Here is a 142,589-nt window from a genome sequence, read left to right on the forward strand (position 1 = left end):
CAGCCCTTTGTGCCGGCGCGGGGCAAGGGGAGAGGCCGCCCCAGCACAGCTCCAGCGGCTCCTCTCGCCTGGTTTGAAGGCGAGGACAAACCCATCGCCCCACGTGCTGAAAGCATCCTCTGCCACCTCCCAGGGAGCCCCGCCACTGACGACCTTCAGGGCCCCCTGACGGGGAATAAATCCAGGGTGGCACAGCGTCAAAGCCACTCGAGCTGCACCACGGAGGAGGAGAACCGCTGTAAATAAGAAAACTTATCACAATAGAGAGGGCAGGAGACGTGAGAGCGCTCGGCAGAGGAGTGGGGCAGCGCGGCTCATGCCAGGATTGAAGCGAGGATGCGATAAACTCTCTGGGAGGAGTGGGGAGCGGGTAGGCTCGGTGCCGTGCAGGGGAGCGGGGACCTCGGGGGGAGACGGGCACCCTGCGGCGAGCAGCCTGGCAGGGGCAGAGGCAGCGCGGTCGTGAGGTCCGTGGAGGCACTGGGGCAGATGGAGCAGGTCTGGGGCCAGCATCAGCAGGGAGCTTTTCTGCAGAAACACCTCGAGACAGGCTGCTGGAGCAGTTCACCCTTCTGAACTAGGTCTTCTCCTCCCTCTCCCCTCTGCTCACCGCCTGCTCCTGCGATGCCCTTGGGAAGAGAACGCGCAGGGACTGCGGGACAGCGTGAGGTCGTGATGTGCGGCTGGAAGAAGCATCCTCCCCAAACGCGAGCTGTCCTGCTGCAAGCTCAGGACTAGACCTCGGGTGAGGCTGAACGTGCTCAGTGCTGATTTATGGTCCAACACGTTTATTGCATCTGCTATGAGGGATTATTGCAAGCACAATGCTCCAGCCGGGGGGGACGACTGCTTCGCCTGGCTGCAAATGACTGTCACAGGCCCAGGTCAGGGCAGAGCACTGCTCCGCCAGGTCCTTGGCTTGGCCCGAGTTTTGGGACAGCTCTTCCGACCATCCCCTGCTCCCCAGACCAAAGCCCGTTTTTAAGTCTGAACAAGCAGATTTCTGTTCTCTCTGGAGAACAGATACTGGGGAATTTCCTAGGCACGCAAGCCCGTTGCAGGAGGACAGCCCTGCCCTCGCAGGGACCCCTCTGCTCCATGCAGGACCCAGAGCCACCGAGCCTCTCCCGTGTGCGTGCCCAGGGAGGGTTGAGCTCTTCATCCACCCGCCCTGCCCAAGGAACCAGCCTTCCCCCGGCGGGACACGCGCCCACCAAGGGGACTGAGGGCAGAGAGCCGGCAGTGCTGCTCCTCGGCCTCCCGAAGGGGACGGCAGAGCCGCGGGTCGGCTACCCTGCAGCTGGGGGTCACAGCGAAGGGGCAAGTGATGGGAAGAAAACACCCCAAAACTGGCGAGCGAAGGAAAGCAGGCTCTCAGCCCGCACCCCTCTGCCCTGCGGCTGGGGACAGGCTCTGCCCCCCACAAAAACTGCTTATTACAATCCAGCAGCTCGATGTTCAAACCCAGGAGCTCAGCTGGTGACAAAATCCTTCAGCTCAGGAGAAATACGGGGAGGGCTCCATCCCTGTGTGCCAGAAGGCTGACACTTAACTGCTATTTCTTTGCCATAGAATCTTCCACCATTAAAATAAATGGGAAAAAAAAAATCCTAAACAGTCTTAAGCACAAGAGCTCCAAAACATTAAAAAGGAAGAATTTCCATTTTTATGAGTTTAGCAATGCAGAAAGCGCTGGCAGCCCCGCAGGAGGGAGCAGCGGAGCGCGGGGCCGGCTGCTCACTTGGAGCCGCCTTTGGGGCAGCGCAGCATCTCCCTGAGTGGGCCTTAATGTGCGTTCTCTAATAGGCGCGAAAATGTAAATATGGAAAGTGCTGCTTAGTCTTTTAACACGCACCCACCTCAGTGACACGAGAGATCGTTAAATGACGTCTGCAGTTTCTCTCCGGAGCACGCTGGTCAAGGATTTCTGCTGTGTTTGCTTGTTTGGATTACTCTTCCTGCTTGCAGCAGCCATCGCCATACGGGTCTCCTCCTGCTGCTCGTGCAAACCCTCCTCCGCTGCACCCGCGGCCATGGCTGCCCACCCAAACGGCTGCATGTTCTGGCCATCCCACAGACAGGACCCCCCGGGTGACAGCGGTGGTGTGGCCGTGCCACATGTAACGTGGTGGGCACCTCGGGCTGCAATGGTGCCACATGTAACGTGGTGGGCACCTCGGGCTGCAGTGGTGCCACATGTAACGTGGTGGGCACCTCGGGCTGCAACGGTGCCGCATGTAACGTGGTGGGCACCTCAGGCTGCAATGGTGCCGCATGTAACGTGGTGGGCACCTCGGGCTGCAATGGTGCCGCATGTAACGTGGTGGGCACCTCGGGCTGCAATGGTGCAATGACCAAATGGAGAAAACCCGTCCCCCTGCCTTCTCCTCTCTTGGCCTGGGCAGGGGAAGGGAACCGCCGCGCGTCTGTCACACGGCAGGGGCCAGAAGACCGTGCAAACCTTCACTCCTGCATTGCTCCCGCTCCTGTCTCCCCCGAGGCGCAGGACCCCCCTCAGCTCCTGCCACGCAGGCCCCCAGCCGACCCTGCCCTCAGCAGAGGCCGCTGCCGGTCCGCGCTGCTGGCTGCCCAGGGCAAGGCTCGTGCACCCGCCCGAGCCCCCAGCCACACCAGGGGCACCAAGGCCTTCCCCAGACCCACAAACGATTCCAGCCCCGGCTGCTCCACCGCAGCACGGCGGCAGGCAGGGCAGCGCCGCGGCTGCCACCCGGACCCCTGCTGGGCTCCATCACCCTGACGACGGAGGGAGAGCCGCTGCTGAAGGGGGAAGGTGCAAGCGAACAGCAGACGCCACCGGTGCAGAACAATTCACATTTATTAGTTCATACAGCTAACACTTGCTAAACATGCGTTCAACACTTATTGGTCACATTTCCACAGGTAGTCAAGTCACAGAGCAGAGCAGCGGAGCAGGGGCAGGTCGGGCTGACGCGGACCCGCGCCGGTCCCGCCGCGCGAGGGGACCGGCTGTGCCACAGCACGCCCGAGACGTGCCGGCAGAAACATTCATTTGGTCGTAGCGTAGTGACGGAAAGGCAGCTCCCGAGAGGCGCAGCGTGTGCCCGCTCCTCCTCGGGCGCTGCGGGGCGAGGGCGGCAGCGGCCAGACACGCTCTCCTGCCCCAGCCCCGGCTCCGAGCGTGCCAACGTTCACCGTGTGTCATGCCAGGCAACATCCTGCTTCCCTGATTTACACAAGGGATCGTGGGAAAAATGAAGCGTTCTACTTGGAGAAACCATCACCTGGAACACCAGCGGAAGGACCCGAAGACGGGGACCAACCCATCTGGGAAACGTCCCGCAAACCAGCGATGAGCTGACACAAGCACACGGCAGCAAACCGGACCCGCTCCCTCCTTGAGCTGCCCAGCACGCTTCCACCCAGGACATACACGTGAGGGCTCTGCGAGCTCCCAGGCCACAAACGCAGCCTCTGCATCGCATCTGCACCAGGACAGAGCTGGAACTGGGCCCGTGGCTTGCTGGGCACCAACAAGAACCAAACCGGCAAGAGCCACGTCCCACCCCACGGCTGCGCTCCACCGCGAGGGATGCCGGAGCTCAGCCCTCCCCAGTGGATCGCAGACCTCTCACCGTGCAGGGACACACGGCCGCAGCCGCAGGACACTGCCCACGCTGTGAACAGCAGCCTGGTGCAGCAGTGGCTGCGGCGGTGCACTGCCACGGCGCATCAGCGCTGGGTGAGAGCATGGCGTGCACCCCCAACGCCTTCCCGGGGGTCCAGGTGGGATGCAAAGTCAAAACCATCACCCACAGGTTGAAATGCTGCGGCAGTAACAGGAACCAAGCCACAACCCGCGGGAAGGGAAAAATCTCCAGCCATCGCACCCCCTGTTCTTCGCTGGCAACAACACTGGCAGTATTTTGTTTTTCACACAATCCCTTCGAGATGATAAACAGGATGTCACACGAGGTAGTTTTGTTATGGAAATTGAGTCAATAATGTTATCAACTATTACAAGACATTTTATAAATTGAAAGAAAACAATGAATCACAAAAGGCTTTGTTAAGGTTGATCGTCATCTGGTTTCAATTTCTGTTTCTTTTTGCCCTCGGGGGCATTTCTTCCACTGAACCACGTTGCTTCTTTCATAGACTTGTTAGAGGTCAGCTGCCCAAGAGCTCTTTTTAATTTTTTTTTCAAGAGGAAGATATTGCCTGGATTGGCCTCCCCAGCTTTTTGCACAGCTGGTTTAAACTCAGATTTGCAGATCCTGGCCAGTTGGACTGCCGGGAAGGTGGGTTTCAGCCCTGCAAACTGTTGCTGACTCTTGCTCAGTGCTGGCACTGCCCGCAGCTGCATGGGGCTGGACGGGGCCTTCTGGATACTCCTAGCAGCTGTAACTGAACTACGTTTACACGTCAGTACCTTTCTCAAGCAGTCTGAATGAATCTACAGCCTTACCGACCCATGATGAGAAAGTTGTACTGACTGGAAATTAAAATGTTCTAATTCATAACCAACAAACTGAGTACTGAACACTGGGACTGGCTGCCAGGGCCTCTGCCACGTTGAGAAATTCCCATTTTCCCCTTTTCCACGGGCACTCAAACACATTTAACACGAAGACAGAAGGATGAAGTATTTGCAAACCATTCTGAATGTGGAAATACAGACAAACTTCTCCAAGCCCTAGGAGCTGATGTGCCTTCAGAGAAAGCATGAAGTTACCAAAACCGATGGTATTTTACACTTCACCATTTCCCCGTCCGACAGCACAGTGAGAAGGAGGGCTGGGTGCCACAGCCAGAGAGGAGGCAGGGCAGCTCCGGGGCTGGCGCAGCCCTGACCAGACCCTCCTGCCTCTCCCGAAGCCCCTCGGCTGCCCGTGCCACCCCCCGGGCTCGGCCCCGCGCTCCCCGCGAGCCCCGCGGGCAGAGCAGCCCCCCAGCTGCCAGCTCGTGCGAGGGCAAAGCGAGCCGCAGCTCCCCTCGCCACCGCCTTGCAAGAGCCCGAACGGCAACGTGCATCTTCGGGATGCTTCTCCCATTAGACCGCATCTAAGCCTGCAGTAGGCAAACTTCCCACAAGCCAAACCAAAAGTTTTTCCCCCCAAATCTCCATATGGGGGCTTTATTCAGCTTTCAATAGGTCCTCCAAACAAGTCATGAAAGAAGCAACTGTTGCAACATCAAAACTAGGGTTTCTCTGGGTCACATTTTAAATACTTATCCCTGAGCTTCTGTGTATTGCAAACAACACACCGTGAACCCAGAGAAACACCACAGCTTGATACTGACATCCTCTGTATTACCCTCGATTTACACATCATCTACAACGTAAAAATTAGCTTCATACTTAAACTAGTTCCCCAAGTTTCCCCCTTTCTCCTGCCCTTTATGTGGCAGGGATGATTGCCGCTTATTATCCTGAGAAATACAGAAATAACAACATTTTCACAGACACCAAGCTTCATAGCTTCAAATCAAAACCAAGAAAGAAGAAAGAATGAACGGTAAATAGCACATTCACAGGAGAATCTTTTTTTTGTTGTTTTTAAAAATGTAGTAAAGATAAAAGAAATTCAAGTTTTATTTTTTTAAAAAAGGTTGGTTTGAAGGACAAGACTTAAAATCCTGAACCTGAGGTGGCTGCGGTTCTGTGCAGAAGCCTGAAGAGCGAAGGGCAGGCGGATCCTGCCGAGCGCGGCAGAGGGAGGGACGGGCAGCAGGCGGCACTCGAGTGAGCTCGAGCCTTTGCATGGGCAACTGTGGGGCAGGGGCAGGGGCACCCAGGCCTCCCCCGGTGAGCCAGACAGCCCTGCTGAAACGCCAGAGCACCCCGGAGCCCTGCCTGCTGGGCCGGCACTGCTCGCTCTCACAGGCTCGCTCGAAGCAACACCACAGCACCAGGAAAACGGGTGTTACTGGGGCAGCAGCCCGCCGGCACAGGTTGCCCTGCAGCTGGCAATCCGCCTGACCGCTTTGCACTGACCACCCTGAAAACGCCGTGTTCCCCTTTGGAGCGTGCGTGACGGGAGACGGCAAAAGCTCAGGATTGAAGAATTACAGAAGAATCCAGAGCTGCGCCCCGACAACCCAGGCAAGCAGTGCCTCTGCGCAGCACTGCGGGCTGGCAGGCGTGAGAAGAGAAAGACGAACGCCCCGGCACCGATAACAATTAGAACGCAGCTAAAGCATATGCAAAATGGCTGGAGAGCTAGCTCCTGCTGCATCAATTTTGCCGTGCCCAGAGCCCGTCAGTTTAGGTTGGTACCTGGCATCTCTGAGCATCCTGGTCGTCCCCCCACCCCCAGCCCTCCCGAGGGGCCGGGCATGCCGAGGACAAGGACTCGCTCCTGACACGCACGGCGGGGTCAAGGCTCAGCTCGCGGGACAGAAGCCTGACCCAAAGGCAGGCCGTGGAGGAAAACCCAGTTGCTTTCAAAAAGCTTTGGTCAGGCGCTGGGGGCTGGCCACTCGGGCTGGGACTCAGCCCCTCAGCTGGCAGCAGCAATTTCTGCTCAGTTCTCGGTACTGGGCGACGAGCTTCAAGCTGTAAAACAGCAACTAGGGTACCTCGGCAGAGTCCCTCTGAACACGTGAGCCTGAGCACTTCAAATTTATGTCCCAAACCTCTGTTCGGATTAAAAGTAACTCTTCAGCTTTCCATCTGCACAAATGCTATGAAGGAGAGGAGGGGGTCAGTCAGCCAATTTATCTTTCAAATTGGGGATAAAAATTGACTTGTCACGGCAGAAAATTCTACCAAAGACTATTATTGTTGATTGATTTCTCTATGACAGAAGGTCAGATAAGCAAGAGCAGATAGATACCAAAGATAATGAACTTCCCCCTACTAGCATTAAGCACAAATAAAATATGAGTCCCTGTAAACCGAATGTTACGTGAAGAATGGAACAAAAATTCCAACCTTTCCAGGGTGTCCTTCAAACCAAATTCACAAATACATCTAGTGACTGACCTAACGTCTCTACATCTCTAGCTACGTTCCTACCTTCTCATAATACCTGAGTTTGCAATGCAACACATTCACTTTACCCTGTTTAAAAAATACAAGTCATTAGAGGACTTGGTGCAGAAGATATTACGAATGACTGTCCAGTGAGCTAGATTCTGGTTCGGTGTATTAGTGTCTTCCCTACCTGTCAGTTTAGTAAGGCTTTTCTACTCCCTACAACAAATGGGTTATTTGTTAATGGATCCTGCCGCCAATCAACCTTTGTAACATTTGCTTTATACAATAGAAAGTGGAACATTCTTGTCCATTCATCATCATAAATGAATTTAGGTTTTTTGTTGTTGTTGGTACAGCATTAGTCTTGGGAGTCTATTTTGGATAAACACAGAATACCTAATACATTATTTTTGTTGGGTATTTATCAATAAGATGACCACTTTTATGTACACTAATTAAAACAAACTCTTATTCATCAACAGATTATAATAATTCAGTAACTGTAGAATAAAATTACTCCTATGCAATTTTAACAATTCCTTGAGTGTATAAAACAGCAAGCCAGAAGATAACCCGTAATAAAAAGATCATATCAAGCTATTTGGAAATTAAACTTAAAAGCTGAGAAACACTTTCTAACTTACAAACAGATATACTAAAATCTTCCCATTTACACTTGAGGTATAGGCTGTATGCAGAAGGCTTTCCTGAGAAATACGCGCTTGTCTCATTTTACAGTCAGAAAGTAAATGAGATTTACGGAACCACCTTTGGATTGTGAAGCTCTATCAAGCCGAGCTGCTGCTGGGCCCAGCAGCTGTTACCCGTAACGTCCTATTTAAATAATGAAAAATGAGCAGCTAGTGGACTTTTAGAAAAGGGAAACCGTCAAGCTGGAAGATGCCCAAGCGGGATTGCAAAGCAGGCGATGCCGCCGCGGGTCTCCGAGGAGAGGTCGGACCGCAGCGGTCAGCACCCGGGACACGGCATTGCTGACGAACCCAGTGGGCCACAGCGTCCCTCGGGCTGCAACCGAGGGAGCACCCGCTAGGTGAAGGGGAAGGAAAGACGACTTTGGTGAATGAGATTATCCTCCTGTTCACCATCGCATTCATCTCTCAGCAGCTTTGGTACCTCTGAGCAGTACTCACTCTGTCCCACACAGCTGTCGTCAGGACAAGACAAAAAGGTAGCAACCGGTCCCTCCTACCCTGAAGGAACAGAAGTCGTTTCCCAGACTATTTTTTCAAACATTTGTTGATGAACCCTCTTGCTATATCAACATCAGATTCGCATCTAAGGACACAGGGAAGGAAATCCAGCCAGGGCAACACAGCTGCCTAGGAGAGTGACTGAGTCTTCGAACGTTAATTCTTAATGAAGGAGAGGAGAACAAGAGCATCTCATCCAACCTCCCCACCACCACCACGAGCAGGAAGACATGAGGTTACTCAGGAGAATACCCAAGTTTAGATAAACACCAGCACTTAGCAATTTCTCAAACAGCTAACCAGTTGTCATTAAACCAGTTCTCCATGCAGTGGAGTGGTGTGGAGATTGCGAGATGGAAAATCCAAGCCTTGCAACACCTAGGACAGAACAGTTTACGAAGTACTGCATTAATACCATTTTTCCTGGTAAGAAGGGATTCCACAAGCAGCAGAACAGTCCTGGCAGGATATGACTATGGATCATGCATTCCCCGAGTCCAGCAGAGAAAGCCATGCCAGAGGACACTGGAGTCCCTCACCCGTTACACAGGTCACGTTTAACCACAGGGTACGTTAACTGTTCCCAGAAACGGGCTGCTTGGGATTGCTGCGATGCAGAAGCCTCCGCAGGAGTCAGATACCACCCTGGAGGAATACACTGAAAGGGGCAATCCTGCCCCTTCTCTAAGTAGGTTTTTCCTGCTTTTGTGAACCTAAAATGGATGTTAAGGAAGTGATGAGAAAGTACTTGCAGTTCTCTAGCAACAAGAGTACTTTTGTGTAACGCCAGGAGCCTGCTACGAACTGCAGCAGCCCAAGTTCAGTCGAATGGAAAGGTGTGCAGCACAGTGCGAGGCCAGCTGGCCAGGCTGGGCTGGGGGCAGAGCCCCCTCCTGCAGCTCCCCGGAGGGGACGGGGCGGCGAGCCCCGCGCAGCTCGGGAGCGCTACGATCCCGCTGGGGCAGGATTCAAGGAAACCGCAGGAGCTACCCCCTGCCTCTGAACACTGCCAAGGGGAAAGAAACCAGCTGGCTAGACAGACTCTTCCTTCTTCTCCACTCCCTGCCTTTTAAAAATTATTATTATATTTAAAGAAAAAAAGCTTGGCACTTCTCTAACACCCACTTCTCCAAAATCGTCCATTTGGGATGCTAACAGCTCTGTCAATGCGGTGAGGCCGTTTGCTCTCTACGACAAACGCTTTTGGATACAAATCATGGAAAGAGCAGTGCGCGAACAGCATCTTCTCCTTGAGGTAGTCTTAGTCATCTCGGTCCCCAGCCCCCAAAATACAAAAGAACTAACCCTAACAAACACTGTAACATTAAACATCTTCACATTCTGTAAACCGCTGGAGAATGCATCTGCTGCATTCATACAGAACCATGTGCATCGTGTTGAAGATCATACATTCAACTCTGTCGTGAAATAAATATATAGGAAAAAGAGTAAAAAAACAAAAACAAACAAAAAAGATTCTTGCTACAATGGCAGGGACGCCCACCGCCCCGTCTCCTGCCTGGATCGCGTTTGCCCCTCTCCCGAGGCGAGCCAGCTCCCTGCCTGAGGCACAGCGTAAGGCACCGGCCGGGGCGAGCTGGGCTCACTCTTTGCTCACGCTCGTCTTGCAGGAATGTAGAACGGCCTTAAAAAGGAGAGGCAGCTGCTCCAGGGGGACATTCACCATTTTTCCTGGTAAGAAAAAAAAAACAGAATTAGCAGGCACTCCTGAATCAGATTTCAGAGACACCTAAGCCAGCAACGCTGGAGATGGTTTTACCTTGAACCTCTCAGAGAAACAGTTAATCATCCCACTGCTACATTAGACATTTGATATTCACTTGGACACAACAGGATTTATTATTTACTGAATCGAAAGCTAAATAAATGGGCAAAGTCAGATCAAAATGATTTCTCCACAATGGAGCAGTATTTATAGAAACTGGGAAAGACTAAATCCTGTCTCTCCTCAAACTCCCTTGTTGATCTCAATGAGTAAATTACGAGAGCTACTCTGTGATTATTATCTAGTTCGTTACAGCGGAGTAGGATGAAGCATAGGGAGCCTTGACATGGGGAGGCAAGTATCTCCCTTGGCCCTAACATTCAGGAACAAACAATGTTGTAATAACACCAGATCTAATTAGTGACATAAGTGCATTTGAAAGTTCACCTGCGGATTTCAGAAGTCCAGACCAGCTGAAACCTGGCGGTTACGCTGCAGGTCTGCCCGCCGCTCTGCTTATCATCCGCTCCTTAATTAAGCGGCATTTCAGAGCTCTCTGTTTCTTATGAGATAACTACTCAAACCAGGATTACACCCCTTTGAGACAAAACGCCTCTGAGATGGGATTGAAAGGAAGAAAATAAACCAAGAACCTGACCGAAGTACTTAAAGGGCAGCAGGTCAGAGCAAGGCACGTCTTCTTGGGAGCAGGGGACTCGGCAGCGGGACATAACGCCGCGTCCGCCAGCGTCACAGGGACAACTTGCACAGAGCCAGTCTGGCTGGGTGAGCTAGGGGTGACGGGAGATCAGCTTAACGGTGGGGGAGAAGCTTCGATAGGAAAACGTCCCCCACAAACATCCTCCACCAAAGTCGACAAGAATTTAGCTGTTACAAATTAATTTTCTTTTAAAAGCGTATTTCATAACTTGCACATGATCCCAGTGGGAGAAGAGCTCAGAAAGTTACCTGCAATGTATCGTATCTCTGGCAAACACATCATTAAATCCGGAAAACGGTTTGGCTGGTGTGGGTATTTGTACTCCGTGAAGTCCTGGCAAACATACCAATACCGCTTATTCAGCTGCTCCAGTTGGGACGCGTTAGTCAGACCCCTGATGTCTGAAAGTAAATATGATTAGAGTAATGAAAACATGACGAAAACGTCCTAGAAGAGCAGCAGCCTCGCACTTATTGCCATGTCTTCAGGAAAGACACAGATTGCTAAAACCCTAAGCTGGGTCCGTGCTTCAGGGACGGGCTTCGAGTGCCCCGTTAGACAAATACTAAAATTCCCCTCTCCCCTCCTGGCGTGCCTGCATCGCGGATGTGTCTTTACACGTGTGTCTGGGCACAGGATTTCCTTCCGTGAAAGACCGGGATGGGAACAGCTAATGTCCTAAGCTGCTCATCTACAGAGCTCAACGAACGCTCTTGGAGATAACAGCTCCAGCAACCTTAAATCCCCGCCTGCCTGGTGTAAAGCAGCTGTATGTCAAGGTTTAGTCCTCACAGCGGATTCAGCGTAATACTTCCTCAGACAGAAACATGTTGATTTTAGCTATATCATCTTGGCTGAGGAAAGCGCTCAACTCTATAATTCAAGGTATCATCATATTTCTCCCCATCTGCTTATGAATTATGTCATATGAGCTTTATAAACTTGTCAACTTCTTATTTTTAAATTTAGCTTTGCCAATGTCAGGCAACGTACACAAAGGAAAAATGGACGTTTCCAAGCTATCAAACTGGCAGGAAGTCCCACTGCCAGCGTTCAGCGTGATCAACGGCATCGGCACGCTGCTGGGGGGCCTGGGAAGGCTCCAGCGCGGTGCAGCAAGGAAGCTGCGCACCCTCGGTGCAGGCTCAGTATTTTAAGGCCATCTGACGGAAAAGGCATTTATCTACTGCCCAAAAGCTGACTTTTAAAAATAATTCTCAGGTATTTCACATAAAAAATTGCAAACTTCAACTAAAAATAAAGGAAGACAGGAAGTTAATGAAAGTACGTTTTGGAAAACAATGGAGACAGCTCGAGAAGTGCATTACCCAGTGTCAGGAAACTGCCCAGGGAAGCAAACCGGAACCTCAGCCCGGCACAGACTGAAGCGTCAGCACTATCTCCTGCTGGAAATGAGTGGGGGAGGAGAGAGCCTGCAGCACATTTTTACAGACTGCAACTATCTTTCACAGTACAAAAGACTTTTGAGACATTCATTTCCAAAATTACAGCTGAACACCATCCATTAAGCATTGCATCCCAACGGTTGTCTTCATTTACAAGGTGAAGAAACGTCCCGCGAGGCCCCACAGACACGACGCCACGACAGACGACCAGGGAAGGGATCCACAAGAGTGGAGACAGGGACAAGCACAACTGAGGAACAAAACCGATCTATTCCAAACTATTTCAGCCCACTACAGTCGTGAGGAAACAACCAGGATCTTCTCACATGTTGAAGAATTACTCTGCATGGATTTTGAAATGTCTAGGGTCTTGCAACAGACTGGACTGCCAGCTTTAATGGGCTGGTTAATCAACTGGAGGATTCAGTCCCTTCCCAGGCAGAATTCATTGCCTGCATGTAAATACTTTATTCACGGTTACTTTTCACTTTTAAAGAGCTTGCATTAGGTACAGAATCTAAATAGCAGGAAGCCAACTAGGTGACCTGAAGGTAAATATTTTAAAGAGTCAGAAAAGCTCTAAAAAAAGGGAGGATGGGTTTTACAAATTCACCCTTTAAAGCAGAAAAATGAACAAATACAATTTCTTGTCGGGAATCTTTGAAAGGTTGTTATGCAAATAGTCAACGCTTACTTCAGAAAAGAAGTCATGCAAATTAACTGGTTTTAAAGTACCATTTAGTTAATTCCCTAAACAGTTACCTAAAGCAATAATACTTTTAGATGACACATCTTTGCCTGATGAAAAGTTCGTTAGCAGCTGGTAAGTCATCACTCACCCAAACCTTACCCAGGAAGGTTTCACTGGCCTCTCCGCTCTGTTCTAACTCTGGTATCGGTAACATTGGTGCACATGTAAAATGACACACTTACTGTCCTTGGTGTCTATATTTAAAGGCAATAAAGATTGGCGAAGCAAATGAATTCATTCACTTCCAGGATTTCTTCATGTGGGCACACCACACGTGGGTCCCGCTCTGCGTGGTGTTTGGTCTGCACGATGGCAAAGGCGTACAGAGAGGTTTCAGAGCTTGAGGGTGGGTCTCTTTCTGGGTCTCCGACCCCTTCCTCCCATTTCTCAACAGGGAAGCAAAGACTGCTCAGACTGTTTCAGAGAATTTCTCCAGAGGGACTGATACCTTCTCTTCGTCGACTCACCTTGATTTAGGAAGTTAATGGCTTTCATACAGGCGTACTCCTCATTGCTGACCTTCAACTGGTTAAATTTGCGAAAGAGGTAGATCAACCGCTCCATCACCTCCATCCCCTCTTCACTGAATCTGGAGGATAGAGATCACACATCAACGTATGCAGGACACAGTCTGTACAATAACGGCAAGAAGCTTATTAAAATAACTTCAGAGATTTTAACATCTTGCAAGAGAATTAAAGAAAAAATTGTCATCAAAACTGCTTGAAGTCTGCTGGCACCATTAAATTAAAGTAGAAGTAAGAAGGAAAATGACTCAATTACAAACTTGACCGTTGCAGATATTTTAGCAAAAAAAAATCTCTTGGTGATTCAGTTCATCGCCAGTCTGCTCTGACAGAGGAAAAGGTTTGATGGAGCCAGGAATATGCAAAAACTTCTTGCATGCCTGTAGGCACACTGCTTTGCCTCTGTACATTTGTATTTCCCCAGATTTCAACGAGGATTGTGCCTTCGCACTTCGCTGAGCTAATGGGAGGTTTAACTAAGCAGTTTGGGGAATAAGATTTGATAGAAATGTGGAGGGATACTTGTCTTGTAGGACATGAAAATATCCTGCAAAACACCCGTTGTCCTGCCAGACGCAAGGGCCGGTAGGTATTCCCCCTCCACTGCATCTATCCACGATAGAAAGCAGCTCACAGCCACGTTACACAGTCTTACTCCTGATGGATACTTTTGCAGGATAAAAGCACCTCCAGCAACCCTCGGAGTCCCTCCCCTGTTCAGAAGGCAAGCCGCCCCCGGCAGCGTTTCACATGTTCTCACCCCTCACTGCCTCGCACCTTTCTTCAGTTTCTGCTTTCCACCACCCGCAGCAGCCCCACGTATCCTGCACCGGCCACCAGCAGAATTGCTGACGCATCCGTGGGGGCCTGGAGGTGCCCCCGCCAGCTGCACAGCACCCTGCACCCGCCCTGGGAGATCTGGGATTGCTGCTGCCTTACAGCACCTTGCAGAGGGACGCTGGCTCTCTGCAACAAACACACCCCACCTGACATCCAAGTTGTTGGGTTTTTTTAAACAAACCCCTTCATTCTGCAAAGCTGATAAATTAATTTTATCCGTTGCCTACAGAAGCAGGGCAACCCCCGGCTTTGGCTCCGGACAGCACATTTCAGGGTATCACGCACGGACCAGCAGCCAAGCAGGACTGCAGGAACAGGGACCCAGACCCTGCTGCACAGAAACTCCCAGAACAAAGGCCATTTCCAACAGCAAAAGTGCCTACAATTTCTCATATCTGTAGAGTGCCGTTGGAAATAGCCTTGTTTTAAACACTGAGGAATTACACCAACCCGTGTACAACAGTGGTGCCCACGCCATTTATCTGACAGACAGGTGAGGAAGCTCCCCTCCCAGAAATTCCCAGCAGTGACTCACAGAGATCCCGTACTTCCACACAGCTGTATTTACTGCCTGTTCGTTATGGTTTGTTAATTTTCCTCAGCTGAGAGCTTCTGGGGTGAGACGTACTGCAGGAAGGCTGGGATTCTTCTCACAAATACAAATATGCATAAAACCACAAATAAGCAGTGTTAAAGGGAGTGAAACTGCAGGCCGTGGTCTAAGGTTGAATCGTGCAGCCTAAAGAACGCACGCCATTTCCTTCTAAACTTTCCCCCTCAGGTAGGACGTGCAGGATTCATTGCACTTAATAACTGCATATCAAGATCCAACCAGAAAAGCACTGCTGCTAGCGAGGGATCCTCCGCTGGGATCTGGATCCACCACCTACACCCGCCCTGGAGTATCTCACCAGGTACAGCCACGCTCATTCCTGAATTTGTACCATTCTCTGAAAACAAGCTGTGCGCTTCTCGCTTGCCAAGGGAAGCCAGTGACACAGACGGGCGGGAGAGGGCACGCTGATGCACAGGGAACGTAAATCTCCCCACAGGCTCCTGGGAAATTGCCTGACAGAGATTTTGCGGGTGCAGAACGAGGTCCTGCTGCATAAGGGGCTGCAAGGCTGCTTCTTCAGGAGCGACACCCCGCGTGTGCGCCATGAAGGAGCCGTGGTGTAAGCAACAGGCAGAAGCAGAGCTGGAGGGCTGCCGTACCCGCAGGCACGCTCCGGGACCATCCCACGTGTGCCCACGGCCAGAACAGCCTCTCGGGAAAGCATCTCGCAGCAATACCCCCGGTTTCAAAGAAAAACACTCAGAAGTGGGACAGAAGTGTTTGGGGAAGCTTCAGCTGCACTCTGGCATTGTACAGCACAAAGAATAAGAGCACAGCCAGAAAGCCATCTTTGAATAGAACAAAAATAGAACCTTTTTCACTGAATAATACCTTATTTTGGCATGTGTGTTTGTTTACTTCAAAGTTATTTGTAAAATGCATGGTGGAGTTTGACCTCAGAGAAGTGAAAACAAGCTATCTGAACTCCAGGTCACTTCTTGAAGAAAGTAATATTGTAAGCGATGAAAGCCTTGTCGGCTAATCTAAAGTTGTACAAGTTTTCTTGCTCTCAAGTTGACATTAAAAATCTTGCAGGTGCAAGATTGCAAAGCTCAAGAAGTTAATGAGCACAAAGCCCACTCAGTCGTCTGTTGGGTTTAATTGTTTTTAGAGCATGCACATTTTTACCAGCCACTCATCACTTCATAAATCCAGGAGAGCTCTTCTCTCATTCCTGCAGTTGAACTGTCTTACTTTTCTGTGCATACTTTCCTCCCCCTTTCAAACAAAGCTGTTCTGTTTTTCACGGCCCTATTTCTTCTCGAGGACTGACTCCTCCACACACTTTTCCTCACAGTTTACACCAGGCAGGTTTCTGGCTGGGAGTTATCAGGATCAGCTGGGGAGGAGGGAGTGCTGGGGGAGGTCAGGAATCTATTCATTTCATATTCATGTCCAGAAAAACAGCACAATAAAAGAAAACATTTGATCTAGCAGGCAAACAGACCATTTAGCCAGTTTTAGACGTGATTAAAATGCAGGGGCTGGGGGGCTCATCCTATGCCTTCATTCGTCATCTACCCAAGCATTAGCATTTCTCCCACCATTTTGCTAAAAAAGGACAGAAATTAACCCCAGAGCACCAGACCATCACAGTTCAGTGAAATTTCTTCAGCTGGCTGTGAGATCTAATGAACTTTGGTTTGCAATCATTACTGATCAACGCCAGAGGAAACAGGGGTCCTTCAAGGAAACCCACAAGTCGGACACCTCTCCGTAAGAGTCCCTCGCAAATCCCAAAGGACCAGCTTTTCCAGGAGTGCATCGGACAGGGAAGCTGATACCCACGAACCATCCCACTGCCGCCGGCAGACAGTCAAGCTATGGCTGAACTACCATAACGACAACTGGGAGAGAGCCATGCAGCTTGAGACCCCTCATCTGTGCAAATTCCCACTAAATGCCTTTTTTGGTGTGCATCTTCCCATGTTGCTAATGACAATTAATGATACTCGAAAAGCTAAATCAGAAGAAGAGACTACAGAAACATTCCGCTCCCAAGAACACCTATTTTCATCCATGTGCACAGATCTTCTCTGAAGGACTTTCGAGGCGACCAGCTCTGAATCGCTGGTTTCTGAAGGGCGAGGATTCCTCCTTTGTCTTGTTTTCTTACCTCTTGCTCGTATTTATCACAAACCCAAAATGAAACAAACACTTCTCTTTTGAGGCTCTGACCAGGACAGCAGGAACAAAAGGACAGCTGAATGCAGGAACAAGTGTTATTGTGGTTTTCTATGACCCTCATTGTTCCTCGCAGGAGCAGCACCAGATGCACGATGAATGGCCGGGCAGAACAGCGCCGCGGAGGAACCTGCCCCAGGAAATGAGACACCTGGGTCCAGCTCTCGGCTCCTCCACTCCTCCGCCGTGGTCGTCAGCCAGCCAGCCCCTCCGGTTCTCAAAACAGACGCACAAAGCAACCTCAAAGAACCGTTAGATACAGCGATGGCTGAGGACCACAGCAGTATTTTAAATCTCTGCTCATCAGACACTTAGATCCCCTGGTGGCTCCTGCAAAATCACCAAGCCTAGCAAGGGCAGAGTGCAAATGGGGCACATGTTAAAAGGGAGGCTGGGCAGCAGTTTCCGTAAATCCTACCTATTCTGCCATGATATTGTGAGACTGTGAGTCTACTACCAAAAGGAGGAGCTGTCTGGCACCAAGACTACAAAACAAAACACTCAAACCAAAACCCAACACCCTGACCAAAATGATAAATGAAAGGCAGGTTCCTCAGAGCATCAGATAGCACGTACTACGGAAAAAATGAGCTAAGTTGCAACATCTTTAAATTTATGTAATCAAAACAATGAAATAGCAATTAATAACAAACACTTTGATAATACAGACAACCAGCTTTGTGAACAACCTTTCCACTGGCCCAAAGGGTTTTTAAGTAAGACCTTCCATTCTGTATCTCAGGGTTACCCAAAGTGTTGGTTAGTTTTACTCTCCCCATAAAAAAGGTGGTTTGTAGGGCTGTGCTGGAGGATGACAGCATTGCTACGGGAGCTTCAAAAAGCACCATACAGCACTATGCACCTTCCCCTGCAGAAGGAAGTTGTGACTCAACACTGACTAACCATAGTGTACTTTCTAAGCCTGGAACAACCATTCCCTAAAAAACAGAAAAGGAAAACAGGAGCAGGTGAGGTGACCTGTCCCAGAAGAGGTGGTTAGCTGGTCACAGGGCCGACCGCCATCCTCCCAACGGCTCCTCCATCCCTAGATCTCGCTCCCTTGCCCGCGGGCTCAGCCTGACGTCTCACCTGTGCAGCTCATCATCAGAGGGAGAGTACTTGGAGGTGACATCCGCAAGGTCACCAAAGATCTGCTTGCTGTAAACAGTCAGCGAGGAGAGCAGGATCAGCTCCTGCCACGTGGAGCTGAGCAGGCAGGTATAGTCCTTGATGGAGAGTTCGCAGAAGAACGGCAGCTTCTTGATCCAAGCAATCTGCCTGAAAAGCAATTCATCCGCCAGACGACACAGCAACGCAAACAGCTCTGCCTGAGTCACTTTATACCTGCAGGCACAGTTAATATGAACGCATAAAAACAATTAACAACATTGAATGACATCATCTGATGAGGCACTTGAAAAGCAAGGCAAATGCCACAAGAATTCATGTTCAAGTGTCCAACATGCCGGCGCCCAGAGCGTCACCTGGCAGCGGGAGCCGCGATGGCCAGCACCCAGCCTGCCCGGCCAGGGGCTGCGAGGGGAGCCCCCCTGACCGCTGGGGTCACCCACCCAGTCAGCACCCAGCCCACCCGGCCAGGGGGTGGCTCGGCCTCAGAGGCAGCCCTGCAGCTCTCACCAAAGGAGAGACTACCCAGCTCTTTTCCATCCATGTGTATTTTTCCAGCTACTGTGCTTATTCACTTTTGCACAGTTAATGCAATCTCAGGGCTGAAACCCATCGAACTCGCTCCCGCGCAGGCTCAGCCTGAAACCCCAGGCAAGGTCCGTGCACGCCAGCTCCAGCCCCAGGCAAGGGCAGAGGCCACCCACGGGACGTGCTCTGGTTTGCTGCTCGCACTACGGCTGCATCTTCTCCCAGGAGATGTGCCCCCCGTGCTGTGAACACACGCACCCAGCCACCCCCCGCCGTCAGCAGCCTCTGCCGCACAAGCTGCAGCCGTGCGTGCAGGCAGGGAGAGCCGGGCCCAAACGCAGCCAGGAACGCGCAGCTCTGGGCAGCCTCTTGCACCGCGCCGCGCGCACTCACCCGTCCTCAATGAGCATCGGTGTGCCGAGCGGCTCCAGGTCCTCCGCTGACACTAACTGATTGATAAGAGTGTGCGACTGGGGGTCCAGGCTGCGCGTTTGGGGGGGCATCAGAGCCGAGTGAGCAGAATAGCTAAAAAGGTGCGGGAGGTACTGATAGTGCGTGGACACCGGCGTCCCGATATACTGATCCCTGAGTGCAGCGAATCCATTCAGCTCCACGGACCTACTGGAAAAGGAAAAGCTTTTTAATATACCCCAAAAATTCCAGCCGATTCGTTAAAACATTGCATCCAGCTCCATCAGAAATGTTAATAAAAACAGGGAGGAAAAAAACAGAATGGAAAATGCCTTTGTATTTAAACCCTACACTGGAAATAACTGAGAGTCTGCAGACCAGAGGCCTTACGCTTGCCTCATGTTGAGCCTGGCTCAGCGCTAGTTCCACTTAATGGAGATCTGGGAACTGCTGCTGAGCAGCCATTCGGGGAGTAAACCAGAAACCCAACTGTACGAGGCATTTCCACTCCGGCTTCCTTAAAGGGCCAGAATTTAGGATTGTAAATTAAGAATTTGCACAGCCAGTGAACACAAATATCTCCTAGCTTAAGATGCAGCTAAAAGCGAATGGAATGCGAGTCTGAGATTCTTGCCATACTTACAATCAAACGCTGCACTAACAGTAACTGACATTAATGTAACACCATCAATTAGTAACCTAAATGGAGTCATGCGTTTTCACAATCTGAGCACGGTGGAGAAAAAACAGCTTATACAGAATGAACAGTGAAAAGTAATCAAGTTCTCACAATCTGCAGAAAAAACTATCAATACAAATTAAGAGATCTATTTTAAATACAATTTTAGCTCAGTGTTGCCTTCTTTTTCATTTGCTCATGAGTGTTTCACGTCCCAGTTCAATTCTTTTCAATCCAGTGCTGTCTTTCTCAAAACGCAATTAGAGATGAAAGAATCCACAGTATGCTCAGTTTACACAAAGACGCACTCACAGTGTATTTCTCCTACATTGACCCAAAGTATCCCTCAGGGAAAGACAGTCAAGATGTGCAATTCTTCCAGGGGTCATTCTCACCTTGAAGATGGAGTAGAAACGGGTGAAGGCTGGTTGCTCTCAGAAACTCCATTTCCAGGGGAACTATGGTCACTGTCTCCGTTGTTGCTCCATGACATGTTTGCCTCTCCCTCAAATTCTTGCCCAGACATAATTCTCTCAATCTCTTCCTCTGATATCTGTCAAATACAGGACCATTACGGTTACGTCAGCTGAGAACAGAAGTAAGGCAGAGCCTCTGTACATGAACACCTTGACCGTACGGCCACATCCAACAGAGCTGAAACCACCCCGCACCAGGAGAAATGCTTCGCCAGTCCTGCAGATATCACATTTTTCCTTTACATTTAACACCGTACATGAAAAGTTCTATTTACAGCTAATCACGGTGATCTCCAGTGCCTCCAGTACAATTCAAGTGATGATAACACAGTAGACAGGAATGGACACATGAAAAGATGATGTCAAATACACACAGCGACGAGCCGTAAATCAGCCACTGTCACACAGTGAAAAACCTGGGAGTAATTGAGGCCAGTTCATCGGGAACATCACTCAGTAGTCGGCAGAGGTAAAGGTAAACGGAAGGTGAGGTGGGCTCTGGTTTGATAAAGCAATTGAGAGAGGCAAGGTGACATATAAAATTAGTCAGGAAAACGTTTACAGGGAATCATTGTTCACTATTTTTCCCCAGATGAGAACCAGGTGGCACCTAAAGAAGTAATCAAGCATCTAATACTTAAAACAAGTATTAGAGAGTAATATATATGAAGCTAAAATGGACTTAAAAAAATAAAAAAATGGAGTTCACGAAAGTATAAAGTTTCAAGAAAGAGCTGGGTATGTTCCTGGAGAAATGTTCCATCGGTAGTGGGGAAAATGCAACATGAAAGTTTCTGGGCTTTTTTTTTTTTTTATTTCTGTGCATGTCCCTTAGTGAGGCTGGCACAAAATACAGAAAGACCTCGAGTTAACATGCTGCAAGAAAGTGCAGTGAACTCTGAACATCATTTTCAAGAGCCAAACATTGCTTAGATAGTTTATTCCAGTCTCGCAAAATTGTCAGAAAAACTTGGTAGGCTTACCCAGATAGAGACTCTGAAGAGTGGAATAGCTAAATAGTGTCACCCCAGGAACGGAGATGATGGCATAACCTGTGGTCCAACATCGACCGATCACGCAAGTCTCAGATGAGCAAGGGCCCACTCCGGCTAGCAAAGGCTGCTGTTTTACTACAGCTACATTGCTCAGAGAGGCAGTAAAAATTGTTACCTGGCTAGAAATGAAATGGTTGTTCTTCCTTGATAGACCCACGCAGGCTTTAAGAATCAGTAACTAATGCTGTTATAAATATGATGTTTGCAAACAGCAGAAAATGTTCCATCATTACTAAGAGATTTTTTTATTATTTGAGCTAGGCTCTCTCTGATGCTGACCACAGGCACGGCCGCACTGTCTAATTCTTGCCTTTTTCTCAGTTTGCCTCGGAGGACCTTACTGAGCAAGCAGGGCATCGGGCTGCTTGGCTTCTCGTGGTTTGGTTTTGGACTGGGGTGAGTAGTCTCTTCATAGGCACAGAGGGTCACAGAAAATGCTTTCAGTGTTATTTCTGTTTTATTAAAATAAATAGTAAACTTTTAAAAGACCGCTTTCCTAGAATCGAGCTGGAAATGGCCATCATTTCTCACGCGTGCAGTACAAGCTGTTGTGCTGAATTGCCTCGTGCTTTACAAGACATCTCCAGACAAGCTGCGCCATCAATCAGCGAGACATTTACTGGGTGCCCCGCTTGCAACAACTGAAGGAATTGCAGCAGGCAGCCCGTGAGATTTACTGGGAGCTGCGGAGGGACGGACGTCCTTGCGCGGCTCACAAAGGACAGAGCACCGTGATGGCCGGAGACTGCCCGTGAATTCACATAGGCACGCTGGGACTGCGCCGTGGCCCCTCCGGGGACAAGCACGCACCGCGCCTTATTTACAAATCTACTGTTCATGACAGGTATTTCTAACGCTTGTGGAGAGCCAAAGCCCTGCTACGCCAGCAGGAGGCACGGGCAGGGCTGAGCACGGCTCAGTCAAATCAACCCCAGCCCCATCCCACGCCGAGCTGCTGCCACGGCCCGAGCTCGCCGCCCACGAGGTGCGTGCCAAGGCCAAGAGAGCAAAAGCTGGAGGGAGCCGTGGAGAAAGGGCCGGACATGCTCACCTGGACAGGTCCGATGCTTTTGTTTCTGCCTCCTGGCATGCCATCTTCTCTGATTGCTGAAAGAAAACAACCAAACCTTAGTGAGGAACACTGCTGTTCAGTCTTCCAGAAATACATAAGAAGGTATCTGCTATTTTTAAAAAAATCTTTGTATCTTAAAAGATTCATTTTGCTCATCAAAGCAGTTTACACAGAAACCTCCAGTGCCTTCCAGGGCACTGGAGAGCGCGAGCAGCACACACCACGATCCTCACCCCGAAGGGCATACACACATCCATGGGGCTACAAGCATTACCCAGGGAGTTTAGCTACTTCATGTGACCCTTGAGTGACAGGTCATGAAGGAATAGCAAGTCCTTTATCACAGTTAATTCCAGAATAATTTGAGAAGTGGCACACGGAAAGCAACCCTACTTCACCCCTGGAAATAACCCAACGGATGCCCACCATGGCTAGAAAATGAAATGCGAACGCCGGCATTGCTAACTCCACTGCCCGCAGCCCTGCGAACCACCGCGGGCCAGACTGCACCTGGAGAGACACCAACCAGTGCTGCCCACAACACAGAGATAAAGCACTTCAGTGGGAACGAGTAACACCGCTGTCTTCAGAGGGTCAGATCTCCTACAGCTATCACGGAAAACGGAGGGGAGGTGTGTTACCCAGCCGGTTGCATGCAAACCTGTTGTTTAAAAGCCGAGTTCCTAGACCGAGCTATGCAGTTTGGAAGGGCAGCCTAGTTTCTCAATACAGCAGCTGCATTTTTAAGGCTCTTTAAACTATTTCCAGGGAACTTCAGTGAAGTCCAATTAAGGAGATTATCCTGAAGCTGCTTCTCTCCCTTCTTCTTCCCCCTGCTTTTCTCTTTATTGGCAGAGCAGCTCTGCAGAAGCCGACAGCATTCGAAGACCAACTCTGCTCCTCGTGCACCTCCTCTCCTGGGCCGGGTCCCCCCTGTTTATCAGGTCCCAATCTCTTTCCCACCACGACCTGGCCAGACTTGGCAGGAGGCTCTCCCCAGCTGCGCAGTGACCTTGCTGCTGCCGGCCGGCCTCACCCTGCTCGGCACACAGGCTGCAGGAGGCTCTCCCGAAGCAGAAAATGGCACAAAATTTAAGGAAAAATTTCTGTACCAGAAAAGCCACAGTGCTGCTTGATTTTAGATGTCCTCAGCTCAAATTGTCCCCATCTGCCTCGGTGCTGCACTTGCAATTCAGGGATTACACACACGGGTTCACCCAAGGCAATCGCAGCAAGGCAGAGCTCTTGGATGTAAACTGCATTTTCCTGAATGGTAACCACCTAGTCAAGCAATGCAAATCACTACACAAAACTGTCCTGATGATTTATAACTCCGTCAGCCCATGACCAGCAGCAGAGCGATCCCTGTGGCACCTTACAACACCAAGTTATGAGATCAGCAATAGAGTTTTAATCCTTCTAACGCAAACACCTCCATAGAACAGCAAGTATTTTTATTTGAAATGCCAGATAGCGTTCATTTAAGCACCCTGGAGAAGCCACAAACACAGGACATAAAACAATTATGGTTATCTTTTACACCACACGAATCTTTTAAGCTATAGCAAGACAACAAGCACATTTTAACAAACAAGGCTGTTTATTTTGTATGAAAGCTCTTTCAAAAAAACATTGGTTTCTCATTAAAAAAATGTGGCTGATGTAAAACTAAGCCGTCATGGTTAGCTCTCTATTACTCCCTTTAGTTCTTTTTTAACTTAATGGAACTACAGTAACACTTTTTCAATTTTGGGGGAATTTCTCTAGTTTTCCAAGATATTTTATTGTTAATTGTGATTCAGAAAGCATCTCAGCTAATTCCATTACAAGCCACGGACATAAATTGTCTTGGTCTTTTGAGTTCAAAGTGTAATTGTAGCAGACGTTAGCTTACATCTTCCTTTTCTGAGTCCACATCATCTTACAGGACGCCCTGGAAAATCTGCCTCTGCAGAGTTTACAGTTCTTCTTAACAGTGGAGACAATGTTGGCTATCACCAGGCTGGTCTTTATCCTCCCGTGGCCTTCTGCCTTGCCCACCAGCAGGGCTGCAGCTCTATCCTCCAGCTCCAGCAGAGCTGCCCTCCCTGCTGAATTGGTTTGATGAGCTGCCTTTCAGGTTGGCAAAGACAGCCAGCTACTGCTGAGGGCAACACTTTGCCTGAACTCCAGCACTCTGAACTCAAACGCACCCGGTAAAACCTTTAACCCCTGGGTGCTAAGGTGAGTTTGTAGTTTGGCTGTGCAGGTCCTTGCAGCAGTGGGTGCCATTTAAACCAGAGCTCTATCCACAGCATTGCCCAAGCTCATGCATATTATCTTTAAGACTGGTGATATTTTTCAACAACTGGAGGGTAAACGTATCCTACTACTCTTGAAACCATTACCAGCGCTCCAGCAGTTCTCTGCTGGCCAGTGCTTCGATGCTCTCCAGACTGCCTTGCCAGACCCGCCACATTCCTGCAGGCAGAGCATCCGTCAGCAAGACTTGCAGGATGCAAACTGACTTCGTTTATTCTTGTAAACTCTTACAACCGTTCCTAGTCTACAGGGAAGAAAAACCCCACACCTGGGAGGAGCTCGGCAATACTTTGCATCTGCTGCGACACTTGACTTGGGTATCAGCGAGGACAAATGCACGTTCTGCTGCAAAGCTCAGCCTGCGTGGACCAGCACCATTCCCTGCTGCTTGCAGCTCGGATTTTGAACTCCCCTGCCTGCCAGTACACTCAAGATGCTTCACTTAAATGGGATTTTTGGAAGTCTTGCTAGTTGCACAACCTAGCCAAGATCGGCAACAAAATGTAGCAATATTTTTGCTGGTGGTCCATCAAAAAAGGCTTCAAGAGACCTGGCTGGTGCCGAAACACAGATGCACTCCGCAGAAGAGCTGTCTGGCACAGGGCTGCACGACAGCCAAAGCCTCCTCAAGCAGATTTTCCTTCAAATGTTAAGCTCTGTGCCTTACCTGAATTTAAAAATAACTATATCAAAAATAACTATATTGAGACCTAGTTATGAAGTAACTTTGCAACTCAGTTATACAATAATTTGGGCACCGTGGCAGGAAGAAAATGCTCCTCAACCTAACGCTCCTGCCCCTCGGCCGCCGCCTGCGGCCCTCCTCATCCGCCGCAGAGGCTGTACCCGAAAGTCACGCGGTGCTGCGGGGGAGAACGGGGGAGAACGGGGGAGAACGGGGCAGAACGGGGGAGAACGGGGGCAGAACGGGGGGCGGGCGGCGGGCGGGCCGGCAGGTGGCGCTCCGCCCCCGCGGGTGAGCCGCGCCCGCCGCTCCCGCAGCGCGCGCTGCCGGCAGGGGCAGCGCGGCCAGGGCCCAGCGGGCGGGAGATGGGGCGTCGGGAGGAGAGGCGGCCGCCCGGGGCCGGCCGCCGCGATGGGCTCGGACGACCGCGCAGGGCCGGGGCGGGAGCTTAGAAAACGTGAATAGCTTGCCCCGGTTTGTAAAACGCTGAGGAGGAGCGCTGAGCGGGTCACACTCAGACACTTAAAATAGGCGAGCCCGGCCAGCGCCCCGGTCACCCAGAACTACGCCCTTCAGTCAAAAGATGACCGGGACCAGCCTGCCTTCCCCATCAAATAAAACTCCCAAAGATAATTTGTAATCAAAGCAGTCAGCAGATAAGCTTTCCATCTCAGCCCCGAGACACATTTTCTAAGGAAGATCCTAGTGGATTTGCAGTAAATTTATGGAAGTTTTAGTGCTTCTGACAGGCGGCTTTCATATGAACGATGACAGTAAAGGCATCGATAGCTACATTTGAAAAACATGATATGACACTTCTGTTTGGCGGCCAGGAAGGGTCCCCCCGCCGTCCCACCTGCATGCCCAGGAGGGAGCCACGCAGCCCCTCTGCCACAGCAGCACCCACTTCTGCTCAGAGTCCTGCCTGTTGCCGTTAAGCCAAGAAATCTCTGCTTGTAATCGGTAACAACATTTCCAGAGATTAAAGTCAAAAGATTGGAGTGAACAGTAGAGACATGACACCGAAATAAATCCCAGTCCATTTTTTATTATTCATTTCTGAGCTACTTAAGATTTTCCATCCTGAAAATGATAGCGTAGCATTTCGTCACCTCTGCACACGTAGGGACTGTCCCCAACACCTCTGGCTGTCCCCAACCCAGATCTCACTTGTCTCCTCAGTGACCTCCTACCTGGCAAAACCACCTTCGGCATTCCCCAGCTCCACACGCCGCTGCTGGGAGCCGTGCGTCATCGACCAGAGACGGGCCGTCAGCGAAGACCCTCACACCTTATCACTGGGCAGCAACTGCAGGTCTAAGCTCCCTCCACAACAAACGGGTGAAGTCTGACTCAGATCTCTTGGGATTTTAAAAGCCTATTTAAATGCATTCATTTTTGCCATGTCAGTATATGGAAGCATAGAAATAGTGACCACTTCGCTCAGAGTAAATGCAAGGACAGATCCGTCAGGAAGGACAGTAACAAACTGTTTCCTTCCCTGAAAAAAGGGATCACAACAATCAGTTCTCCAAATATTTATATGTGCTTTCTATGCATACAGTTTTTTCTTCCGATACAGTAACAAAGTCGTTCAGGAAGAATTTTTTATCCATGCATAATTTTACTGAAGTTTGACGTTTTCTTGTCAAGAATTTTAGAGGCAGAATTGCAATACAAAATGGCAGCTGAGGAAGGGTAGCATGCATTGCTAACACTGGCCGCAATCTGTACCTCCACCAGTAAAAAGCCCAGTTTTCTTTACCTTTTCGGTTCATCCCCATCTGGAGGCATTTGAGCAGCCGGCAGTATTGGCATCTGTTGCGCTGTTTGCGTGACATGACGCAGTTCTTGTCTCGACTGCATCTGTAAACCCGCTTGTTGCAGATGCTCCTTTTGAAGAATCCCTTGCAGCCCTCGCAGGAGATGATCCCATAGTGCAGCCCCGTAGCTCTGTCCCCGCAGATCAGGCAGGTTCGCTGATCCACCCGCTCATCTGGAAGAGAAGACGAAAGGCTTTGTGGTCAACAAAACAGTCCAGAAATTCTCAACAGTAGCAAGAAGAATGAACTAAAACCCAAGTTTGTTTAAAAACACAGCCTCTCAGAAACACTTAGTCACACAATTTATCAAAAATGGAAGTAGTTTGGGAAACGAAGTGCCGGTCAGATCACGAGGAGCACAGTTACAGCTGTAAGAGGCCACATGGCTGCAGTGCCTGCCGTGACAGAGACAACAGGGTCTCCTCCCTCCATGGGCAGGAGGTCAAACCCATCACCCGGGGCCCAAACGAGTCCCGGAGCGGCTTCCCTGGCACTACCTTATGTACTCCCTTAACAAAGAACAGAGATGAGAGCAAAGAAATGGATGATGTTTTCTCATCAGTGCGGCACAAGCATGCTGCGCTGCCCCAGTTTTATTCCCAATTTTCAGGTTTTTCTCTGAATGCTCCTCTCGATGCCCAGTGGTGCCAGCACCCGCTGCAGGCAGGGAGTAGGAAAACCCTTGAGCTTCTGCAAGTCAGTTTGACGAAGAGGCAGCCGGCTGCCAGGCTCCTGCAGATCCATTGCACAGCGCGGGAGAGCAGCAGCGCATGGCTGCAAGGGGAGGCTCCACCTTTCACTTTCCCAGTGCCAGGACAGGACCCTTGGAGCGGGGGCGAGAGCACGGCTCTCCCCGGCAGCCTCCATCGAACTTTGTGCTGTTGTTAGCAGACAGGAACAGAAACCCTGAGGGGAAAAAGGGTCTAAAGTGCCCTGCATCAACTACACAGACCAGGGAGTGCAAATACAGAAATCGTGCCGGCTGCACACCAACGAACGTGGAGTACCGTCACACCTTGAGTATTCCCGGGGGCAAGCAGAGGGACCCGGCCATCTCCTCGCTTCCTCCTGCAGCTCCAGCAGCGCCAGCAAAAGCCTCACGGCACAAATCACCACCCAGAACCCAAGTGAATTACGGTATTCATTATTACAGAAATGATGGTACAGTTAAGCCACAATGACGTGATTCTACTGTTCCTTTTCCAAATCTTTGGAAGGCCTTCAGATGGCTAAAAATGTAAATTGCAGGACTCCCAGCAACAGGAGCTGTCACATTAAATTCAGTATCTTAAGATTCTAACATTGCCTCTGAGACAGAGCAGGGACGATGCACAGCTCAGCGAGAACCTGCGAGCAGGCAGCGATCTCCGTAGACACCAACGTCAAATGGAAAGGAAAACGTAAATGATGGCTGGAGGGACCCAGGTAGTTAACCCAGATGGATCCTCGTTACCTTGCATCTGCGTAGGGAGGCCTAAACCTTGCTTCAAATTAACAGTCAGCTACACTTAAAATAATGCCAGCAAGTTGCACCAGAAGCTTTTCCTGTAGCAGATGTTTAGCACAGCCAAACCGCTTAACCCCTCACACGCCAGGCCAATTTGCCTTCCCCCGCCCCAGTGTTTTACCCCATTAATATCTCGATAGTTACACATACAGCTGCACTTCAAAGATGGGCACTATCAAGTACGTTCAGGGGAACACACAAATCTGCAGTATACTTCATGGGGTTGCTTTCCCAAATGTCAAATAATCATTACCCAGATGACTAGATGACCCTGGCCGAGCAAGGTGGAGGCACCGAGGAACAGAAAGGACATTGCTTTGGTTTGGAGCAATGAAACTCGAGGAACCACACTTCCATCTTTCAGTCAGTTGCGCACTTCCTATGGATGCTGGTTAAACCACATATTTCTGGTATTTCTTGGCTTGAACGCATGACTGTGCAATCTCCAACAGGCAGAAATACCCACAGCTAAAGCAGGACCCGGTGGCAACGGTTCTCTGCAGCTCCCTGGGGACGGATGCCGCACGTGGTTCTCCACGCGAGCCTCGGGTACCTGGAGTTTAACTTCAGTGTCTCGGTCCCTTCCCCCTGGAGTTTGTGATATATATATTTAATCACATTTAGTTAAAGGCAAGCTGCTTAGGAGACACAAGAAGTGCACAGGCTTTGCAGGCTGTGCTGTGTAGGAAGTTATTCCTCTACAGCCCAACTGTTCAAAACGCAGAGGGGAAGGTGGGACAGCCCAGACCACACGGCATTTCAGACCTTGCTGGCGTAGTCGGGGAGGAGAGCAGCCAGAGCTGCTTTTCTCTTCCTCTGACACGGCCGCGAGCTGCAGAGCGAAGGCACTCGAGGGCCAGTGCTCCTTTAGGTATGTCCAGGTGAGAGGAGCGGAAGAGAGTGACCCACATGGCACCCTCACACCTCAGCAGGGACAAAGGCTCCTTCCAGACAGCACCCGAGTGGCCACAACGACGACAAGGGAATTACAGCGGTGCTCCGGTGTGGGCAGCACAGGGTCATACGGTTTGGAGATGATGGGTCTCGACGGGTAAAGGAAAGTGGTTGAGAAGATGAATAACAGGAGGTGGGGAGAGGGCAGTAAGGGAAGGGAGACAGACAGACAGACCAGGTCAGAAAATCAAGGAGACAGTATAAAGGACAGAAAGAATAAAAAAAACCTTGAAGAGCAAGGCGAAGGAAAAGAAGGGCACAAATCCAAAACAGAGAAACCATCCGACACGATTACTCTGAAAAAGATAGCACAGCCAGAGCAGGAAGGGAGGATGAAGCCGGGCACAGCGCTGGGAGGATGAAGCCGGGCTGAACCGCTGCCTTACGCAGGAGATGGAGCGGGGCACGGCAGCTGCCTGCGCCCACCGTCCCGCGCAGGAGCTAACGAGAAAGCTCCGACTGGGCGGACGCACAACTACACAAATCCTCATCGTGCCTGGTGTGCTACCCACACCCCTTGTTCCCGTTTTGTATCACTCAGTGAAATGATGCAGACCTTGAAAAAGCCCAACCTTCGGACGGCACCGGCTTGTGAAGATGAGCTGGTTCAAACTCACTTCAGCATGACAACACCGAGCCTGGTTTTCCTCACTTAGATTTGACCAGGGAGTCTTCCGAGACAAAGGTGTTTTTATCTACGGGATTTTTGGAGCAGCAGGAGGTAGAAGTCACAGTGAAGTCCCCTCCAATCTTGATAAAGACTAAGCAACCTGACAAACCAGTGTGTAGCTTCTTACTACTGGAGAACATGTGAACGCAATAGAAATAAATGAGCCAAATGTATTAGGATCAGAAATGAAACCAAGTAAAAATCTAAACCAGCTGCTCTTACTCACAAGCAGCTTTCTCCATAGTTTAAACCCAGTAGAAACCATAACCAATCTGCATTAATCTTTAAAAGGTTTGCTAACGCACAGCATGCAAATTTGCACTTTTCTGCAAATTTCACTGCAATCGTTATGAAACCTTAAAATAAAGAGATGAATGAAGGAAAGGCAAACTTCAACTAAAGAAACATTCGTGGTGTCATCACCACACTAAAACATTCCCAGTTTTACAGGACAGACAACCTCAGGTATGTGCTTAATGAAGACTGCAGAGGAATGCTGGTAGAGATCAGGACTGGGGCTATCTGAGCATCTCGCTGAAGGGAGGCAGCTAAACATGACTTTGTAGTCACCAATTGCATAATCTCCACCTTCAGCTATCTGGTAAACACTGGGAGGGGGCCGGGGGATTAGCCGAGGACAGAGGAGTCCTCTATCTGCAGGGCTTAGCTCAGCCTCAGCTTAACTCCTGGCCCTCCCCCTGCTCCCACCAGCAGTGCCATAAATCGCGGGCGCTGGGGGATCCCGGGGTCAGCAGCAACAGCCGCGCTCGCCGCCGGGCACGCCGTGCCGCGGCTGGGCAGGCTGGGGCGGAATTGGGGAGCCATGAAACTACCGGCTTACACACACGGCAAAAGGCAGACGAGGACGCTGTGGATTGCTGCAGCATCACGGCGCAGTGCTCCAGCCCGCAGCGTCCCGCGGCGGATCACGGGCCTCCCTCCTCACCGGAGCACGTTGATGGCCAAGGATGTAAATGAGGGCTCATTTCCAGGCACGGCTTTTTTGTTGTGGGAAGAATAGGGCCGTCGCCTGGCGAACATGGGAAGCCTGGATGATTAAAGCGAGGAGAAATCCGAATCCTTCCCTCGCCGTCCCCATCTCCCCGCTAGCGGGGCGACGGCGAGATGGTGTGAATGGCCCCATCGCTACAATAACTGCACATGCCTCCCTGCAGAAACTGTTAATTGGGTGCGTTCCCAGATTAAAATTCACCGTAGAACAGCAGCACACATCACGGACAAAGACACAGACCTCCAGGGACTAGAGAGGTGCCCGTACACCCTGTAAACTGCTGCTCAAACAAAACTGGTAGATAAAAATAATCACCTACAGAAAGTCTTAGAGTTTCAGAGGCTTAAAAAAATCCTGTAGGAACCGTGACCAGGCCCAAGACGCTCCCCCTGCGGCCCATGGGTTTGCCGGCTCCTGACCTTTGCTATTTTTCACCCTACTTAATGCAAGCGCCTTGTGTAGGCGAGTGGTGGGACAGCCGGGGAGAATCGCAGCGAACTTCACAGAAATAGTAAAGCACAGGCAAATTTTAGGCAGTTTTGCGCTGGGGGTGCTCTGAACTCCCTTAACCTTGAAATTTCACTACAATATTAAAACACATAGTAAGTATAATAATTTTAAAGCAAGTAGCCCTCCCTCCTCCCTGGCTCTGTTACCTCTCCTCTCACAGATTCCTCTGGTTTCAAAAGCCATACAAGACAACGTAGGTTAAGAAACAAAGCAATTGTTAAGAAGTTTTTTCAAATATCTTGCACATGTTTTATTTCAGAGAGAGAGGGCTGAGGATGCTTCCCCCCCCTCAATTTTCCTTATGGGTCTTACATTTAGCAAACTCATACACGGGATATTCTGGCTTTGTTCTCACAACCCATTGTACCAGGGGCCACTAAATCAAACAGTTGCTGCTACGACAAAAGCACTCACAAAAATCTCAACCTCATCTTGAACCCTGAAGATTTTTATGGCTACTCCCTCGCTAACCCCTCCCCGAAGCCACATTAAAGGATGTATTGTTTTCAGAGGTCATGGTAGGTTTCATACCACATTTTAATACAATTCTCCAAGAATATTATGATGTTACACAAGAGTCACAGAAGACGGTGTGAGAAAGAGAAGAAGTCTCTACTTGTCTATGTTTTATAAGGCAAACGGTAGAAGCAATACACCTATTTTTTAAAAGACTTGCTTTTCCCCTCAGTGGAATCAGTAGTCCTGATAATTTTTAAAAGAAAATACCTATGAATTTCCAAAAGGAAATACCTTCGAATCCTGCTGAAGCACACGGCAAAGACACGTACCGAAAACACTGAAGTGCATGAATGAGCATACAAAATACACAGCAAATAGATTTTGTATGGGGACACACGTCCAGCCTTCAGCAAGCCCCCGTCACTGCTCCCACCTGTATCAATCCTGCGGACAACCACCCCGAGCAGGCTACGGGGAAGCGCCTTCGCCGTTCCGAGCGCGGGCGGGCAGCACGGCCGCATTCCTGGAGAGGACCAGATGCTGGCTTCATCTCGGCAGCTCCCCACGGCTGCGAGAAGGATCGCACCCATCCCGGCAGATGCACTTTAAAACCATAGAGCATCTACAGCTCCCTGTGAGAGATCTACCTTGGACATAAGACCGAGTGTCGGTGCAGCCAGCTTGTGTGACTTGCAACATCGGTGCTTTATAACGGAGGAGAAACAAAGACTTTATTTCCTAGAGCAAAGCCAAAAGCGAAGGCAGACACCCTCACCCAAACCCCCAGAGCAGACGGTGCTGGGATTTGGTCCTGCTGAAATGCGAGGGGGAGAACGCAGAAAGCTGCAGTTTGCAAAACTTCCCATTTAAACAACAGAACATGATTTACAGACAAGAAAATCTTTTGCAGATGAAAAAAAGATTACAGATGACACTCAGCACTGCAATCCCTCAATATATTTAACATTTTTTCAACTGTGTATCATTTATTTTCTTCGTGATTAACTCACCCTATCACACACACCCCGCAATACCTTTAGCTGGGTTTAAATCTCAAGCTGCTAAATAGCAGCTGTTTGGGGAGGGGGAGATCTCACACATGTGTTACTTAAATCCCAACAAAATCTCGCTCGCCTCCCGCCTCTGATGATGCCTCAAACACAAACAAATGTCTTAAAGGTTTCTTTTTCCCCTTATCTTTCCTAACGATCTTTTTCATAATCAATTTTTAGTTTCAAGAAAAACATCTTGTTAAATTCAGTACAGAGAACTGGGGCGACTCCCCCCTCACTGCGGAGTGCTGCATTGTCCAAGCAAGCCCACCCCCAAAACGCGTTTGCTTAAGGGGCTTTTCTTTAACTTATAATCGATGAACACAGGGATTAAATTTTCTGTTCAGTGGCCCCTCCCCGGGACAGCAGCGACCTCGGCGGCCGAGCCCATCACCGGGCACACAATGGGCTGGGGCGTCCCGCTCCGCCATCAACCCCGCGGATGGGGGTCCCAGCCCCATGCTGGATGCGGGCGACGGCACCAGCGTCCTGCCTGGCCAGGCTGGGCTCAAAGAGCAGATTGTGCTGCCCCGGATCAGGCTGGCCATGGTAAGAGCCTGAACAGAATTAACCCTCTGTGAACTAAAACAAAAACATTTGTGTGCCCAGCTGGGCTAAAGGTTAATTTAAATGGACAAGCCTCCTCAAGTCCTTTAAAAAAAAAAAAAAAGAAGGGGAAAGAAAGAGACCGCCTGCAACCTTATTCTCTGTACTGTAAAAAGATGTTCTACTTACGGAGACACAGAGAGCGCGGTCACATTTTAAAAAGCACCGACTGAGTATTGAAAAGAAAAGAGGATAAATGCTGCAACAGAGAAATGGCCAGCGCACCTCATCTTTGCTTTCCCTTTCCAGTAATTAAATCCAAAACTCTCAGTCTTATTCCACACTGATTTTGTTTCTGCCAAAGAAGAGTTCAGTCAAAAGAAAACCCTCATAAAAAAACAGTAATCATTGGTTGCTCTTTTTCGTGTAGGTATAAATCAAGAGCGTGCAGCTGATGAAACCCATCACCCTTCCCTTCCGCGGGCTGGGACCCATCACTATTTGCATATCAAAAACTCATCTGCGAAATGCAACTTCTCCCGGAGAGGCTGGCAGCCCCTCTCCCCCCGGCTCTGCCTCTCTTCCTCACCCCAACACCCAGCCCTGCGCCCCAGAGCACCCACGTCCCGCGGGACCCAGCCAAGCGCGGGCAGGAGCTGGCCGAGGGACGCTGCGAGACCATCGCCCCGCTCCATTGTGCGGCACCGGGAGGACGGGCGACAGGGCCTGATCCTTCGCTCCAGCCAGTTGTTGCACAAAGAGTTTGGAACAAAAGCCCACCGCACCAAAATGTGCCCCCGTTAGCCGAAACGGCAGTTTGCAGCTGCTGGAACAGGCACAAGGGTCTCCGTCGCGACCCACGCTCACACAGTTTGCAGAGCGACTCCGAGTTTAACCGGTGCTTTCCCAAGGGATCAACTTTCTCTAGTCCAACTTAAGAAAAATAAAGCTTTTTGCATGGTCCCCTGCCCTTGCTCCAGCATGGCCGTACGCTCCAAATTAAAATCTGATTTAGGCTCTATTTTTAAAAATTTATACATTACAAAGCAGTAAGATTAAAAACTGACTTGCCTGCCTAAAAATAATTCTCTTGGACCAATTTAAGTTGTCTAGATGTGCAACGACTGGGAATGATGCAGAAGTAAGAAAACCTAAGATTGAAACAACAACAAAACCCAGCAGCCCCTGCCTACGAGGAGGCAGGGCCTAGGCACAACTGAAAATAATGACTTTTCAAAACATGTGTTACCCAAACATGCAGTGTGCTTTCCCTAAGTATTTCGTCCTTATTCTGACAGAGAGCTTTGCCACTGTCTTCAATCATAGGGGGAAAAAAAAAGCTGTAAAATATCTGTGAACTAGTATTAGTCCCAGGAGAGATGGAGCTGCGTTATCAAGTGCCTACATGACCCCGATACTATCAATAATTAACAATACTAAAAAAAGCTCTTCCAGATGGCCAAAGGGATTAGGAACTTTAAAATATAAACAAATTAAGCCACAAAGCAAACTAATACCCTTTTTTTTTTTTTAAATTGCATAATCCTGTTCGCAGCTGAAGGCACGGCCAGCACCCCGCAGCTCGGAGCCGCCTTGAAAAATAAGGAAAGAAAAAGACAAACCCTTTAGGGCTGTTCACGGCCCCGGCCCCGGCCCCGGCCCCGGCCCCGGCCCCGGCCCCGGCCCCGGCCCCGGCCCCGGCCCCGGCCCCGGCCCCGGCCCCGGCCCCGGCCCCGGCCCCGGCCCCGGCGGGGGGCGGCGTCCCCGGGGCCGCGCACCCTCCCGGCGGCCGCCGCCCGAACAAAGGCCCGCGGCCCCGCTCACCTTCCATGCAGGTCGAGTCCCGCTTCATCCCCCCGGCGCCGCGCTCCTAGGGCCGCCTCATGGCGGCGGCGCGGCGGGGAGCGGGGCCAGCGGCGCGGGCGGGCGGGCAGCCCGGCTCGGCCATCGCCGCCGACCGCGGGCCGGCCCTATGCTAACGAGCCGTGATGTCAGCGCCGCCTCCGCCGGGCCGCGGGGAGCCGCGGGGCCGCCCCGCACCGCCCCGCGCCGCCCCGGCCCCGCGCCCCGCCGGGGGGGCCGGGAAGGGGCCGCCTCGCCCGCGGGGCCCGCCGAGCGCCGGTGCCCGGCGGGCCGCAGCGCCAGGGCAGCGGCCATCATCGGCCACCATCAGCCCCCCGGGGCCCAGAGTCGCGTAGATTTTCCACTGGCTTCCTCGCGCGGTCAGAGCCGTCTGCGGAGGTTTTAAACGAGCATTAAACGAGGTATTAGATGAGGTATCAAATGAACACGCGCGCCAACAAGTACAGGAATTTCTAGTATGAAAATTATTTCCTCAAACGGAGAACAACTGTTGGCCACAACTTCATTTTTAGATTCGATGGCCACTGAAACACGCCCTTGGGATGGCCAAATCCTGCCTTACCGCCAAGCGACGGCCGGCAGCACCCCCCGGCAGGCACAGCGCAGGCGAGGGAGGGCACCGTGCTGCCCACCAGCCTTCCCGTGCCCACGCACAGCCGAGCGCTCCCACGGCACAGCCGACGGCCGCAGCCCGCCCTGAGCATGGACTGGGACCCCCAGTTCCCACAGGTCTGGGAACGCAGGCGCTGCTGCGGTGGTCGCTGCGGAGAGGGGACCAGAGCCCTCCTCGCGGGGTCTGCGCAGGCCAGCCTGCGGGGATGGGACACTGGCGGCGGGATGCTCACTTCACCAGCTTCCTCACCAGAGGAACACATGCCCTTTGTCTGTGATAATACAGAGATTTCCGAAGGGTGAACAGTCACCACGGCACGAGCTCACGCTCTATTTCATAGTCTTCATTTACAGAAGCGTGGTAGTTGCCAGACAAGCAGGAGCACAACCTGCTCCAGCATCCCCCTCGGCCATGCCCAACACCAGCACTCTGGAGGAAAGCTGAAGAAACTGCTGCATAATCCATTTTCCATCCTCCGAGGCTGCTTAGCACAGGCTTGGTTTAGAAAAGTGATTCAGCATCAGTTTGCGTTTTTGTCATCAGCCCCACAAAAGCTGACTTGAAGATTAGTACCCAGACTAACATGGAGAACAAACCTGGCTCCAGAAAAAAATACACCCGCTGAGCCGCGCTGGGAAATCGGGGTTTCTGCCTTCTGCCTGCAGGTGCATTCTGCAATCAGCTTTGGAAGTGCCACAGGAGCATTTTAAAATTGGGAGTGAGGAAAAATCCAAACCACTGCCTGAAAACCAGCAACAGGTCAGGAAATACAAGTAGGCATGCCATCAGCAGGGACACGGGCCCTCCCAGGCCCCGTGAGAGCACGTCCCACGGGAGGAGGGGTATGGTCGATGCTGACGGGGACGAGTGAGCTGTTCTGGTCGCCTGAACCAAGCGGTGGCGTAGGGACAGCGGTGTGTGCACGGAGACGATGAAGAGGGTAGGACTGGTGCACATGCAGCTGGTGATGGACAAGTGCAAAGGTCAGTCAAAGGATCAGAACTTAACATGATCTACACCAGCCTGTCAGTGAGCTGGCATTCACCTTCCTAATGGCAACAGTTTCAGCAGCGCTACTGCTAGAATGGAGTTAAAATCTCACTGGCCATAGCTCCAACAAGAAAACCTGCACTACAATGAAAAACACTACATGAGACACTGGGTGTTTCCTCTTTTCCCAATTTCTCTCTCACCTGAGAAGAAAACCCATGCTGCTCATCCTCCTTGAGGCAGATCATCTCTGCCTCTAAACTTGGTGGCTCTGCAAACTTTCACAACAATAAATCCGTGGCTGATTTAGCTGCCTATCTCAAAACAGGTACTACCATGGCAGCACCGGTAACAGTGAGCTCTTCGTCAGATGCAGCCATGTGTTTCTCTGCACCAGTGAATGTTTTCAGGAAGCTCTTCCGCTCTTTCATCCTCCTCCTGGGATGAACTCAGCCTTGGATATTGCACAGTTCATGTGTCCTTAGTGCTGCAAACATGGGATGCTCAATAACCTGTCCCAGTTGTCAGCTGGGTTTGACCAAGCCCAAACCAACGCTCACCACACCAAGGCATTTAAGGGAATGGCCAAAGACGTTTCTGCCAATGCCCAATTCAACCTGTCCTCCAGATGTCTACACTGACCCCGTTCAAAATTCAGTCTGCTTCTGTTCCTCGTCCTGAGGACTGCAGGGCTCAACCATGCTCTGAGAAACGGCTGACTTAAAATAAACAAGGCACAGAGGCAACAAAAGAGGTCATATTTCACTTGATCCCAAGCCTGAAATTTTATTGCTTTCTGGTGACATTCAGCAATGCAAATAACCCCATGTGCACGCGAGGGCAGAGCTCAGCAGCGTCCTCCCCGCAGGCTGGGCACCCTGCTCCAGCTGACCCCACCTGGGCAGGGGGTCCGACCAGGCGGTCTCAGAGGTCCCTGCCAACCCCAGCCCTTCTATGATTCTGTCTATTCATAATCCTGTTTTTATCCCAGCAGTTCTGCAGGAGCAGGTGCATAATGCAGGAGCAAGCTGTCGCAAACCAGTCCTGCACTGGGCCAGGTCTCTGCTTTGCTTACGCTGTAAATCTGTAAAGTTGCTGTGTTGGTCCTTGACATGCTCTTCGGATTGACCTCTCTTTTTTTGCTTTGGAGGTTACCAAAGCAGGGCTGTGTGAGGAGCTGTTCCCCTGCCCTCGCAGCGCATGGCCAAGGTAAGCCATCCCCTGGCTGCGCTGTTTACACAGCTGTTTGCAATTGTGCCTGCTCCCAAATCTCCGCATTCTTCATCCCATGTGAGCACTCTGCTCGCTCCCGGCACCCCTCGGAGAAGTGTGACCAGAATGCAGAAAGCTTATTTTGTAACACCGCAGTGTGATGTGGACACAGCGATCTGAAATAAAGCAACTTAATCTGAGGATAACACGCTGACACGAAGTTGCTCAGACAACTGCTGTTGGGACTCAAAACAGAGATACACCAGAAAAAAACCCTGCTAATTCAGAAACAACTGCAAGTACAGACAAAACCCGGCTGGGAAGAAGATAATTGGCCAAACAACCCAAATCTTCCAAATTACTCAGAACTCACTCACATTAAATACACATGTCACAGTTTGTCCATAATAAATCCTTAAGGGCAGAAAATAATTGCAGAGATCTGGAACTGTTCTGTAAAATGAGAGGCCAAACTAGGAATGGGCAGAGGGCAGGAAAAAGACAAGAAAGATTAATTCCGTTGTCTGAACCAAACAGCCTTAAAGCAAGTCTGGTAAAAGGAAAAATAAAGTGGCTGGTTCTTATTTTAGCCTAAATCAGCCAATACCCACCCCAAACAGAAAAAGCTGACGCTATTGTAACTGATACCTAAAATTTTAGACTAACACCAGTTCATAACAGTAAAAGCCAAAACCATTGCCAAAAACTGGACAAGTGACTCCGCTGCCTGCCACAGATTTATTGTCTTGACATTATGGCCATAAGGGATGGGCACGGGAAGCAAGAGGAGGACACAGGAAGATCTCCAGGGGTGCTGAGCATTGTCTCATCCCACTACCAACGGGGTCACTTGTCTGCTAGCGAGGACAGGAAAAACACTAAGTTTCGTTGCAATTTATCCACAGTGATCTGTGGTGCCAGGCAAACCAGCCAGGGGACAGTGTGGAGAAGATGACAGGTTATAAATGTGGCAGGAGAAAAGGAAAATATGCGTAAGAGTTGTGCAACGCTTTAAGAGGCATCCTGTACAAATGCGGGAGTGCTTTGAGAGCTTTTTCTTAAGAACATTTTCCCTATTTGCTTTTGGGAGCGCGGGTGTTTCGCCCGGGCTGCCTGCGGGAAGCGACTCTGCAGACAGGGGCAGAGCGGGCACCGCCGGGCGCTGCGCCTCTCCCCAGGTGCGTGCCTTGAGACCGCAATTCCAGAGAGAAGGAATTCTCAAAAGACGTGACTTTTTCAGAAGTGTAGAGCCTAACTGGAGTCGTGAGGCAGTGCTGAAATGGTTCAGACACTGCCCGACCGGGACAGCGACAGTCTTCCAGAACAACTGTCTGCAGACACCACCACTTGCCACAGCCGATCCCTAGAAACTTTCATGAAAAACCCGAATTCGGGCAGAGCGGGGCTGGCAGAGCCGCGTGGCCCCAGGGCAGGGGCAGCCCTTCCTCGGCTCTCGCCCTCCCACCCACAGCCACCATTTCATAATTCTCTGGGCTCCAGCGAGGCTTTGCCCATTTTCATGACAATCGGGGCTCTGTTGTGTCAACGCAGTTTGAGACATCGGCCCTTTTGTGGCACGAACAAAGTCCAGGCTGCGGACGACAAAACCGAGCCCATCTCGGCACTGAAGGCAACTAAACCAAGAGCTGCCTCTGCATAAGCGAGCTTGCCACAGACCAAACTAAAATACTAAAGTGGATTTGATTTCAAGCAACAAACAGCGCATAAGGAAATACCAGACTCCTGGCTTTGTTTTTATTTTACCAACAAACGGTGCCACTGGCAGCACCCCCGTTTTGCAGAGCCGACGCTCCTGAGCCGGCGCGGTTCAGCAGGGGCAGAAACCGCCCCATGTGCGCAGGAGCCTCAGCTGGGGAATGACACCCAGGGCTCGCATGCCAGAACCAAGCTGATTTGCAAATGTAGCTGAATACATTTTATAAACTCAGATTAACGCATCTCAGCAGCCTCAGTACTGCGGACGTTACCGCTTTCAGCCACTGCAGCGAGAGAACTGGTTCCAGGTAAACACAGCACATACTTTCCCCAAAAACTCTATTCCCCTCACTCTATGTATACAGATATTTCAGAGACAATAAAAAAATTTAAAATAATATTGTTTACAGAAGCTATGGAAGGAACTGCAAGAAATGATAATAAACATCCGCCTGACTTCTGAGAAGTCTTGTGATAGCAGTTTAATAACAGATGTGGGTAATTCCTCTGCTCCCGAGCGCTAAACGCACCAGGAACCTGGTGTTGATAAATCTGGTGAAGGCACTCACTTGGTGTACATAAAATTAAGCATTTTCCTCCTTCTTACTAGTTTGACAGGTTGTTGTGCAGAATGAATCCTTCTATCAAATTTCCAGTTTTATCTGTTTGTTTATATTTTTATCTGCTTGGCCACTGAATTTGGCATCCCAGTCTACTGAATGGCTTGCAAGAAGTGTTTCATTGCGTCTTGCTTGATGGGTGACAAAGTGGAGACCAGCTCTGTATGACAGAGGAAAAAGCAGGGGGGAGGTTAAGGGCTGCTTAGAGAGGTCGTCTCCAGAAGAAAAAAGGAAAACAAATGGGATTGCAGGCATGAGGAGTATATGGTTTTACTGCCTTAGTGGGCAAGTACAAGAAAGGAGAATTGCAAAGGGAGAAGCTTTACATTTCTATGAGCAGGCAATCAAGCTCCATTCTAAACCCTCCGCAGAAAGCGCTTCCCTTCCTACGAGATGACTCCATCCCATTCTGGGAGCGCGTCTCCTCTAACTCCCAGTAACCCAAATCGGGTCACATAGCGTCAGATCATTCCGGAAAACGGAAGGAAGTCCTTGAGCTGGGTCCCCGTTACCAGCAATAGCCCCCGGCACCCCGAGCACCCGCCGCTCGCTGCAGCGCCTGCGCAGCCAGGGCGACAGCAAGCCCAGGGCTGGATCCGACCCTCGCACCCCTCCTGTCCGTCTGCAGCCCGTTGTTTCTCCCACGGGGCCAATATTCTCCCCCGAGCGAACACCGGGTGCATATCCCACCTGCAGAACTCGTGCACCCCGTCAACACCAGTGCAGCACAAATGAGCAGAAATCTCTTCATCCAAACCTGAAATGGGTCTGTGCCTGGGCAGAAAATGCAAATGTTTAGCAGGACGTAGGAACAGAGGAGAGGCATGCAGGTCAGAAGGCAGAGAGTATCTCCCGGATTTGAAGAGACAGGAAAAGTTTTGTGCATTTAAGTGGGGAAACTGAAAAGCCAAGAGGTTATTTTAGGTGCGACTTACATAAATTGCAGTTGTACCAACTACACTGTCTGCTGCAGTTGCTGGTATGTTTAATAATAATAACAAAAACAGACCAACAGTTTGTTATTATAACTGTTGTTATTATTATCGCTCTGAGCATTATTTCCAAATAGGCAGCAACAATTGCTGGTATCCCCAGGAAACAAAAAAACAGTGAGAGTACATTTCCTCAAATTTCAGGTCAGATAGCAAAAGAAAGAGGAAAAAAACTTCAGAACTAAAGCTGCAGATTCTGTACCTGCATCAAACACATTGTTATGACTCCAATTGCTAATTAGCTGGTTTAGATCATTAGGAGTATGGGACAAATCCTGTTTGTGAACTAACTGCCTGCGCTGTGCCTCTTGCACATCGGTGGGCCTTGGCAGCGGGGACGGGGAGGTGGCACAGCACAGCAGCCAGCGCAGGGAGGAGGACTGGGAGGCACGTGTGACATGAAAGCAATGCTGAGCAGAAAGCCACGAGCATCACTTGTAGGCAGGGCTATCTCCAAGCAAAGATAAATGCATGTATTCTACAGAAAGAGAAAACGTCGACAGCTTCTAATCCTTGGATTTACAGCAAGTTTAAAAAATGTACTACCCTGAAGCATTACTGCGCACTCAAGTGAGATGGGATGCCAACCCCTCTGCCCCTCGGCAGCACCCCGGAGGGCACCCCCCACACCACGCACCCGTGCAGGGATGCTCGACCCGCTCCGTGTTCACTGCCAGCCTTCAACATGCTGTTTTACAACGCCGCCTCATTTACGGGCCGAGTTTTCCGAGCGCTTTCTCGCCCCAGATCCACGGCCTGAGCAGGGCGCGGGTTTCCAGGCTGGCGCTGGACAGGAGAGGGCAGCATCCGACAGCCGGACCGGCCGTGGGGGGCTTCCCCAAGCACAGCAGACCCGATTTCGTGACACGGACAGGGACACAGCAGATGCGCTATCTGCACTGTGCCACCTTCGTCATACTTTAACGCTGAGTACTATATAGATATAAAGCAAGATTTTAAAATCAGCTTTTACTATCCTCAGGAGCAGAAACCTATTAGCTCTGGTCTAAGCTTTGAGGCGAGAGCCCTCCTGGCCACCTGCGCTGCCATCAAACACTTGCCATCTCACCTTCCCTGAACGCTCCGTAGCTGACCGAGACATACATGAGGCCCGCAGCCGGCTGGCTGGCCCTTTGGTTTTGTTTTTACTGCAATTAACTTTTCTGTTATTAGGAGTAGCTATTTAAAAAGTCTTTTTTTGCCAATCTTCTTTGAATATTACATTTAACTTGTTGAAGTTTGTAATACTATTTTCTGGTTTTACAGGAAAAGGAGAAGCTGAACAGAAATGTCCTTCCAGAATTTACAAGAATGGGAAAAAAAGTATGGAGGAACTGCTTGCTATACCCTGACAATACCCACAGACTTCCCTTTTGTTCCCAGGTAACTGGCCAAGAATACATCCGTTCAGAAAACAGCATATTCCACTAAAAAAAAGAACATTGCCAGAACTCCCAGCTTCTGCTCTTAGCTCTTCCAACACCTCCTCAGCTTGAAGACTGAATGATTTACCACCTTTAACGTATCTCACCTTATCCATCTATAAACCACAATTACTTCTTGAGATGATGTCAAGTTTAAATGAAATTGCAAAATGTCAAAATCCATAGAAAATATATTTATCAGAAATGCAAGGACAATTAAGGAAAGAGAGATGACACTGGACAATGGGGCAGGAAAAACTCCCGTACTCAAAAAAAAACTTGTGTAAACGCGCCTTCCTTTCTAGAGGGACTCAAAGCAGTAAGGAAAGACAACCAGCGCGGCAGAGGTGGCACAGTGATACACCTGGCACTGTTTCACAGGGGTGAGGGGTCAACGCCAAGCCTCGCTGCCTATGAGCATGATTTTTCATAGGCTCTGAATGCCCTTTCGTTGTCTAGCCATGAAGTGAAGCATCCAGCTCAAAGCTTCATTGGTGCTCCTTAAGAAAGACGCTTTCATAATTTTAAGTTTCTGCTATTGCAGATGTTAGGAAAACGTTCCCATAAACTACACGGGTTGTTCTGCCTGCGAAATCGAACCCTTACGTGTACAGCAGGCAGCGTGATTTCAAATGACACCACAGAGGAGGACAGTGGTCGGGAAATTAAATCTTTTTATTCTGTCCTTTGGAGCAGTCTGGAAATCCGGGGCACTTCTGCATTGCTACCCCCTCCTACTAATATTGCTCTCACTTTTGAATAGGGCAAGAGCTGAAAAAATAACTGTTACCACCCTGTCTTCCTTCTGCTAAATCTAATCCTAGTCCTCTCCTTCTGATAAATTAGATTCTCAATTTTCACATAATCTAAATCAGCAGCTCCTAGCCCCCAAATACCACCCACCCTAGATAGCACGACATCCCAAATGAAGATGTACGTGGCTGCAAATAACAGCCAATTTTACTAGACTAACGCTAGGGGAAAAAATCTTCCATCCTCCTCCATTTGTGAAGCTACACAGAGCAAACTATTCATATGCTTATTACTGACAGATAGCGAGACTGCCGCAGAGTGGGGACGGCTTCTTTGGGTGTAAAGACTGAATCAAACACGCAGTATTTAAGACAATTAGATTTTCAAAGAAACTACACTAAACATTTCTTTCATGTGTAATCAAATTATGTTAAAGCAAACCTCATAATTTAAACCATTCCATTGGTCAGCTCCTATTTGTTTTCCCTGCACCCTCATTTTTGCTCCAGATCTGTCACATTACATTAACACCTTTCCTACTCACTGCCTACAGAAATAACAGCCTTCGACATGCCTGCACAATCCATTTGTCCTGCTCTAATTACTTTTTGACATAGCCTCTTTTGCTGTTATCTTGCCTTTTCTGACCTCTGTCTGTATTAAAGCCATTTAAAACAATCTTTAAACTCGGTATCTATTGTGATGTGTCTTATATGATACTACTGGAGTATCAGGCAGCAACATTTTGTACATCAAATATTTAAATCTATGGTAATAAGATAATGTACTTGAGGAAGAAAGCTACTACACATTGGTAACAGCTACAACTGGCTGTTCATAACATGAGTCCCCAGGACTGCAACACATTTTCAGGATGAAATTCCTATAGTCATAAAACTGTTCTACATAACCAGATAGCTCAAAGACAAAGGGGGTCTTCTGCATACTAAGGAATTTCCCTTAATTTCACAAATGGGGAGGAAAGCAGGAGAAACTGGGAAAAGTCGTCATCTTGCACAAAAACACCCCAACAACCACCAAACAAATTGAGTAGACAGGAAGAGGACCAAGCAGGGTGCACCAACAATGGCAGTTCAGAAGGAAGCATGACAAATCACACTCTTCTCCAAACCCAGAAAAGACACCAAGAATCTCTAATCCCAATATCCCTCTGTTTTCATCAAGCCCATTCAAAAAATGTGCCCTCATTTTCTTTTGTTGCTGATTCACAGAAGATGAGCCTCTAATTACCAGCTACTTCCCCGGCTGAAGCAGCAGAGGATCTGCTCTGTGCCAAGAGTCTGCTTTGGAGTCAAGAACTTATTCCACATAGTGGAACTAATTTTTTGGATATCAAGCTGATGCCTACGTACCTGTGTCTCACGATACAGTCTAACTACATCTTCACATGCTATTTTCCACATGATCCACCCTCATGCTAACTTAATTGGTAGCTAGTCAATATTTTACTCACATTAGAAGATACTTCACAAACCCACTGTTTGCTCTGGTTCATTTACAGAGTAATTATCCAGTTCACACGAAGTCTGGTCTTCTAGATACATCCAGTACAGATACAAGCACAGCTCTGCTGGGAAAGCACAGCTCTATATTTGTCTTCCAGATGACAGCACTATAAAACCGACAGGGGACAAAACCAGAGTCAATTAAAATACATTGAATGTAATGTAACAATGCTATGATTTGTCATAGCCAGCCAAGAGGTTTTATTTCTTTGAATTCCTCTCACTTTGTCCTCGGGACATTAAGAGCCCATGAATGTTGTGGAAAGCTCTTCCCACAACACTTCCCTACACACATTTTTATTTTCCCCTTTTTCTTTCCTGTCAGCAGCCCTGACCACAGAAGCCTGTCTCATTAAGGCATCTAAACACAGAAGGGACCCGTGGGTCCAGGACCAGACCAGTCTGCTACTGGTCTGCTCATAACATCCCTTTTTGTAGAGCTCTTGAATCCTCACGTGCCGCTGAATGGCACCACAGTGGAAGCGCAGGACGGTGCCGAGATGGGCAGGATTAACAGCTCTGCCTTGGTGTGCTCGCGGCGACGGGAGGGCAGAGGGTGGGCACAGACCAGGTACTCTGGGCTTTATTTCGGCAAGATTCAGAAATGCGCTTTTCGCTGGAATCATTTTTTGGTTTGTGAAGTGATTATTGTCTTCCTTCCTCATTTTTTCACATTTCTCAACCTTTTTTTAATACAGCTGTTTGAGCAGACCTGGGATGTCCATTATCCAAACAATAATAACTACCAATTATCGTGACCTCACTCACATTTGTATTAATAGCGTACCTAAAATCAATGTACTGTTCCCGTGGTGTTTCCATAAAGAAGGTAACCTAAACAGGAACAGGGCTGTGCTGGGTCAGACGCGCCAGCTCCCTGCCAGCCCCGACCTGGTCTCAGACAGTGACCAGAGCAGATGCAGAGTAAACAACAAATTACAAATACTAAAATTAACCCTTCTCACTTCTTAACTTTTTTTTCCTTAAGTAAAATTTACATTTATTTTAGAGAAAGGCATTTAATTCTCTATTTAAAATAATTCTCCACGTCCAAATCCTTTCAGACCACCACCAGCCCTCTGAAACACAGTGCTGGCAGTAAAGCCAAATGGCTTCTCTTTACGCAGTTTGTCACCATCACGAGGGCTTCTTGGCCTTTACATTTCTTCTTAAAACAACCACAGATGTTTCGGGGACATCTGTGAATTCAGGGTGCATAAAAGTGGTTTATATTTTTAATTTGTCCTCTTTAACCATAATCCTACACCGCACCCTGCATTCCCCAACAGGTTCCACTACCGACAGCATTCTTCCATGATCGTTCACTTTTTGATTTTGTTTTTTATATGTTTGTGATTCGCTTCTAAAGATGGTTGTAACATCATTACTGCACCGCAGTATTCAGTATTACGGCCTGGAAGCTCTAACCAGTTCTGCCAGGGTAGAAGTGCACAAACAGAAGAAATTAGCAGCAGCTACAACTTATAGGCAACAAGTAGCATAAAATGTGCTTGAGCAAATTCACATACTTGCAATTTGTAAATACAAGGTATCCAGCAAATTGTGTCTAGAGCATCCATGGTTAATTGGCTGATTTCTTACAATCTCGGCAGAGGTTTATCTTGAGAAGAGAGCTCAGTGCATTTTAAGCCTACCCAGGTACCAGTTTATACATCCCTGGATCCTGCTGGAAACTGACGGACGGATTGTCGGGGGAATAGATTCCAGAGGTAAGAGACAGAACCCTCCTAAATGAAGCACCCTCCAAGAGGCAGAGATGCTCACAGAGAGCTGTAGCTGCTTTGCCACTGGTTTCAAACAGAAAGAAACCAGCCCGAGACCAGCATTCGCCGTCAGGTTCTGCGGGATTCAGGACAAGGTCCATAAAGGCTCAGCCAACTTTTCAAAGTCCTACATTTCCTTCCACCAGCTCCCAAAATGATGTGGAAGCCATCTTGAACTGGAAAAGCAGGAGTCTGAGATGACGCTGTGTTGGAGCACAGCCGATGGAACGGCTTTTTAGTAGTAGTGAGCTTGCATGACATCTAAGAGCAGCAGCAGGTTAATGCCTAAGTTAATTACTGGAACACGCGTATACAGGGGACCAAAAGCAACAGACCACCAGGCCTGGAACCGAGACCGTAGAGATTTCCAACTTTTATGCCTTGCAAGTGAAGAGGCTCCAAGTTCCTCTGCACAGCCGGCAAAGAACAGCATCTCTTCCAGCAGCCGGCTCAAAAGCAGCTGCCCAGCAGAAGTCAGGGACCTTAATTCCTTGTGCAGGAACCTGGTACTGAGAGGACACCCAAGTTAGGACAGTGATTACTCCTTAACAGATGCCTCTAAATTACCTACCGAAGGAATCCACCTTTCTCGTGACTGCCCGGGGACGACGGCCCCTGAATTAGTGGGGTTGATTTCCCCTCACTGAGCGTGTCCTCTGCTGGAACGACTTCTCCTCTTTACGGCTAGCACTGCAAACTCAAGAGAAACACTGAAACTCCACCGCTACTACCCTGCCTTTACCAGCTTTGCTGTGTTGGGGATGTGAAAATGGCCGATTACCTGAACCAAACAAACTCTCCCCGTTCCTCTCGGGGGGCTGAGGAGCGGGTGCACCTGAGACACGGCTGCGGCAGCGTGTCTGCGTGTGCTGCGGCAGGACAGACAGACAGAACGGCCCTTCCACCGCTGCCTTCCGCTTTGCCAGCTGAAATCCAGCCGGCCTCGCTGGCTGCCGGTGATTTCCATAAATACTCCCACAATGCAGCGCACCCGGGTTTAGCCCGAGGGATCCTCTCCAACGCGAGGTGCTGTAAGAAATGTGAGGTGATTTTAGAGGAAACATGTAAGATTCGGATTTGAAATTAAAATGATCTGCCCCAACAACAGTTCCTGGATTTCAGCGTTAAATTTTTGAAATTCCAATCGTATTCTGTTTTCATGTTGCTTATTTAAAGTAAGCCTGTTCGCTTTTTGGAAGTTAAAAATGAAAATCTGCATTAGTGTTTTTATCATATATCTTGAAAACGAGGCAGATAAAAAACTCCCAGTGCTTACCACCAGGCATCTTAGCAGCAGAGAAAACGGGGCTATTTGTGCAGCGTTGTGATGACTTTGCAGCACACGTACTACAGAAAACAGCCTTTGCTACTCACAAGAGACACTCTAAATGTTCAGATTCACGTATCTGAGCACCGTGTGTTAGAACAGGCTAAATCACATCTCGTGAGTTCCTACCCCAAATTTAGCAAACTATGCTTGCACTACATTTATATGAGCAAATGTAAGACGTTAGATAAAGGCCGCACCGGAATTAAAGCACCGCCAATATTTGGTTAAATCAAGAACTAGGCTTATATAGTACTATAGATACGAATGCCACTTAGCAAAACAGAATATAAATATCCGCAGGGCAGCGACGCTCTTATTTAAAGCAAAAAAGACATCCATCTTTTCCTGTGTGAATTGTCATCCCAGATATAAGTCTTGTCGAAACCTAATTACATTATCACTTATTATTTGTAACAAAATAAAAACATTTTCCTCGTGCCCTCAGACAGCAATCACAGCGGAATCCCTACACCCACACCTTAATATATACTATTGTGTAAAATATAAAGCACTCTGATCTAGCCTCATCCACCCACTACATTGCTCCAAACTTCTCCTTGCACATATTATCTGAAAGTCCAGGGAGAAGCCGTTTTATGCAATGGCAATACAGGGAGTGCAGGGTGACAGTCTAACATGGTGTCCTGCTGAGATCCAAGAATAGCAATGCCTTAAAAGGCAGCGATGTTGAGATCACAAGGAAAAGAGAATTAGGGCACAGCTGTGGAGTTCTGTAGGCTAAAACATAGACTCAATATGTCAGAGAAAATTAAATCACAGAGCTACATGCAATTTCTAGTCTCATTTATAACTTAGCTGTAGCTGTGCAGAATTTGTACTTAGGTCATACATGGGAGTTGCTGTGTTTCTGCACACTGAAATAAAAAATGAAATTAATTTTAAAAGAAAAAACAAAGGCGTTAGATGCAAACAACAGTACGAACACCTATGTTTCAAACCATGTTTACGTGTGATTGCAGCTCAAACACAGTTTCATAGGCAGTCGTCTATCCAGCTCTTGAGGACAAACAGAAAAGCCACAGCATAGCTTGTGAAACAAGCAGAGCTCACAGCTTTACCTGCAGTAAAACAAAGAAGAACTAAACCAACACGTTAGCAAGCTAAACATATCTGAAAAATGCCCGCTTTCCTATGGTTATCGGATAAGGGAAAGAGACCCTTCCTCAAAAATGAAGGAAAACTGATAAACTTTTGCAAAGGCTTCTTCCCCCTTGAAGAAGTGATGTTCTTACATTTTTCTGAACAGTATCGACATATAAATTTGCTGGTATTTCTTTATGCTTGAAGTCCAGTACTAGCTTCTCCTCTAAAAGCATTCAATACGCACAGAATACAGTCCATTATCCTCTGCCAGTATCTACTGTTGCAATCTGTGTCCAGCTAATTAATTTTGCGGGGTGCCAGGGTCTGTAACCGTCGGCGTGAGAGCTGTGCTTCGAGGCGGGAGCTCGCATGCCTTCGCCAGTGCCTTCTCCCCAGCTCCAGACAAACCTCCGGAAGGCACCACCACGGAGATAACTACGGGGCTGTTAGGTGGCAAGAGCTGTGGACTCAGGGGGACCCCGTGGGTGAAAAGACGGCCTTTAGGCAGAGCAGGACAGCCTCTCCCGGCCGAACTCCATCCACCCCGGGAGCAGCTGAGCCCAGCCTCAGCCAGCACAAGCGGCCAGGCTTTACCTGACAAGACGCCTTAAATTATCTCTTTAAAAGGCCCTGAAGGCCAGGGACAGATAAGAGAGAAGATAAAGAAGCTGGCAGCAAGGGAGCACGAGACTGACTGGGGTGAGGCATATATGGCATATATTTCCTAAATAACTGGTACTTGAGCAGTAACGTGATACAGAACAGCAAGAAAACAGAGGTAGGAAGCTGCACGTAATTACGACTTTGTTTAGCTAAGTGTATTTCCTGTGGAGCTTACAAAGCACGACTGCATGCAAAGCATGCAGATTTGTTGATATCAGCTATCCTTTGTCCCAAAGAGGTAAATTATACATCTGATTTGTACACAAAGTTGAAAAACTGTTAAAGGTTGTGCTTGAGCTGCAGACAGAGCTGTGGACCAACAACCTACAGGAGCCAATTCCTATGAAGGGATAACATATGGAGAGATTTTACAAAGGGCAGAGAGTTCAGCAGCCAACAGACGGGGAGAAGCTAAAAGAACCCAGCGAGGGACCCGCATGGGCAGCCCAGCGAGTGTCCAGCCAGGGGACGGTGTTCGGTGGGACGTGACCTGTCGCCCCATCTCCACTGCTGGAGTTTCAGAGCAGTGCGCACGTGGCATTGCTTGGGAAAAGGAGGAAGGTGCCATTATAACCATCACATGGGAATGAGATAACCAAGAGCGTAGGGGGTTAGCAGGGCTAGTGTGTGAATTCAGTTTGCAGAGATGAAGGTGAGAAGGCTGTTCTGGAAACTGCTAATATCGGGAAGGGTTAATAAGGCAGTCCTCGAGCACGGGTACTGCACACAGGGGTACACGTGCACACCACAATTTAATTAATAGAGAAAGTGCCAAATGTTTGAGATTAATTGTTTTTCCGAAGCGGAACTATGTATTACCTACTTTAAAGCACAGCCCAGTTCATACATATGCAATGTTTTTCACAAATACCGCACGTGGTGCAGAAAACAATCCCATAAATGAGGATGCAAAATGAGGTCACTAATTCTCTCGGACGAAGAGAATTCTTTTGAACGAAGGCTCATCGCAGCCACACACGTTATCACCGTCCACGCTCAGGTCCTTACGGTGATCTGCTGCCCTCCTCCCGTAGCGGGAGCCGCCAGCCCTCTGCGGTGGGTCTGCGGCTGCTCCCAGCGCTGCTCGCCCTGACCCACTTTCCTGCAGTATTTCTGCATAGCGACAGAGGTCCTAGCAGGACAAGTGTCACCTCCCAGCCCACGGGATTCTCCATTTCCTACTGCTTCGACTGAATCTGTTCAGCATTTACATGCAGGCACACACAAGCATGGCATTACACATAAATGTATGTAAAACGCATAAATCCCAAGAACAGAAGGAATTAGAATGACAACAAAAAATCCTGCTCTCATTTGCAGAATATTCCTCTGAAGCAGATACAGGGCTGTGAGAGCAGCTAAATGAATATCCAGCCGGTGGATCCTCCTAACCGCTCGGAAGAAGCCTGGCTGTTCCCTTCTGGATAAAGCTCTTTTAAAGGGACTTTGCTCGTTTCTCCCCAGCGTGTTTTAGCATCCCTATTACCCCGATTGAACCCTGCCCTTCGACTTCAACCGAAAGAAATACTAATATACTGAGCGAACCAGAGAATTACTATTCCTCATTACACCTAGCCAAAGCTCTGACACCGTGAGGAAATGCATTTTCCCACCCCAAGCCCTGCACACCTCACTTACTGTCCTATTTCCTATTCACTCAGCCCCTACAGAATTACAGTGTATTGACTGCAGATGCACTTGTAGTTCTGATGTCATCTCAAGGCTTTTCCTTTTTTTTTTTTTTAGGTGAAGCATCTATATTTCCTCTGTTCTGAAATTTTGTGCTGAAACTGTAACAAGCCAAAAATCTCTTCAATGGGAAATTTCACAAACAGAGGATTATGACTCCAGCTACAGAATAAGCAGCAGGAGCAGATGGAACTCTTCAGAAACAATGATTCCATTTTCATGCAAATTTCCTTAGTAGTTAAAAAAAGACGAAGAAGAAAAAAACCACCAAGATATCAGAATGGTTTCTAAATGGAAGGTTTTTGAATGATGCTAAAAGCAAAGGGCTGGTAGCTCTCCACAATCCCAAGCATTTTAGCAGCAGCCAGGAAAAAAAAAGCATGACAAACTAAAACCAGACGCTGCACCTCCTCAGAGACGTGATAAGAGAAATGGAAAATGGAGTGAAAGTATATTTTAGTTTTTATGATTTTCAACATCATCATCAGCTTTGTGATAATGCATACTTCAGAGCTAATTCTTATGCTCTTTAAGAGCACAGACTTCATTCATGAAGCAGCATGACAAAAATTCTTTATCCACTTGATGACTACAGAAGGTGACAGCCACCGAGAAAAAGACAGCCACAGGGACACTGTCAGAGTGCTAACCTGCAGCGTTCCTCTCTTGGAGTACAAGTGCTCCCCTGATTACAAGAATACAGACATGCATTTTTCATAGCTGAAATGTGGAAACTGAGCCAATTCTTTTGTTATTAATACTGGCAGCATACCCTAAAAAACAAATACATGCACAGAGTTAGCAGACCCCATTTCTGGCTCTTCCGCTGACTTGTTACTTAGTTTTGGGTTTATGCCTTCATTTTTCCCTCGTTTACTCCTCAAGCGAGAGAAGTCAAGCTACTCCCTAACTCTCAATGTTGTGAGGATAACTGACTTTGCACAACACGTAGTGTAACTGTGTCTGTGCCATACTATAGTATAAAACACTATGCTGGTTTGTTTGTACACAGAAAACATTTTAATGGTAATGGGAATACTTTGGAAGGCCCATGTAATTCCACTTTTACAGGCTACTTTTTTTAACACAGGTTTTAAAGCAGAGAGGAAACTGTATGCCCAGAAAAGCAAGAATGAAATCCACTGCTGTTTGTCAGTGCTCCCCCCCTGCACGATGAACCAGGGGAAATGCTGCAGCCAAGCCCCTTCGCGCGCAGCGTCCGGGCGCAGCAGTGAGCTGCTGCCACCAGACACCGGGCAGCTCCGGCCCCGGCGCCCGAGGAGCGGCCAGCTGCGGACAAGGCTGGCAGGGACAATTCCTTCAATTCCACCCCAAATCCAAGCGTCCTTCCTGACACGGTCTTTCCCCGATGCTGCTCCTGAAGTTTTGTAGTGAGTCTTCATAAATTTCTATCAATTCTGTCAAACAATTTCTATCTCCCTCAGTTTCATGTTGATTTTTTTAAAATGAATTTTCTCCTTCCTTTTTCATGCAAAAGAGATATGAATTTAGCTTTAAATAAGACTGTAAAGAGTGTTAAAGTAGAGGCCTCTGAACCATGTGTTCAATACCAAGAATACTTCTGTTTAATCCCATTCTACCTACACTTATCCCTTCCATCATGTCACTGGCCAAATCTTTTCACTTTGAATTTGCTCTCAAACTGAATCTCCTTCCTTCCTCATCGAGTTAGATGGATTTAAGTGATGAAAGCTACCGAAATGACAGAGCACATACAAAATAACTCCAAAAAATGGGCTCAACGAGGTTTATTTTCAAGCTTTTCCTTGCTTACTTCTTAGCAGAAGGATGTAGAAGTAGAAACGATTTCCTCAGTTAATCCCTATTTGACCCAAATTAACTTTTTCCAAACTATTTTCTTAAATAATTTGTTTTACAATCATGCCTGAATGAACTCAACAATAGACGTGTTTCAATTACCCAAGGAAAGGAAGAGGGACAGCAATGGGGAGGGATAAGAAGATAACCTAGCTGGTCTGACCAGCACAATGCCACGTAGCGGGTTGGTGGACGAGGCAAGGTTGTGCAGTGCAGGCCTCCCGGCTCCTCTGCAGAGGAGGTTCACATGGTTTTTGGGTTTGCACGACTTAATTCACACTCTTTAGATGAGGGCCAAGGAAAAATAATGACCAGGAACTTGTACCATGCTTCCAAAAGGGAGGCGCTTCGACTCCATACGGAGCAGCAGTAACTCAGGCTCAGCACAGCCCTCAACTGCAGGAACTATTTTAGAGTAAAAAGAAGTGCTGGCCTTCACACTGAAGGCTGCTGTAACACTTTAATGAAATGCCATCAGTCAATGAATGGACAGTAAGACACCGTATCATCATGAATTTGTCTGAAGGCATCTCTATCAGTCAAGCCCCTTTGCTTTCTCTTCACCTCACTGTCAAAGTGCATCTCTGCTAAGAGCTGACTTTCTGGTTTCTAAATATTCCCGCTGGTGCATTTCTCACGTACGCTTCACTCATTAGCAAAGTTAGCATTGACGCAGATGACGACCGTGGTAAGCCAGTCTTGCCCTTTTCCTGATGCCGCTGCGGTGATGGGGCAGCCACCGGTTATCAGAAGCGCAGCCAGGAAAGCGATTATTTACAGAGCAGCAGAGTGTCCCAAACAGTCTCAAATCCTACATTCAGATGAACACTCTTCACGAATACTGCTGCTCTGTAGCTACAACGAAGATGATACAGGGGAAGAAAAAGGTAAGTATCTATCATTTAAGCCCTCACTTCTTAGCTTGCTGGGCTTTAAGGTATCAAGAGCAACGAGACACATTCGACCCAGATACTTGCCTGTCTTGGGCAAGCGTATCGGATCTGAGCAAACTTACTGGAAGATGCTTCCCTCCTCCTTCCCCTGTCTTGTCACAGTTTTCTCCAGGATGGGAACTGCCGGAAAGACTCAAGAATAACTGGGAGAAGCACAAGGGAGAACCAGCATTACCTCTCTTTTAGATGCCTCAACAAATCTTCCTTGCTTTTTCCTTTTGACTTGGGTAAATTTTGTGCAGCAAAATATAACACAAAATTGCTTACAGTATTGTAAAATGGCTTAAGGGTCAAAAACTGGGCCAAACCCCCACCTCCTCCTCCCAGCCCCATCATAACTGACAGGGTCCTGCAGGGCCCAGCTCCTGCTTGCAGGAACAGCCGTGGCAGAACATCCTCGGCTGCGGTGCCCTTGCCTGGGGAACTTGTTCTCCACGACTGCTCCAGCAGGTCATTTCCCAAAGGGAAATGATGTTTTCCATAGATTTAGTGAAACGCGCTTCTAATTTAGTAATTGCGATGTACATCCAACTGAACAGGACCTAGTGTTTTGAGAATGAGAGCAATATAATTAGGACGAGCCTCAAAATATTCAAACAACTTAACCATTTGAAGATCCCCTCTCACATGGGAGACAGAAAGGAGGTATCTGGAGATTGGGATAGGATTATGTTTGTATACTGTGCCAAAACACTGTTTCTTTTTCTAGACCCTAACATTTCATATTTGAGGACTTTTATATTATTTCTGCAAATCTTAAAATTGGCTTACCAGAGGACTTCTGACTCTTAGTTACTGAAGTTTTAAAATTATCACAATCTTGTATTAGTAAGCAGTAAACAACTGCTAATTCAGGATTTCTAATGTACCAAGAGCACTAGGCGGGAATCCAGTCTAGGCTATACACCTAAATGTTTTTCAATAAAATTTGCCCCACTTTTTTGTTTTTTTAAACCACTAGCAGAAAACACAAGGATATTACATTAAAAGATTTCATTACTTGGGCACCATATGGGGCCTGGGAAGTATAGTAGGTCTACAAAGCCACGCACAGAAGTCTGTAAAAGCTCCTAGAGTTTGGTAGCCGTTCAGATGGCTCGTAAAGACCATATTACTCTCAAAGACACTCGTACAGTTTAATTTTTTATTTTTCATAAATAGGATCAAAGATATTGCATGCTTTTCAGCCAGTGCGACCCATAACTGACCACTCATGTCCCACTACGCAGATGAACACGTATTTTAACAATAGATCAACTGCATTTTAGAAGAATCATCAAGTGACTCAAGAAGTGAAAGTTAATCTTTGAAAGAGGAGACAGAAAGGAAGCTGTCTGGAAACTGGAGAAGTTACTAGAATGGTTATTGCGGGCAGAACGGACAGCAGATACAAGCTATCTCCTTCACACTCACGACACGGAGGTGGGAACCTCTTCATCCACATCAATAGCAGCTGCATGACACTGATACGCGCCTGGGTCACCATTAAAGCAGCATATTAACCTTTTTTTTTTTCCAAATTGCTTCCTTTTGGATGAGTTCCATTTAACTGTCATTTGTTTTTTCATTTAATTTTCATTTTCCATTTATGCATTCATCCAGCCCTTGAGCGTGAGTTCTACAGAAACCCAGGTCAAGAATGCCCAAAAGGGACCTCTGACCCACCCCTCCCACTCGGCTGTGTCCCAGGAGGGGCTCCTAATGCAAATCCTGACATGTCCGAAAATGCTCAACAAGCCCAAGTTCTACTGGACCAACAAAAGGGCGTGAACTGCGTTACTGCTGCAGCACCCTCCTTTCGATCAGTCACCTGTGGCTTCACCAGCACGTGCTCACTGCCTCGGGAAGCCGGGACCGTCGAACTACCAAAGCAGAGGAATTCGGAATCAGCAGTAGGTTACTGTAGTCACTATTAAAAGCATTGAGAGAGAACAGCCATGTAGTGCTAGAGAAAGGGAACCTTTCCTACGGTGCATGTTTCACCTATAGGATCATAAGTTTGGAAGGGACCTCAGGAACCACCTAGTCCAACCTCCACTCCAAGAAGGGTGTCCAGTACTTTGGTCTCCCTGTGTCAAAATGTCCTCAGAGAAGAAAGGTCAACTACTGAAAACAAGCAGAGAAAGACGACTAAAAGGACAGGAAAAGAATGAGAATGAGAAAAGAAAATGGAACAAGTACATTAACTTATCCCCAGTCTTGCATTCCCACTGAAAACGCTTTACAAAAACGAAGTTAGCGCATCCTTGTTATGCAATTCCATATTCCAGAGAGATCCGAGTGTCTCACTTTACTGTTCCAGCCCAGGGAGAGGTTACAGACAAGTCTGTGGGAGCAGCTTTGAGTTTTGTTAGCCTAAAACCACCAAAACTAGCGAGTTAGTGGAATTCATTTATCATCAGACGGTCTCATTGGAGAACATGCTTAAAGGCATTTTATTTCTGTCCTGCAATAAAGATGGCAATAGTTGTTCTTGCCGTGCTCCGACAGCAGTGTTGTTACGAACAGGGATGCCTGCAGAACAGGCGGAAAGTCGCCTCGATGTTACGTGTCGTTCAGAGGCAGCTTTACCAACGAATGGGGTGGGAGTCGTCCAACCGCTCTAGAGGAGACAGTCCCCGAGATGTTTTCCAGCAGTCTACAGCATACCTGAAAAGCGCTGGAACCCTACTGTGACACATTATTGCCTTTAAGTATAAATATGAAGTCGACCCACATTAAATAAATGAAAGCTAACGTGCTAACCAGCGGGGCCGCGCCGGGCCGCGCCACGCAGTGACCCAGTTTCCAGCGGCCCATGAAGACCCGAAATAAATCCCCAGGCCCGGGGGTCGGGGGAGGCTGGCGGAGCAGACCCCGACAGGGCAGGGGCACCCTCCCGGTGGGCTCCGCCTGACCGGGTGCCGCGGTCAGGGTGACAGCCCCGGAACAGGGCAAAGGCGCGGGGGCCGGCGGTCCCAGCGCCCGGGGCGTTGCTTTGACGCCGGCAGCCGGTGTCGGCGCGGCGGGTCGGTGCGTCCGCGGGGCTGGAGCGGGGGGTCACTCCCTCCCATTGTGCGATGGAGACAGAAACAAGCCCCCAGCCGCTGCTTCGGGCCGGCAGGCAGCGGGGCAGCGCTGCCGGCGCCCCGGGGGCTGCGGGCCGCGCCCCGCCCGCCCGCCGGGAGGAGGCAGGTGTCGGCCTGGGGCGGGGCGGCGCCGGGCCCGTCAGACAACCCGCCGCCGCCCGGCACCCAAACAAGCGGCCCCGCGCCCCGGCCTGCGCCCCGCCGGCGGGGGGGACCCTCCGGTGCGCGGGCCCGGCCCAATCAGGAGGCGAGCCCGCGCCGGGACAGCGAATCGGCGTCGCCGCAACGCGCACATGACCGGCTGCGCCCCTGCCCGTCATCTGGGCCCTATATAGCGGGGCGGGGGGCGGCGGACGGGGCTGCGCGGCCGGACCGGCGGGGCCCGGGGGCCGAGTCCACCGCCTTCCCGGGCTGAGGCCGCGCCTCGGGCGGCGGGGAGCGGCTGTCCTGCCTGCACCGGCAGCAACTTTTTGGAGAGGGAGCCGAGCGCGGAGCCTGCCCCGGGAGCGCGCCGCCCCGCCAGGTAAGGCTTTCATCCCGAGGGACCGCTGGTAAGGGCCGACGCCGCCGGGGGGGCGGGGGCCGCCTGCGTCCTGACGTGCTGTCAGGGGATTTTTAGTATTTTTTTTTTCCAGTCTCATTTTTGCACGTGTTCCTTTGTTCTCCGAGCAGAAGCTTTTTTTTTTTTTAAAAAAAATATATACATATACACATTGCTAATATAACGCAGCTGGGGGGGTGAGCAGGCGGCAATCCCCCTCCCCAGGAAGAAGAAGGAGAAACTCGAGCGATTCCCCAGCGCTGGAACTTGCTCCCGGGTCTGGGTCGGTAACCAGACACGCGTGTCGCCCGAGGGCTGGCGGGGAGGAACTGAGCCAGACGGGGACACAAAGGAGGGGGGCAGCCCCAGACAAGCCGTCCCCGCCCCGCGGCAGCAGCGCCCGGCACCGCCGCGTCCCGCGGGGCTCGGCGGTGCCGGGCGCTGCTGCCGCGGGGCGGGGACGCGGAGGAGGGAGATGCCCCCGGTCCCCCGCTTTTGTCCGGCTCCGCCGCCCCGGGGTGCTCGGTCCCTCCTCCGGTGGCACCTGCGGGACGCGGGGGACGAGCGGGCAGCCGCCCGCCCGCGGACGATATCGCGACCGGTTACTGCTTAGCGATAGGAGAGGGCCGAGACAGCGCGAGGCTCGGGGGTTTAGTTCTCTGGGCGGGCAGACAGAGCTTTGCAAAGAGGTCTTGTTTCCACGAAGCTGTACATTTTACTTCACGTTAATTACCAAAACAGCCGAAAAAAAACCCCAGTAAAATGAGCCCTGACTTCAGTATTCCTCTAATTCCTGCCCAAACTATCGTACCAGATAGCTTACCATAACTTACTCTAAAAGAAATTTAACGTATTTGCTCCCCAAACCATCTGCAGTTATTAATGGTGACGCTTGCATTGGATTCGGTGTACAATAAAAGACTCGGTCAACACGCACTTACAAATCTGGTGTGTTCTAAGAAAATACTCATCAACTTTTCCTATCGGTTTCTTAGCAAAACCAACTCATTTTTAAAACGATAAGTAGAATTCCTCAACAAGTTCAGAAAGTTGAGAAGGGGATGATTTACCCTCCTCGTTTTGTCCAGGAATGCGAGATGGCATATTTTTAAAGTTAATAAGTATTAAAAGCCACGCGGAGCATTAAAAGTGTATTTCAAACTCTTGTGCTTTCTGCAGCTAAGGCGCTGGGGTGCAGACCCGCCAGCCAGTTAAGCATTTGCAGCCTCCACGCAGAGCAGAGGTTATTCACATGGCTGTTCGAGAAACTCCATTCATATATCTGACTACCTGGATTTGAATAGAAACCAGACAGCAATTCTTTCGTCCCAGCCACTATTCGCCCCGCTGGACAATAGAGATTTGTTAGCACGCAGGCACAAGCCCTGGGACACAAAGCTGGAGGCAGCAGAGATAGGGGGCTTCAGTGCACAGGAAATTACAGCTTTTGATGCACTGTTGGCAGGTCTGCCGGTTCAGAAAAGCAACATGACTGTGCCATGTTTAAGAGCTCCTTACTGCCATTTTTAACCACCTAGAATGTCATAAAAGCTTTATTGTCACAGTACATAAAATCATGAAGTCCATATGGTTACTTTTCAGCTGTGGTCGCTGCCCCGTGTCTGGAAGGCAGAAGCATGATCTGGCTGGAGATTTTAATTCACAGGGGGGGGAAAAATTAAAAGAATTTTGAGGACAGAAAACCTCAAAGTGTTTATAAAAAGCAGAGATTCGTTACCGAGGCAGCTGATGTCTAGCATGAGATGTGTTGTTATTGGAATGGACTTCATTTTAGCGGTGGTTGTACAGGGATGAGGCCAGACAGCTGATTTCATCATAAAAGGTTCAGTAAATTTACTCCCTGCATTTCCTGTATCAGTTGTGTAGGAGGACATTACTCAGTTGTGTCAACTTGGCAAATACCAAAATAAATAAGAAAAACAAACCCAAAATGTTCAGTGTCTGGTACCTCCTATTTCCCCTACTTTCCCCCCCAGTCTAGAGTTAAAATGAGAACTCCTCAGAGACTGGGCTTTAATCCGCTGATTGGAGCCAATGAGCAGAAATTATCAAGATTAGAAAACCAACCAGCGGGTTTTATTAGATGAAAAGCCTGCCCCTCACTGTGCACGGCGCCTCAGCTGAGGGGTGGAAGTCGGTTCAGTCTTCACCCGAATGGCAGGAAGGCTCTTCCTCCTCATTTTCCATATTTTTCCGTAAATCTTACCTACCCTACCAACTTAGCACCAGAAAAAATAGCCAGTCCAACTGGATACCAAGACTCTTAAAATTTGCACAGGCATGCGGCAGTAGAGAGCAGCCAGCAGTGTCTCTGTATCACTACAAGCGCAGCAGGAATGACTTAGCTCTCTTCTTCACCCAGGAAAAACAATGAAATTGAGAGTTGTAATATATTGCAGGTGTGAAATGTGTGTTTTTATTATGAACTGTGGAGATACAAAGTATCATAAAATACAGAAAGCAAAGGTTGGGCTGTTTGCTGCTCTTGAGCGTATTTTATCAATGCAATCCTTGTGACCTCAGAAAAAGGGGAAGAATTTTAAAGTGAGGAAAGCAGGTCCACCTTTCAAGGCACCTGGGAGATACCCGGGAAGAGTCGTGCTGATGCTCTGCACCAGCCTATCAGGCAGGCGATGGAATTGCTTCCATCGCTCCTGTGAGCAACGTAGGGGAAAAAAAGACTGGATGACTAAAACAACGCAATTTTTGAAAAAAGTGAAATCCTCTCTAAGGTGCTACTTGTAAGATTAACGAAACATCCGTATATGTGAGGGCCAGCTCATATAATTTTCAGCTGCTATTTCAGAACATTAGAAGTACAAATGTTAATGTAAAATACTTCTCAGAGGAGTCAGTTCTGTCTGAATAATTATATAATTTCCTTGAATTCTCTTCCTGGTGCAGTACAATGGCTTGGGTGTATTACTTCTCAGTAAAACTTAGGTGATAAGAATCAGGCTAGATTCCAATCAAGCTATTTTGATTTTTAATTTTTTTCTGGCTGGTACTTACAAACCTAGAAGGTCCTACCTTAAATAAGCCTTTGGACAAAAATATTACAGATTATTTTTAATAAAGGTTAAGGATATTGACGGCTCTACCTACAAAGCTTAAATACAGTGGTATTGTTAAAATACAGCAACCTATTTGTTACCTCTAGGTCTGTTAATACTTGGTATTCATCTGGAGGCTGATTTTAAAACCTACCCCTTGAAAATGCTGCCTTAAAAAAAATATGCTGGAAAGTTAAATTCTGCCCTTGCAATTAGGTCTTAGAGTTTGAATTCTTGTTAAGCATATCACTTTGAATGGAAAACAGACCATTAGAGGTTGGCAAAAAGAGCTTCTGCCTAATCAAAATAGCCATAAAATTAATGTCTGGACATAACCCGCCCCCATAAACATCTGCATACTCAGCTTGGACATGAGAACAATCCCATCATGCACCTAAGAAAAGGATGCTGAAAAGGTCCGGTTTTTTTAAACTGCATATAAAAATAATAGATAAATCAAAAGTCAGTTTTCCCAACTCCAGTTATGGCTATTCCAATAGAAAGTTTATAAAGACTCACAAAAATAAGAAACCTGTTAACCACTAACAGACCTGGAAGTTGCAGCTGATGCAAAAGACCAATGAGTATGTAATGTGACTGTACATTAATATATAGTATTGCATTACAGGGTTAGTTGCCGATAAAAATGCATCAGGTATGCTGAAATCTAGCAATACACTTGGCAATTTAACAAAAAATGTGGAATCTTAAGAATTTCATTTTATCTCAGTAATAGCCAGCAGATGCTGTAATCATTTCAAAACCACAGTATTGATTAATATCACCCAAAAGTTTCAAACATTAAGAACTCAAAAGACAACAATCGGGTATTTTTATGTTAAGGATAAAATGAAAGCTTTTTTTTTTTCATAAGAAGCAACACTGACATACAGACTGATGACATCACCTTTTTAAATAGACTTCAGTCATTCTTGCTTTCCCTGTACTGCCTGAAAATAGTGTGAACCACCAGCAGCTGTCCTGAACCATAATGCAAAGAAATGAACACAATCCCCATGAATGACCATTGCATAAAACTGCAAATTTTGAGTGCACTGAAGTGTTGCATCTCAATACCAAAAACTCTTCTGCATTAACAATTAATTGTGCCACCTAAATGCCCATGCGTGTCAATGAATATTGCTGTAAGTTGAGAACAGGAATTCTGCCTGCTCGGTAGCAGGTCATTTTCCATCTTAACTGCCTTACAATCGTACACAGTTTGGTTTTGCAACACCACATTGCGCAGACCTGCGGTTAAACCGTGTTTGACACAAAAAGGCCGGACTGTCTGAGATGAGATGCCAAAATGTGATGAAGGGCAGAAGGCTCGGGGCGGGCGTGCTGAAGTGGACGGGCACGGGGCGGCGCGCGGTGCGCTAACGTGTCTCCCCACGGGACCCTGCCATCAGCTGACAAGGGGCTCCTCCGCAGCACAACTCACAGCTGCTTCTGATGCACGGTAGACATCATCTTGCGTTCCGATGGCGGCTCTAGTGCTAGGCGTGATGGACCTCAGAAGTGACGCACACATTTCTTGCCAAATACAGGCGCACGGAAACAGAGTTGGTGAGGTCCAGGAAACTATAGGCTATCAATCCGAAACATTCCTAGTGGTATACGTTTACTGATTCTTAATTCAGTAACCTAAATCAGTTTATAGTTCCCTTGAAGAGTATCTTGTCATACAAGCATTCAAGGCTTTACTACTTAGCTTCTTTTGGGCTTACTGGCAGGCCATACATCTACTTTAGCACAAAAGTACACATCCGTCTCCTCTCACGTGTAGAAAGTCCGTAGTGCCTTCTGTAAATAACGCTACATCTAAAGTCTGATGCCATGAACAGAAAGGATCAGCCTGGTCTATAAACGGAGGTGGTCAGGATTTAACCATACATACTGTAATTTCCAGTCTCCCGTGTTGTACTTACATTTACAGCTGCACGCATGCCAGTGCCCTGGAGTGTCAGCAGTTCCCATTTACATAATTACAGAGCCTTAAATCTGGGTATCGCTAGTCTTGTGCTTCGAGCTGAACTGAGTAGTCCAAGGGAACAAGGGAGCTCTCACCTAGCCAGAGAACATTACACCTTCATGAGAAAGTCTGGGGAAGTCTGACAGGGCAGTGCATTACAAAGTATGGTTATACAGGGGACATGAAAAGTCTCCTGTGGTACTGGATGTTATGAATGGCTATCTGTATTCAGATTTATTTCTTTAGGTGGAGTCTGAAATTCAGATTTTTAAGATGATCAACATGTCTGCACACAAGGTTCACATGACAAACACAGACTCCAGTTATAAAACAGAATGCATTCAAGTTTGCCATATATTTTTTTCTGCTAAAGATTTAAATATCATGTGGCTTTAGCTTTCTTTCTGTTCACTGAATATCAAGGTCAATTAGGAATGATGTCTGGCTAGTACTCTCAGAGCAGATTAGACAGTTGCATCAAAAACTAGGACCATGTATAGGTCATCTGTTACTGTGACCTAGATTTCTGAGAATCTGTTCAATTTGTTTTATTGAAAATGTGGTACTGTCTCAGTTCTGTTTCTCATAGTAAACCTCTCTATAATAGCAGAAAATAGCTTTATTAGATACTTACAGACATTGCTTACTACTTCTGCTAAGACACAAAGAAAATCAAATCCATGCAGCAGACCTGTGCCTGTCATCCATTTAATTTTAAAATAACTTAAGGTTCTGAAAGGCTTATGCCTTATAATCTAAAGCATTTGGTCCACATGCCAAATACTAAGCAATCTGAAATACATAATAGCTTAGCTTCAAGCTTTGTTTGCCCTATTTAATTCATTTTTTTCCTTCAGTAACCAGTGGATAGATGCAATATTTCTGCAGTCTACTTTGGAAATGAAGAACATACTGAAATATTTGAGTAAAGTGAGGCTATTTCGTTTGTGTGAGCTTTGTGGTGCCCTCGAAGGATAGTTGGTTTGGATTGCTTAGGCTGAGAGCAGAACCAGACCTCCCTCCTAAACCTCTGGTGTTTACTTACTGAGTATAAAGATTTTGCTATCTGAATTTTGACACTATTGCAGTGTATCCACCTATGCTTTCTGGGTTGTCATTCTGAAACCACATAAAAGCAGATTTCCATTTGGAACATTTTATGACAAATTTCCTCTCCTCTCACCGCTCTTAATTGTTCCGGTTAGAAAGCAATTATTGCAACACAGGTCATGCAAACACACCAGTTTGTTGGTGTAAGTATTTGGGAGAGGGAAGGGGAGAAGGTGTATCTTAAAATAATAGAAAATATTTTCTAAACACCAATGAGTTCATTGTAAAAAGAAAACTGTAACAGTAACAAAGTGATTGCTGAATCCGCAATTCAAAGAACAGTACGCCAACCAAATTTTAGAATTATCATCAGTTTCTCTGGCTTATTATGCTGTGAGAGCTGTGGTACAAAACGCATCTAGAACAGTTGTGCTCTCATCACACCCCAGGAGAAAAGGCAGGTATACCATCAAACAGCGGTGGAAAAGGGCACAAAAAAAAAAAGGTGCCAATAGATTGAGATTCACAGACTAAAATCTCCAGTACGTTACTCCCTCATAAATTGTACTTAGTAAATCTGTTCCAGTGTTTTCAAAATTCTAAAGCCAGTTCTACCAAGTCATCTGAATTTTATACTGCTTTAATATTCAAACTTTTATGTGCATCTCACAGCACACTGGGACCAATTTATTTTATAGGCAAGATAAAACCCAGCAATATTTGGGTGACGTTATCCAAAGATCATTCTTCTAAATGAATGTAAGTACATTTTCTCCTTTTTGTTTCACATGATGGCTGCATTTAAATAGGCTAAATGTATAATTCAGAAAAGAATGGCTGAGTCCTGCTCACCTGGGGGTCATATCCACATCCATCCAATATTTAAAAGCACACAAAAGCAAAGAAATTAAATATATAAGAGGAGGGAAGGAAGTCTTTCTTCCAACAGAATATTTGCCTGGTAACCAGATATGAGAGAGAGCCTTCCCCCCCCCCCCCCCCCAATCATACTTAGTTGTTCTCCAAGAGTCTTTGAATATACTTCTGTTTTAAATTTTAACACCTGAAGAAGTTACAAAGATGCCGCTGCTCTCTGCCTGAGCAGCAGCCATAAGCACTGGAAAGAAAAGCATCACAGAAATATGGCTGAAGGTCTCTAAAGTCAACGCCGTGTGTGCACGGTGTAGTTTAGATCATTTGTAAACAAGGCTAAATGAATTTGGCGCGAAAACATGAAGAAACAGCAACGACGAAACATAGTGGAAATTCATCCATCGTGTGGGTTAGACCATGCGTAGGATGTAGTTACATTTTTCCCTGGCAGCCAGGAGCGCTATACATTGAGGCCGCGTGGTACCTGCTGTGACTAAACGGGAGTAACCAAACCCAGGAAATGGGAAGCCAGCGTCTCGCAAAAGTTCAGTGAGATCAGGGCAATTTTTTTGTGTGTAGCACCCATTCGGCTCACGAGGAAGACATACTTCTCATTAAAAGAATAATGCATTCCCAGCTAAGCCAGACATTGGCAAGTGATAAGAAATCTCACAACGGCTGGGAGGAAGAGAATGGGGAAGATGATAGGATGGATCTTCACCTGTCTTTTTCCTGCTCATTACAATGTCACTGTAACATCGTTTTCTTTGCTGCAGTTATTTACAGTTATTGGAAGTAAAAATCTTTATTGTACTGAGTGTGCTGAGAAATGGAGACTTACAAAATGGCAGCATAAAATTGACCCGGCGGTGCCATGCTGCCAAAACTGAACCAAAAAGTGAGATTTTAGAGGTGTTTCTTTTGAGAAGAACTCCAAATCTTGAAGTCTATCAGATGAGAATTGTTGGATTATAAAGCTGAAAAACAGAAACTAATTATCTTCAGAGGGACAGTTGTCAATGAAGTGGGAGGAGACATTATGATTATGAAAAGCAAATCCTTCATTTGATCCCTCTCCATCCATACTGCTTCCCAAGCAGATAACCTAAGCTGTATCCAGCTAGAATCGCTAACATTCCAAACAGTGAGTCAAATATAAAAGTCCCAATTAGCATATGAAAAAAAATCTGTATTTTTGTATTGTTACGTATGATCGGAGTCTGAACACGAGCACGCTGCAGCCGTTAAACGGGGGCGGTGTCACTGGTCTGGAGCCGCAGGAAGCCACCTGCGAAACGTCCTGCGCAGGGAGGGGCCCTCCCTTCTGCAGCAGGGATCCGGTTTTAGTACGGTCTTTAAAGATCAAGCCATACAAACAGAACAATACCTCACATTTCTCTCCTGATGACTGCAAGATATTTTTCCCATATTTGTCAATTGCACACGCAGGTTCTGGGCATTTCTTCAGTATCTCAAATCAAAAACTAAAATGATTCCATGTAAAACACACATACCAGGGCAGGCAGCGCGCTCAGGATGAGCCCACACAACGCAGGCTTTGCAGCATGCACTGCGTCATCAAAAACAAAGGAGACCTTAATTCCAAAGAACAGGATTCTCTTTAACGTTATTATCTCCAGCTACATTATACATTTCAGAAACAATAACAAGGGAATCTCAGTTTGACTGCTGAGACTAGTATGAGAACAGAAGGCATTTTCTGTCCTCCCTACCCTGAAAAAGCCTGGCCCAGTCCACCTGTTCCAATCTCAGAGCAAAAAGGCAATTCTCTACAACAGAAAAACTGATTTTTGCAAAGACGACTGTCATACTGATCACCGTGCCAATAATTTCTAAAACGCTAACAGGCAGAAAACAATCTTAGTAACAAAATCATCTGTAGTTAGGATCATCTCTCTCCTTCCCGAAACCGAGGCATGGGAAGTATGCCTGAATTCACAGCTAATGGGAAATCTTTTTGATCTTCAGAGACACAGAGCTGCCAGCCAAGAGCAGTCAGCATAGGAGCATCTTTTGCAGAAGTACTTATCCTAAATTCACCACTATAATAAATATAAAGTGTCCTAGGTCTAGAGCATTGCAGTATTTCAGTGATGAAGAATTATTAGCATGTTTGATATACCAAAAGAGACAACGTTACTTATATCTACAGAAGCTGCTTACCCAGCATTAGATGTGTCAGGGCGTAGTACAACTGCAGGAATTCATCAGGAGGACACCTGAGATTCCTCTCTATTAAAAATGATGAATCTAGTATAGACAGTAGTCTTCATAGCAAAAAGATGGGGGATAAAAGTTCACAGGGAAGCTGTGCAAATTCATGACAAGAAAAATGCATTCATGGTTACTGAATGCACAGAAGCCTGTCTCCAGAAGTCTCTGTGTGTGTTGAAAAATGTCTGGAAGACAGGACATGATTAGTAGGAAATATGCAGGTTTCTCCCCTTGTATCCTTTTCTAAACATCCATTAGCCACTGTTTTGATTTTTTAGAGTCAGAACTGCTTTATTGATTGCAGCCAGCAGCTACAGTTCAATAGTGGTCCCAAACACCAAGGTAGTTTTTTCCCAACAAAGACAATTTCTGAAGTCACGTGCAATGAGATGAAGATACGCTATTATTAAGACATCCTGGGCTGAGGTAATTTTTGTTCCAGGTACGCTGCAGGTACAAATAGCTCATAAATGCAGCTTGTTCCAAAAACCATCCCTGCTGGGTCTACTCAGAAGAACATCCCTTATGCCACCCTCGAGGTGCTGGAAAGCTGTTATGGTCCTGCAGAAGCTCCTTATCTCCCCCCATTTGCCTGGGTGAAACTGTACTTAGTCCTTCGGAGAATCTGGTGAAGAGGCAGGCAGGTCTCGCGACATTGTGCGTCTGATCCCTTCGCCTTACACAAAACCAACCTTGGAGACAGGATAGCGAGCTGGAGTCTAATCCAGTACGATCACTCCTGTGTAAGTGGGTCAGCAAGGAAGCTTCAGACCACGGCAATGTCTTCCAGCCCCAGCTGCCCTTCTCACTGCAAGCAAATTTGACAAGTACTGCCTTTAGCAGGTAACAGGAGATGGAGGGTTTGGTTCCGAGAGCTTGTGTGTTTGCTCTAGAGAGGTAAAATAAGTTTTGTTTAAAAAATACAACTATTTCACTATTTCAGTGGCTTGGAAAGAGTTCAGGGAAGTGCTTAAAAAATTAGAGGGCATCTGATTACTCAACCTGGGATGTCAGATTGCAAGGACATCCAGACTAGCTCATTCATAAATGCCTTATTTTAAAATACTATAAAGTTTGGCAAAAAGAATCAAAACCAAAGTAATTTTATTTTTCTGCTAAAATCACTTGCTGAGTCCAATATTTTCCAAGAACTAGGAGTATATAATATAAAATAATTTGTTTTGTTGCAAAATCACCTCCTTGTAGTTCAAAAAAAGCTTTCCACTCTTCCATATGCTCTTGAAACAGAAGTTCACACATCAAATTTCTGAAGAGCAAGTCAAACCATTTTTCCCTGCTAACAACCAACTTCAGTGTTCCGCTTCCCCCCTGCAAAACCAGACCCGTTACCAAGCCCAGGGCAGTGCTGCTGTGCTCTAAGTGGCTCATTTGTGCAGGTAAAGATATTAACAGACAGGACAAAACCCCCTAACCTTCACTGGTTTACTTCAGAGAACTTTATTTTACTGGCGACAGTCTTTCTGATCATTTAATTGGTCTCCAGTCATCTTTTCAGAAGCCTGTTCAGCTCAGTGATCTCTTCAGGGCAGCCTGTATCATTTCAGCAGTTACAGAAGAACTAAACGCAGATGCAACAGCCTCTATTCCTACTCAATATTTCACTGTTTGCACAGTAGTAAAAGTCAAATTGTGCACACACATGCAGTTAATCATCTACCATAGCAAGTACCGCGTCATACAGCGAAGTCCTTTATGTTCACACATGGTCTATATTCCTTGTTCCCAAACATGTAACTTTGCATTTGACTAATCCGAAGCATTCATTTACGCTTGATTTATGTAGAGATCCAGATTTGTGTTAAAATCCATCCTTCGCTTTTCTGTCTAAAAACCCCCAAACCTCCTAACGCCTGATGCTATGTTTCTCCCAGCCCAGTAAGAGCAATGTTTTAGGACATGGCAAACAGTCCGCACCAACTCGATCAAGTTCCCTCTCAGAATTGCATTGAGACCTACCCGTTTGTCATTTTTTAATCCTTTTAACAAATGCCACAGCAAATTTGTATCATACCAGTTTAAGTTGTCATACAGCATTAAGTCAAACACCTTACAAAAGTCTAGGGTATGTTGCATCCACAAGCAAGCTGGTCAACTCAAAATGAGATCAAAATAACTTGGTAAGTCTTCCATAAATTGCTGGAAACTGGTATTAACTGCATTTCTGTCAGATCCCAGAAGAGCTCTGCATTTATTTTCTCTGGGATCACCGTCAGAGCACTACGTTCTAAAAGGGCAAATGGAACAGACTGGTAACTTTGTCCCCTGATTTCACATAGTCCCAAGACGTGTCAAGTGGTAGTCCAAGGAGCTTTTGGACAGTTAAAAAAAAAATCTCCAATGCCAACTGTAGAATACTGCTGAATCTGAAGTGTTTGGCCATGGCATTGCTACTTAAACACTCACCCAAATTTCAATGAAACAGCAGCAATAACTAAAAATACTGCCAGTGATTACATCCTCTTGTCTCCCCGTTGTCTCCTCGAGGTGTATTTGCATGCTTACACTGCTGAAGTCATTTACATCGACAAAGAAAACACATTTTTGTAGTACAATTAAAGCTTGTTACAGACAAAGTAAGCATGCTTGCACGTGGCATTTTCATGGATGCTTCAAGGCAGGCACTAACACAGCGTCGCGTGCTGAGCACAATCTGGGCCCTGATTTCCATACGCTGAGGTCGCACACCTCCCTCGTAAGAGTCACAGCTATAGCACGGGGGGTGGAAGGGGAAGCATAGCTGTTTTACTGCCAGATGAATACGTTAAATTTATTTAGTGACACTTCAGGGCAGTGCTGTTAGGATTCCTGCCCTGATAGCAATAAAAGCCTTATTGTGAGGAACTAATAGAATGATTGCATTAGGGTGAAAGAATTGTGCAGGCACCATAAATACACAGAGTACCAGAAACATCCACAAAATTAACTAAATCCTGGCCCCATACTTCAGACAATTAACACGGTTTCAGGGTTTGTATGCATATTTTGAGGAAACCATTTTCTTCATACAGAAACCCATTCTCTCCACTGTAAGTTGAAAGAAAACCCTGTGTGCTCTGAATCTACAATATTTTCATTGTAGCAATCCATTAGCTCCCTGATTCACGTCATTATACTAATGAACCTCACAGGGATTCCAATTTATAAGGTGTTCCATGTACAGAGCTAACAGTCGGGCTTTCAGAGACCCATGTCCCATGGCTGACTGCCTTTAGCATCTAGGGAAGGTGTTGGGTCCACTTAATGCTTTTTCCACAGCAAAAAATAAAAAATAAGCAATAACAATAGAGGTGGCAACTGTCAACTATGGGCTAGTTTCAGTGCTTCCTAAGCAAAAGAAGTCCGAGAGGAAGATTCAGTGCAGATAATAACTTTTGAGGCGAGTCAGACCAAACCAAGCAGGCCACAAAATACAACTGTAACAGCATCTTACCAGTTCCGCCATGCTAATGCAAAAAAATGAACAAAAGCTCCTGTATAGTAGGCTCAGGCAACAGTCACTGAGTACAGGCTTTTCTAACTGCCCCCTGCTCACCCAGCTCAGAGCTGTCGCGGGTGCTTTGCTCCCCACTGTCGAGGCTTCCGTTAAGCATAAAGACACTTCAATAGGGAAGCAAAAGAGGGAAGAAAATAGATGGAAAATGACATGACCTGTTTTGTGATAAGACACAGGCAATCACTTGAGCAACAATAAGAAGAGAAAGTGCTAGGACTATGTGGAAGAGAAATCCCATCTCCGTGCTGGTAGCACTCACTACTGTAGTTTTCAGATGGTTCTTGCTGTAACAGGGTAATCCTCTCTAAGTTTCCTCACACTATATAGATATATACATATGTATGTATGTATATGTGTACACACATACCCCAAGAGAGAGAAAGGACTTGGAGAGTGAAAAGAGAATGTGGATTTTGTACGCAGTTCTGGAGGTAAAACTTCCAACAACAGAATGGTTGTAAAGATTTCATCTTCGTCTATCCTGAGCCTTGCACATATTGCCCAGTTACAGTTTCCAGAGAATTATTTTATCATCTCGGAATCTGTCCAAAAACCTAGCTGATGGAGAGCTTTGAACTTTGCAAGAGGGAAGGAGTGTGCAGCCAGGTTATAGAAATAACATGTACAGTTTGTTTTTAACACTCAGAAGAAATTCAAGCTCTCAAATCATGAAATGAGAAGATGAAAGTACAAAGTCAAAGGTCAGCAGAGATACAAAAGGAGGAAGAAGTAGTGAATTGAGGAAAAAGCCTCTCTCACAATGTAGTTTAAATATAAACACACTGTTGGTTTGTTGAAACCAAAATTTCATGCTTGACTTGAACTTAGTTTCCTTGATTTATGTTATACCTACCACATGTAGATACCCTTCGCACTGGGACACTCATGAGGCTTAACACTCGAGGCTGAGCATTGCTTGTTATTAATACAAATTTTCTTTGTTCTTTCCACCAGCTCCTACTCCAAAAAGATGGCAAGAAAAAGGTGAGACTAATTTTCAGATAGTTCTTTTGATTTTCAGTATCAGTTAATGTTTAATGGTGCCATTAAAATCGGTCCATTTAAGCGCAGACTACAAACTGTATTCTGGGAGCAAGCTCATCTTTCAAACAGCTTACTCAATATAGTAGATTGTTTCAAGTACTTTATTGGACATTAGGAGAAATTTCTTTACTGAAAGAGTGGTCAGGCCTTGGAACAGGCTGCCCAGGGAAGTGGTGGAGTCACCATCCCTGGAGGTATTTAACAGACGTGTAGATGAGGCGCTTAGGGACATGGTGTAGTGGGCATGGTGTGTTGGGTTGACGGTTGGACACGATGATCTTAGAGGTCTTTTCCAACCTGTATGATTCTATGATTAGACAATACACTTATTGTTAAGTTACATGTATCAGCTCAAGATATTCAGAGAGCCACTTAACAGTCCCTACGACAAGAGAAGATACTCTGAATTAAAAGCAAGTCTCCAGAATTTTAAAGTGATAGGTTATTCCCGCTAGCTCTCTAGGCTCCACTTCACTCACAGCAAAGTTATTTCAGATACAGCTGCAGATTTCATTTTTAACAAACAAGCTGCAAATAATTCCTCTCTCTCAAACCATGCAAGCCAGGTGGAAAAAGTGAAGATAATTAGACAGACACAATATAGAGATTTAAAGAGAATAAATCCCTTTTTCCACTTTTCAGGGGAGAGATAATGCAATTAATTTATTCTAACCAGTACATTCTTAGGCAGACATTTACATACTGGGTTTAAAACTTGCAGTTAAACTCCTCCAATAACGTTCTAGATCATACTAAAAATGATCTGAGGATCAGAAGGACTTCTCATGCAGTGGGCAGGATTTCCCGCACCCCTGGACGCCAGGCTGCTCCATCTACACTACAGGGAATGGAGGAATCTGACTCTGAACACAAGTCCAGCATTAAATGCCTCTCTGAACTTGCCCATGGCATACGAACTCACTGGTGGTTTAGTGATGCCCTTTCATGCTTTCAGCTGCCACAGACGGCTCTGGAGGGTTTACCTGCAAGTTTCTTGCAGCGTGTAGGGACACATCATCTCAGTAGCTCACAGTATCAGACACGGAACGGAGCAGAGGGAAGAAATGACGGGGTGAAGCGTATTTAGTGCTGCCTGCCTACCCGACAGACAGGTTGGGAGCATCGTCCCAGCTACAGCCAATACGAAAAACATTCTAGGGTCAGGTTAATCCAGGCGGAATCGAGCGACTGAAGAAGCATCGTGACCAATCCCCATCCCGCTCTGCAGCAGCTCTGCCCGGCGAGATGTTCCTGCCGTTGAAGGGTCACCTTAGTTCAACCGAGCAGTTGCTGAGAATCTGCACGCCTTAAAGCTATGGCACAGATAAAGCCTTTAAAAGCCCACGGTCAGGAAGAGAGGGGATAGGAGCTGTAGAAATATGAACAGACATTATGTACTCCGGTAAGAAATAGATTCTCTCCTGCTCTCACTTTTGTTGGTTTAGTTATGGGTGTCCTCCCGCTTTTTTATTTTTTTAAAGTCAACTTTATACAGAAATTTGAAACATTATAAGCACCCTTAGCATATCTGTTTAGAATACGCATATCCACGGGAGGAAAGGCGCTTTCACTGCAATTCCGATATATTCAATGCTGTTTTAAGAAACACTAAGTCAACTTAGCATCCATAACTGTAGTGTTACACTTCTGCAATTCATTAGTCCTCATGGTTCCATTTCGTAATTAAAATACTTGCAGTTTAAGACTTTACAATAAAGAATGTGCAGTCCTCAGCAGTGTTTCCACTGCTAGTCTATGGAAAACATATGCATGGAAAATATGTACAGCGCATGTATACAGCCATCTTTGGATAGCTTCAGTGAACATTCAACGCTGTCGGTGAGTTTGAGAACTAGAAAAAACCATCGACCGTTGACTGTACCTTGAGGTTTATCACAAACCCTCTGTTAAATGGAAAGCTTGAACCTTCATAGTTTTTCACATATGGTTGCCATTAACAGGTCATGATTTACAGATTATATTAAGAGCTACAGAGGTTGAGTTTTTCCAGTTCTTCTACTTTCTCCAAAAATGAATTGGTATATAAGAAATGTTTGTTTTCTCTTTAAAAAAAAAAATTAAAACTTTATACTAGAGCAGAATTTCTGCAAAGCGAAGTATCTGAGAGTAATGGAAGGTTTTGTATGGGCAGCACAAAAGCAGTAACGTATCCACACCATATGGTATACTTGGAAACAAATCTGAGCACGGTGTATGTTCAAAATAGCAGAATACAGGCCAGATCAGGAGGGAAACCTCCTTTCCATTTGGGCTGGCAACTTGAGCTTCGCTGGAAAAAGCTTTGGAATGTCAATTCCTTTGCTCACAGGAACCTGCGCTCAATTTCAGCAGCTGCTCACTGGGAACGCTGGCCGAGGACCGGATCCCTCCCAGCAAGGTCCAGCTGCTCCTGCGACTCACGCTGTTGCTTTACAACTAGGCAAGCAAGAAAACGTCCTTCCTTTCAAAGGAACAGACGGCCAAACGCACAGGCACCTCAGCGGTATCTACACGGTACCTTTCTGTCCCGTCTGGGTGATTAGATGTAGGACTGCACGCAGCCTTCACAAGGGTGCAGGCAGTTGTTTTTCCCCCTCGGGGACTGCCGAACCCATAAAAGAAGAAATGACTCAAAGCACTTGCCAGGGAATGTTGTCTTGGGCTGCTCTAGGAGAAGAGATCTTGTAACGTATGATTTTACTTCTGTATACGGTCACAGATGGGCAGCACTTAACAAAATAGATATCTGTCTAGGACCAAGAGAAAGCACAGGCTCTTGAAAGTTAACACTGTTCCCTTCAAGCACACTTCGCATCTTTATATGTTTGTATCATACGACCTAGTGGAATGAAAATATTGAAACAGGCCTTTGTCAAAACATGCCAGCAGAAGGTGGTTCAGCTGATAGTTACATACACCATCAGAGCTTTCCTACCATAAAGAAGGCCTAAAAATCTTGAACCACGCAGAACTTCACCATATGAAACGGTTGCTCGAAGCAATAAACCACTTGTCAGCGGCAGTGGATACCTCGGTAAACGTGCTGGCGCAGTAGAAGTTCTTTTGATAGCCAAGAAGTAGACTTGGTGAGGACATGATAAATGCTTTCGAGCAGGATGTCTCTCACACTGGTGTAATGTGAATACTTCTGGGATGAGGCCCAGCCCTCACTGAGTTAGAGGACAATGTGCTTCTTGAGAATTTTTGGAAAATAATTTAAATGCAAGAGTAAGGAAGGTTCAATGAATGTGCAGTTTTCAAGCCCTTGGGATACACAGAGTCAAGAACCATATAAACGACGAAACAGATATTCCTGACAGCAAGAATCTGTAGTATAAGTGGAGTTACCAAGCAAAACAAGTCACCTTTACCAAAAAAAGGCAATTTATATCATATTTTTAATTTCTAAATTGAAGAATGTTTTTCTACTACTCTCTCTGTGCAAGTGTATTTCTAGAAGTCAGCAAGATTTTAAGAAGCCCTGAAATAGTTGTATGTCCTGAGGTCAAGACGACTGCAATACTGACTATTCCATGAGAAAACACAGTAACAGCGGAGCAGTCTGAAGAAACAGCGCTGTACATCCTTAGCATCTAATGGCTGCAATCAACATTCATTGCTGTCGGTGGGTTTTCATTTCTATCAACTCACTGATCAATGAATGCAAACTGCGGACCAGCTAGCTAAGAGACAGCTCGGGGCGTCTTTCTGGCAAGAAAAGAGACTGACGATTTTTGCTGAAGCAGCATTGTATTCAAGTTCTGCCTACCCATAACCGCGTAGGGCAGGTCCACGGCTTTGCCATTATCTCACCAAAGAAGTTCAAGACTCATCATCCACCTTCTTCACGAGCATGGGTGCTCTTTGCCACCTGACAGCCACTGTGAAGATTAACATCTCAAGAGCAGTAAATTCTGGATAAAATAAGTATTCCTTGTAGAAAAGCAGACATTATAACAGGGCACAAACACAGCTTTTTTTGAGGCGTACTGACTGTATGAAGCATTCCAGGCACCTTCTTTTGTGAGAACAGGCTCCTCTTCAATTCGATATTCTAAGAGCTTCTGCAGCAGCGCAAGAAAGATCCTGCCCCTCGCCCCCCCAGAGACTTGTGCAGTGCATTGGACCTCACGAGTCTACGAAGTCTGTTTGTCTGCTGAGGTGGTGTTCGAAATACAGGAAAATACAATCGTGATCCGTCCTAAGCATAGACTGAGTTAGTCCTCCCTGTCAGCTTCAAGAGAAGGTGCTTGCATGCTGAATACTTTATAAAGAATACAAAAAGCTTTCTTTTTAAATATGGAAACCTGATCAACAGCTGTCAGGCGCATTTCTGTACAAGTCTGTACTGCTTACTAAAGCACATTAAAATAGTACCTTGTACTAGGTATATTTTTGCTTTGAAGTGTTTTTTTAAAGGAAATTTTACTTGTGCAAAGCAAATTTACGGAAGACTGTGAATAGATTATTGGCTTTTATCAGTAACTGCAAATATTTTCATGTATACTACAAATTTGAACATTAAGTGTAACTTCATATGTAAAAAAAAAATTTCTCCAAAAAAAGACCCAAATGCACACAAGATAGCTAGCAGACTACAAGTGAGGAATGATTTAATGATCATTAAGTAGGTTTTCCAGGAGATTCATTTATATCAATGCTCTAACTAAAATTCAAGTTAAACCTTCACTTGTGCTGTAAAGCTGTGGTGTTGGCTTTCAGTAACTTTTTTGACACTTTTCCTCTTCCTAACCCTGAAAACCAGCGTCTAGCCACACAGCAAAAGGGATCTGCAAAGGCAACACACCAGGACAGTTTCTCCATGCCTACAAACCAAACTCCTGTCAGAGGTTATACTCTACCAGCACCTCCAGCCAGGTGACCTCCATCCCAGTATTTTCAACCTTCATTTTTAGAAGCTGAAAGATGACAGTGAGCTGCTACTATAGCAGCTCTTCTTCCTGGAATTAAAGCCAAGGCGGGCCCATCTGTATCAGAAAAATACCAGAAGAAATGCAAAGAGAGAATGCACTTCTGTATTGACAGATGTTCATCAGGTGTTAGCCCTAGCCGCACGTCACCGTTCATGTTTCAGCCACCCGCCAAGTTCATTCTTTGTTTTACAGCATGTAAGCAATAGCAATAGAGCCACCTCCGTGGACAGCATCATTATAATCCTTCACGGCACTCTGGCCGTAACACAGCAGAGCCATCCCATTACTACTGAACAAGAACCTTCGCAGCCTGGGAGGGGGTCGCATTTCAGAGGACAGTGGGTGAAAACAATAGCCTCTCTCTTCTGTCCCTCTCCCCCAGATTCCCAAAGTCTCTCTTCCCAAGCCACCTCGTTCTCATCACAGATACTCCTCAGGACTTTACAACACGCTGGACTCTGCAGTGTGATGTGGTCCTTCTCCCTCAAAACCCTTCCCTGCACCACCCCGCTTTCCTCCTCTCCTTCAGGGCTTGGGCTCTCCCTGTGCTCTGGGCAACAGGCACGTGTCGGAGCCGCTTCATCAGCGAACGAGGAGTTGCAGGGCAGAGCAGACCCAGGGTAGTCACCCAACAGAAGCAGGAAGCTTCGCAGTGGAGTCAAGTCCAGGGAAGCCCGAGTTAGTTCCAGCCAGCCACACACACTGGAAGGCACGGAGCCCTACCATGCTACTACTATTTTAAATATTGATTAAAAGATATTTCAAATTTTTTTCCTAGACACCTTAGAAGTTATTTGGGTAACTTGCAGTGATCTTATTTAACCCAGCTTAGGTAAGAATTACATGATGCTTTTAGCAGTCATAAGAACTGCACAGGGATTTTTAGAGGGGCAGAATAGTTGATCAACTAACTCCATTTTAATAAAAGTGACACCTTACTCTTTATGGTCCTTTGGTAAATCTCTACTTTCACTATCAGTAGAGTGTAAACCTACATATGAGCCTCACCTGGTTCTAGGAAACGAAACTTCCTCCCGCATGGGACAAGCTGTGGAACAACACTGGGTCCTATGAAGCGATCAGTGAGGGATGACAAAGGACTGAAGTTGCACAGCTTCGGATTGACAGGGATAGGAACGGGAGGGGGCAAAGCAGAAAATCTTCCATGATTTAAGGTGATGCTGCAGAGAGCATTCTTCATTGCTGTGGCAGGCAGGGCAAGCTTCAATTACAGTGGAAAGATTCAGGTCAGAAAAGCTCGTGGAGGAGGAAGCCTAGTGACAGTGCTGGAGCTGGCTGCTCAGCGCTGGCAGGGACCCTCCTGCTCTGAGGGTCTCCAGGGAGGATCAGGCGCTTCTGTAACCAGCACTGCCTTGAGGCAGAAAAGAACAACCCCTTGAGCTCTCCTCCGCTTTCTTTTCCTAATGATTTAGATGACACATACCTGTGCCCAGCAATGCCGCTGTCTCAGGACAGTGCGATGCAGTTGCAGAGACCACACTGCAGTAAAGGTAAGAGGCCCCTGCGATGCACCCCACCGCTCTCCAAAACGCCGTGCTCAGCGAGGGGAGGGCAGGGCATGACCGAACAGGGAAAGCGGATGCTGTTTTGCTCAGCAGAGGTATCGCAGTCAATTCACTGTGCAATAAAGGGTCCAAGCACTTTTTACGCCTTGTTTCCTCCTCTAGTTGCTTATGGGATTATTTTAAAGCAGCCTGTTCAGACATGCTGTGCTGATATCACACCATAACTGTCTCCCTAAGCTTGTGGTACAGTTCAAGTCAGAACAACTTACTAGTGCCTTTTACACTCCAATTAGGTGCATATTCAAAATACATCTCCGTTTGCTTGTTCTGCTAAGAGACTTAAACTTGTTCAATGTTATACAGGAACAGCTTTAGTTTGTAACTGTTGAACTCAGTAAACAGACTGAACTCTGCAAAACTGGGGCTTTAGCAAAAATTTCCCCTCTCCCCCGGTCTGACAGTGAAGGGCTCTGTTCAGTCACCCATAGCGAGCATTTCCACCAGAATCCTTGGGAAGCATGGTGGTTTGATGTAGAGAATTTATTGCAGTAATATAAAAGTGAAGAGCCTGAAAGCATGCCTGCCAAATTGTTTCAACATTATGAAAACTAGACAAATGACTCATTTTTGATGCAGTTTGACATTTTGCCTTTGAAATTTCGAATTTGTCAGAATGTTTGGAAGACTCATTTAAAAGTGAGAGTGCACAATTTGTATTTTTTTCCAGTGGCATCTTAAATAATGTACAGGAAAGCACTCATGTATTATTTTAAACAGATATTACAGCCTACTGGTTTTCCCCACATACACCTGCATGAAAATACAAATGAAAATACAAAATACAAGTCCTGACAGAAGTGTTCATCTTTACTGCTGAATAAGCAGAATAATATTACTCTGAATAAGACATTTCAGACGAACAGGAAAAACTACAGTAAAGGGGCCATCCCCCTGTTTGTTAATGTATGACAAGCAAAAGGCTTAAGCAGACACTCCACAGATCTCAAATGCTCTGGATGCACAAATAAGCCTAAGAATTCAGTTTCTACTCTGTTGTGAAAATCCTCAAGTTTTTTGCTTTAATCATGTTTGGTAATGAGACAGCAAGGGAAAAAACTTACTAGGGGAAGACAGGTTAGCAGACATGTTCAGAATTTTTCAAAATCCATGCTTGGGAAGTTTTAGATGTTTCTGGCACCAACTGTTCGCTCCCTACCAGAGATCCCCACCCCGCAGAGCCGCCTGCCCCGGACATTGGCCAAACTGAACACATCAGGATGACGCTGAGCACCGGCACGTTCAGTGCTGCCACTGCTACAGAAGTTGGACAGCTGGGGCTGGAGAGGTCTGAGAACTGCCCCAGCAGGAATTGCCAGGGCTCATCTATCAACACCCGGAGGCTCTGGCAGGCCAGCAACAGCTAAACTTGCTGCAGCACTTTAAGGACATTGCTGCCCAGCTGTCCACCCGGCCCTTCCACCAGCTGGCGGGACCCCAGCAGCCCACCAGCCTGCCCACCAGCACTGAAGGGTCGATCAAAAGACAGGAAGACATCAAAAGAACTCAAGGAGCTCAGTTTATTTAGTTTATCAAAAGTTTATATAAATATCTTCATAGGGAACAGAAGTTGACAAGCGTTTTTCAGTTTAGCAAAAGATAACAGACACGAAAGCTGTAGCTAGACAAATTCAGACTAGCAATAATATACAGTTATTTAAGGGAAGAGAGAGTCATTCAGTTCATATTAGACAGCCTTGCTTTTAGTATTTGGCAGATACATTATGATGTGAGAATACCGTGGAAAATTCAGTTTTGTTTTAGTACCTTTTAATGCATGAGAGGCCTGAATGCAGTAAATCTGAGCTGTCAGGCTACGAAGGTTCAACAGAATATTAGCCAATATATCTTCATAAACTATGCATGTGTCTAAACAGCAACTTAAATTATTCTACATACGCATGTGAAGTTATCTGTTTCCCTATAAGTGATCAACTACATGAAAACCTAGCTAGATGCCTCCAAAAGTGTGCTTTATTAATCAACACACAAATAACTACACACATTTGCAACTCTGAGCCTATTATGCATTAATTCCACACAACTGTTCTCATTATAAAGAGGAACCATATATTCCCATTGTAGAGGAACCACAGTTCTCCAAAGCTTCAAAGTTCTCCAATAAAAGTAAGTGCAAGTCCATCAGCATGATGACATGTGTGGAAAGGACAGTGTCCTGACTCTGGAAGGCATTTAGCAGTTCTGAATATCTGAGCATTATTTTTAAAATAAGCTGTCAGTTAATAGTCTGCCACATTTGAAAAATCCAGAGGGTTTCCAAAAAGTGACATGAAAAGTTGCTTTAGATGAGAAATTTGCACAGAGCTCACCCCTCCATTATGAGCACAATCGTGTTGAATTGCTGCCTGTAACTTCCACGAGTCTGACAAGGACTGGTTGCCATCTAGTGGATTACAACCGACAAAACGCGTTTGGTCCTTGGACACATCCACGAGATGGAGTATTAAGAAATATCTGAATTCATATTAGTTTAGGTGTCCAGCAGCTCAGATTTGCAAAGTCTCAAAGAGTTACAGTGAAATTGAAGAGGATTTCACCAACTGCTTTCAGTTTCAGAGAAATTCCAGGCTATAGATTTCCAACTATAATACTGAAACACTTAAGATAGATACTTTTATGTCAACATAATTTACCAGCACCTCAGGTGTTTGTATCACTGACATACAGGCATCTACTTTACAGCTTTCACTGACAGATCTCTGGTGGCAAAAGATCTTATGCAACCTATGTTCTGCTGGTGTAAATAGTGATGTACAGACCTGGTCTATGCTACTTTTGTGAGAAAGATCTGATCAGCTATCAGATATGGGAATCCCCACCTCCATGAGTAAGCATTAGCTCTAAAAATTCTCAGAGTCTGTACCATGAAGTATGAATTCATATCTCTGGATTATCTCAGAATCAGAAATTCCACCTTATCACATGTGGCAAGAAAAGGGGTACTTACTGCCCACGGAGTTCATAGGAAGGACAGGAGAGGAGGAACTCATCTGCTCCACATCTGTAGCTAATGGGAAAGTGAAAATGAGAAAGCTGTGATGTACATGTTACCAAGAAGTCTTTCATTCTGAAAACTTTCTTTTACATTTAAATTGAATATGCGTATCTTTGATCACCTGAGGAAGCTGCTTTGAAAAGCAGTTGATATTTTAACAGTATCATCCTTCCCTCTTAAGATATTTCTACCTCATACACGTTATCTGCAGATCTACTTTTCTGAGCAGTCATACTGGTAATCTGTAACTTGCAATGGTTTGAGAATATCTATTCAGAACAATTTCCAGCACAAAGAAATTCTTAATTATATCAGCTTTAAACTGTATACAGTATCAACTTGTAAGCAGAACGTTACTGTGGAATGAAAGGACATGATGATCTCCCATCAGTGCACCTTCAAAAGATTCTTGATAGAAAGAGAGATCCCCTTCCAAAGGCGTGCAAAATGCTGGCATTTGAACTGGAGCAGTATCAGAAACAAGTGTTTTTAAATACAAGACACTCCAAAAGCATTATTTTCTAACGGCTGAAAGAAGAAATAGAACTACCTTCCCATGTTTTGCCACCGAAAAACGCCAAAGTCAAGCGTGATCTGAACCAAATGCCAGATGCCCTCTGCATTTTGGGAAGGGTCCCAGCTTTCCAGGACCCAAACCAGGAAGGAACCATCTTCCAGGAACAGAGTCAGTTTTAACCTAAGATTAGGTAAAACAAAGATACATTCTTTGGGGCTTGATCTCTCTCAAGGAACCACATTCACTCTTAGCATATCATCACAAATGCCCAAGTCAAACAAATCACACTGTCTCCATCATTTTGATGCTAGTAGATACCACATAATTATATATTATATAATTCCCATTTAGCTTTAAGACCCAATAAATGCATACTGCAAGTTTACATTCCTAACCACAGAATACAGCCCCAGAAGCGTAACTTCAGCCCACAGCCAGGGATTGCTGTCGGTCCAAATCCTGTGTTTCACATTCTTACAATTCCGATTTATTTGGCAGCAGGCAGTTTCCCAAGACCACGGTTTACACTGGAAAGTGCAAAGTTCTGCTCTAATTAGGCAAACCACAAACAAATGTAAACGCTTTAGCAGACCATTTTTACAGAATGTGAAGAGCAGACATCGCACCACGCTTACGTTAACTTAATCCTCCTGCTGTGCTTTCCTGCCACATCTAGCAAGCGCTTTGCGTAGGAGCCTATTCCATGTTGCTACACAAAGCTAGCAGCTTTAGTTTAACATGCTAAATACCAGTGACAAACACAATGACAGTTCTATTCAGAAGTGCCCTAAGTTATTCCTATCCTGTTCTCCATTCAATTATCACGACATTTACTGCCCAGAACATCTAAACATTTGTAATCTCACTTGGCTCTTCCTTGCAGTTCTTGCACCAGTGTTCAGACAGCTGCATGCAACATGCTGCACTGCAGCATTTCTGACACTCTGGAGGACCTTTTTCAGGTCTCTGATCCGCTTAGAGAAAAAAATTGGTTTTGCATCTTCCAATTTTCCACCTTATTATATAATCTCTGTAATGTGGGAACTGCTAACCCTTTGAAAGAGCTAGCAGGTCATACACTATATACATTTTTATAAGTAAAAAAGATTCTTCGTATGCACTATAGCAATTTCAGATGCCTGGAAAGAGTTGTGTATTTTTTCCTATTTAAAGCTACATATGCTTTCACATATAGCCAAAATAACCTGAAAAGTAAGTGCAGCATTAAAGTTACTTTTATTCTTCTGAGAGCGGTAAGATTTAGCTTGTATAAATATCAGTATTGAACACAACTCAGCTTTCAGAAAGGTTGAAGTAACAGATTAGCAGATGGTCATTTAAAGGTTACCTGCTGCTCTCTGGCAAAAAGAGGTCAACTGCCCTACAAGCCAGCCAGATGGCAAGGAGCAGGCTCCGCGCAGCCAGCAGCAGTCCGCACCACTTGAGAAGCGATTGTGGGAGTGACAGTCTCTTAGGGTAGTAAGCTACACCTGCAAACATCTGGAATAGTTTATCAAGTATCACTCAAAAAGCAACCAAATAATACATGTGCCTTCTGAAGAGAAATTTCTCAGTGGTAAGCATTTAGAGAGATCCGATGCAAATTTTTCAAGTTCTGTAATGGTAGATTTTTCACTATAATACTGTGTTAAAGGTTATAAACAGAAGTGTAGCAGTATTTCCTACCTATACTTAGAAAGGATAACTTCAGTTCATGCTTGAAATAATATATTTTAATTACTATTTCTAATATGTTCACAAAGGCTAACAGTGCGGTCACAGCTGTCCAGTTGTTCAAGTTTGAAGTTACTAGAATTGCCTCAATGTCCTGTCAAGTGCTGCTGTAAAGCAAGCAGCTGGCCGAGAGCCCGCAGACCATGCAGACACGGAACATGGCAAGTCTACGATACCAGAAGAGTAGGAACACCTCTACATTTCTGTGCTACTGGCAGACAGGTACTTATAATCTATTAATCTCAAAATCATACTTCAAATTTTTTTTAATAAAGTATATAAAAGTGCAAGCAGTTATCTTACAACTTGCCTTGAATAAGTAGATTTTAAAATTTCTCTCATCCATGTAAATTAATATTAAAAAATTCAAACAGCTCTTTATGAAACATGGCAATGCTGGTTTTGTTCTCTTATCCATACCCCTCACCCTCCCCTCCAGCCTTTTTCATTTTCATAATTACATGTAACACATTAAACTGCTCAAAACAATTCAGCTACGAGAGGGGAGATATGGATTAACAACCAGCTAAGATTTTGGAAACTGGTTTGCTCCAAAAGATGAAAAGGACAAAAGTCTACTCAGCTATGAAGAACAGCTGCTGCCAATACAACTATTTACCCTCTGACCTCTCCTCTGCCCAGTAAGTGAACAGTGCCAATTGTTTTCTTGTATTATATACTGTTTACAAGCCCTGAGTGGCATGAAAGGAATTAATAATTTAGCTCATGGAGCTGATGACCTTTATTGGGGTACCCCTATTTGCTGAGCAGAAATCAGAGCAAAAAGCTCCCTTGAAGCCACAGGGTTTCTTTAAGAGTTTCTCACTTTACAGCCTAATTGGCCACCATAACATAAATCAATTATTTCTCCTGTTTTAAGCAACAATGCTACCTATTCTCAGCCACTCAATTTCTAACTTCCCTTGTATCAAGCCAGGCCTTGTTCTTTGACTTTTACAACTGTATAGTAAACACGATGGCAAGGACAGCTTGGAGAACTTTGCAGGATTGGGAGCGTTTCAGAACACTAGCAAAAAGAGGTTATGCTATTTTGAACTTCTCTTGACCTTTGACTGCCCTTGTCCCTGATTATGCTAATTGAAGGGGTATATGGGCTACTCCTAGAAATGAACTTAGCCTGAACCTGTGACATAGCATTGGACTTTGAAGATATTGGTGCATGAGTTTTGGTACCTCCTCCCCAAAGGTTGTCACCTTACATACAAGAGGAGCACAGTAGGTAAAACATGGTACCCTGAACAAATGCAGGGATACCCAAGATCAGCATAATTAGAACATGCTGATTTAGTGAGTTGCAGCATCTTCCACTGCTTCTGCCCAGCTGCTAGCCTGCTGAAGATCAATCACACAGATGGATCTGTCTGGTAAAAATGCAGTGGTGCTTGTGGGGCTGCAAACAGAAGTACATTTGCATAGTAAAATCTCAGTAAGTTGGATAACATTTTAGTACATTTCTGAAATACGCATGCTAAAAATAGGAATTCTGACCTTGGAAAAAAGCAGATAATGTAACATAGGATTATAGACTTCTCCCTCCCAAAGCTGAAACTGAGGCATCAGAACTTCCAGGTAAGAGATGGTACACCATCCTTGAAACCTTTCAGTAGAATTATACTTCCTTTATTGAATAATTCAGGTTGGAAGGCATCTCTAGAGCTCACCTAGTTGAATCTTGCACTGGAAGCAGACCTAGCTTCAAGGTTGGATCAGCTTGGTCAGTAGTCTGTTCACTCAAGCTTTGAAAGTCTCCAATGATGGAGACTCCATCACCTCTCTGGACACCTGTTCCAGTGCCGCATCACTTCGACTAAGTTTTTATCCCCCTTCCCAAAATGTCCAGTAGGAATTTCCTTTGTTGCAACTCATGATCATTGCACACTGGCCTTTTGCCACGTACCTTTGAAGAGTCTAGCTCCATTTTCTCCCATAGTCCTTTTAAAGAACTGGAAGACTGCCAGGTAATCCCCACTTAGCCTCCTCTTCTCCAAGCTAAACAAATGCAATTCCCTCAGCCTGTCTGCATTTGTCATGCCTTCCAGCCCCCAACCATCTCAGCAGCCCTCCAGTGGGCTTACTTCAGTTCAACCTGTCTTCTGCTGGGAGGCCCAGAACTGCACAGAGTATTCCAGATGGGACTCTGCCATGTCCCAGAGGGGAATAAGCACCTCGCTCAACCTGCTGGCTATGCACCAGCCAGCATGCAATGAGCTGTCATCACCACAAGCACACCCTACTGACTCGCGTTCATGAGGTTCACCAGGACCCCAGATCCTTTCTGCAGAGCTGCTCCCCAGCCTGTACTGTTGCACAGGGTTATTACATTCTAGATGCAGGGCTTGACATTCGTCTCTGTTTAACTTTGAGGTTTCACTCAACCCTTTCCTGCAGGTTACTGAGGTCCTTCTGAATAGCAGCTGTGTCCTCCAAAGTATCAATCTGGTGTCATCTGCAAGTCTGATGAGTGTACTCCATCCCATCATCCAGATGGTTGATAGAATTGCTAGTCTTGGCCCCAATATAGACTCCCAAGGACAACCACCAAATAACTGGCCACCAGTTAATCTTTGAACTCTTGACTGCTACCCTTTAAACCAGATAGCACAGTTAGTTTTTCACCCACATTTGCCTTGTAGCCCAGTTTGGCTACAAGGATATGGGACACTGCATCAAAAGCCTTGCTTAAGGTTAAGGTTAATGACAAAATCGCTCTCTCCTCATTCAGGGATCCAGTCATTTCATCATAGAAGGAATGAGGTTGGTCAGGCATGATGTCCCCTTGGTAAACCCATGGTGAATGTTCCCAGTCACCTTCCTGTCCCCTTGAAGGGCCTGGAAACATCTTCCAGGAAGATTTGCTCCATACTCCTCCCAGGGACTGAGATGAGGCTGACCAGCCTGCAGTTCCCCAGATCAGCTACTACTCAGCAGAGCTGAGTTAAAGGTGATTCATTATCTCTTATCAGCTAAATTTTACTATACAGAGACATTCCTCCCCTTTCCCCTATATCGGGTAGGGCTTCTTGTCTCACCTCAACACTGAAAACACATGCTGTTTGGAAAGAGGAGTGGGAAGTAAGGTCACCTCATGATAAATATTTTGAATTATTTTCATTAATTTCATGGAAAACAATCACAGTTCTTGCTTACCAACATAACTGAAAGGAAACATTCATAGCAGTTTAATGTTCCACACACTTAAAGAGCTATACCTGCACTGTATTCCTCAATAAACACTATTCAGACACTGTTATTTTAAATGCCTGTTTACATTCCAGTTAAATTCTGTTGGCATGGTATCTGATTTATTGATGCCATCAAAAGTCACAGGATTCCTGAAATGCCTCCTGAGACACAAAAATCAAAGTAGAAAGGAGATGCATGTTGCTGCGGTATCAACTTTACCACATACATTATGGACTAGATTTCCAGAAGCCTTCTGCGTTTTCTGGAACAGTGCGCAGAGCTGACCACTTCTGCTTCCCCGGCAGATTTAGCAGGCTCTTCTGAAAAACGGGGTGGTGCAGAGGGAAGTGCTCCACTTGGTCACTGCAAGGTGCATTAGGGCTGCTCTCAGCCAACTGCAGCAGCCAACTCATTCCTCTAAAAGGGGTTCATATAAATTTTGCATCTTATTTTAGACTTTTAGGCTACAGAAAGGGAAAACTTAGTACATAGCCAAGAAGCACAGCTTTTCAGAAAAATAATTATGATTATGAAGAAAGCCTCCAGGCATGTCCAGATGAAAAGTGACATTCAGTCCCTTAGTGCAAGCCATCAGAAGAGCTCCACGAGGTGTGCTGAGTATTCATTGAAGGGGACTGAAGCGACAATAATGAAGCCTAAAAACATGTCTTACTAAAACATCTAGTTTCTTTGCCTGTAAATCGAGATTCATGTTAACCTTTCTCCACAGATCAATACTGAAATGTTTTACAACCTTTTGGTGACATTTCCTTTCACTTTCAAGTGTTTCATTCAGAACCAAAATTACATGTTCTGAAATACTAAACAATTCCTGAAGAAGCCAGGCTTTTAAACACTGAGGCAGATCATCAGTAAAGCAGCGTATGTTCGCATTCAATTATCACAGACAAATGAGGATTTCAGAATACAGTATTTCCCTTATTCACAAGGCTTATCTGTTTTTAAAAGGCACTATATCCTGACTCGAGGGCAAAAAAAGCCTACAAAACAAATAACCAATAGTAAAAGTTATATTCAGTTGAAATTGTATTCTTAATTTTAATTCATAGCTTCAGTTTGCAGTCTGAATATTTATATTGGGTCTTCTCTTCAGGAACTTCTTAACTAGCCAAGATATTATCTCTGCAGCTGTAATTCAACAGTGTAATTACTCTCAATCCTTTTGATAAGCTGAATAAGCCCAGACTATCAGGCTGCCTCAATGTTTTTGGGCAATTCCCAATATTTTAAGATACCAGGGTTTTACGCAGCATTACAGTATCAGCATTCCAATGCAGCACTGTCAGTATTAGGCAGTAAACGTAACAGACCTATTTTCAACCTCCAAAGGACCACATTAGTGCTTTTTGCTACTGCATTGCAACCACAGGCACTTACTTATAAATACCTCTACCTGTTTCACAGCCAATACTCTCAGCACGCAATGCCCCATTCCACAGGCATGCTTTCTTTGTCCCTAGACATGAAATTTGGCATCTTCTATACCTGGAGTACATTTTGGTTGAATAGGACATTGCCTACCAGGCAGCCCAGACTACTCCAATATTGAAAGATCAATTGCATAATCATTCTGTAAATCTGTGGAAATTCTTTATTTACTTTTTGATCACTGATAGTGTTGGCCAGCACTATGGCAAAATCCATCTATTGAGTCCACTAGAATTACCTACATTAAAAAATAGAATTAACTGATATTATACAAGAGTACAGATGCCACCGATATTTTTTAAGACTTAACATCAACCCAGATTAATACTCATCTACTGATAAATAATAGCACATTATGACATACAGAATATGCCAGAAATCATGCTGCAAATTAGACAGTGTTCCCAGAGGTGAGTGGTTCTAGATGCCAACCAGTGCGTCAGGCTAGAAACACTTCTGTAAATAGACCTTTTCACCACACAGCAGGTAACATGCCCTTTTAATTCAGCAGCTAGTGCATGAATGGCACTGACAAACTGGGATCCTGGAGAAGCATTGACATGTGGCAAGTCTGAAAACAGCTTTTTTCCCTAACCTCAAGGTTAATTAATTTAACAGCATTTATCTTCAAAGTTTAATTAGTGGAGATAATATTACAGCTTCTAACTCTAATGGACTTCAGCTACACACTGCCAATGGCTACGAGGACTTGGCTCACTGCACTAGCCTGGAGATGAGAAGACTAACTAGTACTTACTAGTGGATGAATCGTTCTCTGTGGGAGGATCTCGAGAGAATCCTAGAATGTGAAAAATAGGTGTAAGCACTACACATTGAAACAAGTTTCCTCATTGTTACCACACGTACACAGAAAGAGTGAATCATCCAAATCAACCACTGAATGTATAATCAACATTAAAACAGCATTAGAGGGGAAAAAGCTTTACAACTGCCTAGGTACAGTACATTCCTATAATGCTCAATTATGAAATGAGATGGTTGGGTTGCAGCAAATATGCTCACTATCATATAAAAGCTACTGCTGGCATTCTGTATTTAAATCTACAAGTCTTATGGTTCAGCACATGGAAGTGACATGTTTTAGAAATACGATATATTCTGTATTGTATAAATCAATCACCAGAGCTGTAGCTCTCACTGCACATCACATGAGGACCAAATCAATGAATGAGCTTAACATCTAATTTGTCAGTGTGGGTATAGCTGTGCTTGTTGCTCTTTCATTTTTGCGAGGTCTTCATTTCCTACAGGCCACCTGAAAGTGTTTTGTGGCTCATGCCAATGGCTGCAATAAATGACCTGTCCTTCAGAGGCAGAGGGACCAACCCGCAGTTTCCCGTGCCTTGGGATGCCCAGTGACCGGGGCAGGCGCTTCCAGGCTGGGGGCGATGCTGCAGCGAGAGCAGGCACTTTGCAGCAGATACGAGCCAGCACCGTGCACCACAGCTCAGCTGAGCTCCCGTCAGCCAGACCAGCACGCACCCTACACTCCCTCCTGAAAACAAGATACAAAAATGGCTGGTACGCTGCAACTTCAGTTACCTGGACCCAGACCGCAGTCGCAGCTTGCCATGACTATAATGCCTGCTATGGAATATGGGAGTTTTATACCCTGTTAAAAATGTTTTCCTTCCATTATTGATCCAAGCATCTTGCTCATGAAATTCAGTGATCTACAGCCTTCCAGCCTCATGGAGTACTTCCCCTTCAGCCCTACCAATACCAGTATCTTGGGTTTTGTTGGAGTGAAAAGCTTACATTAGGCATTTGGCCCCCCAGGGATGGGGATGACATACAGGCAAGAATCAAGGGAAATTTGATTCTTTCCCCCCCACCTACCTCTGCCTACTGTCTACCATGTTTGCAAACGGTATTAGCTCCTGCTGCTTGCAACTGCAGAAACATTTCCCTTTCTCTTTGGGGCTTCTTCCAGCCACATCTGTCTACTGCTATAATCTCATTTTGCAGGATGCCACATCTCTTATTAGCTTTTAATTGTGGTAACACACATCTAAGCATCTTAAAAAGCACATCAGAAACAGTTTGACAGCTAGAAAATATTCTTCAGGAGAGAAGCATCATTCCTAACATTTGGATATTTGTGGATATTTGTCTCTAGTTGTACTAGAAAATTACCTTAAACACAAAAAATGCCTGTAAAGGAAGCTCCCATTCTTCTCAATGGGAAAGTCATTTTGGAGTGAATTTAGTATACATTGTTGCTCTGAAGAGCAATCTGAAATTTTCATTCTAGTTTAATCTAACTTTATAAAAATAACACAGGAGTTCATGTTTTGCTTGTTTCCATGAAAAGGCAGGGTACAATTCTGCTTTTTTTAATCTTGGGTTTTAAGACATATGATTACAAGTTTTATAATTCTAAAATAATTGTTACATTGCTAAGGGAAATCTATCTATATTCTTCCTTTTGAAGCTAAGTAATCTACTAGGTAAGCAAACAAAAGTGTTTAAAGATCAGCATTTTTTTCAAAACCAGGGTAAACATTCAGTAGCTGTGATTTACTATTCAATTTTTTATGCAGCATCAAAAATGCAGCTTAAAGGAATTAGCTCATCAGTAAATCATCTCCCACTGCACTGACAGCTGGAGATGTAAAGTGTATCAGTACCTCCCCTTCTGTACCTGCACACAACTTGCTCACCATCCACTTCAGGAAAGTAAGGCCCTGCCCATGCCCTGGGTGCAGCCTCTGCCCGTCCCTCCCCGGACAGGGCACTGCCACTCTGCAGCCACCTCCCGCGGGTCTACCCCGACACCCAAACCCCGCCGGGCCAGCACACCCACGGCAGCCACCCTTCCGCTGCTACCCAGCAGCAAGCAGGAGCATGCAAAGCTGGAGCGTACACACTTCATCAGTGAGCCACTTAAAAACAAATCATCACTGACGCCGAGGAGCTTGTGATAAGATGCTCGCGCTCTCTCCTGAAAGCCTCGACGTGCTAAAGCACAAAACAAGCACTACAGAAAGCCAGTGATTTCAATGGGCAGTGAATCAAATTAAAAGAAGTCAGGCAACATTTCATTTGAGGGGCAATTCAGGCTGATGCTAGTCTCGTGTGTGGGTGAGGAAAGAGATTCAGTACTTCATTGTATCTGCTGGGGATCCACGTGAGCCTGCCAGCTACCTGACCTGTAGCACGCTCATCTGCAAAGCTTCTCAGTGCAGGGAGAGTGCACTTCAGCTGATTAGAGTCACAACAAATATTAACATGCTTTTGAAGTTGTAGCTTAATTTTTAATCCCTGTAATAAGAACCATCAAGGGCTTGTATTCCTGTTGCTCTGCAGGTGGATGTTGCAGCACCCAGCACAGCAATCCTTGGGAAGGCATCCCGCAGTGCTCTCGTTAGGACTGCTCCCTCTCCACAGGCCGTGGCATTAATGGGACGTGACCCATGGGTCAGTCCTTGAGGCTTCAGACCAGCCAGCCAAGGCAGGACAAGACACGGGCAGGGCAATTAACTACTATACATACACCCTCAAGAATATATAGTCATCCTCTTGACAGTATTCTCAACTTTAAACAAGGAACAGAACAAGTCGCTGCAGACAACTGGCATAGTTTCGGTTCAGACACCTCCACTGAATTAATAAAAAAGTAAAAAAAAAATCCATAAAACAAAGTGGCAGATAAGCACCCAGCAGCTCTGCCAGCTTCCAGCAGTGATTTAGCCTCCCCTCACTTACTCCGCTCCTGCAGCGCTTGCCAAGCTTGCGCCGTGAGGTGGACGACTCCTGCCCTGCAGAGCCTCGCAAAGGGAGCGCGGCAGTCCACCACAGCCCACATTTGTCCTGATATTATTTCTCTGGCAACTGTCTCAACACTTGACATCTTCATACTTATGAACCAGAGACTCTGAGTTCTCGCCTCATATGTTAATTAGAAATTAATCACTCTAAAAACAGAATAAAAACACTCCCACCTAGGCACTCCCTGCTGTTCATCACTGTCACGTTTCACAGATGGCCGTGTTCTGCTTGGCCAGCAGCGTGGGGTAAGGCTTGTCATTTGAGCACGAGCCTACTGCACCCCCACCCCAACCACAAACCACGGCCAAGCTTGAAAACATCTTACTCTACTGAAGAAAAAAATAATCCCAGTGTGACCTGATCTTTAGTGGACTGAATAAGATGAGAACGGCTGTAGCACTGCCCTGGTGCTCTGGAGAGGGCCAAGCTACACAAGACAAGCCTGGGAACACCTACAGCACACTTAAGTCAGCTCCACTCCAGATGTCACTTAAGCTTAGTTCATGCAGACCCTCCCTTTTTAAGCTATGGATATTGAAGTGGATACAAACCTCCCAGGAGAGGGAGGAGAAAGATAGGTGTATACATTATGGCTTACCCCTAGCAGTTTATCATTTTATGAGCTACAAGGTGTTATCCTCCTTACTGACAAATAGGACAACTTTTATACGAAAAAGTTCCAAAATTCCTAATAATCAAGATTCTACCAAAAAAGCAATAGCTCAAAAAGAGTCTAAGAAAGAGGGTTTCAACATCATTTTAGACCAGACTAGTACTGAACTAAGAAAAAACCTCAGAGATACCACCAGGTCCATAAGAAAGCTGCAGAGCTAGCATAGCGAGCAACAGCCCACAGTAATGATACTCTCTTGACAGTAGAGCTGAAGCTGTTTAAATTCATACACTTACGGAATGACAAGTAACTCTGTACCTTCACTGACTATGGAAAAAGGAGTTTGTTTTTAAAAACAGATATTAAATATCCAGCTGGATTTCTCATTAAGTAATAAGGGTAAACCCTTATAGTAAGTCTCTAAAAAAAAATTAAGTTTCCAAGCAGTTAGGTGTGTGCATGCAGTTTTATTCTCTAAATACATTTCTACATACAGCCCATTTTACTACTTTTTTTTTTTAGAGAGATATTTGCAGCCATACTGCATGGCATTTTGCACCTCAACTGCATTCTGATTATTTCTGATCTTCAGTGCTCAGCCAAGGCTGCCATGAAACATTTTACCAAACACAGTACACCGTTGTACCTAACCTCTTTTGCAATGGAGAAAAGTCAAATTTACTTGAAGACAGCTTTAGATTCAAGGTCATTTCAAATCTTTTAATTACTAACCGGGATTTTGTCCTCAGCATTTAAGAGCAGCTGGCAATCTTATTCATTATTAACTGTTACACACATGCATTGCAGAGAAACCATTTTTAATACCTGAGGCAACCGTAGCAGGGCTTGCTGGCTCACCTCTGGCTCCTGCCAGCTACATCCACACACTCCGAGACTTCCTATTCCCAATAAACCACCCCAGCGTGTCATTTAAAGATGCGTATTAAACACCAGGATTTGACAAACTTAAAAAAGTCAAGAGTATTTCTGATGCAGCATTTCTTAGGTTTTAAGGGTTAGAAACGCTCCTTCTTGGACAACATAGGATGCACTGGAACAGTAACTGTTACTCCTAAGGTGTTTTGCAGAAGACAGCTATATGCCAGGAAAATGCGCTTAATGTTTGACACAAGTCTCTGAAGTCTTGACTCGCCTTTTCCACGAAGGCAGCACAGAGGAGGCTGGCCGTTCGCCCCCCGCCCCGTGGGCCATGCCTGTGAGGCCGCCGTGGTTAAAGCCAGGCTGGGGCTCCCGCCCGGCTGTCCCCAGGCACTGGAGACCCTGAGAAGCCTCTGCTCCCCGGCCACCCTCCGGCCATGCCCCAGGGAGCAGCAGCCGCCAGCCCGGCTCTCCCAGCCCGAGGCGAAGCCCCGCAATGGAGGGGGTGCACAAAAGGCTCTTGCCACAGAGGCTTTCGGCCTCCCACCGCCGGGGAAAAACTGGCACTTTCCTGAGTATATTTGTAGAGGAGTAAAGTGCTAGACTTTTTAAAGTTACAACATTTGTTTCAAGTTTTTGTAGCTACTGAAACAGAAAAGGAAAACAGACACAGCACTCGAACCACGCAGCCAAGTCCGGCTACACGCACGTTAAAGGGGAGGGCAGCACCAGAACCAGCACCCAGAAACGCCTCCGCCAGCCAGCAGCCGGCCCAGGGCTAGCACTGCCTCTGCAATTACCCACAGCTACCCGAGCCACGCTTGGATCGGGCATCAGCAGAGCAACACTAAGGCAGAGCTCGTTAGGGCCATTAGCTCAATGCCTCTTATTTCCTACGAGGCACATAAGAGATGTTTTCCTGGTGAAGGAATTCTAGCAATCTACTTGCCAGTTATTGTACTATAAGTATTATGGCATTTCTTGAGTAACAGCTATTGCAGAGGTTTCCACAGAAAGAACAAAGTTATAAACAACTCTCTTGTTCCAACTTATAGCATCTTACTAGAAAATAAGAATTCAAATAACCCCTTATCCACTTGCTACAATAAAATTTCCTACAGATGTTGACAACTACTATTTACTTATTATTTGGCAACCTATATATCTCTCTATATATTTTTTAACATAAGCTGAAGATAGAAAAAGAGGACAAGCATCCAAAGGTGCATTTCTTCCCCAGTATCAGTAGCAATACAAGCTATTTCAAACTCAAGTTGTTTCAGGAAGAAAGTGCAAAATTTTAAAATCCTGATCCTCTAGAGAAAAATATCATGCTGCTATACTTGCCACTTATAGAACAGAGGTTTGGGCACAGGGGACGAAACCTTCACTTATCAGCTACAGAAAGGTAAAGAGCAAAATCTCAAAGCAAAACATAGCTCAACTTCATCACTGGAAACAAAATCTTTAGTTCAAGCTTAGGTTGCCTATACAACATTAAACCCTTTTCTTCACCGATTGTCCTTTACAAAAGACAGAGTCCTTTATACCGAGGGTGTAAGTTACTACTTGTGAATAAGCACAAACACAACACTTTTATTCTGTCAACATGAAGGAACATTTTTGGTAGGGCCAGCGATCCCCGTTTCCCACATTGTGTGATTGATTACGCTCTACCCCTTAGAAGAGTTGATTAGTTTCCTGGTGCCAGGAAAATGATTGATGAATATTTCACGACATGGGCCTCTCTTCCCGCTGGGTGTCCTTTTCACATGTCTCCAATGGGCCTGGGGATTTTTTTCAAGACTAGGAAGTGTCATTTTTATGGATATCATCCTGTGATAGGGACAGTCACTAAGCAGAGGCGCTATGTAAATCAAAGTGAAATACTAAAGGTCAGCTCAAGTGTTAAGGTGACAGACCCATGCAGTACGTATCAGGTAAGCAGGAAAATAGAAGTGGGCAAAGAAAGGCTTCCCAAAGCCAGCAAGCAAAGCAGGAGGCACTGAGTAACTGCACTGTTAGCTTGCTACTGCAAATTGGTCGTAGCAAGCTATTATACAACACGGGCACCAAATGCATGTTTCCTCAGTTTTCTTCCGTTTTGTAGAACACTGCAACTGGCCTGTCAGACCCATTCTGGTGGGAGCTTGGGTTTCTTCTCTTTCTAGACACACATGCACACTTTCAAGAAAAAACAAACTTTAAAGCTCAGAAGAGCATTCTGGCTGGCAAGCACCACTAAGAACTTCTAATGAAGCAGCAACGATGAGGCTAAGCTACGATCCAGTTTGCACACTGGATCAGTGTCAGAGTTTTATGAATTTTCAAACCCATCTCCAAGCATCTTGTAGTCAGCAGACTTTTCATTTAAAATCAGATGATGTAATTAGTAGAATACCAGTTAGTTTTTATGGGTGTTCAAGAAAGTTGATTAATCTGACACCACAAAAAAGTGACCCAAATCAGCATTTCACCACAACACTGCCAGCTGCAGGAGAGGATCACAAAACCACAGAGTCTACCACAACAGCTCTAATTTCAACCAGTTCATACAATACTACCATGAAAAGCTCTTCCTGCTACCAGTTCTAGCTTTGCTGCTGTGCAGAGAAGACTTGAGCCTCCATGACTATTATACAGGTGCTTTAAGCAAATATGTCAGTGTGCTGACAAACTGGTATGGAACTGCAGCAGCAAAGTACAGCTCAGCTGTACCGGTCAGGGAGAAAGCACCCTTCCCAGCCCCTGCCAAAGAATACCATCTTGACAGAGCCTGCTTGGAAGAAGCTGGATGCTAAAGTCTGTGTTTGAAATTAATCCACCCTCAAAAAAAACCTTTGGTGTATATAAGCACACAGAAACTATCCCAACAAATCTGGGATACTCCCACAAATAAGATATAGTCATATGCAAAGATCATCAAAACCAAATTCTTTTAGTACCCAAACAGCTCAGTCAACACAGGCTGAGCAAAGCGACCCCAGCCCCTGCTGAACTGACACGCTGATCGAACTCTGGAAAAAACCTACCTTAAATCAAGCCCTGAGCTTACATTCTACTGCAAAATAAGCCAAGATCTCAGCTGGACTGTTACCCACCTTGAACTAAAGCCCCAGTAACCGAGAACACCATATTACATTAAGTTATTTACAGGTAAGAATAATCCCTGCTGGTGATCCACAGAAGGGGCATTTCTTTACAGCTGTTGATAGAACAGGCACAGGATATAGAGTCTCCTGGTGAAAGCATACACAAGACCTCTAAAGTAACAATACACTTAGAAATAATTCCTAGTAAGTATTACCAAACAACATAAAAAAGCTCAGTTACAGCTGTGAGACAATGAAGAGATTTTTGGAGGACAAGCTGGTGTTTGGCAGAACCAGTTCTTTTCAACTTTTTTACTGCAACCATGACAGCCATCATTTAATCACTTGGCTTTGTGATCCGAGGGCTCCAAAACAATTGCCACAGATAAACCCTGTGCTTCTCAGTAGTGCCAGAGTCAGCATCAACTAAGTAGAAGAAACCCTAACATATATAGGAGCACTGTGCTCATTTACAGTTTCAGAAAGAGTACACCCACTAACTGGTTAGTTAACAGTACAGAGAATCCACCACGCTGACCTGAGCACAACCTACACCTTTAGAAATACGTACCACCACTGCAATTCATATCTCCTGCTGGAATAGCTGAGGTTTTATACGACAAGAGAATTTTGAGATTTAGTCCCAAGGGGTTCACAATTCCAGATTATATTTCCATGAAAAATATTTAAGGTTTCCATCAAGTTTCAGCTGAGAGATATTTCCAGACAAGGACATCACAGCAATTTGTAGTTAGTCTGGCATTAGAGCCTTGGTGAATTTATCAGGTTTTTTTTCTGATGCATCCACAAAGGGGAAAAGGGCTTAAAAAATTAATCCTTCACATTGACCAGACGTTTCTCTAAGTTTAAATTTCACCACCTATACGAGCCTATAACTGGGATGGATCAGGCAACGGGAGGTAGACATGTAACTTACGCTCTCTGAAGGACGTGGGGTCCACCCTTTGTAAATGAAACCTCCTTATCAACGAGCTGGAGTAGAATTAAGATACTCCAGACATATACTGCTTTCCAGATAAGTTATTGGTAATCATTTACGAATAAGGCTAGCTTCAGTGAAGTTCTTATCAGTGGTGTATTTCCTCTTTCTAACAAAACCTGTACAGAATCATTTTTATCAACATATAAAATCTGGAAGTCTTCTAATTAGGTAATTAGAACTGTAATAATTAAGACTAAAGCTAAACCTCTAAGGGTCATCTTGTCCCCCAACTTCCCTTTCTCAATTAACTCTGCAAAGTGATAACCACTCTGGCTTAAAGGCTAAGAAAAGGAAAGGATCAAAAGGCTAGTTTAATACAGCTGGAGGGAAAGAATGCATTTCAGCTCACCAGCAACCATCTGATGAAACCCTGGGCCAATTCTTTATGTAAATTACTTAATTAGAATTACCAGATTACACTGCTGAAGGCTTTATTTAAATAGGCAGTTTATCAACAGGATAAACTGTGCTCTCATTCTCGGAGAATGCTAGTGTAAACGCATTTATTCAAAGCTACCACCATGTAAGAGCTCAACAGTAATTTAATAAGCTGCTTGCACATTCCTCCCCACCAAAAAAAGATATCACAAATGACTTGCCAGAGACAGAACAGAAAGATGACTATTGCTTCCCAACAATCATGAAATAGTCTCCTAGATGGAAAAGTTCTCTCATTTTCTATAATACAGTATCTTTATACTGTTTTATAGCAAAGCAGGGAAAAAATCCTGTTGTTGAAGTGTCACATCACATACTGCATCTGCTGAACATACATTGCTAGTCCTGTTTTTAGTACAAAAAGGCATGCATAAACCCATTTTCCTGATTAATGATCTACAGAAGCTATCAATACCAAATTCCAACTTTACACCGGGAGATATTTTTCCATTTTACCATCAAATCATAACAAAGGAATTAAGTTCTTCCTAAATTACAAGTCTTATTTCTCATCATAGACCCAAGCTCAGAATTCTATTATTTATTATTGTCCATTATTATTTACAAAAGCAAGAGCCATCCACATTCAACAAGCCAATACTGAGTCAAAATAACACTGTAGCTTCTTGTTTATACAGAGACATTTGACTTTAGCAGCATTGCCATCCGACAACTCAATTTGTTTTTCTTCCTAAATCTTCAAAGAAATGTTTCTAGCAAGCAAACTAAGACCTAACTATATCAATGAAATAGTCTTTGTTAAGCAAAGGCTTATCTCATCAGATGCAAAGCAATCAAGCATAAAGAACCACTAAAAATGTCAGTGTGTGCCAGTAAAGTTTGAGAGGGCTGTGGAAAAGGGAAGGGATGCAAGCAAGGGGATTTTTCTTTGGAAGCTTTACATTCTCTGTGCTCTTACAACTTTCTTCTTCTCTCTGGTATGAAGTTCATCCAGATTAGTAACCTACCTATCTGAAACTCTGATAATTTTAAGGGAATACAAAAATTCAAGTAGTTTCCTGATATTTAAATCTGTCTTCCAAGACCATAACACACAACGAAGCACCCAAAGTTACTTTAATTCTAGACAACCTGCTTTATAGCTATTTTATTTAAAACAAAATAATTAAAACTGTGTAACAGCCATCCTGTTTCAAAGCCATCCTGTTTCATTCACAGAGGAAAAAGATGCCAACTGAAGCTATAGGGAAACTGGTCTTAAATGGGACCCCATTGAGAAATAATTGCTAGTAGTGCAGGAAAAATGAATGCCCTAATGAAATTATTTTTTAAAAGAATTCATTTTACTCATTGCCATTGATTTGCTCAATGACAAAATATGTTTCTTACATGGAAGGGGATGTACTCAAACTGCTAAGGGAAAACCATCATCTTATATTCTAAGAATGTCAAATGCCCCCTCAAATAATGAGGCTGTAATTTACCGTAACTGCTGAAATGAAATCATGTAACTTCATTTCAAAGTTATTCTGAGGCTTCTTTCACTGAAGACCCAATAAACTTGCAGCAGTTTAACACAGAAGCCACATGCAGAGCTTAAGTTCATTAATGATTTTAACATAGCCACCAAGAAGATAATCCTACTTTTATATATAATATAGAGACACAGAAAAAATATGTCATACAATTTTAACTGTTTCCATAAAGAGTGAAGATGCTGTACTTCAAGGTATCAAAAGTACTATGAATCTGCCTCAGAAAGAAGAAATTTCTCTTCATTTTCCATTATCATTTGCAGATATTTTATAAGCCAACAAAGTAACAAGCCAATCTTTTCTGCTCCTCCCCCGGCTGCTGCAGGCTTTGGAAAGACTGAAGGTCAAGCAATGTCTCAACACCATGCCAGTATTTCACAGTTTTTTAAGGCAGAGTAGTAAAAAGTTGTTACATCATCCATTCAAAAGACTAACTGCAGCCACAGGTACAACGTCTATCACATGAAATAGCTATGCAAGAAACACAATTAAATCTTAAAACTAATCTGATGAATCAAAAGACATTTGCCTAAAATGCCACATTTCTGTAGGAAAAACAGTTAATGAAAACAAAGTGTTAGTATTGTTGCATTGTGAAGGCCACCAAAGGAGCAGACACTTCCCAAATTAAGTCGGAAAGTTCAAAAAGTATTAAGGATAAAAAGTACCGTCTAATTAAGACAGGAATAAAATGTTTCTAGCAGCCTCACAAAGGGACACAGTTCAAAATTATATTTCACGCTGCCAGCACTGTGTATACTTTGGTAGTGCTTGTACCTAGCAAACGCCAGTGATGCTGCCTGATAAGCCTCTTTTGTCTGAGCAAATGCTTTGTAGAAAGGGTACCTCAAGATGGTAAAATGCAATTGTAAACCATAAAAATTGGCAGGGACATTCAAGTGCAGATGCAGTATCTGCATACTGGAAGTGTAAAAGCGGCCCAAATGGTGCCTATAAACACCCCAGCAGCCCAGCCAGGGAGCAGCAGCACACGCTCCGGCCAAACCCGCACTCCGAGCGCGCAGAACGCCCAGATGTCAGCGGGGGAGAGCCGCGGCGAGCCGGTCCCGGGGAAGCGCGGCGCGGAGCACAGCCGCACCGGCACACCGCGCCACGGCCGGAGCCCGGCAGCGCCGCGCGAGCCGCGCCCTCGCCGGAGGCGGACCGGGGCGTTCAGCGGGTGCAGGAGTCGCCAGGCTTGGGTTTAGACGGGAAAAACCCACATTTCTGTGGGAAAGAGGGTAAATCAGCAGGAGACGCCTCGGTTTCAGAGGGGCGCTCGGCACAGGCAGCGGAGAGCCCCCGCGTGTCCCGCGCCCGTCCCGCGCCGCGCAGCCCCGCCGCGAAGGAGGCGGCGGCTGAGGGGCACGTCCCGCCGACCCGCAGCCCGAGCGGCGGGGACGCTGACAGCGGGGGAGCGGCGGCGGGCAGGGCGGGCAGCACGCGCTGGCCGCCGCGGCCCTTTGTTGTGCCCCACTACCGCGGAAAGTTGCGGCCGCCGGCAGCCCCCCGCCCCGCGGCCCCGCCGCCGCTCCCGGTGGGGCGGCCGAGACGCGGCAGGCGGAGCCCACGGGGCCGCCGGCACCACGCCCCGGCGCGTTACCGGCCCGGCAGGGCCCGCGCCACACGGCCCCCGCCCCGCCGGCCCTGAGGGGCGCCCGCGGCCGCGCCGGACACCGCGCTCCACTCACCGTTGCGGGGCGGCCCCTTGGCGGCGGCGCGGGGCTCCGGGAGCTCTGCGGGCGGCTCCAGCTCCATGGCGGCGCCGGGGCCGCGCCGGGCCGGGGCGCGGCGGGTCTCAGGGGCCCCGGCGGCCGCGCTGCCCCATGGCCGCTCCGGGCGCTGCTGACAGCCAGAGCCGCCGCTGCGGGCGCCGCGCTCGGGCCGGGCCGGGCCGGGCCGCCCCGCCCTCCCGCGGGGCACGACGGGAAGCGTAGTCCCCCCGCGCCGCCCGGATGTACCCGCGGGGCCGCCACGCCCCCGGCCCGGCCCCGCCCCCCGGCCGGCGTGCGGCCGGGCTGTGCCGCGGGGCCGGGCACCGCCCGGTGGGCTCCGCGCCGCGGCCCGCCCCGAGAGCGGGGGCCGCGCCCGGCTCCCCTCTGGCTCGCCCGGGCCGGCGCACCGGGACCGGGGAGGCGCTAGGGGGCACCCGCCGCCCGAGCCCGGCGCGCTGCTCGCGGCACGGTGCAGCCCCGGCGCGACGCGGGCACCGGGCGGCCCGGGAGGGGGGGGCACCGGGCGGCCTCGGGGAGGGACCAGACGGACCCGCCCGGGGCACCCGCCTCGGCAGAGGAGGGGATCGGCCAGCCCGGCAAAGGGGCACCGGGCAGCCCGCGGAGGGAGCGGGCAGCCCCGGCACGGGGCACCGGGCAGCCCGCGGTACCGGACAACCCCGTCCGGGCCAGCAGCCAGCCCCGGTACAGGCAAAGCCCGGGCGGCCCCGGCGCGGGCACCGGACAGCTCCGCCCGGCGGGACCGCGCCGCCGCCGCGGCGCCGCTCTTGGAGCCGGTGCCGCCGCCGGGCCGGGCCGGGGCGGGGCGGGACGAGCAGGCGGGCGGCTCCTCCCCGCCGCCGGGCCGGGCCGGGCGGAGCGGGCGCTCGGTGCGGGCGCTCGGCGCCGCTCTCGCCATGCGGGCGCTGCTGCTCCCGGCGCTGCTGCTCCCGGCGTTGGCCGCGGCGCGCGGCGCCGCCACGGTAAGCACCGGCCGGACCAGCACCGGCACCGGGACTGGGATCGGGGCAGGGGGTGCGCCCACCCGCGGGTGCCCGGGTTCCCTTCCTGCGGGGCCGGTCCGAGGCCCCGGCGGCGGCAGCGGTCGCTGTGCCCAGGCGGGCACCCGGCGGGGTCCCAAGGCGGAGCGGGCGGGGACGCGGCCCGGCGGTGCCCCCCGCCCCGCCGCCTCCCGCCGCACCGACAAGGGCAGGGCCGGCAGCGGGAGGAGCGGGCGGACGTGCCGGAGCACCCCGGGCTGGCACCGGCACCGCAGCCTGCGCCGGGGACCGAGGAGGACCCGCGTCCCTGGGCCGGGGCTCCGACAGGCGGAGACGGTGTTTTCCTGCGGGGACGATGCCCCGGCGAGCTGGCGGGGCGGGGGGGCCGGCACAGCCCCCCTGCGCCGAGCCCGGGCCGGCCCCCGGCCCCCGGGCGTGGGGTGCTCCCGGGGAAGGGCTGGGGCGGCTGCGGTGCGGGTGCGCCCTTCGCTGCGGGGCGTTCGGCGCAGGAACGTTTCGGCTGCGAGCGGGCTTGGGGGGTTGGAAGGTGCCCAAAGCCCGGCGCTGCGGTGATGAGCTCTGCGATTAGCGTCTCCGTGCCAGAAAGAACAGCCCGGACAAGACCTCCCCCGCGGAGGTGAGAGGAGCGCGGGAGCGCGTGGGAGCCAGGCTCTCGCGTGGATCCAAGAGCCCTCGGTTCCAGCCCTCCCTGCGGCTGCTGCCCCGCGGAGTCAGCGTCCGTAGCCAGACCAGCCCAGGCGGGGCTGGAGCTGGGACATCAGGACCCAGCCCAGAGGGATGGTGGGAGCAGTCCCTGGGGAGGAAGGATGCCGGTGCCGGGATCACCAAAGCGTTAAAAAGCCAAGATTTTCCAAGTCATTTGGTGGAAAAGATGAAAACACGGCTGTTGTTGACAACGGTTGGCTTGGGAGTGGTGTCCGGGGGAGCCCTGCACTGGGGATCCCGGCAGGGTCTCAGGGGTGATGCTGTCTGAAGGACTCTCGGATCTGCAGCCCACGGACCCGCGCAGTGTTGTTGCCTCCTCCATCCCTCCCTCCGCGCTGCCTGCTGTGCTGGAAGGTGTTTTTTCAGTTCTTGCCGTTTGGATCAGATCCCATCGGTAGGCATTCGTGTGCCACACCAGCACTTCGCATGGTCGTGTCCCCGTGACTGACATGGGACGCCCAAGCAGCGCCAGCGCCTGGGGCCTGGCTGCCATCAGCCACAGCCTGGCTCTGCCAGCCCCGCTCTGCCTTGGCTCCCCATGGTGCGGAACGTGTTTAAAGCGTTGTGCCAAGCCAGGGAGGAGGAGGAAGAGGAGGGTGACATGGTTTCCCTCCTGTGACGGAGACATGCCTTCCAGCAGCTGTGCAAGAGGCGTGCAGCGCAGCAGTGTGCTTATCAACACAGCATGTTTTCCTCCGAGACAAGTCCTCTGGCAGCAATCACAGGACAGCTTAAAAGCTGGCCAAGGTTCATTGTCAAAGGTCCCGCTTTCTCCAAATAATGGCACAAACTCCATGCTCGCATGGACGCTCTTGCAAAAGGTCCCAGAAACTAGGCAGTGGCTGGGAAAATCACCCAGCTCGTAAAACTGGGAGTGAGGAAAAGTGCAGGGGTGATCTCCCACGCCAGCCGTGGGTGCACAGACCTGCCGTGGAGCTGGGACCCGGCTCCGGAGGAGCGGCAGCACCTGCCTGCCAGCACCCTGGGCCAGGGTCTGCAGTGAGCGGCGGGATTTGGGGAAAGAACCACCCGGAGACCTCGCGGGGCTGCAGCACCCCCTGCAAAGGTTTCCTGGGGAGCTGTTAGATTCCGTCCCTGAGCAGCCGGTGCCTTCAGCCGGGGCTGCCTTGTGCCCCCACGCCCTGACCCACCCACATGCCGTTGGGGAGCAGGTCCCACGTGCGCCGGGGGGCACAGGCTGTCCCCTGAAGGGCTGGGACACAGCGGGGTGCAGGCTGGCGGAGGACGCCCAGGCAGGCATCACCCTGCGGCCGAGGCACCGAGGCGGGGTGACCCTTACAGAATGGACCGCGCGGGGTCTTTTTTTTAAGACTTCCTTGTTTATAGCCTTTACTGTATAAATAGAACATACGGTTCCTGTTTAAGGAAGCCGTTTAAAAGGCAGAACGAGGTTTAATGTTACTACCCCACGTGAAGGCAGGCGACTGCCCAGGCTGTTGCGCAGCGAGGCGCACGCAGCGCCCGGGGAGGGGCAGCCGGTCTCCCCCGGCCCCCAGCGCCCGCTCGCACCTCCACCCGAGGTGAGCAGATTTTTCTGTTGCTGGGCGGCCGCGAGACAAAAGCGGCTGCCGGGCCCCTGGGCCGCTGGCTGCCCGCCCGGCCGGCTGCCCGCGAGGCTGCGCCCTGCCCCGTTCGCTGGGACGCAGGAGGGAAATGGCTTGAACCGGGAGGTCTCTGGGGAAGAGGTTGCCCCTTCATGCGGTGGGCGAGCCTCCGTTTGCTGGGCCCCCCGTGCGCTGCGCAGTGTAAACAGCCGCTGATAGGGCTGCTCCGGGCACATTTGCTGCGCACGGCTCCAGCCGCTCGCGCCCCACCTCAGCGGGACACGCGGGGCCTCCGCGCCGGCCGTGCCTCCCACCGCAGCACTGCCAAAGGCGGTGGGAGGGAAGGCGCAACCCGCGGCCGCCTGCTCCCTCGGGAACGAGCTTCCAGCACAGGCAGCTGCAGCCCTTCCCTGCGAAAGGTGCCGATGGCGGGTGGGATCGCAGCGTGTTCCCGGGTGTCGGGCTGTGCTGTGGTGGTGGTAGCTTCACTGGTGGTTGCTGCTTGGGGTGTTGATGGGAACGGGGGACCCCAGCTGGGAACTCAAGTGGGAGTCCCATGGGGCACACTGGGACCTCCCGCAGGGTTCCCACAGGGATGCATGTGCACACCGGGACCTCGTGCAGCACCGTGCACATGGAGGGACAGAGCTCGTGGTGAGGACAGCAGCCCAGCTCGGGGGCCAAGGAGCTGCCCGGGTGTGTGCAGAGGGGCCGGCAGCTCACCACTGGGCTGTGAATTGTCCTGCCTGTTTGCACAAGCGCCGGCATTGCCATGGGGAAGTCAGGGCGCCCAGGAAGGTGCGAGAGCCTGGAGAGGTGGTGTTTGGGGAGGGGGTCCCGCTCCCTGCCCTGCTGCTCCCTGCCGAGAGCTTGATGAGATCCCGTTGGATTTACAGCCCTCTGGGCCGCCTGGTGTTTTCCTCCCAGCCAGCGGGATCTTCGTTTCCCTTTGGAAGAGAGAGGCTTTTTTGAAATGCAAAATGCAGGAGGTTTTGCTGCGTGTTTAGGAAGGGAAGCCCCTGGCCCGGCTGTGGGGAGCTGGGGGTCCCTGCTGGGCAGGCAGTGCCCAGGGAAAGCCACTGCCCCGGTGCCGCCAGCGCGTCAGCACGGTTGGGCGCGGGAAGGATGGCGCCTGCACGGCCGTGGGTGCTGCCCGCAGGCAGGACATCGGCCCTGTGGGCCTCTGCCCTTTCCCACGCCACGCTGTGCTCCAGGGAAGGATGGGAGAGCCAGAGCTAAACTCATTTCCCAGCTCTGCCACCATTCTGTTTCCCAGGGTGAGTCAGAGTCCCTGCGGGCAGACCCCTCTCCCTCCGGGGTCACCGCGCTGCCTCTCGCCTTTCTCCCACCCTCCCGCACGTGCCCGCACACGGGACACCCAGCGCAGCCTGGCCGTGCTCCCTGCCAGCCCAGACGTCCCCCACGGGTGCACAGCCGGTGGCAGGGGGTGAGAGGGACGCAGCTCCCCGTCCCGCCGGACAGGCTGAGCCGCAGCCTTGTTCCTGAACGCAACACGGGAGAGAACGGTTCCTTATCTGCAGAAACCAGCCGAAAAGCACCCTGGGCTCCATAGCGTGACTCAGGGCCATGTGTGGAAACAAGGGATTCCTTGAGTGTGTGCCTCGGGCAATTGCGGGAGTCTGGAGGGGCCGAGCTCGCCCCGAGGTGACTGCGTGTCACCATGAACAACGGACCCTGTGTGGGCTCGGCGCTGCAGGCGTGGGGGGACAGAGGCGCTTCTGGGTCTCCTCGCCACCGTCCCTGCTCACTCGGGTCTTGCTGGAGGCTGGGAAACAGCTGCAGAAATGGCACCAAAGTACCTGGGGCACAAAACGCTCTGGTGGCCACAGGGGCGAGTGGCTGCCTGGCTTTCATCACCGTCACCCAGGTGCAGGCAGTGAGACAGGGTGCTCTGGGCCAGACGATGCCCCACGCTCTTCGGGGCATGGCCAGGAGCCCCAGGGGCGGTGGCAGACCTCTGGGCATGCAGCAGCGAGGGAGTCGGCCATGATGGCTTGCTGGGGTCGACAGGGCCCTGTGGGACGCCCGGGCGGGACACCAGGTTCACCGGCCGCCCCACCGCTGCGTGTCCCCACAGGCGCTGGGCGAGGCGGACCAGGTCCGGATGACCTCGGAGGGCTCTGACTGCCGCTGCAAGTGCATCCTGCGGCCGCTCAGCAAGGACGCCTGCAGCCGCATCAGGAACGGCAGCGTGCGGGTGGAGGACTTCTACACGGTGGAGACGGTGAGCTCGGGGGCTGACTGCAAGTGCTCCTGCACCGCCCCCCCCTCCTCGCTCAACCCCTGTGAGAACGAGTGGAAGATGGAGAAGCTGAAGAAGCAGGCGCCCGAGCTCTTCAAGGTATCTGCAGGTGTGGCGGGACTGTGGGCTGGGGGCCAGAGACCCCCTCCCCACGCACAGGAGCCCACGCTCCCCGTCCCTGCCCCGGCAGGCCCACAGGGCAATGGAGCAGTGCGGCTCCTGCGTGAGCAGGGACGGGGACATGTGGGGGCACCCGCAGCGGCCGCACAGCCCTGCCCCGTGCCCCGTACCCCAGCCCTGTGCCCCAGCCCTGCTCTGCCTCTGCAGCTGCAGTCCATGGTGGACCTGCTGGAGGGAACGCTCTACAGCATGGACCTGATGAAGGTGCACTCCTACATCGGCAAGGTGGTGGCCCAGATGAACACACTGGAGGAGGTGAGTGAGCTCCGGCAGGCACCGTCCCCGCAGTGTGCCCTGTCTGGCTGCTTGGGGCCATCTGGGGTGCCATGGGCTCCCCAAGCGGGGCTCCACACTTCTCCTCTCCTGTAGACCATCAAGACCAACCTGAGCAGGGAGAATGACTTCATGAAGGAGAGTGTCCTGCACCTCACCGACCAGATGAGACGCTACGAGAACTACTCCGACATCATGATCAGCATCAAGAAGGAGATCTCCAACCTGGGCTACCAGCTGCTGCAGAAGGACGCTGCCGCCGTCCCCGAGAGCAAGGCACAGGTACCCCCCGCGGCCCCAGCCCCTCGTAGGCACGGCCAGTGCCGCTGGGTTTGTCCTGCTGCGGGGCAGAGCCGAGCTCCCCCGGGCTTGTGGCAGGCGCTGGCAGCTCCCGCGAGCGCGTCGGGGTGCACCGCGCTGGCAGCCCAGGGCTGGTGCCTGCGCCCGCTGTCCGGCACAGCGGCGGGATGGGAGGGGAGGGGGTCTGACCGCGCTGTGCCCCCCAGGACACAGCGGGCGGCCGAGAGAAGGAGGCGGGACGGTACCCCAGCACCCGCAAGGCGCTGGGGGACAGGGCAGCCCCCCGAGCGCCCAAGGAGAAGCAGCTGAAGCCCGAGAAGCCCAAAAAGGATAATGCGAAGGCCAGGGTGGGGTCGCAGCCTACACCCAAGCCCAAGCCGTCAGCGCACCAGCAAACCGTGGTCCGGGGCATCACTTACTACAAGGCCGGGCAGGCGGGGGTGGCGGAGGGGCCGGCCGGCAGCCGCGGTGAGTCCCCGGTGCGGGGGGCTGGGGGCACCCTCCTCCGTGGTGCTGCTCAGCGGGGCGGAGGGCCAGGGGCTGCGCTCGCCAACGCACCGACCCCCCTGCTCGTCCCCCTGCAGAGAGCCCTGCGAGGGGGGCGGCTGCGCTGGAGCGGCAGGAGGAGAGGGGCCCCCCGCCACCCCCAGCCGAGGGGATCCCAGCCCAAGCCGTCATGCGGGCAGAGACCACCGTGCCCAGCACCACGGCTGTGCCCAGCACAGCCCTGGCCCCCCGCACCACTGCCCGCAGCCCCACCCGCACCGTCCTCGGGCAGGGGGCTGACAGCACCGGGGGCCCTGAAACGCCAAACAGAGGTGGGTGAGCGGGGTGCTGGGAGGGGGCACCGCCAGTGGTCCCGGCGCCCATGGCCAGACTGGGCCAGCAATAGCCCTACCATGGTGAAGGGCTTCCTCGCCCTAGTGGAGGCAGGCTGCCTGGGGCAGGGGTAAGCCTTCCTCCTCCTCCTCCTTTTCTTCCTCCTCCTCTTCCTCCTCCTCCTCCTCGGTACCCAGTGAAGGAGGTGGAGTGCGAAGGCACCATTGAGTCAGTGGAGCCCCCCACGGAGCAGCACAGCTACGGGCGCAACGAGGGGGCCTGGATGAAGGACCCGGCGGCCAAGGATGACCGCATCTACGTCACCAACTACTACTATGGCAACAGCCTGGTGGAGTTCAGGAGCCTCGACAACTTCAAGCAGGGTGAGTGGGCGCAGGGGTCCCAGCTCATCCTGGATGGGTGCCCAGCACCATGCAACGCCGGCTGTGCCGGGCCCTGGGGTGGTGGGCAGCTGACAGGGACCTGCGCTGGGGAGCACCCATGGGTGGACACAAGTCCCCTGCCGCTGCTGGCATGCTCGGGCCATCATGCATGGGCCCCCAGTGCTGTGAGGGGTCCCAACGCCTCTCCCGCCCGCTCGCAGGCCGCTGGAGCAACCTCTACAAGCTGCCCTACAACTGGATCGGCACCGGGCACGTGGTGTACCGGGGGGCCTTTTACTACAACCGCGCGTTCACCAAGAACATCATCAAGTACGACCTGAAGGAGCGGTACGTGGCGGGCTGGGCGCTGCTCCACGACGTGGTGTACGAGGACACGACGCCCTGGAAGTGGAGGGGCCACTCGGACATTGACTTCGCCGTGGATGAGAGCGGGCTCTGGGTCATCTACCCCTCTGTGGACTACGACTACTCGCAGCAGGAGGTGATCGTCTTGAGCCGACTCGACCCTGGGGACCTCTCGGTGCGCAGGGAGACCACCTGGAAGACGGGGCTGAAGCGCAATGCCTATGGGAACTGCTTCATCATCTGCGGCATCCTCTACGCTGTGGACACCTACAGCCAGAAGGAAGGGCAGATCTCCTACGCCTTCGACACGCACACGGACACGGAGGCAGAGCTCCGGCTGCCCTTCCTCAACCAGTACGCCTTCACCACGCAGGTCGACTACAACCCCAAGGAGAAGGTGCTCTACGCCTGGGACAATGGCCATCAGATGACGTACGGGCTCCACTTCGTGGTCTGAGCGCCCGGCCGGGTCCCTGCCATACCCCTGCGCCCACCCTCCGCCGTGCCCGGCCGGGGTGCCCCGTCGCAGCCTGGCCCCGGCACCCCAGCTGGGCCAGGGCTGCGGCGGGAGCCCGGCTTCCACCCCACAGCCCTCCCCACCCGCCGTGCCCCAGTCACCTGCACCAGCCTGCTGCATCGCGGGGCAGGGGGTGCAGGTAAGCACAGCCCCCAGCAGACACCCCCACGACAAAGTGGCCTCTGGGGCTGTGGGGCTGCCCCACAGCCGGCAGCTCGGCCAGCGTTGCCTTCCCGGGGATGCGGCAGAGGAGCCCAGCCCTGTACCCCTGCGGCACCGGGAGGCAGCCGGATCTGCGTCGCCGGCGACACGGCAGCACCCACCCTGCGCCACCGCTCTGAGCATCCGCTCATGCTGCACCCAGCCTGAGCACCGCTCCCCGCACACCCCGCTGGACCCTGCATGACCGCGCGCTTACCGTAACTGCCAGCTGCCAGCGGTGCGAGTGCCTTAACAGCCTGGTGCCGGCTGCCTGGGTGCCGTGCCCTCGCCTGCCCCCGAGCCGCCGCGGGACGGGCAGGGCCCCCTCGCTGCCGGGGCAGGAGGAACAGCTGCTGATTGCTATTTTAGGAGATGTGATTAAGATGCCTTTGCTTTTGCTGCTCATTAGCTTATTATTTAAATGCATTCACCAGAGCTGTGCGGAGTCCCCTCTCCTGGCAGTGGGTGCAGAGCAGCCTGCCCGCAGTGCTGGGGTGCCCTGCCTGCACCCCTGCCTGCACCCAGCACCGGGCAGGGAGGAGGCGCATGGCCGGGCAGCCCGCAGCCCTCCTGCTCTCCGCCTGAGCCAGGGTGAGGGACCAGCAGCGCTTGGCTTGGTTTTGGTCATTTTAGACATGAACAGTATTAAAAAAATAACGTGTGAAACCGGGCCGCGTGCGCTGTCGTTTCTCCCGAAGCTGGGTGGGGAGGAATGGGCAGGGCGGGCGCCCGCCGTCCCCGTCCCACAGCCAGGCATGCCCAGGGGTTGCTGGCACACGTGGCTGCTGTTCATTGCACATCTGGCTGGTGTGGCTCCGAGCAGTGCTCCCCACACCGAGCCTGGGGAGGGCACCCACATCCCCCTGGCAGCACCCGGCACGGTGCCACGGCTGCGCCCACGGGCCCCAGGCTGGGCAGTGCAGAGGAGGTGAGTCCTGTCCTGGGGGAACAGGCACTGCTGGCTCCTGGGGAAAAGGGGATCTGGCATTTTCCAGGTCTGAGCTGCAGCCCGAGCAGCAGCAGCTGGGAGCCGAGCCCCGCTGCCAGGGAGAGCGGGGAAGGGAGAGGAGAGCAGCGGAGCGTGGGCACGGCGGGAGCAGCTGCCCTAGCCCTGCTGCAAAGTTTTGCAAGCATGGAGCTGCAGGGGGGCCCCGAGGGGCGAGAGCAGCCGCTGCAGCCCAGCTCCCGGTGCTCCTGCCCACGTATGCTGGGGCAGCTGCCCCTTGGCACCAGCCAGCCCCACATACTGGCCGGGTGTCCCGTTGGGCTGTGGCCAGGCTCATCGTGCCGCGGAGCCATCACTGGACAGCTGAGCCTGGTGTCCCGGGATGCCGGCACGGCTGAAATGTGGAAAGACCCGAGGCTGGTGCCGGGCAGCCTGGCACAGCCCGGGGACCCGCAGGACCACCTTCCCCAGCCCCATGCTGTGCCCAGGCCCAGATCCTGCTCTGGATCCTGAAGGCACCGACAGTCCCTGCCCCTGCCCCTGCCCGTGACTCGGCCCTGAAATCCCCCACGCCGGCGGTGCGGTGCGGTGCGTTCCTTGCTCGGCCGCCCCGCCATGAGAAAGCAGCTGGCTGACTTTTTCCCCCCCGAACTGGGTCCCTGCCAGGCTTTTATCTAGCAATCCCCAGCAAATCCCTGTCCAAACAATACGGATTTCTGACATTTTTTTGCGGTAAAGTAAACTCCCAGCACATCTCTAATTCCAGGGCTTTGTTGTTCTTCGGCGGGGGCTGCCATAGCTCTGTGCTGCCTTGCTGTGCCGGGCTGGGCTGTGGGAAGCCCCTCGCTCCCCTCGGGAAGAAAACACGGGGAAGAGAGTAATTAAACCCACGTGGCCGGAGGGCAACGTCACCTAATTGCAGCTGTGGGGCCTCCTGCAAAGGCATCCCTCTGAGAGCACGCCTCTTGCTGCCGCTAACACCGTGATAACAAGAAGCTTTAATTATGCCCACATGACAGACATTTCATGAAATACGTTCTCCCCCCGACGGCTGCCTGGCTTTGCCCCCAAAACCCGCAGCCACGTGCACTGGCTCGGCCGGGCTCTGCAGCCCCGTCCTGCCGCAGCCTGGGGGCAGCTGGGGAGGGGGCGACACAGGGCGATGCGGAGTGATGGAGGGTGATGTGGGGTGATGCGGGGTGTACAGGGCGATGCAGAGTGATGCAGGGCAATGCGGGGCGATGCAGGACAGTGGGCCAGCGGCAGTCTGCAGCCTCAAGAGGGTTTCTCGGCAGTGCAGGGCCATGCAGTGGCAGCACGGGCTGTAAAAGCTCCGGCACTGTAAAAGCTGGGGCGCGGGCACTGTGAAAGCAGCCCCCGGCTCCCCACCGACAAAACACCAGCAGTGAGCAAAAACAAAGGGGCTTTTGTTTCCCAGGGGTATTATTGTGCTGGGTCCTTCAGGTTTCCCGGACCCCTCACCGCTCCACGCCTTTTTCTCAATCTAAAGTCACCCTGATCCCCTTTCTCTGCTATTATATGTCAGGGAATCACACCTCGGGTCGGGTCCATGGAAATGCCTCTGAGCGCCTGCGGCCCGACCAGCGCGTCCCCACAGCAGCGCTGCTGCACCGGCACCTGGACTTGGTGGCTCTGGGACATGCGGAAACCTCCCTCGCTCCTGCTGCTGCCCGCAGGGACGTGTGTCAGCCGTGCATGTGGCGGAGGAGCTCCAGCCCCAGCAGTCCTTTGCCAGCTGGTTCTTATCCTGCTCCTGGCCGTGGTCCTGGTCCTGGTCCTGGCCTCTGGTCCCAGTCCCGGTCCCAGGCAGGACAAGGCAGGCTGGGGAGGATGGGGGTCCCCGAGCAGGACATGGTGGGGACGTGCGAGTGGGGGCAGGATGGGCTCCCGCCGTGCCGGGCGCTGCTGACTTCCAGACATTCCTCCTGTGCGTGGCCGGCACCACCTCAGCTCATAACGTGATTAAAAGATTAAAATCTCTCAGTTCAGCAGCAAGCAGCAAATGAAGCTTGAGACAGGGATGCTGAGGGGCTGCGGTGCCTGAGGCCCCCGTGACAGCAAGGCAGCTCCCAGGGAAGGGCGGCTGAGGCCATCTGGGCGGGTGGCTGCTGGCACCACAGCCCTCCCTCCAAAAACACCCTCCCGCGGGCACGGCCGGCCCCTCGGTGAAGCTGGGCAGTGAAGCCCTAATTCCCGCTCTGCCCCGGCTGCTTCCTTCTCAGTCACCAGCCAAGGTTGGTTTGTTCGTGGGGTTTTGCCTCATTCCTGGCCCCGCTGACCAGGCTGGCCGTCCTGCTCGCCCCGCTGCTGAGCTGGCCCCACCAGCACCGTGCGCAGAGCCGTCTTGGGGCCGCGGGTGAGCCCCGGGGGGTGGCCAGCCTTTGGGCGGGCAAGGTGCACAGAGGGTAGAGCATGGCACCAGTCCTGCTCCAGGTGACATCCCGGCCGGAGCCCGTCCCTGGCCGCAGCCTGTTGGCACCCGCTGAGGGGGATCGCCCCCCCCTTGCACCAAAAAGGTGGTCCTTGTTCCACCTTGGGTGCTGAGTGCCCCCAGCCCTGGGTGCTGGGAGCCTCAGCTGGTGCAGCCGAACCCCCCCCAGCTACAGTTTGCTCCCACGGGAGGGCCCTGTGCCCACCCCCTCCCCGGGGCATGAGACGACCATCACTGGCCCATGGCCACGCAGCCCTTCCCTGGCCCCGGAGAGCTGAGTGCCACCTGCCCGGGGGCTGCAGGGCCGGGGCTGGCTGCGTGCGGAGCATTCGACGGGGGAATTGGGCCTTTCCCTCCATTCTTATCTCCATCTGGGGGCTGCTGACCCAGGGAATGAGGCGATGTGTGTCCGGCAGCAGGTGGGAGCGAGTCCTGGGGCTGTGCCCACATTGCAAACACGCTTCAAAGCCAGAGCCAGCAGCACCAAGCGTCACAGGAATCTATTTTTATTGCCCTCCCTGACCCTTCCCTCCGCATGGTCCCTGCTGCTGGCAGGCCTGGGCACAGCCCTGGCAGTGCAGCTGCGCAGGGAGGGGAGGCATTTCCCGCTGTGCCTCTCCCTTACGCTCCCCGGAGACGTGCCCCGGCTCCCTGGCACAGCGGCAGCACAGCAGGACAGTGCTGGCACCGCTCTGCCCACACGCTCTGCTGGGGCAGCCCTGCCCTCCGTGTCCCTGAGCCGTGGCTTGCAGGGCAGCGCCTCGCCGGGACGGGCACGTTCCTGCTGAGCCCCACCAGCTCATTGCACCCAGGGCCAGTGGGGAGCTGGGGAGGACACAGATGGCGAGGTCCCCCTGGAAAGCATGCGGGTGCCCAGCGCCAAACCGGCTCAAGTGCTTCCCCTTGGCCGGGGCTGCGCTGGCAGCAGGGAGCTGTTTCTCTTGTAACCGTGATGAAGCTGTGGCTGGAAGAGCGGTGGGGGCTCAGGATGCGAGAGTTGACCAACCCAAACGACGCTCGTCGGGTGAGCAGCAGGACGGCCGGCTCCGCACGCACCTTCCCAGCACCCCAGGGCTGCCAGAAATGGTGCGGTGGGGAAGCTGAGGCATGAACCCACCCCCAGGACCAGGGGGCCTGCGCTTTCCTCCATGTCCCCCTCTCCGGGTTGGGGCAGGCACAGAGGGCACGGCCCAGCACAGACCCGCTGCTCCCAGCAGGGACCCGCTGCTCCCAGCACAGACCCGCTGCTCCCAGCACGGACCCGCTGCTCCCAGCAGGGACCCGCTGCTCCCAGCACGGACCCGCTGCTCCCAGCAGGGACCCGCTGCTCCCAGCACGGACCCGCTGCTCCCAGCAGGGACCCACTGCTCCCAGCACGGACCCGCTGCTCCCAGCAGGGACCCGCTGCTCCCAGCAGGGACCCGCTGCTCCCAGCACAGACATGCAGCTCCCAGCAGGGACCCGCTGCTCCCAGCACAGACATGCAGTTCCCAGCTGGGACCCGCTGCTCCCAGCAGGGACCCGCTGCTCCCAGCACAGACCCGCTGCTCCCAGCACAGACATGCAGTTCCCAGCAGGGACCCGCTGCAGGAGAGCAGGAAGGTGGCAGGTGCAGAGCACCCGGCGCAGCGGCAGCACCCACGTGCCCCCACTGCCTCCCTTCTCCAGGCCATACAGGGCACCGTCCCGCTCTGCACTGAAAATAGAGCTGCTCGTCCCGAGAGCCTGCAAAAGATTTACAGGGGGCTGCCACGGAGTCACTGCCTGGGGAAGCAGCGCAGCCAGGGAGCATGGCCTTGTGCCCAGCGGTCCTGCCTTCGCCTGGCTGGGACCTGCCTCACAGGCCTGGGGGCGACCTGGCTGCTGCTCCGCCTGGATCCCTCCTGGCACGGCTGCCCGGGCACGGCCAGACTCTGGGACCAGGGGCTCAGCAGGGGGCTGTGCCTGGGACACGGTGCCCAGCCATGCCAGCAGCCTCTCGGCAGAGCCTGGCAGTCCCCAGGTGCTCCCCAGGGAGCAGGAGGCTCAGTGCCAGTGCCACAGCCCTCGTGCTGTGCCCCCATCCCATCGTCTGCCCGTGCTGGGATGTGTTTGGTGGGAGAACATTGGTGCCGTGAGGGCTCTGGTCGGTCTCCGGAGAGCCGCAGGGCGACGTGGGGCTGCGGGTGCCAAGGCTGCCGACCTTGACCGGCAGCGGGAAAGGGCTGGGCGGCGGGAGGCGGCGGCAGCCGGAGGGAAGGGAGGGGAGCCATGGGCCTTGGCAGTGCCGCCACTGACTCACTCACCAGTGGAAACAGAAATCTGTTCCCAGGCTCGCCGCCGCCACCTCCAAACCACCCCAGCCCCCCTGGCACAGCACGGCACGGCAGCCCCTCAGGGTGGTGGGGTGACCCCTTCCCCGGCAGCGCCCCACGGCACAGCACGGGGGGAAGGAGAGGGCTGCTCATGGGCCGTTCTCATGGCCGGGCTCTGCTCGCCTCTACACAGCGGCTTTCTCCATCGCCCTGCAGATGTGCAGCCAGGCTGGCAGGGAGCCAGGAGCCCCGGCACACAGCGGCCCCCGTCTCCTGGAAGCCCAAGGGCCACCTTTGCCCGGGAGCCCCCAGGACAGCGGGAGCAGGGCCCCTGGGGCAACGTCTGCATCCAGACACTGCCCGTATTCATGGGAGCAGCGGGACCCAGGCGGTGTGGGGGACAATTCCTCCCCCAGCCCGGCCAACAAAACGGGCATTCAGGGCAGGGAGCAGGCGGCTGCCCCGGGCAGACCTGGGCCGCTTGCGTGGCTGGCGGGATGCGGCATTTCCCTGCCGGGCCGGGTGCTCACAACGCAGGGCTTGTTATCAGCCAGATGCGCCAGACATGCTGCTCGCATGCAGCCATGCGGGGCCGCCTCTCCCCTGGCATGTGGAGGGGAGTGCATGGCACGGTGCGGCCAAGGGCACCTGGACGTGCCCAGGGTGGTTGCTCCCAAGCTCCCTGCCTGTCCAGCCCTGCGCAGCACCTTGCGTGTCCTGCCGTGTGCCGGTCCCTGCACGCCCCGCTGCATGCGGAAACCGGGGTCAGCCCTTGGTGTTAGCGCTCAGGAGAGCTGCTAAGGAGCCGTCCCGGAGGAGGAAGGTGACAGGAGCAATGCCAGGAGTGTTAGAAGAGCTGGGGTTTGTGTCCATCGCAGCAAACACTGGCAAGGGAAGTGGAGCCTGGGCTTTCCCACCCAGACCTCGCACGACTCGCATCTGCTTCTGCCCTCTCTGCAGCTCCCCCATTCCCCCAGGCAACCTTGCCCAAGCTGCAGAATCAGGTCCAGGAGCAGGTCCTGCCAGCTCGCAGAGACACCATCCGCACTTGGCCGGTGCCTGCTGTGCCAGGGAGTCGGGGAGAGAAACATCTGGTCCTGCTGAACGCTTTCCAGGGCGCGCAGCCAGGGCTCCCTTTGCAGTGCCATCAGCCCTGGGCCGTGCCCCGCAGTCAGCCGGCAGCTGTTCCTCCTTCCTCATCCCCACCCTGGAAATTATTTATTTGCTGAAGAACAGCCTTCCCCAGGAAGCCTGCTCTAATGCTGAGGGACATCTTCAGTTCCAAGGAAAAAATAAACAGTTTGAGCCTTGGAGGCCCTGATGCTCTGCCGGTGCTAAACCCAGGGCTGGCCTCGGCAGCTGCGCGGCGTCAGCGCAGGAGAGCAGCGGGTTCCCCCAGGAGAGGGGCTCCAAGCACCCTGCGCCGTCACGCCCAGGTAGCACCATGCCGGAGGGGGACAGAGCCCATGCTGCCTGCAGTGCTGCCTGGTCCCGGTGAAGGCAGCGCAGCCCTGGGGTTCTCCGGGGGGGTGCTGCCCTTTGCTGGGGTTTCTCCCTCCCCACCGTGCTCAGGCCAGGGCAGCCCCGTGGCCCCGCAGGTACTCCTCCACGTGCCCCCCCGAGCACAGCCGGCACTGCTGAGCCAGGGTGGCACTGGCATGGGCGCAGGCTGTGGGCCAGCACATTTGCCTTGGTTTTCTGCTCTTAGTTGTTTTTGCTTCCCCCCCTCCAACATGTTTGCAGCTGGCTGTTTTCCAGCAGCAGCTTCTGCCAGGGAGCTGGGACCACACGGCCGTCCTCTGGGGCTGGCAGGTAAAGCGGGAACCGGCACAGACCGCTGACTGCCCTGCGGAGCTGGCGACACAGGCCAGGACAGGCATCCGCCTTACTCTCACAGCAGTAATGTCTTCTCCACCTGCGCCCTGGAGGAAGCTTGCGCTAGAGCCCATCACCTCACCTCTGTATCCATTCACACAATCAGTATGTTGTTCCCAATAATTTAAAGGGCTGCTTGTAGGATGTCTTCTGTAACAGCACAGGGTAATTCTGAAGAAAGGGCTGGAGTGGTTGGTTTTGCCACCCTGCTACGGGTGGATGGAGTAATTCAGCCCCAGGATTTAGTGCAGTGCCAGAAATCCTTCAATACCTGGTGTGGACTGTGCAAACCGAAGCGTGAGCTGTTCTCCCGTATCGACTCCCGCTTCAGCGCAAGGATGGCTTCTGGGCGCAGCCCCAGCTTCCCAGCAGAGTATCTGGCAGGTCACCTGCTCCCCCTCCCGACAGCAGAGCGCTGGGCCAGCGTCCCCTCTCCCGAGGGAGCAGTTCCACAATTTGCACAACCACCCCCTGTGCAGGAGGCAGAAGCAAAGCGTGACCTTGGCAGCAAACACTGCGCCCCAGCACCGTGCCGCAGGACAGGCTGAGGTAGCACCGAGCTGAGCACACTCTGGTTTGTTCTCCATTCACAAGGGTGTATAGAAAAGCTTTGAAAATACAAGAGATTGTAACTGAAACCCCCATTAGATACTTGAGAAATTATACAAACTGATTTACCTTCAAAGGTAGCCTTGCTCTGAGCAGGCAGTTGCACTAGAGACCTCCAGAGGAGTCTTCCAATCTGAATTATTCCACCTTTGTAGAACTGTAGACACACAAATACTAGCAAAACCTTCCTGGTTGTGACTTCAGGATGTTCAGAGGTATCAGCTTCAAGCTGCTATTCATTTTGTCTCTGCAGTTCGGGCACCTGTTTAGAGTCTTCTCTGGGCATGATGATGCTATCCAAACCTGTGACTTCTCCTTGGATGTTCAGTGCCTGGTAATTAGTTTTTTTTTTTTCCCCCTCTTTTTTTCCCCTCTTGTTACTGACTAGTAAATGGCACATTAGTGATCTGTATCACAGTCGGATCTTTTGGAGAAGATCCTCTCTAGGCAGTGCTGCTGCTCTCATGGCTGGGGCCGGAAGGTGACAGCCATTTCTCCTGAAGCGCACTCCGATGTTGTCCTCAGAGGCTCTGCAGTGCATCCACCTTCTCCCGTCTCCATTTTCAAGACAACACACAGCTCACGCCATCCAGGAGCAGACTCTGGAAGGCCATCAGGGCAACGTTACCTGCGTTTGCTTTTCTGCGTCAGGAATGCTGGTAAGAGCCATCAGGCTTCCCTCGGACTTGCTGCCAGAGGAGCACGGGGGTACACAACGCCTCTCCGAAAGACAATCCTAAAGGCAGCCGGGCACGATCTGACAGAAGCAGCCTGCCCCAGCCTGCCCGATTCCCAGCGCAGGGGACCAGCCTCTCACTCGCCTCTTTCAGGCATCAGGCTCCCGGACAGGAGCGTGCGGATCTGGGATCCTTGCAGTGGTGCACTCCTTTGTCTTCTGGAGGGCCACGTGTGCTGGGTGAAAAACATGTGCTTCTCCAGGAGCGGCTGCTGCTGGCCACTGCAGGATATTCAGAAACAGTAATGCAAAGCATTTTGTAACCCTGCCTGCCTTTATGGTCGTACGAACATGAGCCAAAGGAGACAGTTCCCACAGGCAACACTCCATCTTGTGGCACGCTTCAGCAGCCTGGACCCAGGCAGAGCTGGCCCCAGAGCTGGGCCAGGCTGGGTCCCCTTCGCTGCCAAACGTATCGTGTTCAGGTCCACACTAAGCTCCTAACAAAGCTATCACACAGCCAGTATTAGCATCACTGTAAAGCTATCCCTCGTAATAGCTCAATATATGGGAAATTCATTTTACCACACATAATTAGACCTCTCTCTTGTTAAAACTTGTTTGAGGCTTAAAAATCCTTCAGATCTATGCTAAGTTCAGCGAGCAGAAATAAGATCTTTTTTCTAAACAGAATCTGGATCCAATCTAAGGGCTCCCTAATGGGTAGAGAATTTTTCATGTTAGAATACATTAGCTACACTAACACAAACCATGACTGCTGCATTACTAATGCTCACGCAGCACTGCATTACTCTTCCTTACATCAGAACCAAAAAAGGCCTTTGGAATTGCAACTCCATCTCTGAGTTCCAAAGAACTCCACGGAGACAGAAAGTCAAACCGTTTTAACCACTTCTGTGCTTCACAGGTGAAAGCGTGGAACTGTGAGACCAGGGAGTGCCTTGAAACTTGGGAGGTAAAATCTTCTACTTCAACCAGCTTTTCTCAAGTCTGGTTTCCTGATTTCATGACATCAACCAGTCTTCACATGCACACAAAAAGAACACTTGGTCACACGCCTACGCTTTCCTAACACTTAACTGGAACTGAGCTTCCTCTCTTCGCATCCCGCAGTGTGTACAGCTGTACGCTAGCACCAGCCTGGTTGCACTATTCTATCCAAAACACCTGCATGCCAGTAGAAACCCGTCCTCTGTACACTCGTGACTCCCAGGACGAGTGCAGCACCAGCCTGCAGACTTCACACCTTGTGTGGGTTACTGCCTGCAAGCACCCCTGCAGTCCTGCCGCAGGCCCCCTGCGCAGCCGGGCCCGGCAGACTAAACACCTTGCACCCGAAATGCACCTCTGCTGACACGTGATGTCTGGTGGTGCCTTCACCTGCACCCCAGCGAGCACCCTCTTACTTCCAGGAGCTGTTTGCCAAGATTAAATCAGCTGCAAGTGGGAACAAATCTGGGGGGTAACGCCAGAACCCAGCTTCCCGACCGACACTGAAGCAGCTTCCTGGGAAGGAGGCTGCAGCAGCCCCCGGGCCGCCCCCCGCCGCAGCTCCAGGCAGCGGTGGTCAGGCCAGTGACCAGCCATCTGAGGCGCCCGAAGCCGTCTGCCCGCAGGGCCAGGCAGCTCAGCCAGGCAAAGCACTACCTACGGCATGTGCCCGAACCGGGGACAGACGGGGACCCCTTGGTGCCACAACTAGTTGTGCAGAGATCCAAAACAAGTGCTGACAGAATTCTTCAGTTTCAATGAAGTCCTCTAAAACACTTCAGCAAATTAGTTCACCTCCGTAACACTTAAACACGGGCACAAGACAAAAACTTTAAACATTTAGTCTTAAGCTACTGAAGTGATGAATACCAACTCACTGTAAACATCTGTGTAACGTTTCCATTTTAAATCAATCTCAAGTTAAATACTTTTTACATGTTGAACCAGCTTCACAGATCTGTACTCATTTGCCTGTTCTTTAAAGAGAAAAATAATCTTAAAATGCAAGTTATGTTAGTATTTTCATTAGCAATAAAAGTTCAAATAAACTTTCTGTGAATCCTCCGATCTCTCTTCATAAAGCTGATGACTTCTTTATCCCACCGCTACTAAAAAAAACACCAATGACAGCTTCCAAATAAAATTCTATTTAATGAGACATACTCAGCCAATATAATTAAGAACTGTCAGCACACTGCAGTTTTATGCCTTGATGGCATATTTCCGGACAGGGTACAAACGTTCTTTTCGCTGCTGTTTTTTGGTCTTCAGATTTTCTTCATGTTTATTTAATCTGCGTCGCATGGCACGAGTCTTCTTCGGCCGCAGATCAAGAGGCTTATACTTTTTGCCCTATTTGCAAAAATACACAAAAGTTGAGTGTGAGAGACTGCAAGGCAGCAATCAGGTGCACAAGCTCATAGAGAGCCAAGTTGCCTGTAAGAACAACATCAGCAGCAGTGCTTTAAGCTTCTTTTTATTGGGACTATCATTACAGTCTAGAAGTTTAAGAGAACTTCTCTCCACTGGGAAACATGAGTTGATTCTAACTTTTGTACCAGTTGTACTAGCTTTTACTCAGGTTTCAGTAATGCTTAATCTTACAAGCCCCAGTTATCCCACACCTCCTGAAAAGTTCTTTTTTTCTATATATATTCTATGTAATTCAAACCCCAAGAAATAATATTGTAAAAATTATAGAAACTTATTGAGATAAAGAATTCCTTGCTAACCTGCCACATGATTAAATTTAGGAAAGTATCTGCATTTCTGGAAACTGCACCTTCTAGAAAGTATACTACACCCCAGAGAAGTGATGCTGCCCAGGAGACTCTCCTGGCAAAAGCAGATTCACACTGAGCTTACAGAATTCAGAACTACTGGACTACCCTACTCACAGAAGGGTAGTGTTGCAATAATATTTAAAAAGGAACCATGACTAGAGAACTTTAAAACTGAAGATAAACGAGTGTTTTTTTCTTGAGTTTTAAGCTTTTAAGTAACAATCTACAAAATTAGTTCCTTCCAACAAACTATGTTAAGAGAAAAAAGACCACTATGGAAGATGTTTGGACTTACCTTGTAAAACTTCCTCAAGTTCTCTTTCTGGGTCTGATTGATAACAGTCAGGACTCTGGCAATGGATTTGCGCACCACACGTCTGCATGTGGGAAAAAAAAGCACGTCTCAGAACATACTGAAAGACAAGTACCGTAGGTTTAAAACCCAGTGTACAGAAAACGTGTACGTGCCACAACCAAGGAACTTGCATTGTACCGCGTTGTGGCAAAACACCAACAACTTCCGGCGTATCTCAGCTTAACACCTCCGAGCAAAGAGACACGCAAACCGATTTTCAAGCCTGCAAGTACTTGCTCGTCTTTCACGCCATTTTCTTCTCTCTTTTTACAGCACAAGGCAACCACACAGGCCGAGCGCCTCTCAGATGCAGCGCACCGCGGCCCACACGACCCAGGCACTCCACGCCGGTACCGGCCGCCGCTCCCAGCCCCCTGCTGAGGCTCGGGCCAGCTCCTCCGCGGCCTCCCCGCAGCTCCCCTCGAGCCGCAACCCCCGCGCCGGCGGGCTGGGCCCCACTTACATCTTGGAGAGCTTGGAGGCGGCCCCGCCAGTCACTTTCGCCACGCGGAGCTGCGACAGCTCCACCTTCAGATCGTCCAACTGCTTCAGCAGCTCCTCCTTCTTCTTCCCCCGCAGGTCTCGGGCCTTGATCTTGGCCTGCGGGCGGCGGACAGGCCGTCAGCCCCGCTCCCGGGACCCCGCCGCGCCCCCCGGCCGGGAGCGGCCTTCCCCAGGCCGCCGCCCCGCGACCTCCCGCCGCCCCTCAGGCCCCGCATCGCCGCCCGCCCTCATCCCCCCACATCGCGGCCACGGCGGGGCCAGGCCAGCTGCGTGTGACAGCAGCGCGGCGGGCCCGGTGCCCGCGCAGATGCCGCCGGATTGCAGCGGGAGGGGCAGAGAAGCGCTCACCATGATGGCAGCACCGGCGCGGCGCGGGGCGGAAAGGACGGAGGCCGCGCAGGGACAGGAGGCGGAGGGAGCTGCCGGCCGGAGCCTACCAATCCGCGGCTCTGCGGGGGGAGGAGCCTGTGCGCTGCGCACCCCCCGCGGGCAGCGCGGTGGTACCGGCCGCGGGCGCTGACAGGGAAGGCGGGAGGCGGCGGCGGGAGGCGCCGGGGCAGCGCCGCGGCCCCGGGGCTCCGGCCCCTAGGGAGGGGGCTGCTGTGCGCCGCTCTACCGCGGCGGCTCGCTGCCGCCGCCGCTGCTCCCGTTCCCCTCTCTCCTTCAGCCGCTGGAGCCCTGTCAGAGCGGAGCCGGTGTTCCCGCGCTGGCCGAGGTGCGGCACTCTTACCCCGGCAGCGGCGGGGACGTGAGGGCGGGCGGGGCGGGAGCGGCCATCGCGGCGGAGCGGGGCAGGGTCGTGCGCGCAGGTGGCCACGCGGGACGGAGGGAGGGAGCTGGTCGGGTCGGCCGGCGCGGCGGCACAGGCCTGCCCGCACGGTGGCGCCGCCGCACGCCGCCTCCCGCCGTATCCAGGCAGCCGCGCCGTGCCTCACCGGGAGGGGAGGAGGGGAGGGCGGGGGGCTCCCGATTGACGGCCTGCGCCGCCAATCAGAAGGCCGCCTCGCCGTTAGCCCGGGCGCTCCCCCAATAGAAGCGGGCGGGGGCGGGGCGAGGCCGGCCCAGACTAGCGTGAGGCGGCAGCCGCGCTCCGCGCAGCCGGAGCCTTCGCCGCGGCGGCGCTGGCGCCTTTGCCCGGCGGCTGGCGGAGGCGGCGCGGATGGTGAGAGGAGCCGCCCGGCAGCGCCTGCCCCGCACCGGCCCGGCCTCCAGGTGCGGGGGGTGGAGCGGCGGCGCGGGCGGGCGCGGGGCGCGGGCGGGGCGGTGGCGCGGGCGGGCGGGAGCGGCGGCGGCTGCGGGCGCCTCGGGGCAGGCCCGGCGGCGGCGGCGCGCCCCTCACCGCTGTCTCGCCCCCGCAGAGCTCCAGGCCCAGCGGAGAAGCCCTGCCGCAAGCGGAAGCCCAGGTAAGGCGGGAGCGGGCGGCGCGGCAGGTGCGGGCGGGGGCGGCCGGGGCTGTGCGGAGCATCCCCTCGCGGCGGGTTTCTCCCGGCGGCGGGGCAGGCTCCGCGGCGGCGTCCGGCGCCTCTGAAACGAGCCGCAGGTTCGCCGGGGGGTCTGTGCCCTGTGCCGGGGCTGAGGGGCAGCGATGACGGCGGAGGCTGCCGAGGCCCTGTGCCTGGGTGCACGGAGCCACACTCACCGCTGTCTTTGCTGTTAACGGAGGAGAGAAATACGGTGTGACACGTTTTCTGCTTAGGCCTTGATTTGCAACGTAACTGCAATGATTACGAAAACGGTCCCCTATTTATTAACTTCTCCATTTTTTATGTTATCTTCCCCCTCGCCACCCCGCCTCTCCCAGCTGGGGAGTCTGTAGGTGTGTAGTGTGCCTTTGACAGGTAGCTGCATTTCTGCATCAGCAAATGAATCCTTTTGGATGAAATATTGCTGGATTTTACAAGACCTGTCTGTGCAGTGCTGGATATCCAAATTGCAAATTAGATGGAATCATCATGGATTTGTTCTGATTTTAAACTTGTATCTCAGCAACTCCTTCTTCACCAAATTCTTGTTTTGTACTGAGAAATGCTTTGGACAATAGGTGATGTGAAATGCCCTTGGGGATAGAAGCTGGATGATTGTTATGTCGTGTCATCCCCCCCAGATTTCTTGCCTGTTACTGGCTATAAAAACGTCAATAACGAAAGGCTGCCCCAAGAGAAAACATTCAAGATCGAGACTGCAGGTTTTCAGAGTCTGGGTCTAATCTCCTACCACAGAAGAGGACCTGTTTTCGTCAAAGTCTGAATTGCACTTCTGTAATTTAATAACCAGGCTCCAAGTTTGCTTGCTTAAGCTGTGTCTCGGCTAAGCAATTCTAGTCCTCCAACCAGCAAAATGGATCCCTTAATATAAAAAATCGCTGTTTTTTGCAAGAGCTGTCCAAATGCAATCCATAATTCTCAGCATCTTGTCTAAGCTAATGCAAAGCAGCACTGTTGGACTATATGATGACTAAAATGCTAGTATAAGTGAGGCTCCCAGCATGCGTATGCTTTCCCACCATTCCTGCAAGCCACAGAACCGCAGTGTTGGTAGCAGCCTTCGGAAATCATAGAAGATCATCCTGGTACAGATCTTGCTGTGGAAGTTTGCAGATGCGGTTACTGCCCGGTGCGTCGTCTTGCTGTGTGTGAACCCTGTTGCGTAACAGTTGTAACTTCTCTTGCTCAGGCTGTTCAGGGAGCAATTAAGAAGCATGACACCTGACTGTAGATCATGTTCTTAGAGAAAAAGATGCTTTGTTTTCAAATCAGATAAATCAGTCTCTTTTAAGATGTTTCGATAAACTGGATCACAATGTAGGTTAAATGGAAGAAACAATGAGTCACTTAATGAGAAGCAAAGAGCATAATTCTGCAATCATTGTGGGCTGCCAAAATAATACAGATAGCATACAGAAATGTGATAGTCAGATTCTTTGCTACAGAAAATATAAAAACCATTCATAGAAACTATATGGAGAGAAGAAGTATTTTGCTGTGCTACAAAGGAGATTGTGATCATTGTTTTATCTTGAAATATAGGTACAATACAGCATCAAAATTCAATTGGCAATCCATGTCCCTTACAAACATTGGAAGATTTTATCACAAAGATGACTAGTTGGGCTAAGCTCTACGTGTAAGAATGATACAGGCAACAGCACTGTGTTCTGTGTTCACCATGCTTAGCTGAGAAACTAGATCTACAGGTGATAAAAAGCTGACAGTGCTTAGCAGTAGGAGGAATACATAGCTTGCCTGTATTGTTATTCATTTCTGTGTTACTGTTTTATTTGGTGGAGAGGGGTAATAAAAATGGAGAATAACAATTCAAAACATTGAGAAGCTTATAAACTGAGTCAGTTCTGCATTGAAATTAAATTGTGTTGTCCGTCATGTTGCACTGAAGGCACAGATTTACGCAGGTGGGAGGACGGGGGCTGTTGTTCTCCCTCCTCTGCTGCCAGCGCCACTCCTGTCACATGATGCAACTGCACAGTCCTCCGCTCGCACTGCAGCTGCGCTCGCCCTGGCGTGTGCCACTCAGATCTCGCCTCTTTTTGCATCACTTTTATTCTGGTTTAGCTCTGTTGGCTTTAAATGGAGTTGTTGATAATCTGCCGTGGTATAAATGGATAACAGGAATTTATTTGATCATCTGGACACGTTACTTTGTTGGCTTATCTTTTATTCTGCATGGTGTGCTTTGGGCAAGGAAGGAAGAGTTCTGGTGTGAAAGTCTACTCTGAAGTGATGTTAGCCTAAATAGCTAAAAATTAACTGTATTTTAAACAAAAAAACCCAACACCCCCCCACCAATCCCACAAAGCATGATACAGCTATCAGAGTCTTATCACTGAAATCTGTGTGTTGATATCTTTTTTCACAGAACTTTTCATAGTTTTTTTTCATAGAAATGTTCAGTTGGAGCAATCTTTGTGGAAGGAAAACCGGGACCTGTACATGCAAGTTTTATATTAATTTTCTTAGATATTCTTATATAAAGACATTCTGCAGGCTTGGCTTTTGTAGCTGACCTGCTCTCTTTAAGCTCTGTTCTGGATGGGTAGTTTTTAAACAGGCTAGAAACAGAGGTATGGAACGGGGTTTGTGTTGCAGCAGAAGGAAGCAGTTTAAAGGAGAGGACCAAATTGTGTGTGGGAGCTGCATGGAGGGTCAAATAGAGGTCTATTTCTATAAAGTATGTAAGTTAGTTGCCAACACAAATATTACCTAGCAGTTTACATGTGCTGAGAGAGTGCAGTACAGCCCTGCAACAGGAATAGAATAGAATAACCATCAATCTGGTTCCCTGAGGATATCAGTCAAGAAAGGAAGTGTGCAATGCCAAAAAGCCTGGATGGAACAGCAGGTTTAGAGGACTCATCGTTTGAAGTATTTTAATTATTGCTATTATTATAATGGAACACAGACTAGAAGCTGAATTTTTAAAATATAATTAAAGCAGAAGTTAGCAGAGGGATTCCTCTGCTGTGTGGCAGAGGAGCGGTCCAGGAGCAGTTCCTACTCAGGAGGGTGAATTCCCAGAGTGATGACGCTCTCTGTGTAATTCCTGAGCTTGCTGGTAGCTTACAGCCAAACACCGGTTTGGAGGGAAGAAGTGAACTGAACTGATCAAAAAGCTTTCCCCAGCTTGTACTGCATTCTCTTTTGTCAGAGTAAGGTTCCAGTTGGAAAGCAGCCATTGACACCTTGGCTGAGAATGCTAACAAGATCCAGAGTGTGATGATAACTGCCCTCCAGATCGGACGCTGGCCTGAACTGCCATTTGGGCCATCTAGTAAATAATTTGACTTGCTAGAAAGAAGTCTCCTAATTCTCCATATCACATTAACATCAAGCTAAATTGTATAGCAACCGTTCAGTTTTGAATTAATGAGTGTACATCAAAGAGTTAAAACATGTCATTTTCTGAGTAAAGAAAGAAAAAAAAAAAATCTATCTTGTAACTCGGATGCTTTTCAGGAACTTGGCCGCTCTAGATGCAAGAGGCATGTGCTTTTCCACCCTGCTTTAGGTGATGGCTTAGTTCAAGGGGGCCCAGATTTGGCTCAGTCAACAGTTGTGTTGGCGTCTTGCCATCGAATGTGCATAAAATGGAGCCGACTGCAATTCCCTCCTCACTCTAATATGGAGGGGCAGCCCAGAGAGACCTGGGGCCCCGGTATGCCTTGCTGTAGGTTGACTTGGCTATGAGAATTATACTGGGATGTGTGATCCCTGCAGCATAAACTGTTGTATTGTGACTTGATCATTGCTTTCGAGTCCCTGGATTGTATTTTGGTGTCTTGACATAACTAATGCATTTCAACCCCTTGTTGTGCCTGTGCTTCCAAAATCTTTCTCCCTTCTTACAGTGTCTTACGTGCTTTCCAGATGTATGAGGCTCATATCTCATTTGCAGACTCTTCCTATGATTTTGTGGCTTATGTGCGTTGCCACAAAATCAAGATAAAACGCAACTGGCATTGTAGCTACTCCAAGAACATTGTGTGTAAATAAACCACTAAATAGTTTCGCTTGTGAAATGTAAATACACACAGCTCAGCCCGCCGCAGCTGATGGTGTTTTTCTATCTCCCTTCTTCCCCTCCCACCCCTGCCAAGAGTAGGCTAGCCTGATGTTCTTTTTTCTATTGCTCTTTCATACAATGCAAATGACTACTAAGTACCATGTAGGTGGTATGCAGGCACCACTACAGATTCATGATTTGAATTTGGATGAGAGCAAACACTTGCATCCTCTTCCCCATTGCTTCTGAACTATCTTCTGGGGATTCCTGGACTCCAGTGACCCAGAAACTCTGCCTCAGTCTGACTTTTAGCTTCAGCTCATTTTTAGTAGCAAACTAGTTAAGTCAGTAGAAGAACAGAGGCCCAACTGTGATGACATTTTTAGCCTTTGCCCTTTGTTCATCCTATACACAAAAGGTCATGAACTGCAGTGAAAGAGGGATCACAGAGGGCGCAGAATGGACAAAGGTGGAACAAATTGCCAGTGGCAGAAACATAAAGAAGAGAAGGAAAAGTTTTGTGTTATAGAAGGAAATTGAAAAAGGCCACGTGCATCCCATGGTGGTATTGTGTCTCTTGTATTTAAAGTGAGCCTGCCCATAGTGAATTTGGAAGAGTCTGCTGGTAAGGTATGGCTTGGATGATCTCAGTGTAGAAGGCAGGAAGGGACAACACTCTGTTTCCATGGTATGATGTTAATGCACAGCTCCGCGTTGTTCTGGGAGAAAAGATGCCAAAGCTGCAGTTCTGGATACAGACAGGTGTGCTTTAAGCAATAAAAGGATTTTTAAAGACTTGTAAACCAAATGAAAAGTCTGATTCTATAGACTAAGCACTTACTTGAAGCTAAAATAATAGGACTGACACTACATGCTGGATATTCAAACCCATTTGACTCAGAATGGAGTCTAATTTGTGGTGTTGGCTGTTTCCCTACAGGAAGTCTTGAGACTGTTCCTGCTGAGATGTCAAAGGTAATGCAGAGGTGGCAGCTCACGTTAACTCTGGGGTCTTAATATGAGACAGTGTTTGCAAATCTCCTGGTCTTCTGATATGCTGAGGAATGAACTACACATCCATGTGAAAGTACTAAACTTTCAGTTTGCAGTAATAAAATAAAATTCTTGTATAACTCTGTGTGCCTGCTGTCTGTCGCTTCCACTTGCTATAGCATTGTGCATCTGGAGAATTGCGCGTGCGTGTTTTTATCTTGTTTTCTTATATATCCCTTTCCCTCTCCTTTCCCCTTTTTAGGAAACAAGGTTTATGCAAATGCCCAGTCAGGCTTCCTCTTTTTTCTTCTTCTCCAAGCAGATTTTAAATCACTTGTCCGATGTAACCAGTGTTGCTGTAGGGAGAAAAGTCCTGAAGATTATCTAGCCAGTGACATTCACAAAACTCAAAGGAAGTTGAAGGAGAGGGACATGTTTAGTGCATCTATTAAAGGGAGGGACAGGCAGAAGAGAGTTGTTACACTTTATAGGAGGCATCTGGCCAGCCAGCCAGCATGTGTGGAGCTCTGGGACAGTTGAAGCAGTTCCCTTTGCTGGGTGGGAGAGTTGGGGTTATTGTGATGGGTAGGGAAAGATCAACAGGGCCATGTACAGGTCGATGTGGGACCAGGCTTCCTCCGTCTGTAGAAGAGAGCATGACTGTTCATGCACAAATGTGTGCGCTAGTGTCACTAGCTCCATTGGTTTTCTATGTTTTTATTATTTTTTAAAAAATGTCTTCCCTCTTGCTTAATCTTTATAGTACTACTTCTGCAAGTTAGCTGTAAAATTGGTATATTTTAGTAGGAAAAATACTTTCTTGGTGAATTCCGAATTGGAGCAGAACTAGTTGCATTTGCAGATGATTTTCAGTCAGCCACACTGCGATTTGTTTACAAAATAGAAGTTTTTCACCCTCCTAGTTCATGCTGCATTTCTCCATAGTGCCCTTTTGAAATAAGCAAACATCCAGACAGAGAGAACATGATTTGACCAGCATTATTAACTAAATAAAATAGCTCCGTGACTCTTTCTTAAGTTAAATTGTAAGTTGCTTTTTGTTGTGTTCAAACAAAAAATGTCTCCAAAGTCTGGGCTGTGCCCAAGTCCTTTTCATTGTGTATCCTGTGTGCATGTTTATACAGCAGTGAGCATAGCTGGTACAGAAACAATCTAGTTGTTCTTTAAGCTAGACCTGGGTATTGCTGTCCTCCTGGACTACAAACCCTGCCAGGAGTCCAGGAGTGTCTCCTAGCCTGCTCGCAGATGCTTCCTGCAGCGTCCAAGTGAGCTACTGTAAAAGGAGCTTGGTACGTCTGGAAGAGCTGCAGCCACTGCAGTGCAGACATGCCCTGAGGTGAACAGTGGTTGGGAATGAGAAATGTCTGTGTTTGATTCCAACTTTTACTAAAAAACCTTGAAATAATAAAGAAATCTCCCCCCCCCCCTATATTTTATAAAGAAATGGTCTGATACTAAACTGCTCCTTGCTGTTCTCTCTGAAGTACTGACACCAGCAGCCTGTGAAACTTTCAGTGGGTGCACGCTCGTGTGTGTGGCGGGGGTTGTTATTTATTTATTTTGGTGTTTCTTGAATAGAACTGAGTGGTGTCTCAGGAGCTTGGGGACAGTGGCTCTCAATGGAGAATTAGGTATTCTGGAGAGAGGAGTGAAGTTGGGTTCTAATTAATTTTGTGTTGTCTGAGGCTCTGTCAGGACTAGCCCTCTGAGCAGATTACATGGAAACACACAGATGGTTTACCCAAAACATACAGTATAGCTTTGAAAGAAAACACAAGAGGCGAGTATGCCAGTCTGTAGAAGAAAAGGAAGGCAAATAGGGAGCAAAGGTAGACAGACATCTTGCTTGGCGAAGGCAAGAGCAGATGTTTCTTGGTACAGATCTGAGACATCGTCGTACCAGGCCTTATGTATGAATGATCAAGAGCTTAGTTTTATCTGTGCTATTAATTTGTGGATAAGAAATAGATACCAAGTGGGCATCTGGCTTTATATCACGTCCTCTTTTGGCAATGATGCTGTGGGAGATGTGTCAGGATGAAAAGTGAAAAGAGCTGGTCTCTTTGACTCAAGGTTTGAGACCTTTAAAATCCTAATAGATTGGAATGTGTTTTCTACCATCGGTTTCTGTGGAGAGCAGTTCTAATAACGTCTTAGTTGGGGAAATTCCTGTATCAACAAGGTAGATGTAGAAATTGTGCTTTTGCTTTTTGGATACCACTTGCATCTCTAAGTAAGGAGTGGGAAGCATTTGAAAAACAGAGTTTGTATCTGTGCTGTGATTTCCTGATTAAAATGGTAAAACTATCCATGAAGCTGTGAATCAGGATGCAGCCATCACTTACCCCTATCATTAGTTCACTTCTCTAAGCACATACTTCCTGCTCAACTCCTGAATTTTAATATTAATCAGAGACTCAACTGTAAACCTCAAGCCAATTTTACTTGATGCAAGCAATGAAACTCCAGATCAGCAAAAGTTTAGGACTTGTAGTTGATAAGGCAGTTTACTGTTCAGTACTACATATGTCACAGAAAGTTCTGATTCTCAGGCTAAAGTTAATCAATATAGTCCATCCAAGCTAGTTCACTGCTTGGTTTGCAGTTTGCTGTCTTCAGGTGGGTGAGTGAAAAAAACAAGAGCATTTCTTCCGAAAAAGAGAATGCTCTTCTACTTCCTCCTATCCCTATCCCCAACATTAACCATCCTGGATTGTCCTGTTAGATTTGCATCTGCTGCCCTGTTCAGAAGGTTGTGTACAGGTTATTTAAGGGACGGAGCTGAAGGCTCAGTAATCGAAATGGCTGGAGCCTGAGATAAAATACAGATTCTCGTTCTAATTTTAGCCAAGAAGCTTCACTGGGTCACATTGATCAGTTCTCTGCATTGTAATAAATTTGTTGCATAGTGTGAATGTTTAACATCCAAACTTTATCTTTGGAAGGCTGGAGCACCATGGAGATCAGTATTTGTAAGGTGCGTGAAGTCACCTGTTAAATGACACAACGAGTGACGTGTTCAGATTTTTGGAAGAGTTGCTTCTGAAAGGTTTCTGAAAGATGCGCTCATGCTTATACTTACAAAATCTTACAATTTTTTCTGAAAGTGATAGTTTAAAGTATAAATGTCTAAAAGTATAAAGTCTAAAAATTTAAGACTAAATTCTTCTGGTTTTGAAGTAAGAAAGACAGGTTATATATCATGTATGTGAAGTATCTGTACTCTGTACTGCTTGTATTCAGTACTATGGATTCTGATTTCCTTGTAAAATACCAGAACAAATGTGCCACTAAAGTCTTTGTAATGAGATTGTTTGCCTCTAGTAGTACAAGATGAGAGTTTTAAGTCTAATGCTGATGCTCTAGTGAGAAGAGAGTTGTTCTTTCAATTGACCATTTAGGTGAAGTAGATAAAGCACTGCTAATAGGTACTCACAGCTTTTATCCTCTAAATACTCATGTGATGAGGCTGTCCAGGTTGACTGGAAGGCAGGAGACGCTCGCGATTCCACAACAAAGTAGAAGAGCTGGCTTAAAAAAAGACTAATCGGTTGTACAAATGCTCTGTCAGAAGGTCAGTGTGCCGCATCCAGCTCTGCTGTGCAGCTCTAGGAAACTGCCCCTGATTCTACCTGTCCTTACTGAACAGAGTTTATACGTCCTAACTTCCGCCTGTACAGTATGCCATACAGTTATAGTATCACTAAATTTTCTGTGGAGTGAGGTTTTATTTGCTTGTAAATGTCAGGTGTGAAGTTATGATCACCCTCTTCTACCAGGCAGCTGAATGGCAGGTTATAGTGATCCTATGTAATAAATCTGGCTAAGGAGATGTGCATGTAATACAGTTATTTAACATATCTGTGCTTGACTTTCATTGTCAGCTTGATTTCCTTGAACCAGAGTATTCTTCCACCATTCACAAAGCGTGCCTTGCTTTACAGGCCTGAGTCCCAGTATAGGGCCAGTAGAGTGCGTACCGCTGACTTCAGCACTCTTTTTCCCTTCCAGCTGAGCCTGGAAAACCTTAGCCAAAAGACGGCAAACCACAGGGAAGTGGAAACGTGTGTGATGTAAGTGACACATAACTTTAAAAATCCTGGCTAGCATCATGAAACTTTCATCCATTTCCCATACCCCTCCTCCTGCTGCCTTTCAGCTCCAACTGCTTTGCATAGTCTTGCCATCCTCTGGGATGCCTCTAAGCTCTTCTACCCTGGGTGCTGCAATGGGATGAATTTGTCTATTAATGTATTGTAGTAAGCAAACCTGGAATTGTGTGTTCTGAGAGTGTGTTGGAAAGAACCTGGCACGCGAAGTGCAGTGCTTGGCTAGCACAATTTTTCTGCCTTGTATGGCCTGAGGAGTTGGCAAAATCTTTGAGAGAATAATAAGTTCTGCTGGAAGTTACCATTTTCTGTCTTATTTTAACAGTCTTTTAACCAATGTTCCAGTGCCTCCTTTTGCAGACTCTGGAGATCATTTTTTAACAAGTGCTACTTGAGAAAAAAGAAGGAAAAAAGTCATCCAAAACAGCCCAACAGTTTCTTTCGCATGAAAGAAAGCAAAAAGCATCAAACACAAGAACAAAAAATGAAGTAGGTGATATTTCTGGTATAGCTGGGCTGTCAAAACTGGAAGAACTGTCTGTTTGCAGAAAAGAAGCACAGATCTGTGGGTTGCTTCTAGTATCAAAGAGAAGGAGAGGTCCACATTGTGGACATACTACTGGTTGCATTTTATTTTTATTTTTCATTTGGAGCTCAGCAGTCCCTGAGGAGAGGGCGATGTCAGTAGCTATATTCCTCCCTTTGCTGTGCCCACTTGCTGTTTCTAATAATAATTTTCTCCTGTCTGTAATGCTGCTGCATTAAAACACAGTCTTTAGTGCAGGGAAGACCTCCTCCTTTCCTGAGCTGCTCATGATAGTAGTTCTTTCTTTGTACAGCACCAAATACCATCCCCTCCAGAGCATGATAAGCCAAAACCAGTGCATGAGATAACTGATTTTATGCTCCTTCTCTGTGAGCTGGAAAAGCCAGCTTCACCTATCATTTAACGGCTCCTGTTGCCCTTTTTCTTTCCATCTTCCTTTCCCATCTTTCCTTCATATTCAGGCATGTGCTGTGGCTGAGTGAAACCAGGGTTTGAATTGCAGTGGCGCCTGTCTCATGTCTATAACCAAAATGCTTCTTTGAATTTGAGATCTGTAGAAGAATGACCTTCTGGCAGCTTTTCCAAAGATATCTCACAGGGGGAAATTGTCACGCTTGTTGCTACAGTGCTTAATTCTTCACTGCTTTTATTTCTTTCTTGGTTGAACCCCTTATTTCTTTTCCTGATTACTTTTTTGTAGAAGGAAGACTGTTTGCCCATGATGTGATTCAGTCTGAATATTTTTATAATGTATTTTCTGTATGGTGTTATTTTATAATTGTCATGAAGATAAATTTCACATGTAGTGAGTAAGTAACCAGTCCATTCTGAGCAGGACTTATGCTTGCTTTTAAAGTGTAACCTTTGAGGATTTTCAGTAGGACTTTCCACTATACTGTGTACATGTGTAAATACACTGGGTAATTTCGAAGTACCCTTGTTTTCCGAGTGCAATATGTGGCACAGCCAGAACATGCCTTTAATTATCCTGCAAGAGAGTGTAACTTGATCTCATCCATTGTCACTGTCCAAAGTTGATTATTTGGAGCATACTTGTTCTGTCATCCCAGAGGTGTTATGTCTGTTGTGTCTATTCTATCCCATGGGCAATTGTGCTTGCATCTTCAGGTCATTAAGAACAGAGATAGTTTCATAATTGTGTGGGTAACTAAGGTTTCATTTCATTCTACTTTTACCTGTGATTTAGCTGTTTTATTATAAAATAACCCAGAAACAAAGAGGGCACATTGAGCCTTCTGTGTTTAATTTATTATGTACTAATGGAATAGCTTTTCATAAACACCCAGAGTCTTCTCCATTCATTCTGATGTCTTAGATCAAGAGACTTCTGGTCACCTCCCTCCCTCTAAAAGCGTCAGTAGAAAATGAGATGAATTTTTGCATCTGTCTTACTGTGTAGGTGCTTAAGGTTGAGTGAGAGGAATACCATCAAAATGTTTGACAGTAAAGTTAGGCTAAGCATGTCTGAAAAGCTGGCAGATACAATTTTTACAGATCATGATACAGGGCAGAGTTTTTTGAGTTTCTTGTAGAAAGTTCTATCCAAAGCCGTTTTTAAAATAAACATTAAACGTGTAATTCAAAGCATGCTGATGAAAGTATGCATTGAGTGTTTTATTCCAGGTCTAACATGTAAGTCTTTCTTTTATATCATATGAAATACATATGGCAATCCAGATTAGAACCAGGTAGAAGGCATATTTGGAATGCTGAATGGTAGGGATATTTTCATGGCAGCAAGAATCATAATCAGTTTTTTTAGTTTATTACTATTAGCTATATTTTAGTCTTTTTGTATCAACAACCCATTGCTGAGTATTGGTTTTAATGGAAATTAAAATCATGAACAAACTTAGAAGTTTTATTAGAAGGTCTGCGAAAATTTTGCCATTTGCAACAAGAAGATTTCCCCTCTCCTTCCACCTGTCCTCTTTAATCACCACGCACACATACACACACACACAAAGTTTGCGCTGCAGTACCTTAATAAGTACATCTCTTTGTTTTAAACCACTGTTTTGGTCATGTTCAGTAATAGTGCTTTACAGTGTCAAATACTGATATTAGCTGGTTTTTGTTTTGGCCTGTCCTGTTTCTCACTATCTTCATGCTGCTGGTTGTGCCAGGATGTTAACCTTCCCTGGAACACTGACAGCATCCCATGTTTGTGGTAGTCATCAGCTGCTTAAATAATATAAAATGTAGGGATAATACTATGTAGTGGAACTATTACATTTTTAAACACAATCTAGTTTTTATTGTCTTTGCTAAGTTCATGTGACATACAGTTGTCTCAGAAGTCTTTTATTGTTGTGGCAAGACATTGCCTGGCAGGCAGGCCCTCTATACATAAAAACCAAAGTTGCTTCTTACAAATGAACCTGAACTTTTTGTAAGATACTCATTTTAGAGAACTCAGGGTTTTGTTGTCTTCCTCTCTATTCTAATTAATTTTTTGTTCTCCCATCCCTTCCTTTCATATTTGTTTTTCTGTTGCTTCACAGGGTTTTTTTTGTCTCTGCTTTTTGTGCTTGAGGCAGCTTCGCTTTAAAGTGGAACTTGATCAGGCATTTATTGATATTTTGATTTCTAAAGCAGTACAAGCTAAAGTCTTGATGTATGTGTACACATGTTGGTGGATGTGGTTTTTAAGATTTCAGCTTCCTCAGTTGTAGAGTGAAGATGCAATTTTGCAGATACTGTAGTTTCACGTCTTCTGTGTGGAACAGTCTGTTTTACCAGTAGGGATTCTTTTCTGGACATAAGTTTGAGTGACTGAGACTTAACTTCATTTCCTCTCTTTCAAAAAGTAAAACCTTGACTATTCTAGTAAGTGTGCTCCTTTTGTGTGCTTCTGCATGTAAATCTCTGCCTCTTACTCCTCACCCTGGCTATATAGTACCACATTTTTGCCTAAACTCAGGCTACTGGTTGCCTTAATACCATCTGTATTACTTGATTGCAACATACATTTTTTCATTTCTGAACCTGTGAATAAAGGAAAATCTGTCCTAGTGGAATGTCTTCAGGGTATACTGATTTTTCAGGCTTCTTTGCAATGTCAGAATGTGCTTAAATGTGGTTTGTTTCCTAGGTTCCTTCAGCAGCAGTCTCTGATAAGAAGACAGGTTGTTCCCTCTGCTTTCGGCAGTTTCTTTCCATGAGCAGAAAAGGTGCTTTTGCTCTCTGCTTCAGTAATAGGTCCAAACCCACATGCTGATAGCTGTATCAGGAGGCTGACTATACAGAATATTCTCCAATGTTTTGTTTTCGGTTTGGTAATTTCCCTTTTTTTTTTTTTTTTCTTTTTCTTTCTTCTCTCAGTTCCTCTAACTTTCTACAAACTAGGGTTGTGCTAAATATTTAGGAACTGGCTGGGCTTGGAGTAGGCTTTCAAAATGCGCCTTAATTGTCTATAAGCTGAAAGACGTTTTTTCTCCTTTCTCTGCAAAAAGTATTTTTCCTGCCTTCTCATACCTTTCAGATCGGCAGGCAGTGAATTTTCTAGCATGTCTTTTATTGATTGCATAAATGGCCCTCTTCGCAGTGGGTATAGCAGACTCCCTCAACGTGAGAACAGTTGGTTTTACTTGCCTGTGTCGGGGCTAACACAGATTCAGTTGGTCAATGTTAGCAGCAGTTGGGGTAGTTGGATAGTATAACTTAAGGGTAGTATAAAATAAAATTGACTTTACCATTAAATTAAAGGAATGATATACAGACTGTATGAAACATACTTTGCAATTTAAGCAAGTTCCTCAATTTTTGAAAATGTATCTTAAGCTGCTCTAGAGTGCCTGGTCTACCACAGTGGAGCACTGCAGAATCCAAGGGCCTCGCCGCAGGATTTAGGTCACCCTTGCTGCGGAGCACACAGGACGTGGGGTATTGTCCCTCTTCCTGAAATTCCTGAATCACCTCCTGGCTGCTTCTGACATCTGTTTTTTAGCTCTCACTGTTCACTTCGATTTCATATGTTGGTGCTTTAAGTACTCAGTGTTGTTTGTTTCATGCTGTGTGAATGTAAATGTTTAGAGATTTCAAACACAAGCTTGTGCTTCACAATATTCATGCCCTGCTTGCTAGGCTCATGCCAACAGCTTTTGACATCTGGTTGGTATGTTTTGAACTCTCTTATATTGTCTGGCACCCATATTGCAGTTACCTGACAATAAGTAGATGCTTCCTACCTTTTTCTGGAACTCTTCAACAAGCGGTTTGTGCAGTGCATCCCATGTCCTTGCACTAGTGCTCTAGTGCACTGTCAGGTGAATGTGTGCTGCATCTTTTCTAAACTGGGAAATCGTGAAACTGCTTGGTTGGCAGGATATGCTCACTAACTTATCCCCAAAAGCTGGGGGGAGCTGCTGATTTCTTCTGCATTTGGTAGGCGTGAAATATTTGTTCAGGGAAGTATTTCTAAAGTCTGCTTGGTTATTTTGAAGGTTTTTCCTGACGATGAAAGATGCTTCTGGGTACTTTCTAATGACTGTAAGGAGTTAGCTTTGCCATTGTCTGGCTTGAATTGGGACTTGTAGGTAATTATTTATGCAAATAGCATCCAAACAAAGCTTCTGCACAAATGGAAACCTGTTGCTTAACAAAAGTGCTTACCAGAACCGGTAGAGAAGTTGCTGAAAGGAAAAGCTCTGCCTTTGCCCAGTTACAGGTGTGTTTATCTTGCACTAAAATTCTTACAGAGCACAGAAGAGCCAAAGATCTGGCAGCCATTTTCAGAGGAGCATGTTTTGTTGCTGCTGCTGAGAAATCTGTAGCTCACATTTGGATGATCAAAAGGGTAATTTTACATCTGTGTATGTTTCAAGTAAGATTTTAAAAGCCACTCTGCCTTTATAGGCTTTCATGTTTCCTTACTTACTCAATACTAGGATTATTTACATTATATCTTTTTTTGTTCAGGTGATTACTGTACAATATGACATTTTACTCATATGAACAGTAAAAATCAATCTGCAGGTGTAATTGTGGGCAGTGCAAGCCATGGAATTAAACAGTCATGAGGAAGTAGAGAAGAAGCAGGATATTTTTTAGCATTCTGTCTAAAATTGCTGTGTTTTAGCAATAGCAACTAGTGAGCTACAGTTTTCAACAGTTACAGAAGAAAATGAAATGTAAACAGAACTGAGACTAGTCTCTTTAAATACAGCTGCAGGACAAACACCTCTGCAGAAAGGCAAATTTAGAGAGGATTTCTTTGTCCAAGTATGAAACCCAAGTACTGTTTGTGTTACAGTCCTTTTGTTGGCAGTTTTGTGTTTGTGAATACAGTCCTCAGAGTTATTTTATTTTATGACTGTTGTACCACTTTTATTTTTAATTTTGCTCTGTTAACTAGTGCATTGTGCAATAATTAGTCCCATGCTTTGATTCTCAGCTGTTATTTTTAATGAGTCTTGAGAAGAGTAACCTGTGGGAGAATTGCATGCTCTTTGTTACCATCCCCATGGAACTGTACATGCATCTAATCTGGATGAGTTCATAGTAGCCCTCAATTTTTAAGTAATATGGCTATTTTCTTCTTCATAGGACTGAGTTTGCCCTAAAAGAAATCATGTCATCAGGAGGAGCTGAAGATGATATTCCTCAAGCAGAGAGGAAAACAGTGACAGACTTTTGCTACTTATTGGATAAATCTAAACAGCTATTCAATGGCTTAAGGTTAGTGCATTTTTGACAGTATTCCTTCAGAAAAGCATTGGAACGTACACTTTAGAATGTGAGTGATGCTGAAGTCAGTTGTACAATTAACATTTCGAACTCAAATCCAGTGAGTTTATTTAGGAGAGAACAATGTGCACCTATGTATGAGTAGTTTTGGACCATGTATGTAAGAATATCTGTAGGCGTAGAGGTTCACGCATTTCTTCTGAGACAGTAGGGAAGGAAATGTGAGAAAGGTGAGCTGAATATCTTGGTCATGTCAGTTAACAGTAAACTGGAAGTTGGAAATTCCGTGAAATTGATAGAATTTGTACTGAAATGTTGTGTATGAAGAACACAATTAAAGACTAGGTGTGGCTGTATACAGCTAACAGCATGCAAGTCCAAAACCCCACAGTTTCTGTACCGAAAAAAAAAAAGGGATGACAAGGAGTGGCCTAGGTGGGAGGAAAGGTTGGGAGGGAATATTTTTGGGGAAGAAATTTAGGAAGTGATAAACAGAAACATCCAAACCATAGCCTGTGTGTGTCTGGTGAAACAAATGCTTAATCTGAACTGTGGAGAAAGGTAAAATCTGCATTTATCTACAAAACATCGGCAATAACATCTAGAAAGTCTAGCTGTTTTGTCAGCACCAATAAGAAGGGGAATAAGAGTAAGAGGAGTTCAAGGAAAATGGTGCACGTTTGGACAGTGATAATAGGCATCCTGTTTATGTCAATATATGCTGAGTTAAAGATTATGTATTCAAGAGCTGTTTTATTCCTAAGCTTTGCTGTAGAGTCTCTTAAGCAACATGGTTTTTAGCTCATATCTTGTTGGCAGTTCAGCGTCTTACTGGTCTCTGAGTAATACTGTATGTTTGGGCCCATATAGCTTGCTGTTACTCAAACACAGATGGTTAGCAAAGATGTTTTTAATTCCTCCTCCCCGCCCCCCGCTATTGATAATCCTTTCATGTCCTTTGAAGTTGATTACCAAATCCAAAACAAACAGTTTGTGCTCCAAAATCTGGATGGTAAATGGGCAGTAGAGACAAGGAGTTCTTGGTGATTGCATTCGGCACCCCATGAAACAGGGTCTAAAGCAAAAGGACTGAGATCTTGAGGCCAGGATTTCCAGGACCATATATGCCATTACATTGGCTTTCTGATACATCTTGCTTGAAATTTTGGCCCGAGTCACTGCAGAGTGCAAATTAATACAGTTCATGTCTGGATGCATGATGGTCCAGTTCAGATCACAGATATGGCAGAGCACCTACAGCCATTCTGTCTTTTCCTTTGGGCATGGAGGCAGTTAGTACTTGTATCAGATTTCCAGATGAGACATGTAGTTTCTGTGGCATGGTACTTTGCCAAAAAGAAACCTTCTTATCCAGCTAGATGAAAAGAAAATGGAAAATATCTTTGGATGAAATTTGGGCAATAAAAATAGAGAGATGGGCTTCACCAGCCAGCTCTTCTGTGTGCAAATAAGAACGTACTGGAACGGGAGCCTGCCTCTGTCCTTACTGTAACTTGACACAATTAACGTAGTTGCTTCTTGCACTGAACTTGACCACCGTTTCACCTATAAGGCCTGTGATTCCTATGGGCGTAATGACTGGATAAAGCAGCATTATAATTTTTAGGTATCTCCTCTGTTAGTGCTTGTTCTTTTCTGGCTAGTTCACCTGAAAATGACTTGACGAGTATCCTAATTCTTAGTCCAGTTGCTTGCTTTTCCCTCTAGTATAATAAATGCATTTGATGCATGCCTGCTGCCTTCTATTTTGAAGATGATGATGGCTTTTGCTGCTGTGTTTTATGCCATTCTCTTGTCCCTACCACGTTTCATGGAAAAGAAGTGATGGGGGAGGGAGAGGAGAGCAATGATTTCCTTCCTGAAACCTCTCTGGGCACTTCAGCTACAGGGAACTGAGCCTATAGCTGTGTTGGCAGCTGCTTAGCTGTTGCTGCTGCCAAAAATGCAAGCCTGCCACGTCTTTGTTTCAGTAGCATTTCCTTCCTCTCTTCCCAATACAGATGCCAAATACAGCATTTGAGGAAAACATATGATAATCTGCCAAGGTTGCTGCTCCAAAGTATACTTCATGCTCACACTACCAGTGATACCATCCTTTTGTGGCCATGCCTGCTAGAGTAACTTAGCGGGGAGGTTGTCTTTCTAGTGTCTGTACTCCCTTTTCGAACACCCTGAGCTATAAGTTAGAAACAACTGTTAATGAAGTGTGTTCCAATTGCTCTCTTCTCTCCTTTCCCCACTCCCACTTGCTTTTTTCTTGGAAAAAGGCTGGAAAGAGGGAGCATGTTAGGAAGCAGTTTTTCATGGTGTACTGTCACCAGTTATTATTTTCTTTTTAATGTTAAAAAATGCTTAAATGTGTTCAGTATCACAGAGAAGCTTGAAACTTTAAGAAATGGAAATATTTCCACATACATCATACTTTCCCAGATTGTAAGGTCTTGTTGCTCATTGTGCGGGCTGCAAAAACCATGACTGCTGTCCTTTCATGGAAAGAGATGACAGTGTTTAACCATTTATTTTGTAGACTTCTAGTAAGATGCAAGTTGAACTTCCTGGTTTTGTTCCATGCTGCTGCTGCTGATGTAGAAACAACAGCACCCTGTTAGCTTCAGGTAATGCTGCAGGCTGGTACTGGGGAGGGACTGGCTTCTCACACCGATTGCATCAGTGAGGCAAGTTACTGTGAGTGCTACTGGTGTGCTTACTGTCTTTGTGGGTTATTAGAGGCGATAGGGAAGCTACACAATAATGCCGTTATCTCACTGCTGCTTAGGTTCTGGGAATAGGAGCCTGTAATTACGATAAGCCTATGAACATAAAAGGAAATTGTCTTTTTTATCACCTGTCAAAA

General features: G+C 48.5%; 4 protein-coding genes and 1 long non-coding RNA gene across 8 annotated transcripts in view; 3 read left to right on the top strand and 2 right to left on the bottom strand.

The window, feature by feature from the left end:
* Positions 1-4,167: 4,167 nt before the first annotated feature.
* On the bottom strand, positions 4,168-87,248 carry NR6A1 (nuclear receptor subfamily 6 group A member 1). Its single transcript, XM_075170862.1, has 10 exons — positions 82,340-87,248; positions 81,742-81,801; positions 27,044-27,274; positions 22,272-22,327; positions 20,085-20,242; positions 18,993-19,217; positions 18,033-18,287; positions 13,244-13,365; positions 10,868-11,020; positions 4,168-9,864 (listed from the first exon to the last, which is right to left on the bottom strand). The coding sequence occupies exons 1-10, from the start codon at positions 82,458-82,460 to the stop codon at positions 9,776-9,778; spliced, it is 1,470 nt and encodes a 489-aa protein (XP_075026963.1). The 5' UTR covers positions 82,461-87,248; the 3' UTR covers positions 4,168-9,775.
* LOC142091494 (uncharacterized) lies at positions 58,113-92,092 on the top strand. 2 transcript variants are annotated; one of them, XR_012676825.1, is made up of 4 exons: positions 58,113-58,473; positions 72,167-72,196; positions 78,624-78,701; positions 92,024-92,092. It is a non-coding gene; the product is annotated as an uncharacterized LOC142091494 (long non-coding RNA). The 2 variants fall into 2 exon arrangements; XR_012676824.1 differs by lacking the exons at positions 78,624-78,701; positions 92,024-92,092 and adding an exon at positions 74,586-76,646.
* A 15,025-nt stretch (positions 92,093-107,117) lies between these two features.
* On the top strand, positions 107,118-110,982 carry OLFML2A (olfactomedin like 2A). Its single transcript, XM_075170865.1, has 7 exons — positions 107,118-107,372; positions 107,601-107,708; positions 107,823-108,008; positions 108,233-108,494; positions 108,611-108,844; positions 109,043-109,228; positions 109,450-110,982. Exons 1-7 carry the CDS (start codon positions 107,136-107,138, stop codon positions 110,049-110,051), a joined length of 1,815 nt encoding a protein of 604 aa, XP_075026966.1. The 5' UTR covers positions 107,118-107,135; the 3' UTR covers positions 110,052-110,982.
* Positions 110,983-121,307: 10,325 nt separating this feature from the next.
* RPL35 (ribosomal protein L35) lies at positions 121,308-123,632 on the bottom strand. Its single transcript, XM_075170871.1, has 4 exons — positions 123,167-123,632; positions 122,778-122,914; positions 122,255-122,336; positions 121,308-121,528 (listed from the first exon to the last, which is right to left on the bottom strand). Exons 1-4 carry the CDS (start codon positions 123,167-123,169, stop codon positions 121,379-121,381), a joined length of 372 nt encoding a protein of 123 aa, XP_075026972.1. The 5' UTR covers positions 123,170-123,632; the 3' UTR covers positions 121,308-121,378.
* A 255-nt stretch (positions 123,633-123,887) lies between these two features.
* SCAI (suppressor of cancer cell invasion) overlaps positions 123,888-142,589 on the top strand; it is a 45,226-nt gene continuing 26,524 nt past the window's right edge. The window contains exons 1-4 of one of the 3 annotated variants that reach the window (XM_075170870.1): positions 123,888-124,030; positions 124,177-124,221; positions 133,361-133,422; positions 139,574-139,705. In XM_075170870.1, the coding sequence (XP_075026971.1) occupies positions 133,421-133,422; positions 139,574-139,705 (134 nt within the window). In that variant the 5' untranslated portion in view covers positions 123,888-124,030; positions 124,177-124,221; positions 133,361-133,420. The remainder of the gene's footprint in view (positions 124,031-124,176; positions 124,222-133,360; positions 133,423-139,573; positions 139,706-142,589) is intronic. The other 2 variants (XM_075170868.1, XM_075170869.1) reach the window with 2 other exon arrangements.

The sequence above is a fragment of the Calonectris borealis genome, chromosome 21, assembly GCF_964195595.1.
Source record: "Calonectris borealis chromosome 21, bCalBor7.hap1.2, whole genome shotgun sequence".
NCBI classification, from domain to species: domain Eukaryota; kingdom Metazoa; phylum Chordata; class Aves; order Procellariiformes; family Procellariidae; genus Calonectris; species Calonectris borealis.

What these genes read in the sequence shown, in the direction of transcription:
- RPL35 (XM_075170871.1), bottom strand. An exon ending in GCCTCCAAGCTCTCCAAGAT is followed by an intron (nt 122,337 to 122,777) that starts GTAAGTGGGGCC and finishes TCCCACATGCAG; the next exon opens with ACGTGTGGTGCGCAAATCCA. An exon ending in ACTTGAGGAAGTTTTACAAG is followed by an intron (nt 121,529 to 122,254) that starts GTAAGTCCAAAC and finishes TTTTGCAAATAG; the next exon opens with GGCAAAAAGTATAAGCCTCT.
- OLFML2A (XM_075170865.1), top strand. Translation starts at nt 107,136, where the DNA reads ATGACCTCGGAGGGCTCTGACTGCCGCTGCAAGTGCATCCTGCGGCCG. An exon ending in AGGCGCCCGAGCTCTTCAAG is followed by an intron (nt 107,373 to 107,600) that starts GTATCTGCAGGT and finishes CTGCCTCTGCAG; the next exon opens with CTGCAGTCCATGGTGGACCT. An exon ending in TCCCCGAGAGCAAGGCACAG is followed by an intron (nt 108,009 to 108,232) that starts GTACCCCCCGCG and finishes TGTGCCCCCCAG; the next exon opens with GACACAGCGGGCGGCCGAGA.
- NR6A1 (XM_075170862.1), bottom strand. Translation starts at nt 82,460, where the DNA reads ATGGTTCCTTCCTGGTTTGGGTCCTGGAAAGCTGGGACCCTTCCCAAA. An exon ending in GTTTCTACTCCATCTTCAAG is followed by an intron (nt 19,218 to 20,084) that starts GTGAGAATGACC and finishes CTTTTCCAGTAG; the next exon opens with GTCCGTGGAGCTGAATGGAT. An exon ending in CCGATGCTCATTGAGGACGG is followed by an intron (nt 18,288 to 18,992) that starts GTGAGTGCGCGC and finishes CTGTGCCTGCAG; the next exon opens with GTATAAAGTGACTCAGGCAG.